Consider the following 144,179-nt stretch of genomic DNA (forward strand, 5'->3'; position numbering starts at 1 on the left):
AATTCATATAAATTAAATTAAATTAAATTCATATAATTTATATGTTTATTAAATTAAACTCATGTAATTAAAATTTATATGACTAAATAAATATATAATATAAGTAAATTCATATAATTTATATGTTTGGAGAGCACCCACTGTGCAGGACACCTTGGGCGCTGTGCTAGATACTGAAGAAGGCTCCGAGGGACATGACCTGAGAAGTAGGCAGTGAGAGTGATGGGAGGAGACAAGTGAGGGTCTTTGACATTTGGGAACCTAGCGGTCAGCCTGGAGTGAGAAGCGGGCAAGGATCTCAGACATTCCTGGGAGCAGCTGCTACCGGGAAACTTCTAGTCGTGTCCAGGGAAAGGTTGCCTTTTCTGTTTATTCTAAACCGTTTTTGCCAGTTAGAAGTGCCTATCATGTTATTGTGTGCTCTTAGTCTCTGTGTTATATGCTTTGCATATTTCATTTGGATAATGTTGAACTTTATCTGAGCCTTGTGTTTTTGGAAAGCAGCACCTGTTGAGAATTTTGCCCATTCTTTTGTATCCTGGGAAATGGTTAACTGCAGAAGAACACCTTGTCCTTACATCTTGCCAAGGTAGGAACTGTCTCCATCCCTTAAGCTGCAAAGGTAACTGCTCTCTCTTGTGTTCCAGGATTCGGTGAAACAGTCTCTATTGATAGCCAGATCAGACTATGAATGAATGACCTTTTAGAACAGCTAGGTGTTTATCTCCCAGTGCATCCTTCCCTCTTTTCAGGATCCCTCCCATGTCATTTTTCCTGAAAAATTCCGCTTGGCCTTTGAGAAGTGACTCGCAACCATCTAAGGAAAAAGATACTCCAAAACAGGGCTCCAACTGGGTGGGCCTAGGCCATCTTAATGTCTCTGGTCCAGATCAACAGGGAATAGAAATACTGAGGGGTGGAAGAAATGATGAAGAAGCAGGGAGGAGGTTGGTAAGCAGTAGGCAGGTGAGGGAATCCACATCCACTGGATTGATAAGAAAGTTCGATTCCATAGCAAAGACACCAGTCTAGAGTGTTCACGAAAACCCTTCAGACATTTTAGTTATTTATGGGCATTGTCAAAGTTTGTTACAATCTTGCTTCAAGGGCAAAGGCCTCTAGTAAGTCAATCAGAAATATTAAAACATTCTTCATAAGAATATTTGATACGAAATACAAGAAGAAAAGAATGTTAAAAGTCACTAGATTGTTGAATGTCAATCAGTGGGGTGGATAGGTGACTGGTTTCCTAGAACAAGACTTTGGTCCATTAATGTTTTCCAGAATGTTACTTAAGCATTTTGTCAGGAATGTTAATTTCTTCCCAGAATGAGGTTGCAAATTACATCGCGTAAAAAGATTCCTTCCCACACCAGGTTTGGGGCAACTTCTCTTTTATAGTAGTCAATTTCAAGGTAATGCCCAGAATTCATATGACAGTCAAGAATTGGAAACAGCATAGCAGAGTGTGAGTTTTGCAGTCAAAGGGATCTGAGTGGTGAACTTTAGTCTTAGCTGATTCATGTGTAAAATGAGGGTAAAATAATAACGACCTTGTTAGGAGGAGATATTAATTAATACTATCTTATTCTTGTTATTCATTTTCTCTGAATTTTTACAATTGATCACTTTTATATTAATCATTTTTATTCATCGTCTTAATAATGAACAATATTTGTTACTTTAAAGCATTATTATTTAAATATATTTATTATTTTTAAATGCTCATAACAGCCAGGACCTGTATCTCCACTTATCATTGCCTATTTCAAGGTCCTGAGGTAAGTTTTTAAAATTTAGAAAACATTTGAACACCAGAATCTTAGGCAATGTTATTGAAACACTGAGTTCCCCACACTAGGGAAGTCAGGCAAAGTCCTAGATCAAATATTATTCTGAGCAAAATTTTCACATACAAAATAATGTGTTAGTAGAACTAACTGTCTCTTCCCAATAGCCCATTGCCATGGTAATCCACCAGACAAAATAGGATCGAAGAAAATATTTCTAATGCTTTCTTGTTCCAAGGCCTTGGCTTGCCATTTTGTCTTCTCAATAGACCATTAGCAAGTTCTTAGTGCCCTGTGCCAAACATCAAAAATTCATATAAACTCAGGTTTATGTGTCAGTCATATTCTTCCCTTTTCCACCTTCAACCAGGGAATCCATGTGGCCATTTTCCAGCCATTCTGGGAGTCCTGTGAGCAGCCAGAACAGAAGCATGGCCCAGCCTCCCTACAGCTGAGTCAGGCCCTATATGATGAGTCTTATTGTTCCTCCATAAAAGCAATTTCTGTATTTCAAGATGTAAGTCAAAGAAGCATTTAATGGCAATGCAAACACTGCATTTTTCAATGCTGGGTTAAATTCTTTTTTGTTTTACAATCGGAAATTCATTTACTTCACCTATATACCTATCACAACACTCAATCCACTGTCTCATAATTCCTTGTTTGATAATCTCATGCTACTACTAGCCTGTGAGCTGGGGGGCCAGGAGAGGGTCTGCCTTGCTCAGTGCTTTACATCTGCAGCCCAGCACAGTGCCTGATGGCAAAAGCACAAAGCATAAGTGATCAAGTAAATATTCTATTAAAATTGATTACTTGAAATTGTGAAAAACAAAATTCACCAGACAATTAAGGAGATGATTTTATTTAGGCTGTTGCAATGAGGAGAATGTTCATGTTGTGAAAGAAAGGGAAGGTGTTCTGGGCTTTTATAGAGTTGGGTAAACAAAGAAGCTATCCCCACCCTTGTGACCTCATTTAACCTTAATCACCTCATAACTATCCCATCTCCAAACACAGTGATATTGTGGGTGAGGGATTTAACGTATGAATTTTTGGAGGACACAATTCAGCCCATAGTAGCTTGTTATGTTGATAGAATGAATGTAGAATATAAGTATGGAGCGAACAGCATTCATCTCTTCATAACATAGGGATAGCCTAAGAATAAAGCAACTTAGAAGGAAATAGATCTGAGAGAAAAGCAATGTCTTAATGACACTGTCAAAGCTGAGAATTCTGCCATGTCTTTAGCCAACTGTACCCCAAGACTTCCAGGCACATAAGCCTATTATACAATTTTTGAGCTGGATGTTTCCCACTTGAAACCAAAAATTCTTGACTAATTGTGGGTTATTGAGAAGATAAAATGAGGTTACATATATAAAATGCTTAACACAGCACTTGGAGGAGAATAAGTGCCTGATAAATAATAGTAGCCATTGTTATTATTATCAGTGATTGCATCAAGGATACAGTCAAATGGTTTTGGATTTTCTGAGACATCTAATGGAAACACAGAACATCTTATCATCTGAAAACCATTGTGAGAGTAATTTAAAGAACTTGGAGTTTGTGGAAATTCAGTTTTGAAGGGTACAGGGTTGTTAGAGAGATTACTCTCTGCAAAAAAGAAACAACCATGACCACACATAATTCATAACTTTTAGACGATGTGATTCATCTTGCCAATGAGTTGAAGGAAAAGCCAGTGGAGATATTTTAAAGGAGAGAGCTGAAGTTACAGAAGTTGATTGCTTTCATTCTTCAAATCAATTCAACAAAGTATGATGAGTAGAAAAGAGAGGAAGAAAAATACATAATGTTGCACCAAACAATTTGGTTATTTGAACAAAGAGAAAAAAACTAGTGGTCTGACATTTTGGTTTTGTACTTGGTAAATAGTATATTGGTAGAAAAACAACAACAACCCTGACATCACTTCTGTCAAATTTATGATTAACTTTAATCAACATTAGTAGGTTTACTGGTTTAATGTCAGTAAATGAAAATTCTTACTGTTTTGCTTAAGGAAACATTTTTCATCCAGGTGTTTTTAAAAAGAACCTATGTGTAGTCCATTTTAAATTTAAGCTGCTCGATCTCTTTCTCTCTCTCTCTCTCTCTCTCTCTCTCTCTCTCTCAGTACAGGCGAGGTGAAAATTTTAGAAAAGATTGTAGAATTTTCATCTAGAGTTTGGGTAACTCTAAAATGCTTCAGAGGTATTTACAATATTGCAATCTTCACCAAGTGAGAAAAACCTACAAAAAATGTGTGTTTAGGTGCAATGAGAAATTTTCAAGTCAATGTAAACGTGTTATGAGTATAAGAGTGGAGAACCTGGAATTTTTAGAAGTAACTCAGTCCTAACACTTTCTGTTAAAATATAGAAGGCCAACAGTTTTAGAAAATAAATACAAAACCTCAAACTTCTGTCACTTTGAAGGATAAGAAAATGTGAAACATAAAAATAAAATATCTGGAAAACACAGAGGCATTTTGTTTTGCATCTTCATTTTTTTTATTATTGACAAATTAAAATTTCCTGTTTTGTATTAAGCACCATGTTTGCTGTCATGAAACTTTTAAGCAGTGTGATCTGGGTTTATTTTTTGGAGTTGCCATCAGGGAAGACAGATTCTCTTTTTAAAAGTTACATTTCACTTTTTAAACCTTGAGCTAAAAAGCCTTTGGAGAATTGGGGGCACTGTCAGTGAGGTGCCTAACTCCTAGGGAATAGAAATAGAATGGCCTGGATGAAATATTTTTGTAACCTTCTCAAAATTCAAAAGTGTAACTATATGAATTTACTTTCTATTTAGTCTAGCAGAAAAAAAGTGAAAGTTTGCCTTAAGGTTCAGAGTTTTGTGCTAAATTTGTTCCAAATTTGATGTGAAATAGTTACCAAATGGATACTTCCCCCACACTTATCTACTTATGGTATCTGGTATTAAAAATAAAACCAAAGGAAGAAAAAGGCTGCTAATAATGGCAATGAAAGTAGCTCATTCATTGGCTTTATTCCTTAGGCAAGGATTTCCAGAGTACCTTGATAGGTCTTAAGGATGTTAGATAGTGGGCATAGAGTGATGAGGAAGACAGGCACCATCCTTACCCTCATGGAGCGTCTAGTTTAGTAGGGGAGGCAGGCCAAAGGTGCAAAGGCCTGCAGGAGACAGGAAAGGGACCTAAATTTGTGAAATGTGTGAATTGATGGGAAGTATGGCAAACCAAAAAGAGAATGCACTGTTTAAAGTTTTTCAAAAGAAATACTGTGTGGACCATGGAATGCATCTGTAAGCAGATTAGTCCTACATACCATTTGAAACCTCTACATTAAAGGAATAATTGCACAAATAGCCATGCAGGAAATAAGGACTACAAGGCATAGTCTAAGATGTCATGAGAGAGTACAGTCATGGTTCCTGACTATAATTCCTGAGGAAGTTACATTTTACCAGAGACCTGAAAGATTTGATTAGTAGACTTAGGCAGTAGAGACTGGGGACAGAAGATTTAAGGTGAATCTAACAGTAGAGGGCACAGGATATCTGAAACTTCCATGTGATTGGAGCCCAGTGAGTGAGGGGGGAAAGTAGCAAGGGATGAGCTGAAGTTTCAGGAGCCAGACAATGTAAGATTGAATAGGCTATGTTGAGAATTTAAACTTACTCTAAAACTAATAGGAATTTCATAAAGGATTGTAAAAAAAGGAAGGATTTGGTCATATATATATATGACACACATACTTATATATATTATAAGCATGTTCTTATTGAGGTGTGGAGAATTCAACAGAGGGAGAGGTCAAAGTGGGAGGTGGAGAGTACAGTTAGGAAGCTGTTGCAGCAGTTCAGGTGAAATGGGCTGGACTTGGGTCAGGTGTTGGCCATTGAAATACAAAAACATTTTATCATTTGGGATTTGGAGTAGCTGTAACTGAAACTCCAAATTATAGTGGCTTGGACAGGTATTTATTCCTCTCTCGTATAATTGAAATCTGTACATAGCCTAGAATTTGATTGGTGGCTCCACCATTCTTAGGGACCAGAGTCCTTCCATTTTGTCAATACGTGACTTCCACCTCCTCGTTGAACGTTGCTGTTTTAATTCCAGTCATATTGTTTTCATCTCAGACAACATGAATGAGGAAGGGAGGAAAAAAGATACATCCCTTTCCTGTAAGATAATTTCTAGAAATTATACGTGACGCTTGCAGTTACAACTCATTGGAAAGCACTCAGTCTCATGGCCCCATGCAATTGCAATGGAAGATAGACAATAAAATGGTTACTCTAGGTTACTACAGGTCTAGTTGAAAATCAGGAATTCTATAACTAAGGTGGAAAGGAACAAAAAAGGTTGAGAAATAGCCAACATCTGTAATAAAAGTAGACAAATTTGAGACATGTTTTGGAAATAAAGTTAGCAGGATTTGATAATTGATTTAATGGGCATTGGGTGAGGACAAGAGAAGGAACAAATCTCATTTCTACTTTTCTGAGACAATCAATGGTAGTACCTTTTTGGAAATGAAAAAAATGAAAGAAGGGGCAGGTTTAGGGCAAAGAACAAAAATTAATTAGCTGTTGGGAGCTTCCTCAAAATTATAGAGGAAGCAATTTATCAATTTTTTTTGTTGTACCATTCCAGAGATGTTCTATGCCCATATAGGAATGTGGGTGTGCATACCTGATATGTATGTATACACACATATTTTATTTTTACAAAAATGGTAGGGTTTAATTATACTATTACATACCTAAAATCCTTTACTTACTATATATTGGGGATCTTTCCATATGATTGCATGAAGAAGTGCCTTACTATTTTTAATCATCACAGAGTATTTCATTGTATGGCTTTGCTGCAATTTATTTAACCAGCTCTCATCTGTACGTTTGTTTCTGTTTCATTTCAGATTATAAAAAATGCTGCAATGAATGTCTATACTTTTAAGTAAAATTGTTGGGTTTAGGGGCACATCATTAAAAATTTTGGTTTGTGTACTTTTTTCATAGAGGTGTCAGCAATTTATACTCCCACTGGTAATATATCAGGTGCCTGTTTCCCTTCACTCTTGTCAATTCAACGTGTCAAGCTTTCTGATGGTTAAAATAATATTAGATTTTTGTTTTAATTTGCTTTCTCTTAGTATAAATGAAGTAAAACACTTCACATATTTAAAATGTTTTATTTCTTTTTTCAAACATGTCCTCATTTTAGCTATTAGATTCTTAATTATTTTTCTATTTATTTGAAGGAATTGGTTATACATTAGATTATCTGTTTTGCAAATATTTTCCTGTTTATCCTTTTGTTTTTTCCTTATAGTAAATTTCTTTCTATAAATTCAACTTATTTATTATTAATAGTTTCTTGTTTATTAAGTAGGTTTAATATAGTTACCATGTTGGTGTACATACTTTAAACTTTATTCTCCTCTGCAAAATTCATCATTTTATAGAAATGAGCTCATACTGAACGTATCTTTTAGGTTTCTGCTTTTATTCCCACTTAATAATAAAAATCTTTCTAAGTCATTCATTGTTTAAACAGATTATTTTTAATAGTTTCATGCATTCTTCTGTTATTTGGAGTTAACAATAATTTACTCAACCAACCCTCCCACTGTTGCATAATTAGGGTATTTTCATGAAAACAAAAAACAAAAAAAGATATAAGCTATACAGCCATGGTAATTTCACTATGGTAAAGTCCTCAAAGTAAAATTTGGAGGTCATTGTGCAAAAGTCTCTCCTTGTGCTTCAATGCTTCCCGCAGCTAGACCAAGCTCCGCGGCCCAGAGCCCAGGTCACAAGCTGGGGTCACAAGGACTTTCCGGGCCCATGAGACGAGAGGAAAAGAGGGCCCCTCGGCAGCTCCGCGCTTGCGCGCCAATCACGGCAGTTAGGGATTTCCGTACGTTACCAAACGGTCGCCTACCCAGGCAGAAACCCGTTTAAGTATTTCAGAAGGATTGATTTTTATTTTGGGTACCCGCCTTGCAAATATAATACTGATTCATTTTCTTTCTCTTCATCCATCCATCCTGCTATTGAATATAAAATGTGTCAATAGTATTGTAGTTCACCATGTATCTCAGGATATTAAAAGGGCAGTGTGACTCAGCTAGAAAAAGGATGAACTTTCCCCAAAGACCTATGCGGTAGGTCCTACAGGACTTCAGATCCTCATTGGAGAGAGGTTTAGGGTGTTTCTAGTTGTAGCAGGGTTAGTTGCACCTTAGGTTGAAGCAAGATTTTGCTGCTGGAAATTAAATATGGGTAAAAGAGGTGCTCTCCGCTGCCAATTTGACAAGGGATGGACCGTGCTGGTTTTGTGTCAACTGGCCTAAGCTAGAACTTCATTTCCATTATGGCTCCTTATTAGAGTTGGCCAAAAGATGTATCTATGCCAGGTTTGGCAAGCAGAAGTGAAAGAGTAACCCTTACTCTGTGTAGCTGGTGCAAAAGGAGAGAAGTGCAGATGTACTGATTGTGGACTCCAGCTTGTCCTTGCCTGCCTCTATCTTGACTCTAGCTGGTGTCCTTCTTTGCCTGCCCTGTGGACCAACAGCAGCCTCAAGCCCACAGTTAACGCAGAGGCAACAGCTTTCCATGCACTTCTTCACCAGCTCCTGTTGTGGTCTCACTCTTGCAACTGGATGTTCCCAGTTCTCTACATGTAAGCTGTGACTTTTCCTTCACTTGACTACTTCAGGAGAGGTGAGTAGAGACTTTCCTCTGATTCTCTACCTTCCAACCGGGGCCTTACTTCCCTGTCTCCTCCTGCTATTGTGCAAGGTCTAATTTTTTAATCCTTAGACTATAAACTCTGTGGAGGTAGCCATCTGTTTAGTTTACAGCTATAGTCTCAGTGCCCGGTACCCAGAAGACACTCATTAAATGTTTGAAGAATTATTAAAGCCCCCAATAATTGACAGTCCTTACTATTTATCCAGTACTTAGATTCTCAAGTATGAGGGTGTGGTTTGAGAAAGAGGGCACATGAACAACTTGGTTTCATTATCTGGCTTAAAAAGCTTATCAGGGAAAAAGTTTTTAAAAATATATTTTGGGCAGCATTTGAGTCATTTCCTGCACCCCCAAGCCTATGCCAATCCATAGGAAGTCTGAAATTGCCTTGAGTTCTGTAGGCAGGACACTTCAGTGGGCTGCAAAGTGTTGGGCTTATACCTCACTGCTCACTGCTCATCATAGCTCTTCCCCGCTTTGCTTGGATTTTTTTTCTTAAATATGCCATGGTCAGCAAAATTTTATTTCCTTTCTTCTGTAAAGTGACTTCTTTAAAAACCCTAATTATCTTATACTACCTAAGTTTTAAATTGTCTGAGAGAAATACTTTTTTTGTTTTACCTAAGAATATCTTTTCCATTTTCGTTTATTCTCTTTTCAAAACCATATCGCTCAACTATCTACAGCTTAGTGTACAGCATTGTGGTATGAATATGTGGCTGGAAAGTCATTAGGGTTTTAAAAGAACTATGAAATATATATTTTGTCTTTTTGGGATAATTTTCTGGGAACATATTTTTAAATATTTCATGGCTTTTTTATATACTAATATCCTACCAAATATATGCCATTTTAGCAGCTCATAATAGTTATTAATAAAATATTATGGTTTTTATTCTATTGTTTAACTCTTCCCTCATGTCTGCTCATGAAGAGCTCATGTATATAACATATATTATATTCTTCCATACTGACTATAACATATTGACTGTTCCTGACCCTTCTGTTTAACCAGTTTTAGCATTTTTCACTTTCCTCATTTTCAGTCATTCTTCTCTTTTTGAAGTATTCCCTGTTCACTTCCATCAGGTTAGAGTTTCACTCTGGCTTCACAGTCTACTCAATCTCTTTAATGTCCCATGAGCACATCTTTCATGGTATCTAAGTAGGCTACCATGCAAGTCAATCATTTTTCACACTTACTAAATGTTAAAAAATTTAATACATAAACACTTAGAAAAGTAGAAAATTCTTCATTTAATTATATTAACTCTAACAATCCTTAAAGTTCTTTAATTGTAAATTTCATTAAGGTAACTTAGGTTCTTGTTCATAAAGTCAAAAAGTTATATGTCACATAATGCAAATTACACCATTATCCACTCTTCTCCATCCCTGATTCTCACTCTCCAAAGGCAACAACTTTCATCTCTTTTAACTGTTTTTCTTTCTGTTATTTACCTTCACAAACCTATAATATACCTCTCATACTATTTCTTGATTTTTCAGTTTGGTTCTTATCTATTGCCTTTCTTCTACAAAAGATGAGGAGTTGGCTGTCTTACAACTGGGCATGTAGCTTCTTTTATTTTCTTAATCTTGCAATATCATATTTTTAAAAACCTTATCAGTGTTTAGGATTTATTTTGACAATGTAAATATTATTAACAGATGAACTTGTAGTGTATTAAGTTTACTTCTTTTTCATAGACTTTTGCTTTTGTTTTTCCTTGACTATGCATTGCCTTGATTTTTCTTCAGTTTTCTGAGTAGTTATTATCAATTCATCCTTTTGATACATTCAAGTGAAACTATCCAGTTTATTTTCCTTTTTTTCCTGGAGGCCATGGTCCTAAGTACATTGCCTTCATGAGCTCCTTCCTCCATAAAAAATATAAATTATTTTACAGCCGCATTGGTATAAAGGTTAATATAATCAGGGTGGATTTATTATCACGTAGTCACTGTTATTAATTTTATCTCCTAATTTTAAAGGAAATTAAAATGACAACATTTTTGTAAGTTCCTAAGAGTGTCATGGGCCCTCAGCACTATGCCTACTCAGCCTAATGGATGAGTCGGCCCTGCCGAAGGCATTCTTTGCTTCTGAACCCCTCTTTTCTCTTGTTCCAATCTGGACTACTTATTCTGTAGGCCCTGAGATGTTTTATTACTGTTATCTTGACAATTCAATTTTTTTCTCTTATATATTGGATCCCCTATTTCTGTGAATATGTGGTTGGTTGTCTTCTGGTTGTATTCCTTCATTTTGATAGAGTGCATCTTTCAGAAGGCTCTGATATAGGGTGTCTGGAGGTAAACATGAGGCCTTGCATGTGAAATAAACGTTTCAATCTCCTCTCGTAATTTGTTGTATAGAGAAAGAGTAATCATTATTTTCTTCAACAGTAAGTTCTTAGTTGAAACAAACTGCTGTAATACAAGACAGATTAACAAGAGAAAAACAGTTTATTAACGTGTGTATTTCATACATACAAGGGAGACACCCAGGGAATGAGTAGTTCTCAGAATTGGCTTTGAATTCTGGCTGACACAGCATCTTCAGTAATGAAAGCAAATTTCTGGAGAGGTAAAGGAAAAGAACTTTAGGAGTGGCAACTTGTAGGAAGGCAAATGCATAGCAAATAAAGGCTAGCTAGTAATGTTTGTTAATGGAGACTTCCCTGGTATCATCTCCAGATGATAAAGGTTTAAAGTTGTCTTCTGTGGTTACCTTTTGGTCTCCCTGGTAGAAGGGAGGCAGAATACTTTCAGTTTTTGTATGTCCTGCTTTTAGGCAAATAGAGGGACGGCAGAGAGCTTCTCCGCGTCTGCTTCTTCTTAATTACCTGCAGCTCAACAATCCTATATATTTTGGAGTAGCACAACAGATAGTTTGGCTGGATATAGAATTATGGATTGAAAATTATTCACCTCCTGGATTTTTTTTTAATTGCGTGCATAATATATGTTCATTGTAAAGAATGAAAAACGTATAGAAAGAAGAAAGTAAACTAAGCCTGAATGCTGCACCCTAAATTAACCATCAATATTCTGGGATCCGTCGATAAAGGGGCCAAAGAGTCTCTCTGTTTGGAATGTACCCTGTCACTTGTTCCCTGGTTTTCAGAACAGTCTTACTGCCTTTAGGTGACTCTGGTCCTAAAGTCCAGAGCTTTGCTGAATTGACATCTCTGGAGAGCAAACCAGTTTACTGCCAGTGGGGAGTGGCTATGGACTGCTAAGTATTGTGACTTCAGTTAGTTCCCCTATTTTTCATCCTATCTGCTCCACCATCGGGCACATGCCACCTCCAGTTCAGGGCTTTTGAGGGATTTGCAGCAAAAACTACTCTGTTTATACTTCTGCCATTGTTGGCTTAGGTTCTGGCTTTCTCATGTTTGCTAAAAACTACTACTAAAACATCTGCATTGTTGCTTCCAAAATTGTATTGCTGTTATCTCTTTGCCACTTCTATTCATTCTGTGGTTTGACCTTTTAAATGAATATCTTTAGGATACTTATAGTGAGCTATAGGAGGGAATAAAGGTATATATGTCCATGTTCGTTTTTTGATGATTAGTGGGAAGTGTCTCATAACATTCTTGTACACATTTATTTTTTATTTTTTTGAGATGGAGTCTGACTGTCACCCAGGCTGGAGTACAGAGAATCTCTGCTCACTGCAACATCTGCCTCCCAGGTGTAGGCAATTCTCATCCCTCAGTCTCCTGAGTAGCTAGAATTACACAGACACCACCCTGCCCAGCTAATTTTTGTATCTTTAGTAGAGATGTGTTTCTCTGGGTTGGCCAGGCTGGTCTCAAACTCCTGACCTCAAGTGATCCATATGCCTTGGCCTCCCAAAGTGCTGGGATTACAGGCATGAGTCACCATGCCTGCCGATTCATGACTGTAATCCCAGCACTTAGGGAGGCCTAGGCGGGCAGATCACTTGAGGCCAGGAGTTCAAGATCCACCTGACCAGTATGACGAAACCCCGTCACTACCAAAATACAAAAATTAGGTGGGCGTGGTGGCACATGCCTGTAATCCTAGCTACTTGGGAGGCTGAGGCATGAGAATCACTCGAATCTGGGAGGTGGAGGTTGCAGTGAGCCAAGATCATGCCATTGTACTCTAGCCTGGGTGACTGAGCAAGACTGTGTCTCAAAAAAAACAAAAACAAAAAACAAAAAACAAAACACAAAAAACTGTATATATAGAATATTTACAATATAAAACTTTATCATAGCTGTAGATATAAAAATAAATCTATAACCATTTCAGTTTTTAACTCATTTACTTCTGATACTAATTAAAAAACTCTCATATAAGTCCATTTATAAGTCCAAATAGAATAAACAAATGTTAAGTATCAATAATATTTAAACATGTGTATTTTTATTCCAGACTCTGTTGGGTACAAGTGACAAGGAACGTCATCTCAAACTAGCTGAAGCACAAAAGGTAATTTATTTGTTTCAATACCTGGAAATTCCAAGAGTTTTTTTTTTTTTAGCTCTAGTTATAGCTGGATCAAGATGAATGTCAAATGATATAATGATATTGTCAGTGTTTGAGTGACTTATCTGTCACGTATCTATCCATACATATCGATACCTATACAAATATCACACACGTTTTATAAAAATTTTATCATGTTGACAATAATATTTAAACCAATATCCAAATAAATATTAATCATTGAATTTTTTCCGAAGGCTAAATCACAAGCAAAATGGAACATTTTTATATTTTTGTAATTTCCTTTTGGTACTGTGGATCACAGCCCCAGAAAGAGATCAGTCTAATAATGGTATAGGACATTCACTGGTCCCAATCTGATTTACATTTTCTTATGAATATTTGTGAATTTTTAGGTCTGCTTAGCATCTGAAATCCAGTGTACGTTTGGAATCTTTTTCAACGTTATTAGCCATAGTGTGGAGGAGAGACTGCCTCACCCAATGGGAGATGAAAATGCCAAACTCTTGCTTGCCTAGACTCCCTTGGAGCTAGGACATGGCCAAGTGAGGTACATTCCACTAATCAGATTCAGCCATGGAAGCAGGAACCAGTGAGTCAAAGAAGCAGGGACTGGGAGCCGCCATTCAGACTGAATTCCTAGTGCAGCTGTGGCAGCAGAGCTAGGGGCAGTGTCAGAGTGCAGCAGTGGAGGGGTTGGTGGTGCAGGCTGTAGAGTCTTTTGCGTGTTAGTGTTGGTAGGGATGTCCACATTAGGTGAGTTGTGCCTTGTCTTGGTGAGTCTGTGTTTCATAGAACCTGGCTCTTCATACATGCTGGCCATGTAATCCACCCAATATCATTATCATAAACTCCTTTTCCATTGAAATTAACCTGAACTGGTTTCTGTTGCTTGCAGCTGAGATCCATGAATGGTTGGCCTTCTCTTCCACTGTGTCATCTCTTCTTTAGTTATGTATTAACTTAAATCTCGTATTACTCTCTTTGGCCTCTGCTACCTGAATCTTCTGGTATCAGCTGAAGAGGGGGTCTGGGAGGCAGAGAACAAGAAGTAAGGCCATACTGGCCTGGGAGGCAGAGACAGTCCTACTGGAGGGCCCTCAGAAAGTGAATTCAGCAGGCACCAGCCTCCAGCCACAGGGTCATATGCCCACACTTGCTTCCTCAAGCCTGGTCCAGGCCACCATCATGTCACCTGGACCATGGCCGTATTTCCTAGTGTCTGCCTACTCCTGTCCTTGTCCCTGTAAATACTTTATCAAACACAGGGATATTGTTAAAACATAATCAGATTATGTCAATTCTCTGTGAAAACCTCATTCTCTCAGAGTAAAAGTCCTTATAGAAGCCTGAAGGTCATACGTGGTACCCGCTTCCTCCAAAAAAACCCCATTCTCTTTATTATGCCTTTGATCCCCAGGAGAACCTAAGTTCAAGAGGGGATGCTGGGCAGGGAGGGGCCACTTGCTAGGGCCCCTGTCCGCTTCAAGAGCCAAGCCATTTTCTCCTGGATCCCTCCGAGCTGAAGACAGGAGGAGCCGGGGGAGGGGGATCCCTTGGTCTGCACCTCAGTTTCTCAAGAACAGCCACAGAGAAATAAATTGAGAGATGCAGGGGCTACCACCATCCAGTGACCACAACCATCCACTCCCATGCCGGCGTGGGGTTAGCAGACGGGCGCCACTTTGTTCTACTTTTCCTCCGCCCATGGAGGAGGACACCGCCAGGAAGGGAAGGCCAGGAAGACAGAGGGAAGAGACAGCGGGGTGGAGTGGGAGCAGTCGCTGCCGTGAACTCACTGGAGCCCAGACGCACGCAACTAAGGGGCTGCAGTGGGAAGAGAAACGGAGAGGTGGTGGGGAGCGGGCGCTCTGAACGCCTGTTCCTGCTCTTCAGACTAGTCTTTGTTTATTTCGCAACGCAGGAAGGCGGAAGCGAAGGCGGAGACCCGCAAGCGAGCGGAGAAGGCCCCGGGAAGACGCGTGGGGCAGGATGCGGGGCCCAGGTGCGAACGGCGGACCCTCTCGGTCCCCAGGCGGTGGTGACCTGGGTGGCGACGCTCGTGGAGACCAAGGAGCTTCTGGACCTGTGCTTCGGGGGACCAAGTGGAGAGGCTGCTGGAGTTGTCGCCGGAGTCCTCCCCTAGTTCTTCGCGCCGGCCTCGCCCGCGGCTCAGGGTCCCGGCCGCCATTGCAGTCCTCGCAGCACCGAGCGGGGCTCCACGGACTCGCGACCTCCAGCCTCCGCCTCAAGGGCAGGGAGCGCGGCTGGGTCTCTGGAAAGCCATTTTAAAATCACTGCCTCTACTGCCCCCATGTGAGGTCGGAGTGTCCTCCCCGGTCTTTGCTTTCAGGTTGTTTCAGGTTCCTTCGGGCAAACCCGCAGCTAAGAGTCCAGCCTGTGAACTTAAATCTAAACTTGCTGAAGCAGCTCCCGGCGGCCCCCTGCTGGCGGCGGCCTTTGTCTGAAGGAGAGGCTGGGGTCACTCGGTTGGGCCGCATTTCCGGGGCCGGCACCTGTCTAGCTGCCAGGCCGCGCGTACCTGGTCCCATCGGGGGCTCTGCTCTGCCCCCTGCGCTGATGACGCGGGTGGAAGGGAGGTAGCAGGGACACTTTGGGGAGCTGTGCCGGGCGGCCACCCCCCAACTGCTCACCGTGGGGTACGGCACCGAGACCTGGTTGGGCTGCAGGGAGACCGACTGAGATTTCCGGGATGGTGGCCGGGGAGGCGAAGGCGCGGGGGGGCGGGGTGAGAGGCAAGAGCCCAGGAAGCTGCAGGCCCAGCGCTGTGGGGTTGCCGTTGTCGTTCTGGGTGGAGATCTGGTCAAACTGGCTTTTGCCCCGAGTGAGGAATTCCTGCTCTTATTTGGTGTTGGTGAGAGGTCGCTGTTCACAGAGGGGGTGGGGTTCGTCACCTCCAGGCGAGTACAGGGCTGGCGGGCTCAGTGCTGCCTTTCTGCTCTGTCTCCTGATCCTGCTCAGAATCTTTGTGGCTCCTCTGAGTCTTCTCAGGGAGGCGGTGAAAGATGGGAAAGGCAGGTTGTTGAAACGCTGCTGCTTGGGGCCGACAGAGACCCTGAGCTGTACCTCCTGGTATGGGGAAGGTGCACCACTGTGGGTCAGATCAGCTGACAGTACGGGTTTCAGGTGATTGGGGTAACCTTGCAGTTCGGATCTCTTAGAACCCAGGAGTAGGTAGGCGATCGCTGCTTCATCATACTTCGCAGGGAGTCCTGGGTCTTCCTGTCTGTAACCCATGGACACCATGATTCAGAATGGCAGAGGTCCGGGGCTTAAGTTCCTGGGGTTCGTGCTTCCTAATCATTAATGGATCCATCACAATGTGCTCTGAAGGGCCTCTCTTGCTGGGTTTGAGAAGGATACATTTCTTGAGCAGGTTTTTATACTCAATGGACGTGTAGAAGGGAATATATTCTACTCAGTACCCCTCCTGCAGCTCCTTGAAATTCTGTCCATCAAAGACAGGGATCTGCTGACCAGAGGTGACTGCCACAGAAGGTATCTAGTTTGTAAAAGCTGAATTTGTTGCTGAAGCCAGAATTTGCAATCTTGATGTTTGTGTTAACATCCAAGAGCGTGTTTTCTGCCTTTAAATCTCTGTGGACAATACGTTTCTGGTGACAGCTTGCACAGCAGACACTTTTGGTAGAATTTGCTTTACTCCTTTTTTTCTTTCCTGCTGCCATGAGCAGGTGTTCACAAACTTCTCCTGGCTAGTGTGCTTCCTGGCAAGGCAGAGAGATTCCTCAATATCGATCACAGCAAATATTTCACTATGTTGGGGTCATCCGAGCCTTCATGGTTCCTACTTTGTGGATGGTGTCTGGAGGAGATCTGCTTGAGTCTCATTAATGAATTTCACAGCTTCTGCTTTTCCAGTCAGGAGGTCCCAGGCCAACCTTACCTTAGCCAGGTTGTCCTTGAGGATGGATTCAAGGATCCCAGCTGCCAGTAAGGGTCCCTTCTCAGCAGAGTTGGCTGAGAGGCCCTGTGGCATGTGGGACTTACTGCTGGGCTTGGAGTCAAGGTGTCCCAGGTCGGCTTAATTGTGGGAAAAGCTGGTGAGAAGCTTGGTTCAAATCACTTGAAAAAAAATCACTTGCATAGTTCATCTGAAGAACTGATCTCCATAATGGAATTAAAGAACAATGCTGGACAAAAAGTAAGAAAAAGCAACAAACTGAAAAGGAAAAATTGAGTAAAAAGAATAAAGAAGAACTAGGACTGACAACCTCAGCCAAGCCAGGGACTTACATACATCTTGGAATTCCAAAGCAATGGTTCCTTATGAGGTCATAGGAAGAAATCTAATAACAAGGCTGGGATTAATTCACGGGGTTTTCTCACATGTTGATCTCAAGAACTTCTTACTCTAAAAAAATTATTGAGGACTCCAAAGAGCTTTGTATGTGGGTTATAATGATCAGTATTTACCTTATTAGAAATTAAAACCTGTAGGATGTTTCAGTGACCTTTTCTAGTTTGAAGGGTTTAATAATTTTTGGCTTTTAAAGAGCCCATAATATCTTCAATTAAAATTTTTTTTTCCTTGAAATTGTAAATGATTGGTCTCATAACGATGCTACAACTTAACTGGCATTACAATACTGTACAAATGTGTTCTATTGTATAAGTCACAATAAGGTACATTATTAACTCTATAGCATTGAGGGGAAGATCACTTTTATCATATTATTTAAAGTTTTGCCTAGTTTCTTTGTAGTAGACTTATCTTTTCCACCAGCCAGAGAACCCGCTATGTCAGTTTCGGTATCTTTAAATGTACAGATTGCAGCTGTGAGTTGAGAAAGCACGTTTCACTTAGTACGGGACGGGGACTTCGAGGTACTGGATATGTCACTGGCACCTCAGGGGAGGAAACCAAGATGCCCCTATATGATTTTAAACACGCTTTATTGAAGTATAGATACAGAAAAGTACACAAATTGTCAGCCTACAGCTTGGTGACTGTTCACAAATTGAACTAATCTAACTAGCCTCCAGAATAAGAAACAGGCCTTTGCACACCTCACAAGCCTCCCAATCCCCTTTTCAGTCACCTTCTCTGCAGTGATAACCACTATTCTATATTCTGACAGCATAGTTTCACTTGTTTTTGAACTTCACATAAATGGAATCAGTATTGAATCCTTTGTGTCTGCTTCCTTCACTCAGTATTTTCCTGAGATTTTTCTATATTGTTTATTCTAAATGCCCATTGTATGACTGTAACACAATTTGTTTATCCATTTTACTGTTATTGGGCATTTGGGTAGTTCTCAGTGAGGATGCTAAGAAGAGTGTTGCTGTAAATATCCTTATTCAGGTCTTTTGGTAAGCATATATCTGGCTTTCTGTTGGCTATTTATACTTAGAAATAGAGTTGCTGGCTTATAAGCTATGCATATTTTTAGTTTCAGTAGATGTTGCAGTTTGTACCAATTTACCCACCCACCGATGTGAATATCTAATATTGCCTGCCTGTCTGTAGGTGTGTACTGGTATAGCACTGTGGTTTTAATTTGCATTTTCCAGTGCCTAATGAAATAAAGCACCTTTTAATATGCTTATTGGACGTATTTTTTTTTCTGTGTTGTGTCTGTTCAGTATTTTGCCCATTTTTATGTTGGGTTGCTGGTATTTTTCTTATTGGTTTATGGATATTCTTTAAATATTTTAAGTGTTCTTTATTTGATATGTCCCTGTATTTCCTCTCTCCTCACACATCCCTGTTAACTCTGATGTCACTTCCTGCTATTTTACCCATGGATCATCCCTTTCTAGCACAAGAGGTCTTATTCCTTGAACATGCCAGCCATATTCCTACTCTAGGGCTCTGCACTAGCTCCAACTTATGCCTGGAATGTTCTTTTCCAATGGTCCACATACACAAAATTAGAAATATAAATACATAGGATATTAGTATAAAGGCCCTTCTTCGGGTATCTATCGTCTGACACCAATAATTACCAACATTTTGCAATCATCCATAAATACTTCAGTATTCATCTTTAATAGATAAATATATTTTTTACACACAGACACCATGCCGTCATCAAATCTAACAATAGTACTATGTAAGACCAGTCCGTATTCAAATTTCCCAGTTATCTCAAAGACGTCTTGTTATAGTTAATATGTTTGAATAAAGGTATAAACAAGTTGTACATGTTACTTTTTTTGTATTGCCTCCTAGGTTCAAGCGATTCTCCTGCCTTAGCCTCCCGAGTAGCTGGGATTACAGGCACGTGCCACCACACCCGACTAATTTTGTATTTTTTAGTAGAGACGGGGTTTCTCCACGTTGGTCAGGCTGATCTCGAACTCCTGACCTCAGGTGATCCACCCGCCTCAGTCTCCCAAAGTGCTGGGATTACAGGTGTGAGCCCCCATGCCTGGCGACAGTTATCTTTTTATGTAATGATTTCTTTTGGTTGGATACTGAGTAGTGGAATTGCTGGGTCAAATGGTAGTTATATGTTTAGTTCTTTGAGAAATCTTCATACTGTTTTCATAGAGGTTATACTAATTTACATTCTCAACCAGAATGTGTAAGTGTTCTCTTTTCTCCACATCCACACCAACATCTACTATTTTTTGACTTTTCAATAATAGCCATTTTGACTCGTATAAGATGATGTCTCGTGGTTTTTGCATTTCTCTGATGATTAGTGATGTTGAACATTTTTTCACATATTTGTTGGTTGCTTGTATGTCTTGAGAAATGTCTGTCCTTGTCCTTTGGCCTCTTTTTAATAGGGTCATTTGTTTTTTTCTTGTTGAGGGGTCTGAGTTTCTTGTAGAGTCCATATACTAGTCTTTTGTTGGAGCCATAATTTGCAAATATTTTCTCCTGTTCTGTGGGTTATCTGTTTATTTTATTTTATTTTTTTTCTGTGCAGAAGCTTTTTAGTTTAATGAAGCCCCATTTATCTGTTTTTGTTTTTGTTGCATTTGCTTTTGAGGACTTAGTCATACATTCTTTGCCTGGGCCAATGTCTAAAAGAGTATTTAGGCTTTCTAGGATTTTTGTAGTTCCAAGTCTTACATTTAAGTCTTTAGTTCATTTTGAGTAATTTTTGTACATAATGAGAGACAGGAGTCCAATTTCATTCTTTTGCATATGGCTAGCCAGTTTTCCCAGCACCATTTATTGAATAGGGTGTCCTTTTCCCATTGCTTATTTTTGTTTACTTGGTCAAAGGTCAGTTGGTTGTGGGTATATGGCTTTATTTCTGGTTCTCTATTTTGTTCCATTGATCTATGTGTCTATTTTTATACTAGTACCATGCTGTTTTGGTTACTATAGCCTTGTAGTATGATTCAAAGTCAGGTAATGTGATACCTCCAGCTTTTTTCTTTTGCTTAGGATTGCTTTGCTAATCTGGCTCTTTCCTGGTTCTGTACAAGTGTTATAATTGTTTTTCTTTTTCTGTGAAAAATGACATTGGTAATCTGATAGGAGCTGTACTGAACCACAGGTTGCTTTGCGCAATAAATTATTGCCATATTAATGAAAATGATTCTTCCCAATCCATGAGCATGGAATATTTTACTTTACTTTTTCTTTTTTTTGAAAGAGGTCTCACTTTGTTAACCAGGCTGGAGTGCAGTGGCAGTCATAGCTCACTGCAGCCTCAACCTCCCAGACTCAAGCAATCCTCCTGCCTCAGCCTCCTAGGTAGCTGGGATTACAAGTGTAAGCCACCATGGCTGGCTAATTTTTAATTTTTTTTTGTTTTGTAGAAACAAGGTCCCTCTATGTTGCCCAGGCTGGTCTCAACCTCCTGGGCTCAATGGATCCTCCTGTCTTGGCCTCCCAAGGTGTTGGGATTACTGGCATGAGCCACTGTGCCCAGATGGAATGTTTTTCTGTTTGTGTCATCTATGATTTCTTTTATTGGTGTTTTGTATTTCTCCTTGTAGGGATCTTTAACCTCTCTGGTTAAATATATTTCTAGGTATCTAATTTTAATTTTATTATATGTAGCTGTTGTAAATGGAATTGAGTTCTTGATTTGGTTTTCAGCTTGAGTGTTACCGGGGTATAGAAGTGCTACTGATTTTTGTACGTTGGTTTTGTATTCTGAAACTTTATTGAACTTTACTGAAGTCATTTATTATGTCTGGGAGTGTTTTCAAGGAATCTTTAGGGTTTTCTGGGTATAGGATCATGTCATCAGTGAAAAGAGATAATCTGACTTTTTTTTTTTTTCAGTTTGGATGTCTTTTATTTCTTTCTCTTGCCTGGTTGTTCTGGCTAGGTCTTCCAGTACTATGTTGAAAAGGTGAGGTGAGAGTAGACAAACTTGTTCAGTTTCAGTTCATAGGGGAAATGCTTTTGGCTTTTCTCCTTTCAATGTGATGTTGGCCATGGGTTTGTAATGTGTGGCTTTCATTATTTGGTGGTATGTTCCTTCAATGTCTAGTTATAACATGAAGGGATGTTGGATTTTTATCAGATGCTTGTTCTGCATTTATTGAGACAATATATGTTTTTTGTTCTTAATTCTCTTTACATGGTGAATCACATTTACTGATTTACATATGTTGAACCATCTTTGCCTTCCTGGAATAAAACCCACTGATCGTGCCATATTATCTTTTTGATGAGCTGTTGGATTCAGTTTGCTGGTATTTTGTTAAGGATTTTTATATTTATATTAATCAGGGCTTTGACCTATAGTTTTCTTTTTTTATTGCAGCCTTGTCTAATTTTGATATCAGAGTGATACTGGCTTTGTAAAATGAGTTAGGGAGGATTCTTTCTTCCTTGATTTTTTTGGAATAGTTTCAGTAAGATTGGTACCAGCTCTTTGCATGTCTGGAAAATTTGACTGCAAATCCATCTGGTCCTGGGCTTTTTGTTTTTGTTGGAAGATTTTTTTTTTTTATTACTGATCCAATTTTATTACTTGCTATTGGTCTGTTCAGGATTTCCATTCTTCCCAGTTCAATCCTGGGAGGTTGTATATTTCCAGGAATTTATCCATTTTCTCTAGGTTTTCTTGTTTGTGTGCAGAGATTTTTATAGTAGTCTCTGATGATCTTTTGTATTTCTGTGGTATCAGATGTAATCCCACCTCTATTATTTCTGATTGTGCTTATTTGATTTTTTTCTCTTTTTTTCTTGGTTAAATGTAGCTGGTAGTCTATCACTATTTTTAGCCTTTCAAAGAACCAACTTTTTGTTTTGTTGATCCTTTGCATCATTTTTTTTGGTGGGGGGATCTCAATCTCTTTTAGTTCTGCTCTAATTTTTGTTATTTCTTTTCTTCTGTTAGCTTTGGGTTTTGGTTTGTTCTTGTTGTTTTAGTTCCTTAAAGTGCAATGTTAGGTTGTTCATTTGAGATCTTTCTATTCTTTTGATGTAGACATTTAGCACTATAAATTTTCCTTTTAGTACTGCTTCTGGTGTACCCAAGAGGTTTTGCTATATTGTGTCTCTATTTTCACTCATTTCAAAAATTATTTGATTTCTGTCTTAATTTCTTTGTTTATCCAAAATCATTTGGGAGTAAATTATTTAGTTTCCATGTACTTGGTGTGTTTTGAGAGATTCCCTTAGTGTTGATTTCTAATTTTATTCTGCTGTGGTCTGAGAAAATACTTGATGTATTTTGATGTGATTGCAATTTATTTGAATTTATGGAGACCTGCTTTATGGCCAAGCATATGGTCAGTTTTGGAGAACATTCCATATGCAGTTGAGAAAAATGAATATTTTGTAGTTGTTGGGTAGAACGTTCTGTAAATGTTTATCATGTCCATTTAGTCTAGAGTCCAATATAAGTCCAGAATTACTTTTTTGATTTTCTGCTATGATGATAATTTTATTTATTTGATTTAATTTATTTATTTGATTTTCTGCTATGATGAATATTTTCTGTCTAGTGCTGTCAGTAGGATGTTGAAGTCTCCCACTATTAATGTACTTTTCTTAGGTCTAATAGTATTTGTCTTATGAATCTGGGTGCATATACATTTGGGATAGTTAAGTCTTCTTGTTGAATTAAACCCTTTATAAATATAATGCCCTTTGTCTCTTTTAACTGTCATTGGTTTAAAGTCTGTTTCATTTGATATAAGAATAGCTATACCTGCTCATTTTTGTTTTCCATTTATGTGACATATTTTTCCACCCCTTTACTTTGGGTCTGTAGTTGTCTTTACCAGTTATGTGGGTCTCTTTTAGGCAGCAGATATTTTGTCTTATTTTTAAATCCAATTTACCAGCCTATATCTTTTTTTTTTGAAACAGAGTTTTGCTCTTGTCATCCAGGCTGGAGTGCAGTGGTGCAATCTCAGCTCACTCCAACCTCTGCCTCCCGGGTTCAAGTGATTCTCCTGCCTCAGCCTGCTGAGTAGCTGGGATTACAGGCACATGACACCATGCCCAGCTAATTTTTGTATTTTTAGTAGAGATGGGGTTTCACCATGTTGGCCAAGCTGGTCTCGAACTATTGACCGCAGTGATCTGCCCGCCTCAGCCTCCCAAAGTGCTGATTACAGGCATGAACCACTGTGCTCGGCCTACCCATATTTTTTAACTGGAGCATTTAGGCCATTTACACTCAAGGTTAATGTTGACCGCAAGATTTTGTTCCTGTTGTAGTATTGTTAGCTATAGCTGCTTTGTAGTCTCATTTATGTAATTGCTTTTTAAGATCTATGAGCATGGTACTTAGATGTGCTTTTATGATGGCGAGTATTGTCCTTTCATTCCCATGTTTAGAACTTTGAGCATTTCTTGTAGAACTGGCCTAGTGGTGACAAATTCCGTTGATGTTTGCTTATCTGGAAAAGATTTTATTTCTCCTTCATTTATGAAGCTTAGTTTGGCAGAATATAAAATTCTTGACTGGAAATATTTCTTCTTTATGAAGGCTAATAGGAAGACCCCCAATCTCTTCTGGTTTGTAAGGTTTCTGCTGAGAAGTTCCCTGTGAGTTTGATGGGATTTCCTTTATAGGTGATTTGGTGTTTCTATCTGCCTTTAAGATTTTTCTTTCACTTTTACCTTGGATAGTCTGATGACTATATGCCTTGGTGATGTTTTTCTTGTATAGTATCTTCTAGGTATTTTCTGAATTTCTTGTATCTGAATGTCTACATATCTAGTAAGATGATGGAAACTTTCCTAGTTTATTCCCTCAAATATATATTCCAAATTTCTTACTTTTTCTCTTTCTTTTTCAGAATGCCTGTAAGTCATAGGTTTGGTTGCTTTATGTATTCCCATATTTTTCAAAGGTCTTGTCCATAAATATTTAATAAATTTTTGTCTTACTGAGTTAATTTGAAAGACCAGTCTTCAAGTTCTGAAATTCTTTCTTCTACTTGTTCTCATCTATTGTTAAAATTTTCATCTCTATTTTGAAATTCCTTCAGCAAATTTTTTATTTCCAGAAGTTTTGTTTCTTTTTAAAAATGTATCATCTTAACATTCGTATTCCGAATTGTTTTTCTGGTTTCCTTGTGTTGATTTTCAAATTTCTCTTGGATTTCTTTGAGCTTCCTTATAATTCATATTTTGAATTATTTTTCTTTCATTGCATATTTTCATTTTGGTTAGGATCTATTGCTGGAGAGCTTGTATAATCCTTTGGGGGTGGTCAAAACACTCTTTCTTTTTGTACAGCTAGAGTCTTTGCATTGATTGGTGCTCCACTGAAGGAACTGTCACTTATTTTTTTTTAAATTTGATATCATTTGAATAAGACTTCTAAATTTTTTATTAGTTTCTTCCTTGAGGACGTGACTGTAGTGCATGTTGTGTATGATAGCTTGGCTTCATTTACGGGTGATTTCAAGGAGCCAAAGCTCTGTATAGGCTCCTTGGTTACAGATATCTTTTACGTGGTGGCTTTCTCTTTTTTTTTTTTTTTTTTTTTTTTGAGAGGGAGTCTCGCTCTGTCGCCCAGGCTGGGGTGCAGTGGCCAGATCTCAGCTCACTGCAAGCTCCGCCTCCTGGGTTTACGCCATTCTCCTGCCTCAGCCTCCCGAGTAGCTGGGACTACAGGCGCCCGCCACCTCGCCCGGCTAGTTTTTTTTTTTGTATTTTTTAGTAGAGATGGGGTTTCACCGTGTTAGCCAGGATGGTCTCGATCTCCTGACCTCGTGATCTGCCCGTCTCGGCCTCCCAAAGTGCTGGGATTACAGGATTGAGCCACCGCGCCTGGCCTGTGGTGGCTTTCTCAAATGCAGCTTGTTGTATCAATGTATTGACCATGTGAGCTGACTCACTATCTCCTGTGAGTCTGAGTGTGGAAGTCTCAGAAGCTTATCTTGTACCCTAGCACTGTGCCCTTTTGTTAGCATGTTTTTTATTTTTATTTTTAATTAATTAATTTTTTATTACACTTTAAGTTCTGGGATACATGTGCAGAATGTGCAGGTTTGTTACATAGGTATACATGTGCCATGGTGGTTTGTTTCACTCATCAACCCGTCTTCTACATTAGGTATTTCTCCTAATGCTATGCCTCCCCGGCCCCCCACTGCCTGACAGGTCCCCCAAAACCCGACAACCCTTCCCTGTGTCCATGTGTTCTCATTGTTTAACTCTCAACTATGAGCAAGAACACATGGTATTTGGTTTTCTGTTCTTGTGTTAGTTTGCTGAGAATGATGGTTTCCAGCTTCATCCATGTCCCTGCAAAGGACATAAACTCATCCTTTTCCGTGGCTACATAGTATTCTGTGGTGTATATGTGCCACATTTTCCTTATCCAGTCTATCATTGATGGACATTTGGGTTGGTTCTAAGTCTTTGCTATTGTGAACAGTACTGTAATAAACATATGTGTGCATTTGTCTTTATAGTAGAATGATTTATAATCCAATCCTTTGGGTATATACTCAGTAATGGGACTGCTGGGTCAAATGATATTTCCGTTTTTAGATCCTTGAGAAATTGCCAGACTGTCTTCCACAGTAGATGGACTAATTTACACTCCCATCAACAGTGTAAAAGCGTTCCTATTCCTCCACATCCTCTCCAGCATCTGTTGTTTCCTGACTTTTTCATGATTGCCATTCTAACTGGCGTGAGATGGTATCTCATTGTGGTTTTGATTTGCATTTCTCTAATGACCAGTGATGATGAGCATTTTTTCATATGTCTGTTGGCTGCATGAATGTCTTCTTTTGAGAAGTGTCTGTTCATATCCTTTGCCCACTTTTTGATGGGGTTGTTTGCTTTTTTCTTGTAAACTTGTTTAAGTTCTTTGTAGATTCTGGATATTAACCCTTTTGTCAGATGGATAGATTGCAAAATTTTTCTCCCATTCTGTAGGTTGCCTGTTCGCTCTGATGGTAGTTTCTTTTGTTGTGCAGAAGCTCTTTAGTTTGATTAGATCCCATTTGTCGATTTCGGGTTTTGTTGCCATTGCTTTTGGTGTTTTAGACACGAAGTCTTTGTCCATGCCTATGTCCTGAATGGTATTGCCCAGGTTTTCCTCTAGGATTTTATGGTCATAGGTCTAACACTTAAATCTTTGATCCATCTTGAGTTGATTTTTGTGTAAGGTGTAAGGAAGGGGTCCAGTTTCATTTTTCTGCATATAGCTAGCCAGCTTTTCCAACACCATTTATTAAATACAAATTCTTTTCCCCGTCGCTAGTTTTTCTGAGGTTTGTCAAAGACCAGGTGGTTGTAGATGTGTCATGTTATTTCTGAGGCCTCTGTTCTGTTCCATTGGACTTTATATCTGTTTTAATACGAGTACCATGCTGTTTTGGTTACTGTGTAACATATACTATACTCTATATAACTATACTGTGTAGTGTAGTTAAAGTCAGGTAGCATGATACCTCCAGCTTTGTTCTTCTTGCCCAGGATTTTCTTGGCTATGTGGGCTCTTTTTTGGTTCCATATGAGGATTAGTTTTTTACAGTTCTGTGAAGAAAGTCAGTGGTAGGTTGATGGGGATAGCATTGAATGTATAAATTACTTTGGGCAGTATGGCCATTTTCACAGTATTGATTCTTCCTATCCATGAGCATGGAATATTTTACCATTTGTTCGTGTCCTCTATTATTTCCTTGAGCAGTGGTTTATAGTTCTTCTTGAAGATGTCCTCCACTTCCCTTCTAAGTTGTATTCCTAGGTATTTTATTCTCTTTGTGGCGATTGTGAATGGGAGTTCACTCATGATATGGCTCTCTGTTTGTCTGTTATTGATGTATAGGAATGCTTGTGATATTTGCACATTGATTTTGTATCCTGAGACTTCCCTGAATTTGCTTATCAGCTTAAGGAGTTTCTGGACTGAGAGATGGGGTTTTCTAAATATACAATCATGTCATTTGCAGACAGAGACAATTTGACTTCCTATTTTCCTATTTGAATACCCTTTATTTCTTTCTCTTGCCTGATTGCCCTGGGCAGAACTTCCAATACTATGTTGAATAGGAGTGGTGAGAGACGGCATCCTTTTCTTGTGCTGGTTTTCAAAGGGAATGCTTCCAGTTTTTGCCCATTCAGTTTGATATTGGGTGTGGATTTGTCATAAATAGCTGTTATTATTTTGAGATAGGTTCCATCGATATCCAGTTTATTGAGAGTTTTCAGCAAGAAGGAGTGTTGATTTTTGTCAAAGGCCGTTTCTGCATCTATGGAGATAATCATGTGGTTTTTGTGATTGGTTCTGTTTATGTGATGGATTAAGTTTATTGATTTGCATATATTGAACCAGCCTTGCATCCCAGGAATGAAGCTGACTTGATCATGTTGGATAAGCTTTTTGATGTGCTGCTGGATTTGGTTTGCCAGTATTTTATTTTTTCCATTGATGTTCAGCAGGGATATTGGCCTGAAATTTTCTTTTTTTTGTTGTGTCTCTGCCAGGTTTTGGTATCAGGATGATGCTGGCTTCATAAAATGAGTTAGGGAGGAGTTCCTCTTTTTCTGTTGTTTCGAATATTTTACGAAGGAATGGTACCAGCTCTTTTTGTACCTCTGGTGGAATTTGACTGTGCATCTGTCTGGTCCTGGACTTTTTTTGATTGGTAGGCTATTTATTACTGCCTCAATTTCAGAACTTGTTATTGGTTTACTCAGGGATTCAACTTCTTCCTGGTTTAGACTTAGGAGGGTGTATGTATATATCCATTTCTTCTTGATTTTCTAGTTTATTTGCTTAGAGGTTTTATAGTATTCTCTGATAGTAGTTTGTGTTTTTGTGGGATCAGTGGTGATATCCCCTTTATCATTTTTTATTGTGTCTACTTGACTCTTCTATGTTTTCTTTATTAGTCTGGCTAGTGGTCTATTTTGTTAACCTTTTCAAAAATCAGCTCCTGGATTCATTGATTTTTTGAAGGATTTTTCACATCTCTATCTCCTTCAGTTCTGCTCTGATCTTAGTTATTTATTGTCTTCTGCTAGATTTTGAATTTGTTTGCTGTTGCCTCTCTAGTTCTTTTAATTTTGATGTTAGGGTGTCAATTTATATATTCCCTGCTTTCTCTTGTGGGCATTTAGTGCCATAAATTTTCCTCTCCACACTGCTAGCTCTGTCCCAAATAAGGCTGGTTCATTGTGTCTTTGTTCTCACTGGTTTTAAAGAACATCTTTATTTCTGCCTTCATTTTGTTATTTACCCAGTAGTAATTTAGGAGCAGGTTGTTCAGTTTCCGTGTAGTTGTGTGGTTCTGAGTGAATTTCTTTTTTTTTTTTAAATTTTTTTAAAATTATACTTTAAGTTCTAGGGTACATGTGCATAACGTGCAGGTTTGTTACATACGTATACTTGTGCCATGTTGGTGTGCTGCACCCATCAACTCGTCAGCACCCATCAACTAGTCATTTACATCAGGTATAACTCCCAGTGCAATCCCTCCCCCCTCCCCGCTCCCCATGATAGGCCCCGGTGTGCTGAGTTCTAGTTCGATTGCACTGTGGTCTGAGAGACTGTTTGTTATGATTTCCATTCTTTTGCATTTGCTGAGGAGTGTTTTACTTCCAATTATGTGGTCGATTTTAGAATAAGTGTGATGTGGTGTTGAGAAGAATATATAATCTATTGATTTGTGGTGGAGAGTTCTGTAGATGTCTGTTAGGTCCACTTGGCCCAGAGCTGATTTCAAGTCCTGAATATCCTTGCTAATTTTCTGTCTCATAGGTCTGGCTAATATTGACAGTTGGGTGTAAAAGTCTCCCACTATTATTGTGTGGGAGTCTAAGTCTCTTTGTAAGTCTCTAAGAACTTGCTTTATGAATATTGGTGCTCCTGTATTGGGTGCATATATATTTAGAATAGTTAGCTCTTCTTGTTGCATTGATCCCTTTACCATTATGTAATGGCCTTCTTTGTCTTTTTTGATCTTTGTTGGTTTAAAGTCTGTTTTATCAGAGATTAGGGTTGCAACTCCTGCTTTTTTTTGCTTTCCATTTGTTTGGTAAATATTCCTCCATCCCTTTATTTTGAGCCTATGTGTGTGTCTGCACATGAGATGGGTCTCCTGAATACAGCACACTGATGAGTCTTGGCTCTTTATCCAGTTCTCCAGTCTGTTTCTTTTAATTGGGGCATTTAGCCCATTTACATTTAAGGTTAATATTGTTATGTGTGAATTTGATCCTGTCTTGATGATGCTAGCTGTTTATTTTGCCCATTAGTTGATACAGTTTCTTCATAGTGTCATTGGTCTATATATTTTGGTATGTTTTTTGCAGTGGCTGGTACTGGTTTTTCCCTTTCATATTTAGTGCTTCCTTTAGGAGCTCCTGTAAGGCAGGCATGGTGGTGAGTACTTGCTGGCCTGTAAAGGATTTTATTTCTCCTTTGCTTATGAAACTTAGTTTGGCTTGATATGAAATTCTCTGTTGAAAATTCTTTTTTTTAAGGAAGTTGAATATTGGCCCCCATTCTGTTCTGGCTTTTAGGGTTTCTGCAGAGATATCCAGTAAAGACTGATGGGCTTCCCTTTGTGGGTAACCCAATCTTTCTCTCTGGCTGCCCTTAACATTTTTTCCTTCATTTCAACCTTGGTGAATCTGACGATTATGTGTCTTGGGGTTGCTCTTCTTGAGGAGTATTTTTGTGGTGTTCTCTGTATTTCCTGAATTTGAATGTTGGCCTGTCTTGCTAGGTTGAGGAAGTTCTCCTGGATAATATCCTGATGTGTGTTTTCCAATTTGGTTCCATTCTCCCTGTCACTTTCAGGTACACCAGTGAAACATAGGTTTGTTTTTTCCACGTAGCCCCATATTTCTCAGAAGCTTTGTTCATTTCTTTTCATTCTTCTCTAATCTTTTCTTTATGCTTCGTTTCATTAAGTTGATTTTCAATCTCTGATATCCTTTCTTCCAGTTGATCAATTCAGCTATTGATACTTGTGTCTTCTTCACAAAGTTCTCGTGCTGTACTTTTCAGCTCCATCAAGTCATTTATATTCTTCTCTAAACTGGTTATTCCAGTTAGCATTTTCTGTAACCTTTTTTCAAGGTTTTTAGCTTTCTTGCATTGGTTTAGAACATGCTCCTTTAGCTTGGAGGAGTTTGTTGTTACCCACCTCCTGAAGTCTACTTCTGTCAATTTGTCAAACTCATTCTCCGTCCAGTTTTGTTCCCTTGCTGGTGAGGAGTTTTGATGTTTTGGGAGGAGAGGAGACATTCTGGTTTTTGGAATTTTCAGCATTTTTACGCTCTTTTTTTCTCATCTTCTTGGGTTTATCTACCTTCGATCATTGATGCTGATGACCTTCGGATGGGGTTTTTGCATGGGCATCCCTTTTTGTTGATGTTGGTGTTATTGCTTTCTGTTTGTTACTTTTCCCTCTAACAGTCAGGCCTCTCTTCTGCAGGTCTGCGGGAGTTTGCTGGACATCCACTCCAGACCCTGTTTGCCTGGGTATCACTAGCAGAGGCTGCAGAACAGCAAAGATTGCTGACTGTTCTTTCCCCTGGAAACTTCATCTCAAATGGGCACACACCTGATGCCAGCTGGTGCTCTCCTGTATGAAGTATCTATCAACCCCTGCTGGGAAGTGTCCCCCAGTCAGGAGGCATGGGAGTCTGTCCTCAGCAGAGCTCGAGCGCTGTGCTGGGAGATTTCCTGCTCTCTTCAAAGATGGCAGGCAGAAACATTTAAGTCTTTTGAAGCTGCACCCACAGCTGCCCCTTCCCCCAGGTGCTTTGTCCCAGGGAGATGGAACCTATAAGCCCCTGACTGGGGCTGTTGCCTTTCTTTCAGAGATGCCCTGCCCAGTGAGGAGGAATCTAGAGAGGCAGTCTGGCCACAGTGGCTTTGCTGCACTGTGGTGGTTTCTGCACAGTCTGACCTTCTTGGCAGCTTTGTTTACACTGTGAGGGGGAAATAGCCTACTCAAGCCTCAGTAATGGCAGACACCCCTCTCCCAACCAAGCTCGAGCATCCCAGGTCAACTTCAGACTGCTGTGCTGGCAGCAGGAATTTCAAGCCAGTGGATCTTAGCTTGTGGATCTTAGCTTGCTGGGCTCTGTGGGAGTGGGACCCGCTGAGCAAGACCACTTGACTCCCTGGCTTCAGCCCCCTATCCAGGGGAGTGAATGGTTCTGTCTTGCTGGCATTCCAGGCACCACTGGGGTATGAAAAAACAAAAACAAAAACAAAAACAAAACTCCTGCAGCTAGCTAGCTCAGTGTCTGTCCAAACAGCTGTCCAGTTTTGTGCTTGAATCCCAGGGCCCTGCTGATGTAGGCACACCAGGGAATCTCCTCGTTTGTAGGTTGCAAAAACCATGGGCAAAGTGTCATATCTGGGCTAGATAGCACAGTCCCTTATGGCACCGTCTCTCATAGCTTCTCTTGGCTAGGGGAGGGAGGTCCCCGACCCCTTGTGCTTCCCAGGTGCTGCAACACTGCACCCTGCTTCTGCTCGACCTCTGTGGGCTGCGCCCACTGTAATGAGATGAACAGGGAAGCTCAGTTGGGAATGCAGAAATCACCCACCTTCTGCATTGGTCTCACTGGGAGGTGCAGACTGGGGCTGTTCCTATTTGGCCATCTTGCCAGATCTCTCCCCCAATTCTCTGATTCTGTCAACAAAGACACAGTGCTCCGATGGGAAGTGACTTGCTTAAGGTTGCACAAACATAACTTGAGTTTTAAGTAAGTTTGAGACTTAGGAGAGGAGAGAGGAGAGAGGAGAGAGGCCAGGAGTGGCAGGGGTGGTGGGGTGACTGTGGGAGAAGGCAAATTCAATTTATGAAACAGAGTATGTGTCATACATTCAGGGAAGGAAGCAGGCCCTTTATCGGAGGTGGATGGTTTGTGTAATGGAGTTAGCTGTGAGACGAGATGGGTAAGAGGTCGGGGCCAGATTATGGAAGGCCTATGTATGAAATGATGAGCCACTGAAAGTGTTTGAAGGGAATACCAAGAGATCACAAGAAATAATAACTGAGAATTACAGCTGATCCTGAGGTTGCTCAGAGGGCAATGGCTTTCATTCTACTTTAACCATAACTTAACAATAAGAAATACATTTTACACTGAATCAGCACGTGCACACACACACACACACACACACACTTTAGAAACTTAAGCTTGACAAGACAAGGCTTAACCTATGTGTGCTATACTCTATTTTCCATTTCATTCCACTAAACTCTGAGCCTCCCTTTTTTGGAGACTGAATTTATCCGGGGGAGGGGACTGGTGGACGGCATCCTAAGTGAAAGGCACAGTGTGACAAGATCAGGGAACTTTGAGGGCAAAGTGTGATCTGGGTAGGGTTTCCAGTTTTAGTAAATTAAAATAGAGAACACTTAGTTCAATTTGAATTTCAGATAAACAATATTCCGTAGCTTGGGAAGGGCAAGACATTCTGTGTGGCTGGAACACAGGTGGGTGTGAGAAAATGGCAGAGGTGAGTCTGGGGTGTATTGGGATCATGCTGTGAATGCTTATGAGAGAATAACGATGTTTTCTGTAGCCTCTTGCTCATATTGAAGGATAATATGAGAATAATTATTGAATGCTTGAAAAGAAATTTAAAAAATACACACAGAAATATGTAACCCTTGAGTCCTTAGCTCATTAACAATAAAGGTGAAATCCTCGTGTGTGGGTGGAATGATCATTAATTATTAACCATTGCATCTGAGTAATTCTTTCATTTATCCTGCTGATTTTAGTTGTTTCTAAGATGCCTTTGTCCAGGTGTTTAGTTGAGAAGGGAGAATGAGCACATTTTGCCACATATAGTTCTTATTATATTCCAGCATGAAGCAAGAATTTAAGTTATTAACCGTAATGGAATTAATAACATGTGTATGATCAACTAAGCAAGTCTTTGCTCTGTTTAAGTACTTTTCCAGATGTCATCAATGCAGGTTGTCTATATTTCATGCCCGCTTCCCTGTTTGTGGAACCTGATCTTCACTATATCATAGGCATGGCTCCTGGCAGGCCAGGGAAGCTACCTGACCCAAGCTGGACCAGGCAGAATCTCATTTGTGGTTTTATTGGCAACTCAGGAGCTCGTGGTAGCCATATATTTTTTTTTTTTTTTTCCGTATGCAAAATCAGAGAAAGCCAGTCAACATTATGGAATTCACCAAAAAAGCAATTCAGTGAAGGCAGGGGAGAGTATGTGCACTTGTGTTAGAGCAAAACCATGCTAGAATTGCAGAATGAATAATGAAGACAAGCAAAGAAGGGGGAGAGAAAGAGGGGGTGAAAAGGAGGCAGAAGGAAGGAGGGAGGAGGAAGGGGAAGAGGAGAAGGGAGAGGGAGGGAGAAAGGCTGAGAGCCAAGCCCTAACAGTTGTGCAATCCCTGGGTTCATTACCCTCCTAAAGTGACTTGGTTGCATTCTATCTGGATTTGTGAGATGACCTTTTACCTTCTGATGAATTGCCTTTATGCTTAGGATCACTACAGTGGGTTCTGTTACTTAAAACAAGAGTACTAATTAATAAATCAGATCACTGAAGTCATATTGACCCACTGTGATAATTATGGTTTGGTGGTGATTATAAGAAGGATATTTACTCAGTAGGTAGAACTTGACCATATAACTCCTTCATGGCAAATAGGAAGAAGCATGGCTTTTGTTAAACCAAGTGCATGCATTGCTGAGCATAACATTAACTACCCTGGTGCATAGTTTCCCTTTTCCATTTAGAGCTTGTTCTGAATTTGTTGTAGGAATAGTCTATGGGTTTAATTTGGAGCTGGTTTATTTCAGTTGGTTGGAGAGTTGTTTTGTGGTAGTTTTAACACTACTCAAACAAATGTTTCCCAGGGTGAATTCTCTGTTCAAAGAAACTAGCTGTTAGTGGAAAAAAGAAAGAAGGTGGTTCTGTGGTCAGGCCATGTTTGGATTAACTGCTTTGTAGTACCTCTCAGAGCCTTTACTATGCTAGTTTGCATTGTAAATTTCTAAGAGGCAAATAGTTGATGTAGCATTTCCTAAGTCCACTTGACCACAGAGCGGGGTATGTCACTGAACTAGTGTCTCCCAGGACACACTGGGAATAAGATAGATAGCTGAGCACATATGAGTGGACGGCCACCACTCCAGTGTGCAGGACCAACAGTGAGAAGAACCTGTCCAGTAGCTGCCTCTTACACATTGACCTTGATTTTAAGGTGACAAAAAAATGATCTGACTGCCAGTGATTCTTTAGTACTCTTGACATTTCTAAAGAACAAGTTATTAAAAAAACATCTAACACTAAAAGGGAAGCTTGGCTCAGTTTATATTCAGATCAAAGAGACTATGGACAAGGGATCCGTGGAGAATTCAGGCAGTCTGTGAACTTGAATGGGAATAAAAATTGCATCTTTATTTTCATTAACTTCAGACTGAAATTTAGCATTTCCTTTAGTTATTAATGTAGCAATAGACCCCATAGTTTGAGCAGCACCCATTACTTTGTCAGTAATAGAAATCTTAAATGTATTCACATTACATCACAGTTCTTACAAGTTTCTCTAAATATTTATGTATCTTGTTACTTTGAAATTATAGTTAGACCTACCACTAGGCCTTGTTACTTTTCTTATTTGTGTGTGTGTGTGTGGAAATGAGGTCTTGCTATGTTGTCCAGGCTCGTCTTGAACTCCTGGTCTCAAGCAATTCTCCTGCCTCAGCCTCCTTAGTAGCTGAGATTACAGGCTAAAGCCACTGTACCTGGCCAAACAAAATGTTTTTGGTGATGGTCACACATTAAGCACAGCACTTGGCCCATGATAGGGCTTAATGAATATTAACTGATGTTGTTAATCAGTTAATCACTACCATCATCATTGAACTAATCTTTCATAATTGTTGTGTGTCTTAATTTAGTCCCAACATCAGGGTATGAAGCAAAGTAGGCATTTTAAAAATACATACTAGTGAAACTAGACGGAATTACCTTCCTTGTCACTTCTTTTGGGTATTATTAGGTATCAGAAAATTTCAGGGCTGGGCGTGGTGGCTCATGCCTTTAATCCCAGCACTTTGGTGGCACACGCCTGTAGTCCCAGTTACTCAGGAGGTTGAAGTGGGAGGATCGCTTGAGCCTGGAAAGCCAAGGGTACAGCAAACCATGATCGTGCCACTGCACTCCAGCTTGGGGGACAGAGTGTGGCCTTGTCTTAAAAAAAAAAAAAAAAGAAAGAAAAGAAAATCTCAGGACTTTATAAAAACTATTAATTTGTCTATTAATTTATGCATTCACTTGTCAAATATTTACCTGCTAGGTACTCTACCTTGGTCTATCTGTTCAGGTGACTTATGCAGGGTTTAAGTGGAGGTGCAGGGGCCAGTAAATGGGAAGAAGTCTTTATAAGCTGTTTGTTCAAACTTCTTCTCTCCCAGTTCTCTCTGTTTACTCCAGAAAATTTAAGAGAAATGCTGCCATCTGTTTTTAGCACTGTGCTCTGTGCCTCAGGCTGCTAGAGAAGTTTAAAAACAGGGCAGGTAGCAAGGCATGGTGGCTCACGCCCGTAATCCCAGCACTTTGGGAGGCTGAGGCAGGTGGATCATGAGGTCAGGGGATCAAGACCATCCTGGCCAACATGGTGAAACCCCATCTCTACTAAAAGATAAAAAAAAATAGCTGGGTGTGGTGGTGCATGCCTGTAGTAGCAGCTACTCAGGAGGCTGAGGCAGGAGAATCACTTGAACACCGGAGGCGGAGGTTGCAGTGAGCTGAGATCATGCCACAGCCCTCCAGCCTGGTGACAGAGTGAGACTCTGTCTAAAAAAATAAAAAGAAAAAAACCAACCAAACAACAACAAATAAACAAAAGAAACAAAAACAAAAAACCAAAAACAAACAAACAAACAAACAAAAACCCCAGCACAGGCACTGTTTACAGTGTGCTTTCTACGGGTCATTCTCAAGAGACTGAGGTATCCCCTCTTCCAGGTTATTTTGGGGGATTTGAGTGCCTTTGGTATAATATTCCTTGTGTTGGCTCAAAGAGAAAGTGGAGGATCTGGTCAGGCAAGAATACATTCTGCAGGGTTTGGTAGAGAATACATTCTGTAGAGTGTAGGTCCTGAAAGATATGTTCCAGTCATAACCTCTATGCCACATGCCTGTGAATGTGACCTTATTTGGAAATAGTCTTTGCAGATGTAATTAAGGTAAGGATCTTGAGATGAGATCATCCTGGATTTAGGGTGAGCCCTAGATCGAATGACATTGTCATTATGACAGAAAAGGAGAAGACAGAGGGACCTAGGGAAGGAGGTCATCTGAAGGTGGAGGCAGAAAGTAGAGTAGTGCCACCACAAGCCTAGGAACACCAGGAACCACCAGAAGCTGGAAGAAGCAAGGTAGAACTCTTTCCTAGAACCTCTGGAGGGAGAGTAGTCCTGATGAAACTTTGATTTTGGACATCCAGCCTCTAGAATTTGAAAAGAATAAATTTCTACTATGTTTGTGGTAATAATTAGGAAACCAGTACATTTTCCTCAGTCAGATGCAATGAAGAGACAATACCAGTGCTCAGCCAATCGCACATGGTTTGCATGACAAATATACATTCAGAAGCAGCATCACCATGTTTTCTACTGATCCAGAGTCCAGCCCGAGTCCTTTTGAGCTTCATTTATCTATTTCTTCTAGCTTTCTTACCCATTTTTTTCTACTTTTATGGTAGAGTAAAAGGTGCCAAAATGCATTCAGAGGGTTGTGTCAATGAGTCAGTCTTATTGGAGTGACAATTTCTATCTGATTTGATGCTGTACAAACTAGTTTCCTTCCTACTGTGACAGCTTAGGAAGCTGGAACCTGGGAGGAGATCCATGTGATGTCAAGTCAAGAGTTGGAGGTGGAAATATTTCATATAGGAGAAAAGTGAGTGTATGTGTGCGCGCACCTGTGTGTGTGTGTGCACCTGTATGTGTGTGTGTCTAAGAAAGAGGCAGGGTGGTGGCTTAAGAACCTAAGCTGTGCTAAGCTTGGCTATGGGGGTATTCAAGGACTGTGTTGGAATCTGGCATTTAATCTGATTTTGTGAATCCTACAGAATTTTTTATGTTAGAAAAGCAAATCTTGTTCCCAGAAAAACGTTTAGTTGAGAATTCATACAAACTTTTCTGTTTTCTGGGAACATGTGCAGTGTTTAACCTACACTAAAGAAACCAGTGTGTTTCACGGGGTCCCTGAACTTTACAGGGATAGTGTTTGGAGTGATAGCCTTTTGACACAAACTTTTGTGCCTTTGTCTCTGCTCAGGGTGGTAGTGAGTAGTCACAGATGGTGGTTGACTTTCTTTGAAACTAGAGAGGGAGACCCCTTCTTTCTCTGGGCATTACTCTACTTCCATTCCTGAGGATCTCACCCCTCCTTCTTGAGATCATTTCCCCTTCCTGGCAGGAGAAAGGGGACTTTGATATGCAGCAGTTCAAGAAAGGAGGGCTTCCCATGGAGGGCATATTTCTGGGTTGCACTGCCGCATGGAGTGGTGCCTTCCTGGGCACCATTTATAGAAATGACTGGAAGCCTCTTAGGAAGGAATTTAAGATAAGAAAGGAGAAAGTGGGGGAACACAAATTTGGTCCAAGGAAAATGGCTCAGGGTGAAACGGGAGGGGTGGCTTTTGCACTCCCTCCCTGCTGTTTCTAGAAACTTGTGCCAGAATCTTGAGCAGTGGAGATGGAAAGAAAAATACGCTGAAGCTCTTTTGTCACTGCAGTTTCCATAGGTTGGAGCTCAGCTACATTCAGAGGGTCAATGCAAAGCCCACATCTCTGGGGAGCAGAACAGCATAGCCAAGGCCCAGAGCAGCAGACAGTATGGGGCAGGGCGGGAGCCTGCTCCACAGAAGCAGGTGGAGCAGGGAAGAGAAATCCTACTGCATTCCAGGGGCCTCTCAGGAATATTTGGGGGGCAGGGTGGGCCAGGGCAGAGCTAGATTCTGCTATTGTGGGTGGGAAGCAGATTCAGGGAATCAGAGTTTTGTTTCTCTTACCTGTTTCTCTTATGGTGACCTTGATTTTGTATCTAAGCTGGAGAGACCTGGGAAACACTGGTTACATAGGATTATGAAGCCGGTCACATATCAGGGAGGGGAACATCACATACCAGGGTCTGTTGGGGGGTGTGGGGCTTAGGGAGGGATAGCATTAGGATAAATATCTAATGTAGATGACAGGTTGATAGGTGCAGCAAACCACCATGGCACGTGTATAACTATGTAACAAACCTGTACGTTCTACACATGTATCCCAGAACTTAAAGCGTAATTACAAAAAAAACAAAAAAACCTGTCACATGTACTGAAAGCCTGTCATTGCTGGTACCCATCAAAAAACAAGCTCACTTTAAAAAGCCAATAAGTCAATGAAAAGAACTTATGAGACTTGTTGTGATTTAGTGAAATTGCTTAATAAAAACAATTTACATAGATGTGAATAATAAACTTGAATTATGAAATAAATATTCAGAGTTATATCCCATTAAGGGCATCATTTTCTTTCTTCTATTCCCATGCTGTCTTATGGCCAAAAGCCACACCTGTAGCAACAAGATGATTTGGTCCCGCCCACCCGTGCTGCCTGGAGCAGCTCAGTGATGAGGATGGGTAATGCTGCTGGGCCAGAGCTAGACTCAGTTCAGCCTCCCTCCTAATTCTTTGAGTCAAGGTAGTGCTCCGGAGAGCTTCCAGGAAATGTGAGTCTCTGCGGCCTTCTTCTTTACTCTCGATCTCTCTCACCCATCTCAGCTCTATTAGTCAGGAGGTTTCCATTATCTAGGGACATTTCAACATCTCCACTCAGGCCTCTACTGATCCTTCAGCTGCTCACTTCCTGGAGCAGCTGAGAATACTGAAGATCAAGGACTCTCTCCTGGTGGCCTTTAATTGTGAGGAAATATCCTGCCTTTTTAAATCAGTCCTGCAGATACTGAGTTCCTCTGTGCTAGGCAGAGGAACTGAGGACTCCAACACATACACTCTTAGGGGTATTGGGAAGAGAAAACTTACACTGAAATCAAAAAGGACAGAAGGGAAAAAAACCCAGGAAGGACAGTGTCATGTAATGGCTAAGAGCTTGGGCTCTGGAGTCAAATAAATTACATTCAAATCTTAGTTCCCAAAGAAACTTTGGTAAAGGTATCTTAACTTCGTTATGCCTCTAATTTCTTATCTATGAAATGGCAGTCATGACAACACTTGCCTGAGAGGTAGGATCAGACCGAGGCTGTGCAGGCCCCAGGCAAATATTACTATGGGCCCCCATCTACATAAACAATATGAGTCTCCCTAAGTGAGCATGCAAGCACCATTCTGGGGGCCCAATCCTACAACATCCTGCAAAAGAAGTATAGCTCTAGGCAGTGGCAAGGATTTGTTCAATAGGCTACTCTTCATGAAGCAGAGCCTGGCCAATGGCCCTGGAATAAGAAATGCAGCTCTGGTGTCATGGCACCTGGTTGACCCCATGCTTATGTAAAGGCACTGCCAGCCCAGCAGGTTCTAGGCACTTGTAGGGACCTCGTGAAGTCTGAGGAAGGTGCTTCAGAAAAGCACAGGTTCCCTGTGGTGAGGCACTGGGGCCTGGCCCTTCACCTGCCTGTGTCTGCTCCTAGGTTGATGTGAAGATGAAAGAGCTAAGTCATGAAAAGCATCCAGACAATAAGCACAGCTAGCACAGAAAAAACTCTCAGAAATGGTGCTGTTATTATTACCAAGAGCAATAAGGCCCAGACTCCTGAGGATGGACAGTAATTCCTGTGGGGATTTACTAGCAGCAGGAAATTGAGGGGAGCAAGAGACTACCGGAGTGGGGGTACCTTTGGGCAGATGAGCTGTGAGAAGACCTTGAAGATGTCATCAGGATATCACCAAGTGACTGGCCCTGGAACTGCGGGAGGCAACCTTCATTAAAGGAGTATGGGTTGAGTCCTGCAGCCAGACAAGAGTGGAAGCTTTTTCAGTGTGCTGGTTTAAGGGCAGGGTGAAGTCTGGAGAAAACCAGGTCCAAAGCCCAGAAAAGTCAGGGGGTGTTTGGGGAATGGTACGTAAATTCCTTCCAATCCCACGTTGGAGCAGAGAGACAAATGCGACAGAAGGGTTGAAGCGAACTGTGAAATTGAAGACAGCAGACTTAGGAGACTTTGGTGAGGGAAAAGAAAGTTAAGAGAAGAGAAGGGCACTCCCTGGAGGCCAACAGTGAGCACAGCAAGGAAGCCCCCTGGACAGTGGGGAGAGGAGAGGGGTCTTCCCAAAGCATAACTCACCAGGCGAACTGTTTGATATGGTTTGGCTCTGTGTCCCCACCCAAATCTCATCTCGAATTGTAATCCCCATGCATAGAGGGAGGGGCCTGGTGGGAGGTGATTGGATCATGGGGGTGGTTTCCCCCAGGCTTCCTGATAGGGAGTTCTCATAAGATATGGTTTAAAAAAGTCAGTTTCCCTTGAGCTCTCTCTCCTGCTGCCTTGTGAGGAAGGTGCCTGCTTTCCCTTCATCTTCTGCCATGATGGTAAGTGTCCTGAGTCCTCCCGGCCATGTGGAACTGTGAGTCAGTTAAATCTTCTTTCTTTATAAATTACCCAAGTCTCAGGTGTTCTTTAGAACAGCGTGACATCGGACTAAAACACTATTTCTCCCAGTCCGAATGCTAGAGTGAGTGTATACGCAACTGATATCCCCAGTCACTGGGGGCTCCCTTTGGCTGCTAAGTGAATGGCAGGGAGGCTTGAGGCTGCGCTGTTCACTTTAGGAAACAGCAAGGTGTCTGAGCTAGGGAATCCTAAAAAGGATTACTGTCACAAATTGAATTGAAATTTAAGAAACACACAAACTGAAACAAGACCTTTTAATTTGTAGCCCCAAACAGGCAAACTGCTCTGTTGAAACAATTAAGCAGCTGTGATGAGGAGGGGCAGCAGTACACAGTAGCTGCCCGGATTTCCAGGGAGGGTACAGAGAGTTCACGCTCTGCACCCGTCTGGTCGCTAAGACAAGGCCTGAGACATCTGGTTCCGCCCTGTTTACTGTCAGCAGAGCCAAGCTGAGAATGATGGGCCCGAGAAAAGGTCATTGGCTTTACAGGATGGGGATGCAGGTAACCTTCCTAAGGGCAGCTTTCGCACAGAGCAGGAGGCGCACTCACCAGGCCTTGCCACTAGAGGGCGCGCCGGGCAGACTCCCGGCCCCACCTGAGCCGGGCTGTGGTGGGCGGCCCGCCCTTCACCCTCACGAGGGAGGGCTCTCACCAACACCATTTCCATTGTGTTTTTAATTTGCAAAGGAATACATGGAAAATTGGGAAACTACAAAAAACCACAAAGAAAAAAAAAAAAAAAAAAAAAAAAAACTCCAGTCCCTAAGTACTGGAATTTTCGTGTGTAATGAGTGTTTTATCTTTTAATTTTTTAATTAAAAAAATTTTTTTAAGTAAAATCTGGCATCAGAATTCCTTTTGGGGTGAAATTCCCTTTCTTCCCCTTTTTTCTTTTTGATAAAGATAAGCTGATACATTTTCCGGCTTTAGGATGGGACAACATACTGTCCCTTGGTACAGGAAGAAGAGAAAGGAGGCACGGGGCTGGGTGTCCTCTGGAAAAAGGGAGTCCGAGGTAGCTGGTGACACAGGGGAGGCATTTGTGGCATTTCATGAGTGGATATTTTTGGGGTGCTGTGAAGAGGCGTTAATGTTGAGTCTAGGTCAATGTAAGCAGCATAAATGTGTCAAGGAAGCAGGAGCTCAGGAGGTGGTGAGCACTGAAACCCGTGGGAAAGTGCAGAAATCTTGGGGCAGGGTTTGGAATCTCCCAAACTGTGGTGGAATTATGGGAGTGAATCCACTATATCTGGAAATTTGGGGAAGGGAAGTCATCCCCCTGGGTTGTAAGAGTTCACGCTATAAATTTATTATTGGATTCATATTGGTATTTTATATATAAACTGCATATATATGCAATTTTTATCCTGTTATAATCTTAGCTATATATATGTGTGTGTGTATATATACACATATATATATGTATTTCTTTTTCTTTTCTTTTCTTCTTCTTCTTCTTCTTCTTTTTTTTTTTTTTTTTGAGACAGGGTCTTGCTTTATTGCCCAGGCTAGAGTACAGTGGTGTGATCACAGCTCATGGTAGCCTCAACGTCCTTGGCTCAAGTGATCCTCCCGCCTCTGTCCCCTAGAGTAGCTGGGACTGCAGGTGGACATCACTATGCCAGACTAATTTTAAATATTTTTTTTTGTAGAGATGTGGTCTCATTGTGTTATCCAGGTTAGTTCCTTATATTCTTGGATAACATATGTGTGTGTGTATATGTAAAAATATGTATGAAATTAAAAATACCTAAACAGTGTAATATTTTGTCATTTAGATGAAGTGATAATCCTTAAATTTGGATGTTGAGAGTGTTTCTATGTAAGTTACTATTAAAGAAAACTTCCCCTGCCTGTTTTGAATTCAGGGGGACTGAACATTCACTTCAAAAATAACTTCCAGGCACATCGTTGACTCTTCTTGCATTGTGCTGGGCCTTTTAGTTGTGTGATTTCCTCCATTATGATGGGAGCTCCATGAACTCAGGACACCTCTTATTTCATCTTCGCAGCATAGTGTCAAACGTCTTATATCAGTTCAGTGCATGTTTTTAAATAAACACGAGCTTTTGAGTCAATGGGCAGACATACGCACCTGATGAAGCAGTATTCTAAGCTGAGAGTTAACTCTACACCCCACACACCTCAGGGGAGTCCCGAAGGAGAACAGTGTTCATGGTTCCTGCATCCAGGTAGCTGGACTTACACAGATTATTTTCTTGTGTGACACCTAATGGGTTTTTCCGATAATATTTTGTATTGCCCATGGTTCTGTTTTCTGAAGCTGAAAGTGAGTATGTGGAGGAGTGGAGGAGATGGGAGAAGGAAGGCGAAGGAGCAAGCTAAAGTTTCCCATTGACCTGCCTTGATATCTTATTATTATTTCGACTTAGCAAGGTAGACACTTTAAGAATCACATTTCAATTCCAAAAAGAACACTAGAGAAAAATGTGAGAACAAATACTTATGTCTTCCTGTTTTGAATTTAAATGGATACACAGTTTCACCTAAACTTTGTGTTCATTGCCTGAGTTGTTTCTAACATTTCAGATACCTGTAGAATTGAGCTGTTAACTGAAAAAAAGCCTCCTTTTTATTGGCAGTTGAAAAGAGAACTATCTTCCAGAACTAACACATTCTTTGGGAAATAAGTGTTTCCTTTGCTTTTTAATGTCTTCTGTTAAGAAAGGGTGAGTCCTGGTGTATGTGTCAGGGCAGTGTCAATGGCAAGGAAAATAAATGGAATAGGCGAAGTAATTCCTTTCTGTCTTCCTGGCCTATTTGCTGAGGATAATGCAATACATACAGTAAGCTCAGAGGAAAGGGAAACTACAGGTGCTTTTCAGAAATTTTCTTTCAACCCAAGTTGGTCTTTTCCAATTTTTTTTTCTCTTTCACCTTTTAATGACTTTAACAAAATTTCAGTGAGTTAAGATACTCAAGACCAAATCAAAAGTGTGGGCTCTTATATTTTCAACGAAATAAAAATGCAAGCTTCAAGAACTCAGGAATAAATGATGTCTTCAACACAAATACATGTTCATCAGAGTACCTTATCAGATTAGCTCCGTGTGTCTTAGACATACTACCCATGCTATGAGGGAGTTTCTCGGATCATGCTTTGATACGTGACTCTGGGCTTCTTCTCATATTTGCTTCCAACTTATCTCTCTAGTTCCAAACAGTTACATGCATTATGAAGTTGAATCAAATGGAAGGATGTCTGGTCCCCCCAAAAAGCCACCATCCTTATTTTTGTATTGCTGTGTAAGTCTTTGGAAGTCTCCAGCAGTGCTCCAGTCTTTAATACTATTCCAGGCATTCCTCAATGAGTTCTTGAGATGGGCCTCTGCAGCAGTCTTCTACCCATTCATGTCTCCAAGAATTTCTTATGTGCACTTTTCATTTAAATCCTTATAACTCTGCACCATTTAATAAACCCTAGCAGGTGTTTTGCCACCAAAACTTTTTTTTTCAATTTTATTTTAAGCTGTTTTAAAATTTTATCTTGGCCAACATTTTTGGATTTCAGAACATCGGGATGAAATGTAATAAAGTGTCAGCTAATCTTTCCCACGTTGGCCCACCTAGTGCCAAAGTAGTCTGAAGTTTTTTCATTTTCCTAGATTTAATTAGAATTTTATATTTTTCTCTTTAGTGTGAATTCATTAATCTTGTTTTCATTGCTCCAGTCAAACCTGTGTCTTAGCAACTATTTGAGAAGCATTTTTCAGTAGAAGATGTTTTTGTGGGAAGGTAGAGATAACTATATCTTTCTCAGAGCATTAAAAATGTATAGCTAGAGGCTCACTCACATGGTGATCATAAATTTCATGGCAGAAACTCACTGACATCTCTATAATATTATTAATCATGATAAAGTATAAGTCAGGATAAGGCAAGTCTCTTCTAAGGATGCTCAGGTTATGGTTTACTTAAAAAAAATCCCACTTCATTATATGGCAGTCTCAGCCTTGGAAGCCTCATGTCTCAATATTGCCTCATATTACAAGGAATGTTCCACAAATGCAGGACTGTGGCATGAAAGACATTCTGAAAAATAACAACTCCCTTGACTTAAAAAAGAACCTCATCTACATTGTATGTGTCATGTAAACACAGACTTCCTTAGATAGTTACATGTCTGATTATTCTTATTAATGCTAAATCATAGCTCTCTCAATTTCTACCTTAGATTTAATGCTAATTTCTTCCTCTTCAAGCTGTCGGCTTTCTCCTTTTCTGTCTTCAGTGAAATTGGCTCATGGCTTACTACCATTGTTTATGTGGTATTCTTTTATGGCTTGAAAATTTATAGTCACTTTCCACTCCTCTAACGGAAACAATTCCTATTCTTTTCATCTCTCCTCAGAAAGCCTGTTTAATTTCCGTTTTTGTTGCTCTCCTGTGGATCTTCTCTGAGTTCTCTAGATTTTGATACCCTCTGTGTTGAACAGAGAAGCTTAGCAAAGACTGTTTCTCATTGTTCCAAGGTAGATCACTTGATGATACCCTGATGGGGAACTGATAGGTGACACTGCATGGGAAATTCCTTTGAGAACCCTAAAGTGCCCCCAAATGAAAGAGATGATTGTTGCTTGGTTGTACAACTTATACTTATTTCTGGAAGTAGAGTTTAAATATTTTTTTCTCTGTTCGGTCACTCATTCATTTTTTCAACAATAACCTTTTTAGCAAATTTGAAGTGCTGGACAAGGCATTGAAAGTTGAGCAGTATCTGTCTCAAGAGTCTCAAGAGTCTTTAGTTCTGAACCGCTCTGTGGCAGATTTACTTGCTATTTCAGTTTTTATTCTCTAGTAAGCAAAATATGAATATAAGGAAATGTCCTCAGTTTGATAAAAAGCATCCATGAAAAGTCTACCTCTGCCATTGTACTTAATAATGAATAACTGAACATGTTTCCGCTGAGATTGGGGACAAGGCAAGGATGTCTGCTCTCATCATCTTTTTTTCCTATACTGTCCTGGTACAAAATATTACAGAAAGACTTAAAGAAGGCCTAAATAAATGAAGAGATATAGCATGTTCATGAATCATAAAACACAATATTATTAAGATGTCCATTCTTCCCAAATTGATCAATAGATCCAGTGCAATCTCAATCAAAATATCAACACTTTTCTTTTTAGAAATTAGCAAACTGACTTAAAAAATTATGTAGATATACAAAAGACCTAGCATAAACAAATTTTGAAAGCAACAGAAAAAAGTTGTTTCAAAACTTACCATAAAGCTTGCAGTGTAATATTGATGTAGGGACAGGCAAACAAATCATGGAATGGATAGGAACCAGAAATAGACCTACATTAATATAGTCAACTGATTTCTGAATTACTAAAAGAATTAAATGGAAAATAGTGCTGGATGAAATGACTATTTCTCAAAAAAAACCCAACATGAACCTTGCCTCCTACCTCACTTATACCATCCACAAAAATTATTTCAAAATGGATCATAGGCCTAAATATAAAAACCAAATCTTTAAATTTCTAGAAGTAAACATAGAAGAAATCTTCATGACTTGGGTTGGCAAATATTTTCTAGAAAAGAAAAGTCACAGAAAGCAGAATTGAAAAAGGACAAAATTGATACAAATTGGACTTAAGAAAAATTTAAAACTTCTCTTTATCAAAAGACATCAATAATAAGAATAGATATGTCATTAACAGGGGAGAAAACAGTCAAAAAATACTTGTCAATATTAAAAAAATTAAAAAACCCTCTCAAACTGGCAAAAGTCTTGGCCAGAAAGTTCGTAGTAAAAAATGTATGATGATCCATAAACACTTGAAAAAGTTCTCAAATTATTAATCATCAAGGAAATAAAAATTAAAACCCTAATGGGATATCACTACACATCTAATAGAGTGGCAGAAAGGAGAAACTGATGACACCAATGTAATTAAGAGTGTGAAGCAACTGAAACTCTCAGTGTTGCTTGTGGAACCATGAAATTGCCTAACCTCCTTAGAAAGAATGTGTAAGTTTCTTTTTTTTTTTTTCTTGCCTAAAATGATGTCTATATTTTCTTTTTTTTTTAATTTATTTTTTATTATTATTAAGTTCTAGGGTACATGTGCATAACGTGCAGGTTTGTTACATATGTATACTTGTGCCATGTTGGTGTGCTGCACCCATCAACTCGTCAGCACCCTTCTTACAAAGTTAAGCATATACCTATCCTTTGACTCTCCAAGGCATTTACCAAAATAAGTGGGAGCACAAGGCAACAGAAATGCTTACAGAAGAATGTTTATAGTTGCTTTATTCATACTACAAAAGTATCAGCAACACAAATATTCTTCAAACAATGAGAAGAAATTGCAATGATCATACAATGGAGTATTTTTCAGCAATAAAAATGAAGGAGCTATTGATACATGTGACAACATAGACAGAGCTAGTGATAAATGTTTAACTAGCTTTAAATTTATTGTTGATAAATTTAAAAAGTCCTTATTTGTAGTGTTTGCTGACTTCCATAGTGTAATTACTCACATCATGGCCCATTTCAAGCTACGTATGAAACGTGGAATTGGGAAGAGGTGCTCATAGCATACCATTATACAGATATAACGGTTGTAAGTAACTTCAAGAGAATATGTAATAAAATATAGGAAATACTTAGGAAATAATGTCTTTTGATTATTAGTTTTGTTTTTAAAATGTCATTTAATTGTAAGTTTATATAATTTAATTTTTGATGATAGTTGTTTTTAACAACCAGCTCTCAAAGTTTCCGAAAATTTAGCATTCAGCTCTTGTGAACTGGTGTGAGCCACTGGATGAGTCTCACATAGTATGCTGAGGAAAAAAAATGGTCCCCAAAGAGTAAATACTGTATGATTCCATTTACATGAAGCTCTATAGCAGGCAAAATGAATCTGTGGAGACAGAAATGCAGACTATTAGTTGTCTCTTGGCTTAGGGTAGGGGATGAGACCAATGGGGAAGGGATATGAGGAAACTTTCTGGAGTGTTGGAAAAGTTTTATATCTTGATAGAGATGTATGTTTTTCAGCAGATGTTTTTGAACTGCACACTTAAGTTTAGTGCATTTCTCTGCATGTAAACTCTATCCGAATAACAAAGCAAAGGAAAATGAAATCAGCCATACCAATAATAAGTTAAAGAAACGGGGCCAATGTGTACACACACATGCGCACACACACACACACACACACACACTATCAGGAAAGTCAAAAGGAAAAACTGATCATAGGCAAATGGGCAAAGAATATTAAGGTGTGAAAAAGTCTAAAATATTTGGTAAATCCTATTGGTTCTATATGTCTGGAGCATAAGGTTTACTGAGGAGATGGCTAGAGAGGTAAGTTAGGGCCTGATAAGCGATAAATTTACACAGTGATCCATGATTGGGCTCCTGCTGTCCTGGTAAAGGACTAGATAGGAAATATGTTAGGCTTTGCAGGTTACATACAGACACTGTTACATATTGTTTTTCTTTTTTCTCCTCCTCCTCTTCCTCTTCTTCCTTTCCTTCTCTCTTTCATTTTCCCTCCTCCTCCTCCTCTTCCCCTCCTCTTCCTCCTGCCTCTCCTCCTCCTCCTCCTCCTCCTCCTTCTGCTGCTGCTGCTTCTTCTTCTCCTTCTTCTTCTTCTTCTTCTTCTTCTTCTTCTTCTTCTTCTTCTTCTTCTTCTTCTTCTTCTTCTTCTTCTTCTTCTTCTTCTTCTTCTTCTTCTTCTTCTTCTTCTTCTTCTTCTTCTTCTTCTTCTTCCCTTCCTTCTTCTCTTTTCTTTTTTATTCCTCTTCCTCTTCTTCTTCATAATTCTTTAAAAATGTAAAGACTATACTTAGTTCAAGGGCTATAGAGGAGCAGTGGGCCAGATTTGGTCTGCACACTGCAGTTTGCCAACCCCTGTGCTATACTAAGCACTCTTGATTTATAAAAGAGGTCTCTCTAACTAGAACCAATACACAAGGGCTACAAGAGATATTTGATATGTTACAAACTGTTTTGAGAGCACACAGAAGATGAGAGTGACTCATTCCTCCTGGGGGGATGTCTTCTCAGAAGAGGTGGCATTTGTGTTGGGTTTTGGAGGATGAGAAACAGTTCTCAGGGAGAAAAGCAAGTTATAGGAAGAGCTGTGCCTAGCAAGAGTAAGGCTCTGGCATTTGGTAGTCATGTTATGTGGGGTAATGCTTGGCTGATTCTGAGTTTATCTTTAGGACACATGTTATTATACCTATCCTTCTAACTTGGGAAGAAGTGCAGTGAAAGTTAAAGAAACGAAACAGAGCCCTACTTGAAAGAGTTTAAAGTGCCTTAAAAATGTGATTGTTACTTCAGGCTCTTCATCTTGCGTAAGCTGGGATGACTCATGCCACTTATGTGTGCACAATAATTGCTGAGATTACTGGGCTTATGGCAGGGTGTTTGGAGCCTAATTCTCAGCTCTCAAGAGGGGATGAAAGTGAGTCAGGAATAGACTTTGGCTCCTTGTTAATTGTTATGTGAGTCATTTGCATATTAATCTAATGCTTAATTTGTTCAGTTCCCTGCTTCTTAAAAGTACACGCCAAATGACCATTTGATGCTTTTTAGGGACAGTGTCGGGTCTGTTCCCAGGAGTTGGGAGCTGAGAGACAGAAAAATTGAGATAGGATGAAATATAAACAACTAAGTTATAGCTTTTTTCAATAGGCTGGAGGACCTTGTAGTAGCATCTCTGGGCTTGCTGTCCCCTTATCATTTCACAATGCCTGACATTCCAACACAATGGATTCAAGTCCTTCTTTTTAATTTGTATTTATTTGTTTAATTTCAATAGTTTTGGGGGTACAGGTGGTTTCTGGTTATGTGGATAAGTTCTTTAGTGATGATTTCTGAGGTTTTTCATGCACCCATCACCTGAGCAGTGAACACTATACCCAATATGTAGTCTTTTATCCCTCACCCTCCTCCATCCTTCTCTGCCAAGTCCCCAAAGTCCATTATATCCTTCTTATGCCATTGCCTCCTCATAGCTTAGCTCCCACTTTTAAATGAGAACATATGGTATTTGGTTTTCCATTCCTGAGTTGCATTACTTAGAATAATGGCCTTCAACTCCATCCAAGTTGCTGCAAAGGCCATAGTTCCATTCAATTTTAAGGCTGAGTAGTATTCCATGGTGCACATATACCACATTTGCTTCATCCACTCGTTGGTCGATGGGCATTTAGATTGGGCCCATATTTTGCAATTGCGAGTTGTGCTGCTCTAAATGTGCGTGTGCATGGATCTTTTTCATATAATGACTTCTTTTCCTTTGGATAGATAACCAATAGTGGGACTGCTGGGTCAAATGTTATCTTTACTTTCATTTCCTTAAGGAATCTCCATACTATTTTCCATAGCAATTATACTAATTACATTCCCACCAGCAGTGTAAAAGTGTTCCCTTTTCACCACATCCATGTCAATATCTATTATTTTTTTATTTTGAAATTATGACCATTCTTGCAGGAGTTAGGTGGTATCTCATTGTGGTTTTAATTTGTCTTTCCCTGATAATTAGCGATGTTGAGCATTTTTTCACATGTTTCTTGGCCATTTGTATATCTTCTTTCGAGAATTGTCTATTCATGTCCTTTGCTCACTATTTGATGGGATTATTATTTTTTCTCGCGGATTTGTTTGAGTTCCTTGTAGATTCTTGATATTTGTTCTTAGTTAGGTATATAGTTTGCAAATATTTTCTCCTACTCTGTGGATTGTCTTTTTACTCTGCTGATTATTTCTTTTGCTGTGCAGAAGCTTTTTAAATCAAGTCATTCTTTAAAATGAAAATAGCTTTTGAGGGGAAAGGGGTGGGAAGTGGGACACCATAAACTAGCTTTTGGTCAGAGAAATGATTTAATGTATCGGTTCCAGTAAATAATGATGGTGTAGACATTGGATACTGAGCAGATTACCTGAGTCCAAATTCTTTGTGCAAATTCTTTAGCCTTTATGTTTCTCCATTTCTTATACTGACATGAGGATAATGATGATGCTATCTAGTAGTTGCCATTAGGATGTTATGCACAATGATATGTCGAGAACATATTGCAGTGCCTGCCTGGTAGTAATAAATGTTAGCTATCATTATTATTTCTCATTAATGTCAAGTGGCAATGGAAGGATAATTTTATAGCTGCAGCTGAGAGTGGCGAGAGGGAAAAGTTGAGATAGGACTAAATATAAATATCTAAGTTACAGTTTTTGTTTTTTTTCACAGGCTAGACCTAGCATCACTGGACATGCTATTTCATACTATGTGCCAGTATTTCAGACTAGAATGATAGATGCCTCATTTACCCCTCTCTGGACTGATGGGTGATAAAGATTTCATAGTGAGACATGGAGAGATTGTTCTGTTTCCTACCTACTGCATCTGGTGTTTGCTTATTTGACTATCTTTTGTTCTCTAGATAGTAAGTTACTTGAGGATGCAGACTTTGTTTGTATTAATCTTTTAAATATTACCACTAACACAGAGCCACTGAGAACATATTTATTTCTAAATAAAACATTCCTTGAATGAACAAATAAATAAATCTTCATATTTAATTCTTGAGGAAATTAGTTGCCTATATGTGTAGGCAGATATATTTACATATTTATGTTCACAGTTAAATTTTTAAATAATCAAGATGATGCTAAGTTCTATGTGCAAACTTGAGCAGATTCCAGAAATACTTACTCTGTTACTGGTCAGTGAAATTCACTTCTTCAATTCTAGAGAAAACAAAAATCCCAAGCAAAATGATACAAGCCATTTAAACGCTCAAAAATCTCAAAAAATAGAAATGTTACCCACTGGAGCATAAGATGAACCAACTGAGGATGAGGATTTGAGAAATAAAATGTTTCATTTTTATTGACAGTGAGCCAGTATGATATTAAGACAAAAGACAGCCCTTGGTGAAAGAGGCAGTCAATTCTATCTTTGAGAATTCAGTTTAAAAAAACCAGATTAACTGGTGATTTTCCTGAAGTGACCTGTCAATTTGTTCAGAAAGGTTAATTTGGTAGAATCAGCCTCAAATTGGTTTTTCAGGGTGTACCTTAATTGTATTACTTTTCAGCAAAATATTTCTGTCAATCAGAAAATGTTTCTAGAATTAACCTGCTTGCAATGCCAATGTCAAGGAGATGGGATCCCAAGGACAACAGGGATCTATATATATCATGCATCAGGGAGACAGCATCCTATGTGGAAATGTGGGGCTTGAAATTTCAGGGAGCATGTTAGGCAGGAAGTTCATATTCATATGTTTTCTTGGGAGAAGTCCTGGTGTGCATTTGGAAGTGTAAGAAGTCATGAATTCTGGTATTGGCTCCTTCAGTTTCTTTATTTTGAAGATTTATGACCTGAGGCAAGATGCATCTTCCTGTATCACTTTCCTTGACTAGAAAGTGTAAGAGCTGGATTGGTTGACATGGGAGACCTTATTTAGCACCAATCTTATGTGAGTATACAAATTATATTCCCACATCCATTCCTGAGACATTGGGGGCTTTTAATGGTTTGACGGATGTTTACAAAGTCAGAGCTATTTAGTGTTTCTAGAAGAGGAGCTGTTTCCAATCCAGGGGCTGTCTCAGATGCTGTATAAAACATCTAGCCTTGGGGATGGGGGAGCAGCTAGGAGACTCGGTAAAGATGCATGAGGATAGATTAGAAGTCTTTCCTCTAGCTGTGGTTGGCCCATTTTGAGGTGACTATGTTAATGTTTATACTGAGGAAAACCCATACCCAGAAGACAGTGAGAAGCAGGAAATGCTTTTTTGTTTTGTTTTGTTTTTGTTTTTGTTTTTTGGGGGGAGGGGGCTGAGTGGTAGAAGACTCTGGAAAGATTGCTGCTTGAGGGAAAGAGAGATACACAGATAGATCTCAGCCTGGGCCATAAGCACCTATTCAGTACCTAGTTTGTCATCAACACTCTGGATATATTTGATACCTGTCTAGAACAGACAAGGTTCCTGCTTTCATGGAGCTTGTACCCTGGGATGTTCAAGGGACCATGGGAGCACATAGGAGGGACATCTAACACAGGTTTAGGGAGCTTGGGAGGTTTTCTAGAGAAATATGTTTAAGCAGAAACTAAAAATCATATGGGTAAGGAAAGTGAAGAAAATGTTTAAGGCCGTGCAACCAACATGCACAAAGGCCTGGAGGTGAGAGACAGCAGGACATGTTGGAGGATCTGAAAGTAGTTCGGTATGGCTGAGGGTGGGAAAGGGAGCAGAGAGGGAATGGGGGAGAGATCACTGAAGTGAGAGTCTAGAGGGCTTCTTTAAGCCATGTGAAGGAATTCGGTCTTTAATTTAAATGCAGTGGGAGCTTCTGAGTGACTTCAAGCAGAACAATGACCTGATCAGATGTGTGTTTAGAAAGATCCTCCTGGCGGCCGGGCGCGGTGGCTCAAGCCTGTAATCCCAGCACTTTGGGAGGCCGAGACGGGTGGATCACGAGGTCAGGAGATCGAGACCATCCTGGTGAACACAGTGAAACCCCGTCTCTACTAAAACTACAAAAAACTAGCCGGGCGAGGTGGCGGGCGCCTGTAGTCCCAGCTACTCGGGAGGCTGAGGCAGGAGAATGGCGTGAACCCGGGAGGCGGAGCTTGCAGTGAGCTGAGATCCGGCCACTGCACTCTAGCCTGGGCAACAGAGCAAGACTCCGTGTCAAAAAAAAAAAAAAAAAAAAAAAAAAAAAAAAAAAAAAAAAAAAAAAAAAGATCCTCCTGGCTATAGAGTGGAGAAAGGTTTTTGGGGTGGGAGGCAGGGGAAGTCTAGAGATGGGGAAAGGTGGGAGAGAGGAGTAGAAACTTTTGGAATCTAGGTGAAAGAGAATGGTGGTTTGGATTATGATGGCGGCATGAGATTGGAGAGAAGTGATAGATTCAAGAGATGTTTAGGAGGCAGACTAGGCAGAATTAAATGAATCATGTGATGTGAAAAGTAAGGGAAGGAAAATAATTCAAGATGGTGTCCAAAGTCTCTGTTTTGGACATCTGAGTGATGATGTTGCATTCTTTCTGATTTGTGCATGGCATTGCCATGGATGTGGCTGCCCGCTCTATGCTGGCTGTCAGAAACTCCAGCCCTAGACCTCTCACCTGGCTTCCTGTCCTCCCTTTTTCATCTTCATTGGGAAAGTGCTTTTGTGGGAAGGGTAGTGAAGCCACCTGGCTTTCAAAGGCTGTAAGGCTGTTAGAGAAAGGCCATCCATTTTGACCTACTTCCCTCTCTGGGATATGATAAAGGCTATTGCTACAAGAAGTGTTTATTTTATTTTATTATCTTTTTAATAAAAATCTTTCTAGAGATGATGAATCCCCATGGGAACTGGACCACCGAAGCAGTCTCTTATTTGGTTTTCTCACTTTTTTCCAAGCAATCAGCTACATTGTTGCCAGAGGGCTCTCCTCAAGTCATTCTGTTTTATGGTCTCCGTCAGTTCACATTTCTGTTTTTAGCAAAATATCCTATAAATACCTTGGGTGTAGGAGTCAAAGAGGTAAAGATGGATTTTTCACCAGCAATAATTCTTTTTTTTTTAACTTTTTAAGTTTAAATTATTATGGGTACATAGTAGGTGTATATGCATATAGGTTACATGAGATATTTTGATCCAGGTATACAATGCATAATAATCACATCAGGGTAGATAGAGTATCACCTCAAGCACTTATCTTTTGTGTTTCAGACAGTCCAATTATACTCTTACTTAAAAATGTACAATTAAGATTTTTCTTTTTCTTTTTCTTTTTTTCTTTTTTTTTTAAACTATATTCACCCTGTTGTGCTAGCAACTACCGGGTCTTATTATTTCTAACTTTTTTTTTTAATACCCATTAACTATTTCCCTATCCCCTTGCCCACCCTGACTACACTTTTCAGCCTGTGGTATCCATCCTTCTACTCTTTTTAGCTACCACAGAGAAGTGAGAACATCCAGCAGTGCTTTTATGAATTATTAGAAGGTACCTCCATGGGTACCTGTTCTCCAATCCACTGTTGATTCCAGGCAAAAATGCTCTTGGATAAAGATCTTGCATCAAGTGTGAACTTGAACATGTGCCTTTTGAAAGAGGGTGCTTTTCTTCTGTATTTTACTTGATAATGGAAGTATTTGCTCCTAGCTTAAGGGATCTCTCTCTTTCAGCAGGTTAGAAAACAATTTTTTTTTTTTTTTTTTTTTACTTTTTGTTTATTCAGGGTCTTTCTTTTTTATTATAATTATGCAAGAATTACCCATTTAATGTTGGAAAAGTGGAGAAGAGTTAAGTAAAAAGAAGAAAAAAGGCAAAAATCACCTGTAATCCTACCTCTTAGACGTAATAACTATTAACAATGAGCTTGTGCTCTTGAGGCTTGTTTCTAAGTACATATTTTTTTCAGAGGCTTTTCTGAACCCCAGTGTGCAGCTGCCTCCTGGACTGGAACTAAGCTTAGTGTGGACTGCAACCATGTTCATCTTATTCACTATCTGAAACCTGGCACCTAGCATAGATCCTGGCACATCAGAATTGTCAGGACAGTATTTGTAGAATCAATGAATTTGTGTATTTATGTTTGCATGTTGGTTTTTAGTTCATGGTTTTTGACAGTTTCCAGCTTGGTTCATCTGATGTTCCTCACCTCTGAGTCAGCAGGGAGGAGAAAAGGTGTTCGCTTTGCAGTCAGAGGTGGTATGATAATTTTCACAGGGTAGCTCTACCAACTTGAGAGCCTGGTAAGTTCTCAATTAACACATGTTGAGGTGCCTAGTGCACAGATTCTCTTGGAATTGCTTGTGCAGCTGAGAAGCTAATAAACATCTCTTTCTGAGGAAATTAGCCTTCTCTCTATTTCCTCCATGACTCATAAGGATATGTTTCCATGCTGCAATTTTTTGTCCATGTGACCCTAGGTCTCTTGTTCTGGGTTGACTGAATGAAGTATAGAAACTTAACCTGATACAGATGGTCCCCAACTTATGATGCTTCTACTTAAGCTTTTTTGACTTTATTATGGTATGAGACTGCAGCAATTTTGACGAAATGTGCAGTATTCAATAAGTTACATGAGCTCTTCAACACTTTGTTATAAAATAGACTTTGTCTTAGATTATTTTTCCCACTATAGGCTAATGTAAGTGCTATGAACATGTTTAAGGTAAGTTAGGCTAATGTTTGGTAGATTAGATGTATTAAATGCATTTTTGACTTACAGATATTTTCAACTTATGATAGGTTTATCAGGATGTAACCCCTTCATAGGTCAAGGAACATTTGTATGGAAAAATCTCTTAGGAATTTAGAAATGAGACTGTTTACTTGGCTGGAGCATTACTTGTTAACTTGGGAGCTGCAGGGTAGATATATTTCTTACCGTGGGGACTGGGAAGCAAAGAAACCCAGTGAGCAGAGAGAATCATGAGGGTTGTACAAAGATTAGCATAGAGGAGAGATGGAAAGAGAACTCTAATGCCCTCCTTGTCTTTCATCCAGTTCTTTCTTCAGACCCAGCTACACTATGGATTCCATGATGTTCTCTTTTATCTCTTAGCAATGTCCCCTCATCTCTTTTTTTCTAGCTAGCTTGAGTTGGTTTCTGCTACTTGCAATCAAAGAGTCTAAGTAAAACACATAACACACTAGCTTCCTGGCAAAACAAAGATCCCAACATAGTTTTCTTTTCTGTACAGCCTCAGAATATAATTCTCTTTTTCATGCTCACTTGGGTATACCATTTTATACAGACGTTTTCTAGAGGTAATGTCCAATTAGCCCGGTGGTGGCTCTGGACAGCTATACTTTGGACATTACTCACAGGGCAGCTTTCTTTCTTGGTAGGTATCAGAAAAAAGCTTAGAGATAATTGCATCCAGCTCCTTCTGAACTAAAGCTGTTATGACTTGGTATTGTGCCAAGCATAGCAGCTCAGCTCTGATGGATTCAATCCTTCTGAGAAACATATGACTAGAATCAGGAACACTGATAACATTTTATAACCTGCTGAGGGCAATGTTTTCCTACAAATAATGCTCATAAATATCTTACAGTTTCTGTAAATCCAGCTCTGAACCCAAGATGTTTTGACAAGAATTACAGAGCATTTTGGGACTTTTGTCACATGCTGTTCTCTGAATTTAGTAACTGAGTGAATGCATTATGTACCAAATTCTTACTTGTTTAAAGACATAAAGAACTATGTTTTCAAATTAAAGTCATTTTAAGGTTTTGCATCTGTTAAATTGAAAAAAAAAAGAAACCCAACCTAGCCATATTTGGGCTGAGTCTGTATAGCAAAGGAAAGTCAGGAGTTGAGACAATGGACTGATCAAACTATTGAAAGGACTTAGAAGAGAACAAACTACTTCATGTTTAAGGGACGTGACTTTTGAGTTAAAGGCATGTGGGTTGGAGCCTGGCCCTGTCCTTGTCCACCAGATGGCGCTGAGCACATTGTTACTTTTTTACACTCCAGACTTGTTTTCCATCAAATGGGATTGAAATAGTACCTACCTCAGAAGGATTTGTGAAGATTAAATGAGATGGTGCACATAAAGCACCTGGTATAGTGACGGGACACGGCAAAAACTTGTCAAATGTCAAATGATTATTTATTTGTAGTGCTTAGGTAAGGTAGATTGAGGGTGAGTGTGTGCATGATAGGATGGGCTGCTGTTAATTTAACAATTCTTTGGAAAAAGGTGGAGTAATGTATACTCCTGAGAGCCAAATCTGGCTAGCAGCCAGTTTTTCCCCGGCCCACAATCTAAGAGTGATTTTTAAGTTTTTAAAGGTGACAATGTGGAATGAACTTCACTTGAAACCCTCTTCTGGAGAAAAGGAAATATTAAACAATCTCTCCACCCTTTTGTTTTCTGAGGCTAATTGCTGATTACCAGCCTACTCTGAGATATTCCAAGATAACACCTGTTTCCACCGTTCCTCAAAACTACTGTAAAACTCGAGGATGATTTCTTTGTTTACCTTGTTTACCGCAGGTCCCTTTCTCTCTCTCTCTCTCTCTCTCTCTCTTTTTTTGTTTGAGATGTTCTTCATGAAGTAACATTGACCTTATTCCAACAGCTTGAATGAAATCATTGCCTTAATTGTCTGGTGCATTTTGTCTTTGACACAAGGCCATTCAAAAACAAAAGCAAAAACAAAAATATATGCAACATAGACTGTATGTTGCCCTCAATGCCTAAAATATTTAGTATTTGGCTTTACAGAAAAATTTTGCTGGCCCCCGTATCTGGAATGAAAGAGTCCCAGCCCAAAACTCTCTGCCAGCCACACACCCTCCTTTGTACACCTGTTGAACATGCTAGGTGAGCCCTCTTCTAATTCAGATGTACCATAAGGTAAGAGTGGTTCAATCAGAGCATTGGAATAATTTCCTGTATAATTGGAAATTATAGCAGATGAACAATGGTCAAAGGTATTTGTGCTGTACATTTTCATTATATTATCTCATTTAATTCTTCACAATCTTGCATTTATTTACCATCATTATTTAAATGATGACGATAAATGATTATTTGTCATTTGGTATTTATTATTACAATTTTACAGAGTATATAATTGAGTTTATTGAACTTAAGTCGTGTTCCCAAAGTCACAGAGCTAATAATTGAAATGTGAATCTTAAGTGAATCTGACTCCACAGCCAGGTTTTTCCTCCTAAAATTGCATTATGTTTAAGAATTTGAAGCCCTTTTGTGTAGAATAATGAGTACACTTAGGTGCTATACTAGGAAGATGAAACTAGGCAGACTTTCCAGCTCATTAGACAGGAGAATTTTTAATAACTAGGGCTTCCCACCCAGGGGCCAGGTCTGTGTGATGTTTCCCATTTAGTACATTGCATATTTAAAGATATGATTCCAAGATTTAAAAACATCTGTAATTCTTGCTATAGTATGTTTTGGTATATACAGTTTGTTTTGCAGGACTTTGATCAGTGATTCTCAAGGGTGATTAGTAAGTGAGAATAGGCCACCTAGGAGAAGGCCATATCAGAATCACTTGAGGAACTTTGTCATTCTAAATACCTTTGAGATCCACTCTTACATTTGGAAGTGTGTCCTTAGGTTTTAAACATGAAAAAATATTTGAGCACCACTGTTTAGATAGTTGTGTCACAAGTGATAACTTAAAAACAGCAAAACTCTAGGAGCATTTCACATCCTAATTTAGAGTATTAACGTTATTGTTTTATTCCATTTAAACACATTTAATTTTTTTTAACTTTAAAACCCTGAAACCATTTTTGAAGTGGAGATAATTTTTTTGCTCTACCTGCTCAGCAGTTGCAAGGCAAATAACTGATTTGAATTTAATTATACCATTTCCCACTCCTGAAAGCACCCCAGTGTAGGTTTTCTTCAAGCATTTCAAATTCATGAAAAGGTTGACTTTTTTTCCTGTTTCTCTATGTAAATTATCTATATTTCTTGTTGTGACTTGCTGACCACCTATACTGGGATTTAGGAGTAAAAAGTCTACTTTCACTAGTCTTTGAAATTGGTGATTAGAAGTATGTCTTTGCAGAAATAGTGTGCTGTTGGAATATTGGCTCTGAAGAACAGAATAATATCTTTTGTTTTTAAACATGAAAGTTTATTTTTGAGCTACAAGGTGAATGATTTATAATATTCTGAAAGCTTTTAATATGTGTGAAGGAATTATTTGGGTTTAAAATTATTCTACTTTAACATGTTAGAGGAGGGTCTGTTAATTTTATGTAGCTGGTGCCTTATGCAGAGAAATTTCTTTGACATTCAAAGCTGTTTAAAAACATTAGTTTCTCTTCTATGGATGTAACTTGACTGGAGTTACATTAGTTTAAAGAAGTTTCAATTTAAATAAAACTGATTGGAGATTAACACTCAACGATGCCTGAAGGTTACAATTGGGAGTCACATTTGTCATTCTTTTGAGTGTTTTTCTTAAACAAGATTCTGGTTTTATTGTAGTAAAACCCATGAAAAATATGAGTTAAAACACACAAAAACTTTACAAGGAACACACACACATACACACACACACGCCCTGAAATAAACAGATTTTCTCTTTAAGTCTTTTGCAAAAATCAATATAAGTAGCTTCCATTTGTTTAACTAGTTGGATTTTTTTTTAGTATCTGCTATGTGCCAGACATTAAAAACTAAGTATATTTATATATATTGTCTCATTTCATTCTCTTAGTAATTCTTTAACATATGTCCTGTTACCTCCATTTTAGAGATAAAAAATGAAACACAACGAGGTTAAATAAATTGCCTAAAGTCATTGCTTTTTCCCTACTGGAAAAAGATGGCATTTGACAACAGTTCTGACCTGGGAGTTCCAGTTCTTTTGGCCACTAGTTAGCTGTCATCAAGGCCAGCTAACATTATTTTTATCAATATACATGGTAGACTAGCATGATGTTCTGTAGAAAGTAAAGATAATCAGCCAGGCACGGTGGCTCATGCCTGTAATCTCAGCACTTTGGGAGGCCAAGGTGGGCAGATCATGAGGTCAGGAGGTTGAGACCATCCTGGCTAACATGGTGAAACACCGTCTCTACTAAATATACAAAAAATCAGCTGGGTTTGGTGGTGAGCACCTGTAGTCCCAGCTACCGGGAGGCTGAGGCAGGAGAATCACTTGAACCCAGAGGTGGAGGTTGCAGTGAGCCGAGATCGCACCACTGCGCTCCAGCCTGGGTGACAGAGCAAGACTCCGTCTCAAAAAAAAAAAAAAAAAAAAAAAAAAGAAAGAAAGTAAGGACAATCAAGGTCCTTTTTGACTCTACTGAGGTAGGAGAGGTAGTCAAGGAAGTAACCGTGTCCTTAGGACAACCATGGTGACCTTACAGTCAACACAATAAGCCTCAGCATTTGCATTATAGTCAAGTTCATTCAAGCAAAGCTATCTCCAGTAGGGAGCTTCCCCTACAGAAAACACGCACAGTTTGATTTTACCTGTCCTCAAACTGACACTTTGCTCATTATAATAGTAAAAAACACCCCTGGGTGGAGATTTAAGATGCTAATGAGACATGGAATATATGAACATGCATGTACAGCTACTATGCATGTACACTCAGAGGACCACCCATAACATGCTTACTAGCAACACGTTTTCCCACCCCCTTATGAATAATTATGTAAGGCTCCCATAAAGGAGCCTTCCTAGTGCCAGTCTTTGCTGTCTCATCCTTATGAGCAGCCTGTCCTGAATCCTTTCTCAGGGTGTACTGTCGATTCTGTCCTTAACTTTCAAAATATTCTTTCTCCTTTGCAATAAATTGCTCTATGCTTCATCTCCTTTGCTGTGTGTCTCTTGTTTAAATTATTTTAAATTGATAAGATGTATTAGTCCATTTTCTTTTCTTTTCTTTTTTTTTTTTGAGACAGAGTCTCACTGTGTCACCCAGGTTGGAGTACAGTGGCATGATCTCGGCTCACTACAATCTCTGCCTCCCAGGTTCAAGCAATTCTCCTGTCTCAGCCTCCCGAGTAGCTGGGACTACAAGTGCATGTCACCACACCTGGCTAATTTTTGTATTTTTAGTAGAGATGGGATTTCACCATATTGGTCAGGTTAGTCTTGAACTCTTGAGCTTAGGTGATCCACCTGCCTCCGCCTCTCAAAGTGCTGGGATTATAGCTGTGAGCCACCACGGCCAGCAGTCCATTTTCATACTGCTATAAAGAACTGCCTGAGACTGTAATTTATAAAGGAAAGAAGTTTAATTGACTCATATTTTTGCACGGCTGGGGTGGCCTCAGGAAACTTACAATCATGGTGAAAGGCAAAGGAAAAACAAGGCACCTTCTTCACAAGGAGGCAGGAAGGAGAAGTGCTGAGCAAAGGGGGAAGAGCCCCTTATAAAACCATCAGATCTTGTGAGAACTCACTCACCATCATGAGAACAGCATGGGGGAAACAGCTCCCATGATTCAATTACCTCCACCTGATCTCTTTCTTGACACTTGGGGGTTATGGGGTTTATACGGATTAAAATTCAAGATGAGATTTGGGTAGGGACAGAAAGCCTAACCATATCAGAAGACAAGAACCAAGGTTTCACAATAGCCATCAACACTATTATGACAGAGTTGGAGTTGACTTGCTTAGGAACAAGACTGAATGTACAGTGCTGTGCTTTGAACCAAAAAGCAAAGCAATTTTGAACTCATCAATGGGGATTGACAGAAACACATATGCCACATCAAGAACTTCATAATAAGTTCCAGAATCTGTGTTGTTTTGTGCCAATTAGGATAATTCATCTCTCATGGCAGCTGTAATTGCAGGTACCACAATGTTCCACTGTCATTTGCCATGATTCATTATTTAAATGTGCTTTACAGTGAAGTTAAATGGAGCTATCATGTGACTACCACTTTTGTGTCCTTTAAATTTTGATGATGGCTTCAATCTTTGAAGGTACTCTTGGAATACAGTGTTGATTTTGATTTGCTATTTAGGCTGGGAAGAGCAATTACATGAGCTTCTGTTTGGCTCTTCCTAGCATGGTGGCTCTTATTTTACAAAACAGGAAACTGATGTGAAGTTTCTGTTAGGCCCTGGGTATATCTAGTTCCAACCATACACTGAGGTATTGGAGAAATAGCCACAGGATGGGTCTAGACTCTCTGTGAGGAGGACTGGGTCAGAAAGTCATATATCACATGGCTTCCATATGAGCCTACTCTAATAAACAGGTCATTGTATTTCAGGTCCCCTTGTGTGACCCAGATCTTGCATCCCAAATCCTGAAAAGGTCTCGTTTCCCTTCCTGCCCCTGCCAGCATTCATTTACTCTCATCACAGGACCCATTGAGAAAGGATTGGAGGGATTTTCAGTGTGTACACTTGTGTTGGCATTCCAGGGTTCTTCAAGGAGGTTCAGCTTCTTTTTCAATCAATATGCTCTGGATCTATCAATAGGAAAATGGGTGATGTAACTCGATTTTTTAGTGACAGCTGATACCAACTTTCTGCTGGCCAATTTCTGATTTTTTTTTCAGTTGACAAACACCACCATAAAAAGCTGTTTATCTATCTTGCCCCTAGGAACACCATGACCTACTGGCCATTACCACAGACCCTGAAGATCAGGGTACTGGCTGCCACTCTGACTTTGCTGTTCATAGTGGTAATAATGTTCACTTTTCCTCTTACATTTAGGTGTTGCCACTGGGACTCTACAGTTTTAGAGTCCTATCATTCCTATTGACACTAAGAAATATGATTCTATGACACCATTTCCTGCAGTGAACTTTATAAAGGAGAGTTGTCACTGACCTCACTGGAAGTGAGCCCTTCTCACCACTGCATTCTTTTCAATACTTTAAAGGTATTACTCTAGAGTCTTCTGGCTTCCATAGTTTTTTACACGAAGTCTGTTGTCCTTCTTGGTGTTTCTGTACACCTTCTGTCTTTGTGCTCTGGCTGCTTTTAAGATTTTCTCTTTGTCACTGGTTTTTGGAAATTGTATTATAAAATATTTTTATTTCCCTTCATACTTCCCATTATGGTACTCCTAATATATATGTTACACTGCTTTATAATGTCCCAGTCACTGATGATCTATTTCAATGTTTTAAATCTGTGCTTTATTTTAAACTGTTTCCATTGCTCTGTTTAATTTTTTTAATAGCAGAATATATTCATATATGATTTCTTTATAGGGAAAGGCTTCATAAACAAGTAATAAAAAATCTCACAAAAGACAGGAGAAATATATTGAAATATTGTATCACCTTTAACTACATAACTGCTATACAGGATAACACACCATAAACATAGTTAAAAGATGAGCCACAGACTCAGAGAAGATATTTACAACAAAACACAAAACTGGTATCCAGAATCTCTTTACTATATTTGTGAGACAGTATATACTTGTAATAATTTGCTAATGTTGTTTTATATGATTGTATAAAGTCTGTATAAAACAGAACTTCAAAGAAAAGTGAGTGATTTGAATAAGCACACAAAAGAGGAAATCAGAATGGCCAATAAACATTAAAAGAGGCTCAGTCTCACTAGTAATCAGGGGAATGCAAATTAAAATCAGATACCTAATTTTTAGCCAATAAGATCAGAAATATCAAAAAGTTTAATCAGGCATTGGAGTAATTTCTGTTTTATAAAATATAAACTTGTGGCCTGGCACATGGCTCATTCCTGTAATCCCAGAGCTCTGGGGGGCCAAGATGAGAGGATCTCTTGAGGCCAGGCCAGTTTGGGCAAAATAGCGAGACCCCATCCCTGCCAAAAAAAATTGAGAAAAGATAAACTTTTGACTGTATTAATTACATACGCATTTACTAACTAGACTATAAGTCATTTTCAATAAGCAAGCAATATCTTATCTATTCCACAAACCTAGTGCAATTCTGGGTGCACAGCAGGCCACCAGTAATTATTTGTTGATTTAGGGGTTAATCGACAACAGCTGAAAAGGCATCTCAAATATTAGAAAAGCTCAAAAAACTTTTAAAGTTAAAAGAGGTTACCATCTTCCAGATTATCATTGTGCCAATGCTTCAACCATGAAATGAAACCACCATCCTCAAAGAGGGAATTGGCATCTCAATTATTAAGCACCGTAGCTTTACAGCACCGAAAGATGTCTGCCCCTTTCCTGCTGCCTGAGTCCACTCACAGGCTGCATATTTGTGTTATCTACAGGTGTTAAAGCCTCAAAAGGGCTCTGTGGGCCAAAACAATTACTAATCATTCAAACAAACTTAGCCTATTATTTTTTAATAAAGGGCTTCTCAGATATTTTAATATGTTAAGGTACATTCTCTGAGATGATGATATAATATGCAATGATTTTCAAAATTATTTGAACCAAAAAACCTATTTTAATTTTCAGAGTCTCTGGCAGGACTCATAATCCGCACTTTGGGAAATCCTATTCTAGGAGAGCTTTGTATTTGTTGAATTAAGAGACTAGTTTCTGTGCATTATTAAACAAATAAAAATTGTGACAGTAGTTTCAAGTAAATACAAATTAGTCCAATTATTTTGGAAAACTTTTTAATGTTATTCATTAAGGCTGGACAGCAATCCTTCTCTAGGTAGAACAGTCAACATTAAAGTGTATCTACATAAGGACATCAAGAAATGTACAAAGGAGGCCCAAATCCTTCTGATTGAGGCCCCACTTCAAAAAATGTACAAGAAAGTTCATTACAATATACTATTCATGATAGCTCCAACATGGAAACAACCCAAATATCTACCCATGGTAGAAAGAAAAATGTATGTAACAGTGCATTATCCAATGTGAACAAACTACCACCTCATATGACATCATAGAGAATCTCTCAACTCTCTCAACTATAGTGTTGAGTGAAAGAATCGGCACATAAAGAATAGACACAACAATTCCATTTACACAAAGTTGAAAAGTGGGAAAACTAATCTATGGTGTTGGAATTTAGGACATTAACTTCCAGGGAGAGGGAGGAAATATAATTGGGAGGGGTTAAGGGGACTTTCCAGGTGCTGGCCATGTTCTGTTTCTTGACTTAGATGGTGGCTGTAGGTGTGTATAGGTGTGTTCACTCTAATAATTTACCTTAGCATTTATGCACTTTCCTTTTCATATGTCAGACTTCATTCAAAACATAAAAAATCTCAGCAGTCCAGTCAGTCATTCCGTGTATTTGTTATTGTGTGCACTCAGTGTTGATTGGTGTCATGCTTATCCCAGGGTCCAGCTGTGGCAAGAGCAACAGTAACTACTCCCGTCACCAGCTCATGTAATCTTCATGAGGGCTCCACAAATTAAGGTGCTTTTAAAACGCCTACTATCCCCTTTCAATAGGTGAGAAAACTAAGGCTTAGGGAAAGTCAATTTTCCCAGAGTCACAGACTCATAAATGGTGGTGACAAACTCAAACTGAACTCCAAATTTCATGCTCTTGGCTGCTAGATCCTAGGGAGTGTGCTGCCTGCCTGCTATGCTTCCTATGCTAAGGAGGAAGCCCTTCTGACCAGAGCTGCTTTGAGTGGTTTTTAATTTCTTTGTTTTTGATTTTTAGTTTTGGCGAGTACAAAGTAGTATATATACCTATGGGGTATATGGGACATTCTGATACAGGCATGTAATGTGAAACAATCACATCAGGATAAATGGATCATCTATCATCCCAAACATTCATCTCTTGCATTACGAACAATCCAATCATACACTTTTAGTTATTCTAAAATACAAGATTAAGTTATGATTGACTATAGTCACCCTGCTGTGCTATTAAATACTAGGTCTTAGTCATTCTTTCTATTTTTGCATACCTATTAAATATCCCCACTTACCACTCCCCACCCTGACTACTCTTCCCAGCCTCTGGTAATCACCCTTCTACTCTCTATCTCTACGAGTTCAATTGTTTTAAACTTTAGCTACCACAAATAAGTGAGAACATGTGAAGTTTGTCTTTCCGTGCCTGGCTTATTTAATTCAACATAATGACCTCCAGTTTCATCCATGTTGTTGCAAATGACAGGATCTCATCTTTTTTCGTGGCTGAATAGTTCTCCATTGTGGATGTGTACCACATTTACTTTATCTGTTTATATGTTGATGAATATTTAGGTTGCTTCCAAATCTTTGTTTTTGTGAATAGTGCTGCAATAAACGTGGGCATGCAGATATCTCTTCCATACACTGATTTCCCTTCTTCTGAGTAAATACCTAGCAGTAGGGTTACTGGATCACATGGTATCTCTATTTTAGTTTTCTGAGGAATCTCCAAAGTGTTCTTGTGGTTGTACTAGTTTACATTCCCACCAACTCTTGTATACAAGAGTTCCCTTTTCTCCACATTTCTTACAAGAATTTGTTATTGTCTGTCTTTTGGATAAAAGCCAGTTTAACTGGAGTGAGATAATATCTCATTGTAGTTTTGATTTACAGTACTCTGATGATCAGTGATGTTGAGCATCTTTTTATGTACCTGTTTGCCATTTGTATGTCACCTTCTGAAAAATGTCTATTCAGATATTTTGCCCATTTTTAATTGGATTGTTAAATTTTTTTTCCTATAGAGTTGTTTGAGCTTCTTATATATTCTGGTCCTTAATCCCTTGTCAGGTGGATAGTTTGGAAATATTTTCTCCCATTTGGTGGGTTGTCTTTTTACTTCATTGACTGTTTCCTTTGCTGTGCAGAAGCTTTTTAACTCTATGTGATCCCATTTGTCCATTTTTGCTTGGGTTAACTGTTTTCATGTGGTATGGCTCAAGAAATGTTTGCTCAAACCAATGTTCTGGAGATTTTCCTCAATGTTTTCTTGTAGTAGTTTCATAGTTTGAGGTCTTAGACTCAAGCCTTTATCTGTTTGATTTGTTTCTTTAAATTAATATATGGTGAGAAATAGGGATCTTTTCATCTACTAACTTTGGGTCTGGTTTGCTCTTCTACTTCTTTCAGATGCATCATTAGGTTGTTTATTTAAAATTTTTCTTCTTTTTTGATGTAGGCACTCATAGCTCATTACTGCCTTCACTGTATTCCATAGGTTTTGGTATGTTGTGTTTCCTTTATCACTTGTTTCAAGAAATTTTAAAATTTCCTTCTTAATCTCTTCACTAGATTACTGATCATTCAAGAGCATATTGTTTAATTTCTGTGTGTTTGTATAGTTTCCAAAATTCCTCTTATTATTGCTTTCTAGTTTTATTGCACTGTGGTCAAAGAGGATTCTTGATATTATTTCAATTTTTGAATGTTTTAAGACTAGTTTTGTGGCCTAAAATATGGTCTCTCCTTGATAATGATCCATGTCCTGAGGAGAATGTGTGTTCTGGAGCCATTGGATGAAATGTTCTGTAAATATCTATTATATCCATTTGGTCTATAGTGCATAATGAGTCCAATGTTTCTTTGTTGATTTTTTGTCTGGATGATCTGTCCAAAGCCAAAAGTGGGGTGTTGAAGTCTATAGCTATTATTGTATTGAGGTCTCTCTCTCTCCCTTTAGCACTAATAATATTTCCTTCATATATCTGGGTGCTCATTTGTTGGGTGCATATATATTTAAAATTGTTATGTCCTCTTGCTGAATTGACTGCTTTTTCACTACATGACCTTCTTTGTCTGTTTTTATAGTTTTTCTATTGAAAGCTGTGTAGTCTAATATAAGTATAATTACTCTTGTTTATTTTGTTGTTTGTTTGTTTGCCATTTGCATGGACTATCTTTTCCCAACCCCTTTAGTTTCAGTCGATGTGTGTCTTTACAGGTGAAGTATGTTTTTTGCAGGCGAAAAGTCATTGAGTTCATCAGGTCTTTTTTTTCGTTTTGGTTCATTCAGCCAGTCTATTGTTTTTTGTTTTGAGAGCTTAGACCATTTACATTCAACGTTATTGTTGATAAGTAAGGACTTACTCCTGCATTTTGTTGTTTTCTGGTTGTTTTGTTGTCTTCTCTTCCTTTTTTCTTCCTTCCTATCTTCCTTTTAGCGAAGGTCTTTTTTTTCCCGGTGGTATGTTTTAATGTCTTGCTCTTTACTTTTTTGTGTATCCGTTGTATGTTTTTAGATTTGAGGTTACTGTGAGGCTTGGAAGAGTAAAGAGGACTTTATCTTGCAACTTGAATACGATTCTTTATATCTCTTTGACCATGTTCATGTTTTCCTTTATATTTCTGATTATATGGAACATGTTTATAACAGTTGTTTTACTAGCCTATTACGAAATTCTGCCATTTCTGAGTATTTTCTATTGGTTGATTTTTCTCATTGTTATGGGTCACGTTTCCTGCTTCTTTATATGCCTTGGGCAATTGGTCACTGAACACTGTAAATTTCATATTGGTAGGTATTAAATGTTATTGTATTTCTTCAAAGAGTATCAGGCTTTGTTCAGTCACTTAGTTAATTTACTTAGGATCAGTTTAACTCTTTAGCGGTTTGTTTGTAAGCTCTGTTAGGGTGGGTCCAGACATGCTTCAGCCAGGGCTAACTTAGAGTCACTACTAAGGTAATACTTTTCTAACAAGGCTTCCCAGTGCTCCATGTATTACAAAGTCTCTTCAATCTGGCTGATGGGGTGGTGATATCTCTCCACTCTTGCTGTAGATTCCAGGAATTATTCATCCTACTTCTGTCTGGTGTTTCTTTCTCGAGCCTTGTGAGGTGTCACCACAAAAAGGTACTGATCACTACTCAGCCAAAGACACAAAGGGATCACTCTGCGAAAGTCCAGAGCTCACCCTCTGTGAAGCTCTCACCTCTTCAGTATTTTGCCCTACACATTTTAGTTGTCTTAGTTTCCCTAAAGTTTAGTTTCTGTTTCCTCAACTCAAGGTGACTTCTGGGCTCTGTTTGGGTACTCTTCCCTGTGCTGTAACCTGGAAATTGCTTATAGCAATAAGCTGGATCAATTGTAGGGCACAATTCACTTGTATCCTTCCTCTCAGGGAGTATAGTTTTGTGCTGTCTATTCCCATATCTGAAAATAAATAATTCATTCTTCAATGTCCTCTGGATCCTCCTGGAGGACAGAATCATGTGGGGGGTTCTTAGGCTCTCATAAATATATTGTAACATTTCCACTTCCATGAGCCTTTTGACCATTTCTTCAAAATACAGTAATGCAGTTTCAGCATCCCCATATATTTTATTCTAGGAGATTGCCATGTCAAGCCTATCCCAGCAGCATATTACGACCAGTTACAAAGGCTTTGTATGATATTAAGCCATGAATCATAGAAAAGTACTCCTATGTTAATACACTTTCTTCTATCCAAACTTACATTCTATCTTCCTTGTCCAACATCCTTCAGATATATCTCCCACATTTTCCTCTAAATCCTGCCAGTATGTAGTAGCATTAGGGGTTTATGCTGAGGGAAAAAGAGGATGAATATTGAGAAGGACAAATATCTGATGACTTTTTTTTTTTTTTTTTGGAGACGGTTCAGCCAGGCTAGAGTGCAGGGGTGCGATCTCAGCTCACTGCCAGCTCTGCCTCCCGGGTTCACGCCATTCTCCGGCCTCAGCCTCCAGAGTAGCTGGGACAACAGGCACCCACCACCACGCCTGGCTAATTTTTTGTATTTTTAGTAGGGACGGGGTTTCACCGTGTTAGCCAGGATGGCCTCGATCTCCTGACCTCATGATCCACCCACCTTGGCCTCCCAAAGTCCTGGTATTACAGGTGTAAGCCACGGGGCGTGGCCATCTGATGACATTTTTATAAGATCTCCCTCCAAGGAGGAGGAAGCTTTTCTTCTCTTACAAGGGGAAGGGAGTTGATTCTGCAACCTCAGCGGTCTCAGGGCATTCTAGTCCTTTACAATTCTCATCTGTGTCTACCCAGATGTTTCTAAGGTATCAAGATGCCTCTTTTTTTTTTTTTTCTATTAGGACTTGAATTGCCACAGGAGACATTTTGAGACTGTGCATTCAGTTTTCTTTGCAGTTCTTATGCTCTTACAATTAAATCCTATCTCCATGAGTCATCTGACCATTTTTTTTTAAACACTGTGCCTTGTGGTTTAAGATGATGAGAGTCTCTTCATAAGCTGTCATGGAAGCTTCCTGGACTACACAAAATGCTTTGAGTTGATGGTTGACTTGAGTCTATGCTTTTCTTTTGTCAAGGCCTCTAAATCAGTTAAAAAAAAACCTCAGGCAACTTAACGATACTTATAATTACCTTTGGTCCCACATTTTCCAAATGCCAGGCTGCATAAACTGGTACTTCATCTTTTACCCACACCTCATCTATTTATAACTTAGTCAAGGACCTTAGCAGCTGTGATGCTCCTGAATTCTGGGGCTTCTTACCACTACTTCTAGCAATGCGGTTCTGGTTGTCTGACTGGCAAATGATTAACCCCCAATTTCCATATTCAGACTATTTTCTGTAGAGCTACTCCTGGTAACAACATCTTCAACTGGGTTCCCCCAAAAGCAAAACCTGAGACTAGGGTAGTTTATTTGAGGGAGTGATCTTAGAGAGCGGTACTGAAAAGTCAGGGAAGCAAGAGTTTGAGGGATTCAGAGGCAGTGCAATAATGTGTTATCAAGTTCATCGACACTATGGGCAACTGGTGCTCAGTACTGCCTGGACGTTCTGAGGAGCCTGTAGGATGTATCTTCGAATTGCCTGGCTGAGGGATGAAAGTGAATGCTTCCTATCCCCCATTGATTGATGGTTGCTCAAAAGGTTATTAACTTCTCTGCGCTTCTGACTTGTGCCTTCATAAGTGCTAAGTTGGCTCCCATTAGTGTCCCAAGCCCTGGTGTCAGAGAATAAATGAGATGTGTAGCTCATGCTTGAAGTGAGGGAGCATCAGCACAGGGTGGGAACAATGTGAGGAACTGTTCGTCACAGCTGGGCTGGGATCAGATGTGAGACTACAAGGATATGAGGTATACTGCAGGTATTTCATATAGGCATTAAGTGATTCAGAACTAATTTTAGCATTATAAAATTAGGGTTTCACCAGCTTGTAGTTTGACAGTATACTTACTTATAAAATGATTTTCACAACAATCTTTAAAGGTAGGTATGATCTCCATTCAACCTTGGAGGAAACTGAAGCTCAGTAAAATTAAATGACTTGCCCAAGATGCACAGTGATCAATTGCAAAGAATGAACTCTGTTCTGTCTCTGAAGTATGTGCACTGCCCATTATGTTACATAACCTTTCTTTATGGCTCCTATCAAGTCATTCTACATAAGAAACATCTTATGTGGGAAACACTTCAGTCTAGCAACTGGTTACTATAATGAAAAGAGATAGTGAAACTGGATACTTTGCATTGACCAGTTTATATATTAATAACTTTGTGATGGTTCAATTAAAGATTTTATGAAAACCTTGGAAGAGTATGAAATAATTATACAGTGTTTATTATTTTAGCTCTCATTTATCTATTTTGGATACCTGAACTTACATGTTAAAGAACATAGAGTACATATAGTTAGGTTGGAACTCAGCTGGGATTCAACTTGTTTGCTGAAACTTCAGATACTATAAACTAGTATCCTGTGTAGTCAGAATTATATTATCTTGACCCATTAACTTTACTTAGCGTCTATGTCATACTACATACTGATTTTATTAACTTCTAATCACTCTTGTTTCACTTATTTGAGAAGGGTAAAGCAGAATTTATCTGGAGTTTAAGATTAAGGCTGACATATTAAATCTGCTTGTTATTGTTTGTTTCTGATATTAAAAGAGACTTATTATTATGACCCCAGTCCATCCAAATTGTATACTATAATGGATTCTATATGAATAAATTAAGGGATCTAGATTTTAATAGTAAAACCATTTTATAGCAGCAGTAGTTTTATAAATGGATATTTTACCTATTAAACAAAATGTAATTGGAAGATAAAATACACTGTCATCCAAATAACAGCTCATGTTACAAATAATCATTTGGATGCAACCACAAGATTTTTCTGGCACAGAAGTAAATTAAACACTTCAGTAAACTATCAAACTGATGAAAATCCTAACCCTGGTAATTTTGTTTTAATGGTGTAAGAATATGGACAACAAGATGTTTTTGTTCTTTTATTTTTATCAGAGTAAATGGAAGAATAGCGTCACAGACAAAGTTTCTCAAATTTTCCTGGGAAAAGGAGGTTATAGCAGTTAGAAATGCCAGCAGTAGCTTACACCAATAATTTATTAAGATTTTTGTTTTTACGTTATTGGCATTCCAGGGGTAGGTGGTTACTGTTATAGGCTCATTTTCTCAACTCTCCCATCAGGGACCCAGTTACTTTCTATCATTCTGAACTGTTATTCTTAGCACGTACACCTTCATTCTCCTGTTGGTTACCTCATGGTACAAGATAGCTGTTATCAGAAGGTCCAGCCATCAGGAAAAATGGGGAAGGAGCAGGACATGTATGATCCTTTATCAGGCCACTTTCACATATGTTTTCTAGATAAGGATTATATCACATGGCCATGTTTAGTTGCAAGGAGACTGGGAAAGTGAGGAATGGAATTGATTTGGCTAATCACAACTAATCTCCAGAGAACAGGCAATTTCTGCTTCCAAGTAAAGTTAGATACTGTTCAGAAAAACAGGCTGAATATAAACCATTTGTGTTTTGGTCAGCAATACGTTCTGGTTTTGGTTTGTTGGGGAACAGGAAGCTTACTGAGGAAGGGAGACACCTGGAAGTGGTCTTAACCTGGCCATAAGGCCCATGACACTCTAATATTTTTTGGTGGTGTGTGGGTTTCTTTTTTTTCCAGAGACATCTATAAACATGACTTTGTTACTAAGCCAAAGCCAATTATCTTTCAAAGTGATCTTCAGTTTGCTATTAGCTTCTCAGAAAGAACAGTACGATTGTTAATAAGATTGAGACTCATAAACTACTGATGAGAACCAATGAGCTATTTTGTAACCTCATTTTTATAAATGACACAAGATTTTCACCCTAAGAGAAAGAGATGTATTGGGAAGACAAACAAAAAATCCAAAACTAGTCCTTTTCCTCCAAACAGAATCTCTTCCTTCTTTTCTTCTATCATGAAATATTGTTGCTAACCAAATATTTTTCTTTTAAAATTCTAGGAATCACTTTTTGGAAATCTGGAATTAGTGAACCCAAATGGTTGTTAATATTTTATTGCTGAAATAGTGAAGCAAAGTAAAATGATTAAAGATGATAGGGATTACCATATTTGTTAGCATATGTTTCCTACATAAGAAATAGTTTGCAGTTGATATGAGAAGAGAGGAAGCTGTGAGATTACCTGACTGGATAGACATTCGCAGCACTGACACCAGCTGCTGAATTTCCAGAAATTTCTCCTGGCAAATCTCTGTGCTGAGAAAGGAGTAAACCAATTTACAGAAGATGCTTACAAATCCAAACAGGAGCAGATGATGAAGAATCATGATAAACATTAACTCCTCAACTTACTTAAGCAACTAAGATTCAGTTAAACCCAGTTCACACCTCTTTGGTAAGTCTGAAGTTTCAGAACTCTTGCTGCTAAAATTCAAATTACTGAGCCGTAGAAATTATTTTTCCTCCAATTGTGTGATGAAATATGGGAAAGATAGAAAAAGACACAAATGCATATGGTAATCAGGAAAAAATTCCCCTTACCCATTTTCTCTTGAGTTAGATAAAAGCCAGAGCACTTGATAGAATAAGATACTGAGGGAACCAGTGTAGTCATCCAAAACAACAAAACGACTATTTTAATTCATAAAAAAATCTTCATTGTACTAGCCTTCATCATTAGGTATTCCTTCTAAAGTCACTTTAAAGGAAAAAGAACATGTTCAGACATAGTAAAAATAAACCAAAACAAAAAACAAACAAACAAAACAACAAACAAAAAAAACCAGGAAGGCAAAATTCCTTTAGATTAGGTTTTGGAGATTTTTATATTAAACCCATTTTGTAAATAAGTTTTTCACCTGATTTAAACTAATCGTTCTGTTATTCAAAAGTCTAGGTTGTTTTGCATTTTAAAATACAGCCGTTCCCCAGGGAACTGTCTCTGCGATTAGAGGTAGAATTTTAAATTCCCCTTTCCACAGATAGATGTGTAGAGGAAAGAACACCAAACTGAAAGAGCAGCTTGGCTCTGCCACCTATCAAATTATCAAATCTGTCTCCCTCTGGGCTTCACTGTCTCCTCTGTAATATGATAACTATCTAGATTGGAGTAGATGGTCTTTCAGTTTCCCTCTCTGAGTCTGTTTGGGGGCTGCTATAACAAATACCATAGACTGGGTGACTTAAACAACAAACATTTATTTTGCACAGTTCTGGAGGCTGGGAAGCTCAAGATCAACATGTTGTTGATTTGGCTCCTGGTGGGGGCTTGCTAGTTTTGGATATGGCTTGTTTATCCCTGTCAAATCTTATGTTTAAACTTACGGTGGTTTTGGGAGGGAGAACCTGGTAGGAGGTGCTTAGGTCATCATCAACGGCTTGGTGCTGCTCTTGCAGTAGTAAATTCTTGCTCTGGTGGGACACGACTAGTACTCATGAAACTGAATTAGTTCCTGAGACAGTGGGTTGTTATAAAACTGAGACACCCCTCATGAAACTGCCTTTGCAAAGATTATGACAGTGAGAGAAGTCTGGCACGGCTGACTCCATCTTGCCTCTAGCCTCACAGGCTGGCTGTCCCCGCTCATTCCTGGGCATAGACCAAGCTAACCATGGAAATAATTTAGTTTACAATCTAGTTGTGAAGCAAGGATAATAATAGTCCCTCCCCAAAACTGACCCCCTCCTTGTTTGGAGACTGAAACAGTCTTTGTAAGACTAACGAAACATTACAAGATCAGGATTATGGGAGGGGCCTGAATTCTGCTAAAATGTAGGTATAGTTAAATGATAAACAGCGGTTGTTTCCTAGCTTGTTTTCCTATAATCCCCTACTGCTCAGGAGTCATGAAGCAGAGGCCACAGACTTGTGATTTCACCAATTACTCCTAGAGGTAACATCACTATCATACAATGTAAGATTGGTCTTTTGAGATTTTTTAGACTTTTATATTCTGGTGACCAATTGATTTCACCCAGACCTATGCCTGATGACTCAATTGGTCCTGTGGCCCCCCTTCCAGAGGCTGACTCAGTGCACAAGAACCATTTTCCATACCCCTATAATTTCATCTCTAACCAATCAGCAGCACCCATGCCTGGCCCCCCAAGTTATCCATAAAAACCTTAGCCTGAGTTCTTGGGGAGGCTGATTTGAGTAATAAACTTCCTCTTGGTTAGCCATGTGTTAATTAAACTCCTTTGCCACAAAAACCTACTGTTACTGCATTAGCTTTTCGGGGCAGTGGGCAAGATGAACCCACTGGATGATTATGCTTGGGTTTGTTTCCTCTTCGCATATGTTCACTTCTCCTTTAACCTTCTATGTTATATTTAGACTAGCATAAGACCCTCACCAGAAACTGAGCAGATGCTGACACCAGAATAGCTGAAAAACTGACTTTTGAGGGGGAGATTTGCATCTGTGGAGGAAATGAAGTGAAGTAAACAACAGAGAGAAACAGGCTTTCTGTAAAGCCCCCCTTATTGGGACCTGGGAAAGATGAATTGAGAGTCTGACAATTTAAAGCTCTGACAGAAATATTTACTGCTGGCTACCATTTATTTTTTTCTGAAGGCTGCTACCTGTGAGGTTTCATCTGCATGGTGAGACCCCTTTGCTAGCAAGGTGTTTCCTCTTCTCTTCCTTCCATAACCTGTTTTGCTGCCATAACCTATTTTGCCATACCCCCTTTCTTTCTGTAACCTCGAGATGGTATAAAAGCGTTAACCTTCTTATATTTCTTTGAGTTTTACTATTTTATATGACTCTTGTGCACATATATGTATGTCATAAAATTTATATGCCCTTTTCCTACTAATCTTTCTAGTATCAGATTATTTTATAGACTCAAATTATTGAACCTTAAGGGGAAAAATACAAATTTCCCTATAAGTTTATAGCTAGAAGGAACTTGCCTTGACTCTCAAATGAGATTTTGGACTTTGGACTTTTGACTTGATACTGGGACTAGTGAACACTTTTGTAACTATTAGAAGAGAAAATTGTGTAACTGTGTTTTGAATGTGAGGATATGAGTTTTGGGGGGGCCAGGGGAAGAATGCTATGGCTTAGTTATGGCTTGCTTGTTCCCACCAAATCTCATGTTGAAATTTGATCCTCAACGTGGCAGTGTTGGGAGGTGGGGCCTGGTGGGAAGTGTTTGGACCATGGAGGAGGATCTGTCGTGAATGGCTTATTGTTCTCCTGATAGTGAGTTCTCACTCTAGTAAGATGGAATTAGTTCTTGCAGGAACAGATTAGTTCCTGAGAGAGTGGGTTGTTGTAAGGCCAGAATGCTTCTTGATTTTAGTCCTGCTTTGCATGTGTCTACTTTTCCTTTGACCTTCTCTGCCATTTTTTGACGTAACATGTGGCCCTCACCGGAAGTTGAGCAGGTGCCAATGCCATGTTTCTTGTACAGCCTGCAGGATTATGAAATAAATAAACCTCTTTTCCCTACAAACTACCAAGTCTCAAGTATTCTCTTATATCAACACAAAAAGGACTAAGACAGGGCTCTTTTCTGGGTTTGAAGATAGTCATCTTCTTGCTTATCCTCACATGAGAAAGGGAGAGAGAGTTCATCTCTTGTGTCTCTTTTTATGAGGACTAATCTCATTCATGAGGGCTCTACTTTTATGACCTAATTACCTTTCAAAGGCCCCACCTCCAAATACCATCACATTGGGAATTAGGGTTTCAACATGTGAATTTGAGAGGACACACAGACATTCAGTCCATAGCACTTTTTCAGCCTCAGTATTCTGTGTTTCCCAGTCTCTGTGACACGGGCCTGTATGGTCTAGGCAGGTAACTTAATGGAAGAAAATGGGCAGGTTCAACTTAAGGCAAACTGAGGACTGTGTGCCCAGGCTAAGGGACACAGCTACTACTCAGCTCAAGCCCACAGATGTGAGCAAGATTGCAAGGCTCACGTTGTAATATCTCAGAAGTCAATCTTTTTGCCCTTAGGTCTATTCTTCCACTCCCACCGCTTGGCTTTGAATGGTGCAGGCTGACTCTATAGGCTGCCGTTTTCAGATTCCCATTTCAGCTGGCTTCTGTCTGGGTCCCACCAATGGGAGGCACTGGTGGGAGACGGGGGTGAAGAAAAAGGGAGAAACTTGGCTGTGTCTAACCCTGCCTCTCAGCCTTGAACAATGCCTCCAGCAACATAAATACCTCCAAAAGGACTCCAGCTTTTGAGAGACAGGCCTATTACAACTCTGGCTTCCACTGAGTGACCTTAGTTCCTTCCTCATCCCTTCCTGCACACCCTATATCTGCCTCCTCCTCTCTCTCCAGTTTTGATGTGACAGTGGCTTCCTTTTGTTGCTAATGTCTATGCTCCCTCACAATTCCCTTTTTGTTTATCAGTTCTCCCTTCACCTAATTTTCTCCATTATGTACTTTGTGTGTCAAAGATTCAGAATTATTTCTTTTCTCTGAGGTTGGACTCTGACTGATGTAGGCTAGAAATACGAATTCTTGCCTGAAATCTTCCCATTTTTAAATGCTGGTGGATTAGTCAGAATTCTCCAGAGAAGCAGAACCAAAAGGACATTAATTAACTAATTAATTAAATTCTAAGGTATTTGCTCACATGACTATGGAGGCTGACAAGTCTATAATCTGCAGGGTGAGCTGGCAGGCTGGAGATCCAGGAAAGCCGATGTTCCACATTCAGTCTAAAGGCAGTCTTCTCCAGAACCCAAAAGAGCCAATGTTGCAGACGAAGTCTGAAAGCAGTCTGTTGGAGAATTCTCTCTTGCTGGGGAATACTGGTCTTTCTGAAGGAGCCTACTCACATGGGGGAAACTTGCTTTACTCAAACCTGCTCAATGTTTCTCTTGTTCAAAAATACCCTCACAGAAACACCCAGAATAACGTTTGACCAGATATCTGGGCACAACACAGCTCAGCCAAGTTGACACATAAAATAAACCATGACAGCTGGCAAACAATTAAAAACACCCACTGCGTCAAAGAAAATATGACTTCAGCTTCCAGGTAGGTTTGAAACTTCTGCTCTCTAAATGTAAATAGTCAAAGAAATAGACAAAGAAAGATTTTGGCAAGCTTATAGAGTGTCATGTCATGTGAAGTGTTCAACTTTGTATTCTTCCTAGGATAATTGATGCCAAGGAGTATTTGAGGAATATAAACTGTGTGAGAAGAAGAGCCTCTGTCATTGCAATCCTAGCACAGGGCCAGGCACTTAGTAAATGCACAATATATATCTGTTGAATGAATAAATAAAAGGAGTTAAATTTAATTGGATAATTATTTAACGATCATCTGCTAGAGGCAAGGAACTGCATTAGGTGCTATTGGAAATTCAAAGATGTGTAAGACACACCTTTGTCCAAAGGCCCTTACAGTTTGGTAATGCATGTAAGGCTAAGTGATAAGAAATTTTTGTTTCTCTTGAGAAAAAATGACCAATGAATATATTATGGGAAATAGGTGTTATATACTGAGCCATATTTCCTTTTGATTAGGCTGTCTGGAAATGCAGAGCTAAATTTCCTATCCAAACCTGGTGGGAATACAGCAGCGTCCTAGAGCCAGCTTACATGTGCTTTTGTCCTTCTCCATGGTCCTTCTCCCTTCTCCTTACCCACCTATTCTAATGCATATTCCTGCAGGACTTGACTTGAAAAATGAACCTGTTATAGTTTTGTTGATTGGAGCCTCTGTAAGCTGACCCAGATCCTTTGTGGAATCAGGTAACCTGAAGTTTCTCCTGATTCAAAGGAGAATTGACTCTGGCTCTTTGGATTAGGGAAGTGTTTATCTCAGATGAAACTTGATAGTTGAATTTAATTTAGACAAGAAGTGACATCAGAATACGTTTTAGGAAGAGTGCAGCAAGACCAACAGCGTGGAAAAGGAGAAACAAGCAGAGTTTGTGCACCAAGATCCACTGGAGCACATAATTCTGAAGAAGGGAAGAGAGGAGTGAGCTTACAAGGACTACACTGACTAAGCTTAAGGAACAGAGTGAGGAGTTGGAATTTAATTCCGTGACTGAAACTACTGAAGGACTGGTGAAATGGAGAATGACCTGAGCTGAGGTGGTGCCTGGGGAAAAAACGAATTGAACTATTTCAGACGATGCCTAGGAATGCAGTAACTTGATCTTAGAGATTACTATAATGGTTTAAGCAGATGATGCGAATGTCTGTCAGGTCACAAAGGTGGGAAGTTGGGGGTATATCTGAGAGTCACGGTGGAGATAGGATGAGTAAGTTATTAAAGTTGATTAACTAGGGAATAGTAGGAGAGGTTGGTAGCCACTCTGAAAGTCTGAGTGGGTGCTTTGGGGGTTGAACAGCGCCATTTTTTTTCTTTATTTAAAAAAGGGTTAGGAAAAGGTGGAGGAAAAATAAGGTGTTCACACTGGAAATTATCTTGCTGCAGGTATGTCCTTAGCTTTCTAGTACAACATGGGGTTTCAAGCTGATATTTCAGGTATACCTTCTTAAGCCCCTTAAACTGAGTGAAATGAATAGACCCAGTAGTTCTGTGGAATACACATTCAGACCAAAGGAGAAGTTGATACCGTGTGGGAGATAAAGGGGATGCTGACTTTCCTCTTTACTGATTGCTGAGGGCAAACCTCTCAAAAAGGTTTGAAACATAGGATTTGAACGGTGTCACTAGAACTCACAGTAAGTAATGATGTGAGATATAAAGCTAAGAGTATTGACTCTGGACCTGGTTTTTATATCTTTTTTTCTCTGTTGACTTTGGTAAGTCTGATTCTCAGTTTTCTTTTCTAGTAACTGAAGATTATGAGACCTTCCTCAAAGGGCTGTGATGAGGATTTTACGAGAAAAAGTATTTCACATAGACGGGAGTCCCAAACCTTCCTTCTTTGATCTTATTCCCAAAACCCAGAGCCTGATGTGAGAAATCCTATTCACGTGATTCCTTGAGGGAGTGCTCTCAAAAGGGAGGGAGATAAACAGGATAGGGCAAAGAGAAAAAATCAGCAAGAATATCCTGTCAAGTGGAGACTATCTTCAGTCTCATTCCTCAGGAAAGTTCTGGAACACAAATTGTGCCTTTTGATTATATGGATAAATTGCATAGTGGTGAAATCTGAGATTTTAGTGCATCTGTCATCTGAGTAGTGTACATTGTACCCAATATGTAGTTTTTTATCCCTCATGTTGCACTCAGCCTTCCCTCTTCTGAGTCTCCAATGTCCATTATACCACCTCTATGTGCCTTTGCATACCCAAAGCTTAGCTCTCACTTGTAAGTGAGAACATATGGCATTTGGTTTTACATTTTTTAGTTACTTCACTTAGAATAATGGCCTCCAGCTCCATCCAAGTTGCTCAAAAACACATTATTTTATTCTATTATATGGCTGAGTAGTATTGCATGGTGTGTATACCACATTTTCTTTGTCTGCTAATCAGCTGGTGGGCACTTAGGGTGGTTTCAGATCTTTGCAATTGCAAATTGTGCTGTGATAAACACATGCTCCACATACACTCCAATATGTATTGTTTTTTGACTTTTTAATAATGGCCATTCTGGTTGGGGTAAGGTGGCATCTCATATTAATTTCTATTTCCCTGATGATTAGTGATGTGGAGCATTTTTCATACATTTCTTTGCCATTTGTATATCATCTTTTGCAAAATGTCTATTCATGTCATTTGCCCACTTTTTGATAGGAGTATTTAGTTTTTCTTGCTAATTTGTTTGAGTTCTTTGTAGATTCTGGATATTAGTCCTTTGTTGGATGCAAACCCATTCTGTGGGTTGTCTGTTTACTCTGCTGTTATTGTTTTTGTTAGTTTTTTCTGTTCAGAAGCTTTTTAGTTGAACTAAATCCCTTTTTGTGTTGTTGTTGTTGTTATTGCATTTGCTTTTGGGGTTTTAGGCATAAATTATTTGCTTCAGTCAGTGTCCAGAAGAGTTTTCTCTAGTTTTTCTTCTAGAATTTTTATGGTTTCTGGTCTTATATTGAAGTCTTTAATCTATTTTGAGTTGATTTTTCTATGTGGTGAGAGATAGGGATCCAGTTTTATTTTCTTACATATGACCATTCAGTTTTCCCAGTACAATTTATTGAATAGGGTGCCTTTTGTGTACTTTGTCAAAGATCGGTTGATTGTAAGTATTTGGATTCATTTCTGGGCTCTTTATTTTTTGTTCCATTGCTCTATGTGTCTATGTTTATACCAGTACCATGCTGTTTGGGTTACTATAGCCATGTAGCATAATTTGAAGTTAGGTAATGTGATGCCTCTGGATTTCTTCTTTTTGCTTAGGATTACTCTGCCTATTCAGGCTCTTTTTTTGGTTCCATGTGAATTTTAGGATTGTTTTCTCTAATTCTATGGGAAATGATGTTGATATTTTGATAGAGATTGCATTGAATATGCAGATTGCTTTGGCACTGTGGTCATTTTCATGATATTGATTCTTCCAATCCATGAGCATGAGATGTATTTCCATTTGTTTGTGTCATCCATGATTTCTTTCAGCAGTATTTTGGAGTTGTTGTAGAGATATTTCACCTCCTTGGTTTAGGTATTTTATTTTATATCTTTTGCAGCTGTTGTAAAAGGGATGGATTGACTTCTTTATTTGATTTTAGCTTGGTTGCTGTTGGTGGATAGCAGTGCTACTCATTTGTGTACATTGATTTCGTAACCTGAAACTTTGCTGAATTTGTTTATCAGGTCTAGGATCTTTTGGAAGAGTCTTTAGTGTTTCCTATGTATACAGTCATATCACTGGTGAACAGTGATAGTTTGACTTTCTCTTTTCCAATTTTGATGCCTTTTATATATTTCTCTTGCCTGGTTCCTCTGGCTAGGACTTCTAGTACTATGTTGAATACAAGTGGTGAAAGTAGGCATCCTTGTATTTTTCCAGTTCTCAGAGGGAATGCTTTCAACTTTTCCTCATTCAGCATGATGTTGGCTGTGGGTCTGTCACATATAGCTTTTATTATTTTGAGGCATGTTCCTTCTATGACTAGTATATTGAGGAATTTTATCAGAAAGAGATGCTGGGTTTTATTGAATGGTTTTTCTGCATCTATTGAGATGATTATATGGTTTTCATTTTTAATTTTGTTTATGTGATAAATCACATTTATTGACTTGCATATGTTGAACTATCCCTGCATCCCTGGGACGAAACCCACTTGATCGTGGTAAATCATCTTTTTGATGCACTATTTGCTAGTATTTTCTTGAGGATTTTGCATCTATGTTCATCAAGGATATTGGTCCATAATTTTCTGTTTTTGGATGTCCCTTCCTGGCTTTGGTATCAGGGTGATATTGGCTTCATAGAATGAGTTAGGGAGGATTTTCTCTTTCTCAGTCATTTGGAATAGTTTCAGTATGATTGTACCAATTTTTCTTCGAATGTCTGGTAGAATTTGGCTCCGAATCCATTTGACCCTGGGCTTTTTTGTTGTTGTTGGCTAATTTTTTGTTCCTGATTCTATCTCACTACTTGGTATTGGTCTGTTCAGGATTTCTATTTTCCCTTATTCAAGCTAAGAGGATTTTATGTTTCCAAGAATTTGTCTATTTCCTCTAGGTTTTCTAATTTGTGTGCATAGAAGTGTTCATAGTAGTCTCAAATAATCTTTTGTATTTTGTGGTGTTGGTTGTAAAATCCCCATTTTCATTTCTGGTTGAGCTTAAACTAGTTAATGGTTCTATCGATTTTGTTTATCCTGTAGAAGAACCGAGTTTTCATTTAATCAATCATATATATATATATGATTGATTAAATATATATCATATATATATCTAGTTTGTTGAGGAATTTTATTAGAAAGGGATGCTGGATTTTATTGACTGCTTTTTCTGCATCTATTGAGATGATTGTATGTTCGTTTCGATTTTATTTTGTTCTTCTCTGATCCTTGTTATTTATTCTGATAACTTTGGTTTGGTTTATACTTGTTTCTTTAGTTCCTTGAGATGCGATATTAGGTTGTCAATTTTTGATTTTTCAGACTTTTTGATGTAGGCATTTAATGTCATAAGCTTTTTCCTTAGAACTGCTTTTGCTGTACCCCAGAGGTTTTGACAAATTGTGTCACTGTTATTATTCATTTTGAAGAACTTTTTAATTTCTATCTTGATTTTATTGTTAACTCCAAAATCACTCAAGAGCAGACTGTATGATTTCCATGTATTTGCACAGTTTTGAAGGTTCCTTTGAAATTGATTTCTGGTTTTATTCCACTGTGGCCTCAGAATATATTTGATATGATTTTCATTTTTAAAAATTTATTAACACTTGTTTTGTGCCTATCATATGGTCTATCTTAGAGATTATTTCATGTGTTCATGAGAAGAATGTATATTCTGCAATTCTTGGGTAGAATGTTCTGTAAATATCTGTTAGGTACATTTGTTCTAGGGCACAATTCAAATCCAGTATTTCTTTGTTGACTTTCTGTCTTTTTTTTTTTTTTTTTTTTTTTTTTGAGACGGAGTCTCGCTCTGTCGCCCAGGCTGGAGTGCAGTGGCCGGATCTCTGTCTTGATGATCTGTCTAATGCTGTCAGTGGAGTACTGAAGTCCCCCACTATTATTGTGTTGTTGTCTATCTGTTTTCTGAGGTCTAGTAGTAATTGTCTTATGAATTTGGGAGTTCCAGACTTAGGTCATACATATTTAGAATTGTAATATCTTCTTCTTGTATTGTTTTATCATTATATAATGACCTTCTTTGTCTCTTTTTTAAACGGTTGTTGCTTTAGTTGTTGCTTTAAAGTCTGTTTTATCTGATAGCTACTCTTGTTCACTTTTGATTTGCATTTACATAGAATATCTTTTACCTTGTGTCTGTAAGAATCCCTTAATTGTTAGGTGTGTCTCTTGAAGACAGCAGATATTTGTTCGACTATTTTTTTTTATCCATTCTGCTATAATCTGCATCTTTTAAGTGGAGCATTTAGTTCATTTATATTCAACATTAATATTGAGACATGTGGTATTGTTGCAGTCATCATGTTGACTGTTACCTAGTTACTTTGTTTTCTTCATTGTGGTATTGTTTTAGAGGTCCTGTGAGTTTTGTGCTTTCAAGAAGTTCTATTCTGGTGGATACTGACATTTTGTTTCAAGATTTAGAACTCCTTTTAGCATTTCTTGTAGGACTAGTCTGGTAGTGCCAAATTCCCTCAGCATTTGCTTGTCTGAAACAGACTTTATTTGTCCTTCATTTATAAAACTTAGTTTTGCTGGATGCAAAATTCCTGGCTGAGAAGTTTGTCTGTTTCAGAAGGCCAAAGATAGAAACCCGATTCCTTGTGGCTTGTAAGGTTTCTGCTGGGAAGTTTGCTGTTAGTCTGATAAGTTTTCTTTTGTAAGTTACCTGTTTTTGTCTCTCTATTCTTGGAATTCTTTCCTTCATGTTGAGTTTAGATAGCCTGATAACTAGACACCTTGGTGATGTCTTTTTTGCAATGAATCTCCTAGGATTTTTTTCAGCTTGTTGTTTTTGGATGTCTAAACTTCTAGCAAGGGTAGAGCAGTTTTCCTCAATTATTCCCCTAAATAAGTTTTTCAAACATTTTGCTTTTTCTTTTCTTTCAGGAACACCAAGCATTGTTAGGTTTGTCCATTTTACATAATCCTATATTTCTTAGAGACTTTGTTCATTTTTTAAAATTCTTTTTTATTTTTGTCTTATTGCATTATTTCCAAACCCTTGTCTTCCAGCTCTGAAATTCTTTCTTTCTACTTGGTCTAGTCTATTGTTAAAACTTTCCACTGCATTTTGCAATTCCCTAAATGTGTCTTTCATTTCTAAAAGTTCCAACTGTTTTTTCTTTAAAATCTCTATCGCTTTAGAATTTTTTTCATTCATATTCTGAATTGTTTTCTTAATTTCTTTATGTTGGTTTTCACCTTTCTCTTTTATCTCCCTGAGTAACTTCATAATCAACCCTTTGAATTCTTTCTCTGGTATTTCAAAGATTTCATCTTGGTTTAGATCCATTGCTGGAGAGCTGGTGTGATATTTTGGGGATGTTATAAAACCCTGTTTTTCTGGTTTATTCTCATTTGGATATACTATTTCTTCTAATTATTTTTAAACTTATTTTTTATTCCGTAGTGAGGGTTTTTATTTCTTTTTTTCCTCTTGAGGATGTGATTTTAATGTTTATAGTGGATTGTAACCTAATTCAGCTCTGAGTGCTTCTAAAAGCCTCTAAAGGTGAAGACTTTGTATGAGTTCCTTGGCTACAGAGTTTTTGTATGATGGCTTTCTCAGATGCTGGCCCTAGTAGTGATGTGCTTGGTGTGTAAGCAGGTTCATTGTCTCCCGTGGGGTTGGAATGGCAGAGGTCTCATGGAGCTTATCTCATTCCCCAGTGGTGTGTATTACTTATTTATTCCAAGTATTTTATTCACTGGGTTGAGCAGTTTAGGCTTCAGGCCAGTAGGATGTGTCCATGGGTATAAACCAGCTGTGGCAAACACAAGTAGGTAAATGTAATGCTCTGTGGTGGGCAGAGGTCCCAGCCTTGACAGAGGAGGCTAGGGGAGCTCTTAGTGAAATGCACTGAGATCTTTTCAGTGGGAAGGGAAGCAGCCACTTCAGCTGCCCTGCCAGGCCAGCAGGAAAGCAAGCTATCTCTCAATCACACTCTTGACCCACAGTGTTCCAGCTATTCAGATCAGACAGGCACTTCCTTTCATCTGCAGGAATGCTGATTTTCCATGTCGAGAGGGATTGTGACACTACCTCTTGTGCAAACATGAACCTGGAGGACACTCCTGTGGGGATGCAGTCACCCTGAAGCATTTCAGAAAGCCTATCTACAGGTGTACTCCCACCCAGCTCCCATGAGAGAAGCCCAACTGTGTCTACAGTGGTGGGCAAGAGTAGAAAAAGTCTTGTTCTGCAAGACCCTTCATGAGCACCAGTGCTGTCTTCCTGTTAGGATAGAGCTGCAAACTTTTCCCACTGAGCTCAGCACTGCACTTGTGCCTCTGCTGATATAAACTTCTTACAAGCCTAAAGTTCTGGGACTCAAGATCTGTCATCTGGATTCTTTTGTCCCACAGGGCGCTTCCTTGATGCAGTGAACTCTCCTTGCTCCTAACAGTAGGAGTCCCTAAGGGCCAGACTATAGTGAATCCTGCTGCTCCTTTGGGTCTAGCCACCCAGTGGGGTGCCACACTCCAGGCTGGTGCTGGGGAATGGCTGCAAGGAATCCAGTGATGTAACCTATCCTCTAGTCTTTCAGCAATGGGTTCCAGCACCACTTCTGATGGGATTGGCAGGAGAATGATAGACTCTGAGATTTCTTTGCTTATAAATATCCTTTCTGTGTTGACTTTCTCAAATGCCAGTTGTAGTGGTAATGAACTGGTCGTGAAGACAGACTCAGGACCTCCTGGTTAGCCAGGGTGACACAGGAAATGGTGATAGCTGAGATCATACAGAAGTTTTCTCCTTCCTGGGTGCTGTTATTATGCGTGCAGGTGTTGTTACTCGGCTTCTAGCCAGGAGGTGGTGTTTTTACAAAAGAACACCAGCTGTGATGGTAGTGGTAGGATTTGTGCTTGTCTTGTTACTTAGGGGAGGTACTCTGGGGTCTCAAACAGTGGGTGGGGCCACAGATCTCCCCCAGATTCCTGTCTTTTGCATTAAGCTACCAGGGTGGGTAGAGGGGCAAAGTTAGGTGGGGGCTGGGTTAGGCAAGTCCACATCAAGCTTGGCCTCTGGGCAGAAGCAGTCACTTCAGTGGGGTTTGGATGGCAGTTTTCTGACCGCTGAAGTAATGTTCCAGAGAGGATTGCAGCTGTCTCTGTTGCAGAGAAGAGTCCACATGGGAGTGGGGAGCAGCAGGCAGCAGTAAGCCCCACCCAGCTCCCACACTCTTGGCAAAGCAGGTCTCACACATGCAGTGTTCCGCTAGCAGCAGCTAGCTCGGTTCCAGGGAGTCTGCACTCAGAACTCAAAACTGCGCCAGGCCTTAAGCCTTCCTCAGCAAGACAGAAACCCTGCCTTTCAGGCCACACACAGTATTGGTCCACGTATGAAGTTGGGGCATCCAGCTCCTATGCTCATGCATATAGCATACTTCCCATTTACCCCTCAGCCCTAGCCAAAGGGCTTCATCTTCACTTGAGATTATGTTGCCAATCTCAGCTGGGAGCTTCTCTCAACCTGTGACCACCACTTGAGTTAGCTGGAAGACTTCTATGAAGTCCCTTGCGATGTAGGATCAGAAATGGCTTCCCTCTATTCCCACTGGTGTCTGGGTGTGCATGCAAAGCACCTCCTGATATTGTTCCTTCTTATATACTCCCCTCACTCACTAATTCAGCTCCAGTGCTGGGTAGGGTTAAGGCCTTCCCCCGTGGCTTGGATTGCCAGGTTCCCCAGTGGTAGTGTACAGGCAGTTTCTCCCCGCTCACACTCTAGGGACTTACGGTTTTCTTCCTGACTCAAAGTGTAGGCTGCAGCCAGGGTCTGTGGTTGTTTTCAGTTTTCCTGTTAAGTTCCTGTGTTGCTTTCTGGAAAAAAAAAGTTTATAGCATGAATCGCTACACATAATTTTGTCTTTCCAAGTGAAAGTTGTGTGCTAACCATGCCTCCAATACACCATCTTGGAAAAAAACTAAAACAACAACAATAACAATAACAACAGCAACAACAAAACCTTATGCTTATTTTATGGATGAAGACAAACTTCGCTGTTTGAAAACATTTGCTGGCTTACCACTGCTTATAGAACAATATCCACATTCCTTGGCTTGATGCACAAGCCTCTTCTATTATTTTCTATTTATTCTCTTGTACCCTTACCCTTTAGGCTTCCTCCAATTTGGACTCATTTATTCAGCAAATATTTGTTGAGCACCCACCATGGACCAGGCACCATGTTGTGCATCAGCATAGAGTGGGGAATCAGAGAACTTTCCGTGTCCTTATGGTGTCCACTCCACTGCTAACACTCTCTTTTCCATAAATTCCCTGGGATTGTGTCTTTGTTCTTTTTGTCCACTGCCTGCAGTGTCTTCCCTTCATCCTCTCATGAGAAAATGATCACTCATTCCTTATGGCTATCTCCTCTGAAGTTATTCTTGATTCTTCCTTCCCCATGTATTTCTATTGTAATTATCAAACTGTATCTTGTATTCTAGCTAGTTTTGAAAACTCGAATTAGTCAAAATACTCAACTATAAACACCCCATCAACAGGGATCATATCGTATTCACCTTTTAATTCTTGCTGCCTGGCACAGTGCCTGGCATGGTGTAGGAATGAAGAAAGATCATTGGACTGATAGGGGCAATGACACAGTCTTCGGCCTCCTGGTCCAGTGATCGACCTCCTCCACATTTTTTTTTCTCATTTGTAGTGAGTAATGTGTCCACCAAGTCCAAGAAAACATCCATTGCCAATGATGTGAAAGTCTTAGAATAGCTTGAATAGAAGTCAGTCTGTGAGAGTTTCCTCACGTTCAATGAATTATTTACTGAGAAACATGGGATTAATTTTACTCTCAATTTTTGAGTGTGTTCATTTGTTAATGTTTATTAATATTTTATTAACTTATTTTGATAGGAAACCTCGGTTATTTTAATTTCTGTTTATTTTTATTTTAAGCTTTCAGGGACTGCTTTGAGGAGAATGAAAGTAACGGATTTTCTTTCTAGAGGGTAAGTGAATATTACGTAGAGAATAATTGCTGAAGTGTATTGCTCATGTGTCTGTAAAATGACCTAGCTATGAATGCAGAATGGATCCTTTTCATTTCAAAAACTGTTGATTGAACTTATTTGCTTTTTGATTGTAGTGATAGCAAAATATATGAATACTAATTACCATGAATTCTATCATTTAAAAAGGTGAGATATTTATTTCTGTTTCAGTCTTGCATTGAGCAAAGGTATGTATTTGTATTAATCAGTTTTCTACTGCTATAACAGGATACCACAGACTGATTAATTTATGAAGAATAGACGTTTATTCTGCTCATGAGTCTAGAGGCTGGAATGTCCAAGAGCATGGTGCTGGCATCTGCTGAAGGCTTCCTTGCTCCATTATAATATGGCAGAAAGGCAAGTGACTACATGAGACAGAAAGAAAGAGAGGGAAAGGCCAAACTCATCATTTTTGTCCTTTTTAGTGTGTTTAATATCTTAGGAATATTTTTAGCAGGTTCCTACTCCTAAGATAACAAACACACTACCTTAGAAACCTACTCCTAAGATAACAAACATACTGCCATATAATGGAATTAATCTCTTGACCTCTTAAAGGCCCCACTTCTCAACAGTGTTACAATGGCAATTAAATTTCAAGCTGAGGTTTGGAGGAAAGATTCAAGCCATAGCAGTCTTCTTGTTGGGTTTTTCCTTGAAAAAGCCATGGTTGAAAATTTACTTTCAACCCTTTGTCAGATGAGTAGATTGCAAAATTTTTCTCCCATTCTGTAGGTTGCCTGTTCACTCTGATGGTAGTTTCTTTTGCTGTGCAGAAGCTCTTTAGTTTAACTAGATCCCATTTGTCAATTTTGGTTTTTGTTGCCATTGCTTTGGTGTTTTAGACATGAAGTCCTTGCCTATGCCTATGTCCTGAATGGCATTGCCTAGGTTTTCTTCTAGGGTTTTTTATGGTTTTAAGTCTAACATATAAGTCTTTAATCCATCTTGAATTAATTTTTGTATAAGGTGTAAGGAAGGGATCCAGTTTCAGCTTTCTACATATGGCTAGCCAGGTTTCCCAGCACCATTTATTAAATAGGGAATCCTTGCCCCATTTCTTGTTTTTGTCAGGTTTGTCAAAGATCAGATGGTTGTAGATGTGTGGTATTATTTCTGAGGGCCCTGTTCTGTTCCATTGGTCTATATCTCTGTTTTAGTACCAGTGCCATGCTGTTTTGGTTACTGTAGCCTTGTAGTATAATTTGAAGTTAGGTAGTGTGATGCCTCCAGCTTTGTTCTTTTGGCTTAGGAAAGAACTCAAAGAAATTTACAAGAAAAAGCAAACAACTCCATCAAAAAGTGGGTGAAGGATATGAACAGACACATCTCAAAAGAAGACATTTATGCAACCAACAGACACATGAAAAAATGCTCATCATCACTGACCTTCAGAGAAATGCAAATCAAAACCACAATGAGATACCATCTCACACCAGTTAGAATGGCGATCATTAAAAAGTCAGGAAATAGCAGGTGCTGGAGAGGATGTGGAGAAATAGGGACACTTTTACATGTTGGTGGGACTGTAAACTAGTTCAACCATTGTGGAAGACAGTGTGGCAATTCCTCAAGGATCTAGAACTAGAAATACCATTTGACCCAGCCATCCCATTACTGGGTATATACCCAAAGGATTATAAATCATGCTTCTATAAAGACACATGCACATGTATGTTTATTGCAGCACTATTCACAATAGCAAAGACTTGGAATCAACCCAAATGTCCATCAATGATAGACTGGATTAAGAAACTGTGGCACATATACACCATGGAATACTATGCAGCCATAAAAAAGGATGAGTTCATGTCCTTTGTAAAGACATGGATGAAGCTGGAAACCATCATTCTCAGCAAACTATCGCAAGGACAGAAAACCAAACACCACATATTCTCACTCATAGGTGGGAATTGATCAATGAGAACACTTGGACACAGGAAGGGGAACATCATGCACCGGGGCCTGTCGTGGGGTTGGGGGAGGGGGAAGGGATAGCATTAGGAGATATATTTAATGTAAATGAGTTAACGGGTGCAGCACACCAACATGGCCCAGGTATATATATGTAACAAACCTGCACACTGTGCACATGTACCCTAGAACTTACAGTATAGTAATAAAAAAAAATAGAAAAGCAACAAAAAAAGAAAATTTACTTTCAGATGTTATTTCACTGTGAATTACATGGAAGCTTCTTTACTTCCACATATTTAGAATTTTGGGGATTGAAGCTTAAAACTAAAATCATATCTGTATCTGTATATCTCTGTATCTATCTATTAATATCTATCTATCACCTATTCTAAAAGAATGAGAAGCAGTAGAATGTGTCGTGTTTATTTTTGGCTGTAGTGTATGGTTGAATTTGTTCACCAAGTTTTGTTTTATAATCTAGAATTTTGATATAACTCAGTGTTTCTAATTTTTGAGAAATGACAGAAAATGGAATAGATTTCAAAATAGTGAAGCAAATTTCTGGGCAAACTTGATTCTTTCACAAATGAAAAAGGAGAATGAAGTCTGCACACCAGAGACTGGTGTCCTTGAGACTAACATTGGGACTCTAGAATAAATTACTGAAATATAATTACCAATCATTTAGCTAAAGAAAGTGTAATCACTAAAAGATAATAAATATGTGAAACTCATGATTGTCCAATTATTTCACTGACCTGTATCATAGAGTATCTTTACTCTTAAGGTTATGTCTATTGCTCCTATAAGATTGAAATACTGTATAATGGTATGCTACTGCTGTGCTTTCCTTCTCAATGTTGTGTTCATTAAGTCAACTTGGCAGCTTGAAATTGGTCTTTGTGGGAATATTTACACCAGGAAAATCAGCAAATGCTATAAGTCAGATCTTGATTTTTTTGTTGTTGACTGTCTAGACTTAAGAAAGTCATGAAGCCAATGTAAATAATGCAGATAGACACAATAGTATGTTGTGTCTATCGCCATTACACTGTGAATGGCATATACCATTAAGAAAATATTTTTGCAGTATTTGAAAACTATTTGCCAATTCAGCAAATAAATCACTCACATCATTGACAGATAAACAAAGTTCCAACCTAGGTCCCTTCTGTTTTGCTTTTGTCCTTACTTGTTAATATGAATGTAAGTATCAACCAAAATTCATGTCATAAGTAAGCTCATTCATTGTTTGCAACCATAGGTTGAATACAGATACAAGATTCAGCAAAAATCAGCAAAAGCATTCTGTGAGAATCAATTGTCTATATGAAATTTACAATAAAAAGTGTGGCATATTTTATTATTATTTGTAAATTTTGAGTTATTATTCCTTATATCAGTAAAATTTGTAATAAGCTTTTATCAATACAATTTTATGTATATGTGTGTGTGTGTATATATACACACACACATATACACACACACACATACACACACACACATATATATATATATTTGCCCCTCCCTAAATAGCTGGTTGTTAAACATTTACCAATGCACCATGGCCTAAACTTATCCCTAAATCCCATCCAGCTTATTTTCTCCTGTTGAGATACTGAGTACTATTACCTCAATTATTCTTTCTTTGATTTCCTGTGTAGTGTGTAGAATGCCCTATTATACTTGGGCATATATTTCTCTTCTATAATACTTTACTTTGAGTTTCAGTCACTGGACATCCTATTGGCAACTCTCTGGGAAAACATGTCTTCTCCCTCTCTTTGTGACATGTATTATGGCCTTAGCTTATAGCCCATTATTCTATCATCAGGTCCTGAAAATGGAAATTGATTTTACAGCGCATCTTGTAGCCATTTCACTTCTCACTTTGTCCTTTCTCATCCAGATTACGACTCTCAACTGTAATGATGTTGAAATATATGAAGTCCCGCTTAAGCTTGCAAGTCCTCCAGCTTCCCTCCATGGCCTTCATAGTGCTGTGAGATGTTTTCTAGGCCTCTATGGTGGAATTCACAGTCTCCACATAAGTCAGTAGAAGCAGGGAGAAGGTAACTGTCATGGCCTCCATATTCTCCATAGACGGGTCTGCTACTAGGAGGACATGTCAGGCTTATGAGAACCAAATATCTGTTATGTCAAGGAAGTTGACATTGAAGACTGAGTGCTTTTTACTATAGGCCGAGAAACAGGCTTCTTGGAACTTTCAAGAACTACTCTTCTTGTTATAGAATGTAAAAATAACCACTTCTCCAATAAGTGACAATTCTCCCTGTGTCCCTGTGAAGAAACTGCCTCAGACTATTATAAGGCCTTATTGCTCCAGTCTCCTCTCATCATCATCTTCTTGGTCATTTTCTCCCACTCACCAACGTCTCCTCAGGCTCCCTGTTGTCAACACTTTCTTGGTTATTTGAAGTTTCAGCTTAGATGTCTCCTCCAAGAAGCCTTCCCTGAGTGCTAGGGCTCCTAGGTACCCCTGCAGCACTCCGCACTCTGAGTGCAGAAGTGGTGGCATTGTGGCATAACTGCCTTACTTCTAAACTGTTTCCCACACTGCTCTGTGACGACTGATAACATGCTTCTTTTCTCTATGACTTTATCTTCAGCCCCAGTGTAGTGCCTGGTAAAAGGCAGGCGCTCAACATATGTGCACTGAATGAAGCAATGAATGAATCATTGAATGTTTTCTTTCGCATATTATTTCCTTCATTTTCTCTTTAGCTCCTCATTGTGAAAATAAATAGAGAGTCCTTCACTTCTTATGCAGGCAGAGGAACCATTGTGCCGGGAGACCATTCATATTTGACACATATAGTTGTAATTGCTTATGGTAAAAATTTAAGTGCAACACAGTTCCACCATTTTGTCATCTTATTTTAATGTAAGAACAGAGCCTATTGGAAAGAAGAAATTCACATAAAAATCTGGCATCTATTTTCCAAGTGCCAGAGATGAAGCCTTCATATAGCCTTAGCTTAGCTTTTTATATACCAATAAAGTTATTTTTATCATCTGGTTTGGATTATTACTGGGTTGGAAACAGCTTACTATACTTAGCCGTCTATCAATAAATGCAATCACCAGCTGTGATAAATTAGGATTATAGAAGACTTAGGTGGGAATTTCAAACAATGGTTCCCATTTCTGTATCTTCACTGTACTTTAATGAGCTGGCTTTGTGGCTGACAATTGGACATTACAAACCATTTGCCCTAATCTAAAAGCAACCATTTCTCAAATATGGGAAAACTTACATCAGAATCTCTTGGGATTCTTGATAGTGGGGATTTCTGTCTCTGTCTCAGAAATCCTAACTCAGAATCTTGGAAATACAGCTTAGGAATCTGCATTTTAAGTAAGCATATGTAACAGAAACTGTCAGTGCTCCATCCAGATCCTCATGAATCCTTTAAACTGCTTCTGTGTCCAGCCCCCGACTTTTTGATGTGCTTTTACAATGGACTCTACCTGCCACTTGTCTTCAGCATGAGGGTCGGGGTTGGGAGGAATGTCTGGGAGTTTATCAGCTTCCCATCTCCCTTTTGGCCAACACTAACTGGTGCTGAAGTTTGAAAGCCCTCACCTTAAATAGGAGAAAATATCAGAGGCATAACTTATACTCCAGATATTCCTAAAGGATCAGGCTGAAGATACTCCTATGCCACTTTGCCCAAATCATATCCTTGCTTGTCAGATTTCTTAGAGACAAAGGCGAATGCTGAGATTTTTGTTTATGTGATTTGTTGAGGGAGTTCTCTCAGAATGTGGTTTTGGCTGGAGACTTGCGTCAGCCTGGCTCTATGACAGAGCTCGGGAGGATTAATAACCCCATAGGGTTGGTCTCGGCTCAGTGAGTCATTGCTCGTTAGTTGGGGGACAGGGCTGGGCTGGGGAGTGAGGCATATCTTTTTAGGTGAGATTGCTTTCATTAGGTTGAGGGCAGCTGTGAGTCACTGGCAGCTAACACTCAAACACACTCACAGCAGCTGGCTTGTGAAGCAGAATTGAGTGGGCCACTGTGGGTTAATTTTATGTGTCATGTTGGCTAGGCTATGATGCCCAGATATTTGATCAAACACTACTCTTTGCAGTGATGTTACCGTGAAGGTAGCTTTTATGTATGATTAATCAGTGAACTTTGAATAAAGCAGATTATCCTTCACAATGTGAATGAGCCTTTTCCAGCCAGTTGAAGGCCTTAAGCGAAAATACCAAGGTCTTCTGAGGAAGAAGGAATTCTGCCTCTGGTCTGTCTTCAGAGTTGAGGTGGAAACATCAACTCTTCCCTGGGTCTCCAGCCTGCTAGCAAGCCCAGAGAATTTTGGATTTGCTAGGCCAACAATCTCGTGAGCTAATTCCTTAAAACAAATCCCTCTCTCACTCTTTGTGTACACACACACACCCTGTTCGTTCTGTTCCTGTTGAAGAACCCTGAATGATACAGCCACCAACAGCATCTACTACACTTAATTTTTTTCCTCTCCCATATCCTATTTTTCCACTCCTTTACTAGTTCATCCTAGAAGTATTCCTTTAATAAATTACTTGCATGTAAATCCTTGTTTCAGGGTACGTCCTAGAAAACCTGATCTAGGAAAGCGTGCTTAGTAATTCCTTTTTTTTTAAAGTTTTATTTTATGTTCAGAGGTACATGTGCAGGTTTGTTATATAGGTAAACTTGTGTTACAAGGGTTTGTTGTACAGATTTCATCACCCAGGGATTAAACCTAGTATCTATTAGATATTTTTCCTAATTCTCTCCTTCCTCCTACCCTCCACCCTCTGATAGGTCCCAGTATCTGTTGTTCCCCTCTGTGTGTCCATGTGTTCTCATAATTTAGCTCCCACTTATAAGTGAGAACATGCGGTATTTGGTTTTCTGTTCCTGTGTTAGTTTGCTAAGGATAATGGTCTCCAGTTCCATACATGTCCCTGCAAAGAACATGATCTCATTCTTTTTTACAGTTGTGCTGTATTATATGGTGTATATATACCATATTTTCTTTATCCAGTTTACCATTGATGGGTATTTAGGTTGATTACATGTCTTTGCTATTGTGAATAGTGCTGCAATGAACATATGTGTGCATGTGTCTTTATGACAGAATGATTTATATTCCTTTGGGTATATACCCAGTAATGGGATTGCTGGGTAAAATGGTAGCTCTGTTTTTAGCTCTTTGAGGAATTGCCACACTGTTTTCCACAATGGTTGAATAAATTTACACTCCCACCAACAGTGTTATAAGCATTCCTTTTTCTCTGCAACCTTGCCAGCACCTGTTATTTTCTGACCTTTTAATAATAGCTATTTGCTATTTGGACTGATGTGAGATGGTATCTCATTGTGGTTTTGATTTGCATTTCTCTAATGATTAGTGATGTTGAGCTTTTGTTCATATGCTTGTTAGCTGCATGTATGTCTTCTTTTAAAAAATGTCAGTTCATATCCTTTGCCTATTTTTTAATGGGATTTTTTTTCTTATAAATTTGTTTAAGTTCCCTTTAGATGCTGGATATTATACCTTTGTCAGATGAATAGTTTGCAAAGTTTTTCTCCCATCCTGTAGGTTGCCTGTTTACTCTGTTGATAGTTTCTTTTGATATCAGAAGCTCCTTAGTTTAATTAGATCCCATTTGTCAATTTTTGCTTTTGTTGCGATTGCTTTAAGCATCTTCATCATGAAATCTTCGCCCGTTCCTATGTCCAGAATGGTATTGCCTAGGTTGTCTTCCAGGTTTTTTAGTTTTGTGTTTTACATTTAAGTTTTCAATTCATCCTGAGTTAATTTTTGTATATGGCATAAGGAAGGGGTCCAGTTTCAATCTTCTGCATATGGCTAGCCCGTTATCCCAGCACGATTTTATCAAATAGGGAGTCCTTTCCTCATTGCTTGTTTTTGTCAGTTTTGTCAAAGATCAGATGGTTGTAGGTGTGTGGCCTTATTTATGGGCCCTATACTCTGTGACACTGCTCAATAGTCTGTTTTTGTACTAGTACCATGCTGCTTTGGTTACTGTGATCCTGTAGTATAGTTTAAAGTCACATAGCATGATGCTTCCAGCTTTGTTCTTTTTGTTTAGGATTGCTTTGGCTATTTGGGCACTTTTTTGGTTCCATATGAATTTTAAAATAGTTTTTTTCCTAGTTCTGTGAAGAATATCATTGGTAGTTTGATAGGAATGACATTGAATCTGTAGGTTGCATTGGGAAATATGACCATTATAACAAGATTGATTCTTCCTATCCATGAGCATGGAATATTTTTCCATTTGTTTGTGTCATTTCCAATTTCTTTGAACAGTGTTTTGCAGTTCTCCTTGTAGAGATCTTTCACCTTCTTGGTTAGCTGTATTCCTAGGTATTTCATTCTTTTTGTGGTAATTGTGAATGAGATTGCATTCCTGATTTGGCTCTCAGTTTGACTGTTGTTGGTATACAAGAATGCTAATAGTTTTTGCATATTGATTTGATATTCTGAAACTTTGCTGAAGGTTATTAGCGTAGAAGCTTTTAGGCTGAGATGATGGGCTTTTCTGGATGTAGGATCATGTCATCTGCAAACAGGGATAGTCTGACTTCCTTGACTTTATTTCTCTTGCCTGATTTCTCTGGCCAGGACTTCCAGTACTATGTTGAATAGGAGTGGTGAGAAAGGGCATACTCATATTATGCCAGTTTTCAAGGGGAATGCTTCCAGCTTTTTCCCATTCAGTATGATGTTGGCTGGGGTTTGTCAGAGATGGCTCTTATTATTTTGAGGTATGTTCCTTCAATATCTAGTTTATTGAGAGTTTTTAATGTGAAGTCATGCTGAATTTTATCAAAAGTCTCTACATGTTTTGAGATAATCATGTGATTTTTGTCTTCAGTTTTATTTAAATGATGATTCACCTTTATTGACCTGCATAGGTTGAACCAACCTTATATCCCAGGGATAAAGCATATTTGACTACAATAAGCTTTTAGATGTGCTGCTGGATTTGATTTGCTGTATTTTGTTGAGGATTTTTGCATCTATGTTCATCAAGAATATTGGTGTGAAGTTTTCTTTTTGTGTGTGTCTCTGCCAGGTTTTGGTATCAGGATGATGCTGGCCTCATAGAATGAATTAGGGAGGAGTTCCCTGCTCCTCAATATTTTGGAGTAGTTTCAGTAGGAATGGTCCCATCTCTTTGTACATCTGGTAGAATCTGGCTGTGAATCTGTCTGGTCCTAGGCCTTTTTTTTTTTTTTTTTTTTTTGGTTGGTAAACTATTTATTACTGATTCAATTTTGGAGCCCATTATTGGTCTGTTTAGGGATTCAGTTTCTTTCTGGCTCAGTCTTGGGAGAGTGTATGTGTTTAGGAATTTATCAATTTCATCTAGATCTTCTAGTTTGTGTGCCTAGAGGTATTGATAATAGTCTCTGATGGTTATTTGTATTTCTGTGGAGTCAGTGGCAGTATCCCCTTTGTCATTTCTAATTGTGTCTGTGTAGATCTTCTCTCTTTTCTTCTTTATTAGTCTAGTTAGTGGTCTATCTATTTTATTATTATTTTTAAAGAAACCAACTCCTGAGTTTGTGGATCTTTTGATTTGTGTGTGTGTGTGTGTGTGTGTGTGTGTCTCAATCTCTTTCAGTTCAGCTCTGATTTTGATTATTTCTTGTCTTCTGTTAGCTTTGGGGTTGGTTTGCTCTTGGTTCTCTAGTTACAGTATGTGCCGTATGGTAATGAGGAAAACATATAATCTGTTGTTTTTGGGTGGAGAGTTCTGTAGCTGTCTATGAGGTCCATTTGATCCAGTGCTGAGTTCAGGTCCTGAATATCATTGTTAATTTTCTGCCTCAATGCTCTAATACTGTCAGTGGTGCATTGAAGTCCTCCACTATTTTTTTTTTTTTCATCTATGTTTCTTTGAAGGTCTCTAAGAACTTGCTTTATAAATCTTTGTGCTCCTGCATTGGGTGAATATATATTTAGCATAGTTAGGTCTTCTTATTGAATTCAACCTTTTACCATTATGTAATGCCCTTCTTTGTCTTTTTTGATCTTTGTCAGTTTAAAGTCTGTTTTGTCTGAAATTATTATTGCAACCTCTGCTTTTTCTGTTTTCCATTTGCTTGGTAGATTTTTCTCCATTCCTTTATTTTAAGTCTATAGGTGTCATTGCATGTGGGATGAGTCTCTTGAAGACAGTATATCAATGGGTTTTGGTTCTTTATCCAGCTTGCCATTCTGTGTCTTTTAACTGGGGGCACTTAGCCCATTTACATTCAAGGTTAGTAGTGATATGTGTGAATTTGATCCTATCATCATGATGTCAGCTGGATATTATGCAGACTTGTTTAGGTGGTTGCTTTATAGTGTCACTGGTCTGTGTACTTAAGTGTGTTTTTGCAGTGGCTGATAATAGTCTTTTCTGTCCATATTTAGAGCTTCCTTCAGGAACTCTTGTAAGGCAAGTCTGGTGGTAATGAAATCCCTTAGCATTTGTTTGTCTGAAAAGGATCTTATTTCTCATTTTCTTATGAAGTTTAGTTTGGCCAGATATAAAATTCTTGGTTGGAATTCCTTTTCTTTAAGAATATTGAATATTGGCTGTGAATCTCTTCTGGCTGGTAGTGTTTCTGCTGAGAAGTCTGCTGTTTGCCTGATGGGCTTCCCTTTGTAAATGACCTGCCCTTTCTCTCTGGCTGTCTTTAATATTTTTTAATTCATTCCAACCTTGGAGAATCTGATGATTATGTGTCTTGAGGATGATTTTCTTGTGCAGTATCTTACTGAGGTTCTCTGCATTTCCTCAATTGGAATGTTGGCTTCTCTAGCTAGATTGGGGAAGTTCTCATGGACAATATTCTGAAATATGTTTTTCAAGTTGCTTACAGTCTCATCTCTTTCAGGGACAACAATGAGTCATAGATTTCATCTTTTTACATAATCCCATATTCCTCGGAGGTTTTGTTTTTTCCTTTTCATTCTCTTTTCTCTATTCTTGCCTGCATGTCTTATTTCAGAAAACCGGTCTGAGCTTTGAGATTCTTTTCTCAGCTTGGTTAGTCTGCTATTAATACTTGTGATTACATTATGAAATTCTGTCAGTGGATTTTTCAGCTCAATCAAGTCAGTTATATTCTTTTCTACACTGGCTATTTTGTTTGTCAGCTCTTGTATCGTTTTATTGTGATTCTCAACTTTCTTAGATTAGGTTCAGTCTACCCCTGCATCTCAAAGGCCTTAATTCCTATCAATATTCTGAATTATATTTCTGTCATTTTAGCTATCTCAGCCTGGTTCAGAACACTTGCTGGAGAGATAGTGTGGTGGTTTGGAGGAAAGAAGGCACTTTGGCTTTTTGAGTTGTTAGAGTTCTTGCACTGGTTCTTCCTCATCTTTGTGGGCTGATGTTTCTTCAGTCTTTGAAGTTAGTGACATTTGAATGGATTTTTTTCTTTTATACTATTTGATGACCTTGAGTGTTTAATTGTGGTATATGCAGGGGGAGTGTTAAGCCAGCTGGCTTCACTTCTGGAAAATTTTATGGGGCCAACACTCAGCTCCCAACTCCTGGATGGCATGCTCTAATTCTGTTTTTTTTTTTTTTTTTTTTTTTCTTCTTATTGGGCCCTGACTTTGTTCTCTGGCTACTTGAGGCTAGAAATCCACTGTACTGTGAGGGGGCAGAGGTGCTCCCAGACCACTAGTCACTATACTCTTATGGGTAGTGGCAGCCAAGCATTTCGTAGTGTGGTGGCAGTGGGTCTGTCCTTGTTCCCACGTGTCAGCAGCAGCAGCAGCAGCAGCAGCAGTGGCAGCATGGTGGGATGCATGTTTGTCAGTTGTGGCATGTTGCTAGTGGGTGCCTGGGTACCTCCCTCCCTTTGAGTGTTCACCGCAGTGGTGGAGGCAGTGAGGCTGGGGGTGGGGTGCTGGGCCCCTGCTGACAACTGTCATGCTGGTGGTGGTATTAGCCAGGAACAGGGTGCTGCTAGGCCAGGTCTGTGTGTGCTCTCTGTGTATGGCAGACAGTCGTGGTTGCTTGGGGAAGGGCAGGGTCTGCTGTTCTCTGTGCCAACTTTCACTCCTGCAGCAGTGTTGGTGCTACAGCAGGTGCTGGTGGAGGTAGGGCCAGCTCCCTCTGTGCCTAGCTAGGCTCTGACTGCAATGGTAATCTGGCAGGTGGACAGGGGTGGCGTGCATTCCCACTGCAGCAGTGGAAGGACACTAGCGGGACAAGGAAGACAAAACCTGCCTGTGCACACATGTGCCAGCAAAGTGATGTGGGGGTTACTGTGAGCCCAGCAGAAAGCTGCAGTGTGGGGAGGCAGCAGGCAAACTGGTGCATGGCCATGGGGGCCACCTCGCTGGAGCTCTCTGCCAGTGAGGCACAGTCTGCCTGTGCAGGAAATACGATGTGGGTCTGCAGGACACCCAAGGCTGCCCTGCAAGCAGGCATGGCCACAGCATGCCTGGTCATTCTTATCCACGCTAAAATCTGAGGAACACTGCTTTAAAGGTTGTATCAAGTAGTTACTGCTCAGGAACACAACTGCCCCCAAACTTCAGTGACCTAAAGAAATAATCTGTATTGGTTTTCATGAGGTTTTAGGTCAACTGGTTATATGATCTAGACTGGGCTCAAAGGAAGGGGACGGTGGCTTTGCCTAAGATCTCTCATTTTCTCTGTGGATCTGCAGACTAGCCCAGGAATGTTCTTCTTATGGTAATAATGGTAGAGAGAGAAGAAAGCAGGTAGAAATATGCAAGTGTTTAGCTTTTTCCTGTTCGGAGAAAAGTGGGGACTCACAAACCTTTTCACAACCTGAGCACAGTCTACCTCTTTGAGTTCAGGCTGGCGGTGCTTCTACCAACACATTTCTCTATATGTTTGTGGGTTTTCTATGTATTTCATTTGCATTCACACTATGTGACAGAGGCCATACCAACAATTTTTTTAGTTAGTTTTACCTCTCTAGACTTAATTACTCCTATTTTGGGCATGACTGGTTGCTGTGGGATCATCCTCCCTTAGCTTTATGGAAGCCCTTCTGTGCAGCTGAGAAAATGCCTTATTTCTTACAGATGTCTTAAGGGATGTACAATCAAACTCTTACTTTAATCTTTACTTTGAGGGCATGTCTTACTGAAGCTCCCTTAATCTTTGTCCCCAGGAATTTTCTTAATTTGAGAATCTTTTACTGGTTGAAAAGTCTAAATATGAGAATGCATTTTACTTTGCAGAGTAACAGCTTCCTGCATTTCTGAGCCATGTTCCCTCTCAGTTCTGTTTGCAAATTTGCTAGTTCATGCTTGAGTTCATCTCTCTCTTATAGTAATTTTTGATCATAGACAGCTAAAAACAAGCTGATGCTTCTGATATTCTGTCTGAAGATTTACTTGGACAAATTCAGAAGTTTATTAAATACATTTTCTATCTTCGAAGTTACCATAAATGACAGTTCAGCCAAATAATTCACATCTATTTAATGCAAGCCTCCTGTAAGTTTTCTTACTATGTCTCTAGCCTCTATAAGTTTTCTCACCATTTTCCCAGCTTTCTTTAACACTTTTCTTGCCATTTTCTCAGTCTCATGCACCATCTAGTTCTAAAGCCAGTGTCTCATAATTTAAGTTTTTGTTACAGCAGCATCCACTTTCCAGCACCAATTTCTGTATCACTTCACTATTGCTGTAACAAACTATCCCTAAACTCAATGCCTAAAATAACAATCAGGCCAGGCATGGTGGCTCACGTCTGTAATCCCAGCACGTTGGGAGGCTGACCGAGGCAGGTGGATCGCTTGAGCCTGGGAGTTCAAGACCAGCTTGAGCAACATGGGGAAACCATGTCTCTACAACAAATACAAAAATCAGCTGGGCTGGTGGTGCATGCCTGTAGTCCAAGCTACTAAAGATGGTGAGGTGGTAGGATCACCTGAACCCGAGAAGTCAAGGTTGCAGTTAGCTGTCAAAATGCCACTGCACTCCAGCCTGGATGACAGAGCAAGACCTCCTTCTCAAGAAATAAAATAAAATAAAATAAATGTAGTCATTTATTATGTTTTAATAGCAGATGGCTCTGATCTACAGGATAAGAGAATGGATACAGAGGGGTGTGTAGTATTGCTATTAACACAATCGACCACAAAGATTAAGACTTTTTACCTTAGAGTGGTAGAGAATATGTTTTTATTTGTCTGTTGGATAATGATATTATTTTCTCTTCACACTTAAAAAATGCTTTGATAAAACTGTACTGTTTTCTTCCAAAAAAAATCAATAACAGGTTTTTAAGTCTGCAAAAAAATCAGTAAATGAAGGAAGCTGCCACTTTAAAGTTGCAAATCCAAGTTTGAAGCAACCAAGATTTCTACAAGCTCTCACTTCAAAGGGTAGAGAACCGAGCAGAGCAGCTTGATAGAAGAAAATCTTCTCTTTACTGGCAGAGTCACTCTAGGAGCCAATATATTTTCTGTCTTCCAAGGCCCATGGAAGGAACATATAGAGCTTTGAAGTCAGTTGAACTCAAGTCTTTGGGGAAAATTACTCAATAAGGCAGAGGGTGAGAATGCAAAAACTGGACATGTGGGAAGAGCTGCAGACCAGTATGACCTTAGGACCTGGGGCACTGGAGCACTTCTGTATGCCTGCAGGGAGCCTGCAGTTTGCCACATTCTGCTGTGACTTTATTTTGACAGTACTTATCAAAGATACATTCTCTTGTTTAGGTATATCTCCTCTACATACAGGGCTCTTCCTTGCTTCCCCTTACAAAGGCTGTTTCTCTCATTGAAATTAGCATTTAATTACTCTTTCATTCAACAAACATGTGAGCAAGTGAAAGAATGTCTGTTGAGGACTCCATCCTTTGGTGCTTTGTGAAAAAGAAAGGAAAGGTTGGGTTCATAATAGCAAGAAGCGTAATAAGTATAATCTACATGACTGAATTAAAAAATCTTGCCCTGCATATTAATTTTGTAAATACGGTAATCAGCTAATATTTGCATACTATGAAATGTTTTTACCAACATATGACTGGAAAACAAATATGCTCCATTCTTTGTAATGTAGTGAATTAGGGAAGACTAATTGCTGCAGCAAAACTTCCCCAAACTCAGGGGTTTAACATGATCAGAATTTATTTCTTACTCATAACAGAGTCTCATGTGGATGGGAGACACTACTCCAGGAGGTCATTCAAGAATCTGGGCTCCTTCCATCTCGATGCTTCCCCATATTATATTATATAGCTCCTTGTAGTTCACCCTATTCACCTGTCTGATGGTGACAAAGAACATGATGGTTTTCAAATGAGCACATACTATTTGTGGCGTTTCTATGTGTGCATACCTCATACGCACTTGAGGAAATTGAACCTTATTTCCTTGCCTTTTAGTGTCGATTACTTAGTGACTTGCCTCTACTGAATAGAAAAAAAATGGAAGAACAATCTTTGGAGACTAGATCCTAAAAAGCTTCCTGCTTTCTCTCTCTCTCTCTCTCTCCACCCTCTTTGTTTCAGGTTGCTAACTTTGGAGGAAGCCAGCTGCCATGTCACGAGAAGATTCAGGAAGCCATGTGGGGAGGCCCCCATCATGAGGAACTGAGGTCTTTGCCAATTACCAGCAAGGAAATGAGGCCTCCTTCCAACAGCCATGTGAGTATCCTACCTTGGAAGTGGACCCTCTAACTTCAATCAGCCTTCAAACAACTGCAGCCCCAGTTGATGACTTGACTGCAACCTTAGGAGACACCCTGAGTCAAAAACATTTAGGAAAAACCCTCCCAGATTCCTATTGGAAATTGTGTAAGATAATAAATATTTATTGTTTTAAGCTGCTAAATGTTAGGGTGATTTGTTATATAAAAGTAGATAACTAATACAGAGAATGAAGTATTACATTTGGGAGGATTTTATGATTCAGGGCCTGCAAGAAGCCTAACCTGCTTCCTACTCCATTGTACTGATGAGAGCTGAGGCACATAGTCACACCGAAGAAGCTAACTGTAAGAGCAGCTGGGAAATACAGTCTCGTCAAGTGCCCAGGAGGAAGGAAACAGTTTGATAAATAGCTGGCCAGTCTTGACCACATTCAGTGAATTTATATTTGGGAATGTTTGGACCACAAGAAGCTGGTGACTGTTTATTCCAATTCAGACAAGATTCTTAGAGGAAATAGGTAAAGTCTTTGATATAGTCTGTCTTTGAGAATGATGCCAAAAATGGCTGGAGTTTGTCTATGGCTTTGGTTTGTCTAATTTAGTAATGCTGTCATAACAACAACAGCAGCAGCAGCAGCACTACCAACAACTAACATTCACTGAACACCCAGGCATTGTAAGAAGCATTCAATTAATCATCACAACAACAGAGTGAGGTAGGTACAATTGTTCAGTTTTACAAATGGGGACAATGAGACACAGAGAGGTTAAACAACATGTTCAATGTCTCAGGAACATCTGTGTAAGCCAAAGATCCTGCTCTTTAGTCTAAGTCTGTATTTCTTTAGGGCACTGGATTTACTCACCTGTAAGAAAATCAGCAGGGTTAGCAGAGGGTTGAAAGCAGAGATTTAGCTGCTCCAGGCCTCTTTTCAGTGGATGGTGCAGGAGGAGCCCTGACCTGCCCTCCAGTGTGGAGAAATGTGGGTTGGGGATGCCCTTCACTGTGAGAAGTACCTTGAAGATGCTTTAGGCACAGGTGTCATCCTACAGGAGGTAGGAATACATAAGGTAGAGCAGTAAAACTCCAATTTGGCTACATAAATTTATGTTTGTTTTTCTTTAGCACAACTCTAGATAGGTGTGCTTCAGTTTCTTCTTCTGTATACTAGAAATAAAAATGCCTACATATGGGCTTGTTATATGACAAGCTTGAATGACATGATATATGCAAAAACATCTGGAATATTTCTGGGTCTAAAACCAAAATTTTTGGGGGGGTATACCAATGCCATTATATTCTAGAGAATAGAGGCCATATCTTATTTGTCATTATATCCTAAGTGCCTAGCACAGTATCTTGCACAAAGTGATTGCACAATACTTTTTTGTTGAAGGTATACATGAATAAATGATACAATCATTTCTTTTTCATTCTTTTTGGGAAGGAGGAGCACAGTCTGAGATGTGCAGTCTAATCATCATCTGTTCCATTTGGGGGCTGCTTAAGAGTTCAAAAAGTGCTTCCACAAACAATATCCTATGCCAGTGTCCCAGCAGGACATCACCTTTGCCTGCTCCTGGAGCAGTGGGAGGCAACCTTATTAAAGTATTTTGTCCAATTCAAGATGGAATAAAGTCTAACAAACTTAGTGAGTGCTCAGAGGAGAGCAATAAAAATGGATTAAATAGACCTTCTAAAGAAAGGTTAAGAGAATTGAGATTACTTCAGCTACAGTGGCTGATGGAGGGAATAATAAATTTTCAAGAAACAAAAGAATATCTTGCAAAACTTGGTGGTTAGCAGTGGGCTGTTTCCCTGGAGGGCAGAAGAGAAAGAAGTTTGATGACTTTCCTGTTTGACGTTAACAAGCAGCCTCTCTTGCCCTCTCTACCCATGGAATTGTAGCAGTCACTTGCTCTCTGAAAAATCTTTATTGCATTAGGACATCCTCTCCAAAGTGTTGTGCCTCTCAGTACTGTGAGGTCACTGGGGCAAAGCAGAAAAAAGACTTATTAACTAAAAGGTTAGAATGTATTCATCTCTTGACTTGGCACTTTGAAAGGAGAGGACCATGAACCCAATTAACCAGAGGCTCCAAAGACGTTTATAGACCTCCCTTCTTTGACTTCCTAAGACTTCTAAGGTAGAATTCTTATAAATCTGCTACATTCCATAATATGTGAGTGAACGGCATACTCACTTTACTCTTGCTCAATTACCCCATAAACTTTATGGATATGGGAAGGTTTCCTGGGAGAATGAGAGCTTGGAAATGGGTATTAGCAGTGCCACTAAATCTATGGTGTTACTTGCTGAGCCCTGAAGTTAACTTACATTATCTTTATATAGCTTATAACCTAACAGATGTTTATTGAGTGCTTTCTATGTGCCAGGCATTGTGTTAAGCACAAGGTATACAATGGTGAAGTGTATGTATGTGGCCCTTGCCAATATAAGGCCCTAACACAGGACCTACAGGCCAGTGAGGGATACAGACAGATCAAGAGGCAACCAAAATATAGTGAGATATGTGCTATATAAGATCATAAAAGAAACCAACCCAACCCAGAGTTAAGGGGTCAGGGAAAGCTTTTTGGATAATATGATGTCTAAGTGATCCATGAAAGATGAATAAACATTATCAATTATCATTAATTCCTTCTTTGGCCACACTATTAGTTTAGATATCTCTTATTTTGGAAATAGATGTCATGACCTAACTCACTCAGTCACATTCCCTCTCCTCCCCAATTATTATTTTTCATCTTATTTTAAAGTTATTGACAGCATCATCTAGCCATCATTTGCATGATTTAGGGGGAAGAAAGTGTCCAGGTGTAGTTAACTCAGGTGAGGGTAATACATACAAGTAGCACAAGTGTTATTGCAGTTCTGTTCATGAGGATCATCTAGAAAAGGATCTCTATTCACTTGAACTAGAGAGAGCAGAAGCCCCACTAACATCTGTTTGTACAGGAAGCCCCAGGAACATCCGTTTGTACAGGAAGCCCCACGAACATCTGTTTGTACAGGAAGCCCCACGAACATCCGTTTGTACAGGAAGCCCCAGGAACATCCGTTTGTACAGGAAGCCCCACGAACATCCGTTTGTACAGGAAGCCAGGGCACTTTCCTGGTATTGGTGCACCATTACGGTTTTTATTAATTATTTTTTATTTATTAATAATCTGAATGAGGCCACCATGTAATGATAAAACTTATTAGAATTAAATTTGAGCTGCTCAGTGTTAAATAATTAATTACAATCAGCCTCGTAGCAAAATACAAAGGAGCAACTGCCCAACTCAAGTGTTTCTCTCCTTTCTTGGGACAGTGCCCACACCGAGGGATGGCCTTCGGTGGCTGTGTATCTACACTGGCTACAGCTGGCTGATCCAGGGCTAGATTCCTGGCCCAATTTGGGCCAATTGGATGACATCGTAGGAATTTTTGAATTGGTACAAGAAAAAATGTGAATTATTCTCTCTTGGTGGTGGCCATTGCAAGATATATTCTTGGGCACTGATAATGGCTATGTGCCTTCCTCTGGTTTGCAGTAGGAGGATGTGAAGAGAGAGACCCAGCCAAAACTAGAGAGAGGGAGAGAGGAGAGGAAAGGGGGGAGAGAGAAAGAGAGAGAGAGAGAAAGAAAGAGAGTGGGAGCATGCATTGTAATGGCATCTATTTCTCTGGCTTTCACAATTCCCAAGGCCCAGTTATTTCTGCACCTGTGCTGCAGTTTGGTGATGTGAGAAAGATCAGTGCTCTTTTAATAAATTCCTTTTGTTCTGCCTAAGCTACATCAAGATGGGATTTTGTCTCCTGCAACCAAGAGTCCTAATGAAGATAGGCCTGCAGTATAGAGATAGAAACCTGCTTATTCACCACTTGGTGGCAGATGGTTATGGGACAAAGCATAAAACTCACTGGTCTCCTCCTTTGTGAGCTTGCATATCAGGACATCTCTTGAGGCACAGAGAATTTTAGGAGGATGACAATTTGGCTCAGATCCCAAGGTTCTATTCTACACCTGCATTTGCAACCTCCATACCATGTTGCAGGCTTCTAGCCCATCAGCTCCCATTGCTGTTTCCAGAGGGTCCACTAGGTGGGAGGTCTTGTGCAGCAGCTGCCCCCACCAGCTTCTGGAGTAGGACAGAACCAGGTTGGGATTTTAGATTTACTTCTGTGGGTAGCTGTGTAGCTTTAGGCAAATTACTCCTTTGAGCCTTGGTTTTCTCTTCTATAAAATGGAAGCCTATGCCAGAAGCAGTGGCTCACGCCGGTAATCACAGCACTTTCGGAGGCTGAGGCAGGTAGATCACTTGAGCCCAGCAGTTCGAGACCAGCCTGGGTAACATGGCGAACCCCTGTCATTACAAAAATAATAATAATAAATTAGCTGGGCACAATGGTGTGCACCTGTAGTCCCAGCTACTCAGGAGGCTGAGGTGTGAGAATCACCTGAGCCTGGGGAGTTAGAGGCTGCAGTGAGCCGTGATAATCACGTCACTGCTCTCTAGCCTGGGCAACAGAGCAAGACTCTGTCTGGAAAAAAGTAATCATTGGGTGTTATTAGGATTAAAGGAGGCATTATGTGTAAATTATTAGGCAGAACGGTTGGCACATAATAAGTGCTCAATAAATATTAGCAATCATTTTAATACAAACCAAGTCTACAAATAGGAAAGGATTGTATTTTCCCCCTCAATTGTTATAAGGCAATGGATGAGGTCAATTTTTAAGATGCATAGAATTACTCTAATCCTGCTACAAAATAATGCAGGGACAGTGCTTTAATGCCTCAGAAGAGACCTAAACAATATAAGAGCAAATTATGATTGAATTTCTGCTTGTGACATAATCTGACAGTTTTCGTTCTTCCCACTCCCCAGTTGGAAAAAACTGCAACAAAAAACTGAAACTATGCAGTGGACTTACTATATTATGCCTCACTTCTTCCTGAAATCCCATAGACCCTCTCCAGGGGGTTTAATTACTTGAACTATCCAAAGAAACTAATTATAACAACCCAATGTTGCCCTGAAGTTGCATTTATGCTCAACAAAAAAGGTCATAAAATCTTCTCTGCTAGGCTGAGGCAGGAAATGGCGTGAACCTGGGAGGCGGAGCTTGCAGTGAGCTGACATCGCGCCACTGCACTACAGCCTGGGGACAGAGTGAGACTCTGTCTCAAAAAACAAACAAAAAATAAACACAAATCTTCTCTACTCATAGCTCCTGTTTATTTTTTCACAGTTTGAAGTAAATAAAGTTGGTTTTAAGAAGAGTTTAAGGTCAGCCAAATTTGTTTCTGGCAGTTTTTATTTTATTTCTTTTCTCTGAGGTCCCTCTCTGCCCTTATACCTGCAAATTTCTCTCCTTTTGCCACTCCCCCACAAAATTAATAAAATATTTGAGGCAATATAATTGTTTATAGTGCTTTAGAGTCAGACATGTCTAAATTTCAATTTCAGCTCCAAATTGGTGGCAATAACATGCACCTCTTTTATGAGCACATATGTGTTCAATAAATGAGCATTATTGACAATTATTATTGAAACTAATTTATATTAAAACATCAAAGTAATGGTTCTTGAAATATGGTCTGGAATAACTTTCATCAGAACAACCTGGAGCTGTTACAAAAATGTCAATTCCTAGGTCTCATTCCGAAGCTACCTACCTCTGGGAGTGAGACCCAGGAATCTGCATTTCTTAACAAGCTCCTAGTTAGTTCTTACGCACATTAAATTTTGTGAGTCACTGAGATTATACTTGAAGATGACAGAAGTAAAGTCAACGTGTTACATTTCTCAGTTGTATTTATATTTTGGCCTGACTTATACCAGTGGGGTAAAAGAACTTGGTACTATGTCACAGCCATCAATAAGCAGTAGTAGAAAGGCTTTTCTGAACTCCAGGGGTGCTTAGTCTCTGAAAATCACATTGAATCCACATCTAAGGCTGACTCCAAGGGTCATTATGCTTTTGCTGTTTGAACACTTAGCTTCTTAGGTGTACTAAACTGTGGATGGTACTGACCCACCTTGGGCATTTTGGGCATTTGGAGTGTGAAGGGCTTTTCCGGTTACAACGAGTGAGTGGGTCCAGAGGTGCAAATGTCCTGCCTTGCATAAGGTAGTTCTGCACAGTGAAAAAGTGTCCTGCCTCGGAAACCCTAATATTTCTGCTGAGGGCCAAGGCAAAAGGAGCTGCTTTCTATCACTGCTCATCTGTGAAGGTGGAGGCACATTTCCCAGAGCACCTAGTAATAGAAGACCCGTGACAGATCCCCAGGCTTTGGTCTGCTGTGCTATGTGAGACCTGTCCTGCTCCTGCACAGAAATGTCTCCAGCCCTTCCTTGCCTGGATACCTTCCACCTGCAGATAACGCCTTTCTTCTGCATTATAATACATGATGCTGCAGCTGGAATTGTCTTCAAAGCAGAGGCAGATGACCATAAAGCTAATGAAGCTTGAGCTTCCGAGCTCTTCTCTTGCATAGACCCTTGTGATTGCTGGGAGCTGTAGAGTGGGAGAGAGAAAGTCAGGCTCCCCCAGGAACCTTCAATGTAAGTGTTTCTGACTAATTGTCCAGAGGGTCTCATGGGAAAGGCACTTGGATCTCCAGAGTGCCAGTAACTTGTTGTGACTTATTTTGTCATATTAAACAAACATTTGTTTAGTTTTGCATTTGTTTTTAAAAAGCCCCTACTCTCCAAATTATATAAACTGCAGACTCTATAAAACCCGGATTTTCCCATACTTCTGATTGGGGCTTTTTTGCTTTCTGAACGTATTTGTGTGCGGCTTAATAGGTTTTCATATGAATATAAAATGATGAGCCTATAGTGGTGGCTTGGGGCCAGAGGTGAACTGAATTTGTGTTCCATATTTCTTTGGCCAAAGGTAGTTCATGGTAGCAAATTCCCTACATTTCCAGACTGCTGACTCAAGGTGTTCTCCGGTTATACCTGTGCAGAGCTGACTGAAGCATGTAGGACTAGTCAGTGTAGCAGTGGCTGGAAGAACAGGTAGGGTTGAGCCAACTGATGTGATACACGAGGGCTATCTGATAAATGCATTCCTATATAACCATCGCAGCAAAGTTAATCAGATAATTCCCCACAGCTATGTATCATTCTACTGAAGGGTTAGTCCTATTGAAGAAGATTCCAGTTTGTAAGAGTCATTAAAGGAATCGATAACACCTGGTGGATGGCCCGTTCATCTGTAATCTAGACTTGGCTGCTACTGAGTAGCTTGTAAGTCTTTGGCAGATAATTCTATCTATGGACAAAAAGGGGTAAGTGAATTAATTTGCTCCTCTCAAGGGAAAACTATGCGTTGAATATACTGACCCAGTTACCTTTGAATTTTATCATCAAATTTGAGAAGCTATTTGGCATTGAATTTAATATCTACTCAGCTTTTTCAGAAGATCTCCACTGAAATAACTAACTTCCAGAGAGGCTCTGTTCAACTCTTTATTGAGGTTATCTTCACTTCTTTTCAAAAGACTTCCATTCTCCTTCTACCTATGTGTACCACAAACTTACCTTGATCAACCCTGTCTGTGCATCAGCATTTTTTAATGCTAAATCTAGGCCAGATAGTGGTTCTTAGACTTTAATGCGTGTCAGAGTCACCTGAAGGGCTTGTTAACACAGATTTCTGGTCCCACTCTCCAGGGTTTTGGATTTAGCAGGTCTAGGACGGGGCTGAGAATTTGCAAGTCTAACAAGCTCTTAGGTGATGCTACTGCTGCTGGTCTACGACTGCACTTGAAAACCACTGGGCTGGACAAATAGACCCAAACTCTGGCTGATTATTAAAATCATCTGGGGTAATTTTGATCAGCAAGGATGCCCGAGGCCCATACCTGAATGCATGAGAATCTCTGGGAGTCTGGGACAGGATTGAAGTGAGGTCGTTAGGGCACCCTGAGAGCTAATGTTTTCTTAAATTTTGCACCCTGAGCACCTCACTCTAGTCCTGGCCCTGCTACCAATTTGCATTTAATGTATCAGACCAGCTGCAGCATAGAAATCTCTCTAAAGCTTGCTGGAGTAAATAACAAGAGTGTGAAGTAGTCTCTTAACCATTTATAGATTGGGCTATTTCTTTCAACAAGAGATGCTGTTGCAGTGATATTTTTAGAGCTAAAAATTCACAGGTCATGAGCTTACTAACTGGTTTCAGCTAAATTCCTTCCTTGGTATGGAACCTTTAAGTTACTCAGCCTGTGAGAGTTAACTGCTAATAAACCACTGACCTATGTACTAGGAAAACATAAAATGCAATGGAATGCATGTTGGAATTAGGGCTGGGAGACGTTCACAGTGGTTGTTCCTCTTTCCTTGTCATCATATGTATACTTGCAAATAATACTTAGTGATTAGCATGTCACAGAAGCAAAAGTACTTTTCTCTCTAAGAATAATTTATTTTGAAATAATTTCAAACTCACAGAAAACTTGTTAGAAGTTTTACAAAGAACTCCTATATCCCCAATATCAGACTTGCCAACTGATAACATTTGATTGCATTTTCTCTGTTGCACTGGGTTCTTTTCTCACCCATGTCCCTCACCCAGCTCGCTCGCTCTCTTGCTCTCTGTTTCTCCTCCTCTCCTCTCCTCTCCTCTCCTCTCTCCCCCATCTTCTTTTCTTCTCTGGTCTAGGCTCCCATCTGGGCACATAAGGGACATTTAATTTTCAGGCCTCTTCCAGTCTGAAAAAGTTCCTTGGGGTTTCTGTTTTCCATGTTCTTGATGGTTTTAAAGTATGAAGCCCTTTCATTTCATAGGGTGACTCTCAACTGCCTGATGTTTTCTTGCCACCATGCTTACGTCATGCTTTCTTGTAGGAACATGACAGAAATATTGCCCTTCTCAGGTATCACCTCAGGGGGCACTCTCTTTATGCATCCCGCCACTAATGACGTGAATCTTGGTCACCTGGTTATATTGGCATCTGTCAAGTTTCTCCACCAGTCTTTCTTTTGTGCTTAGTTATAATTTTGTGGGAGGTATTCCAAGATTATGCCAATATCCTTTTGCTTCTATGATGGCTGCCAAATTGTGACTCTCCATTTTCAGCGCTTTTTCTACATTTTTTAGTTGACATTTTATTGTAAAGCAAGGTTCATTAATATCATGTAATCATAGATTTCTATTTTATTTAATGAGTTGTCATTTGACACTTTCATTCTTCATTTGATGCTCATTTTTTCTACAGTTTAAATGGTGGTAGCCCCTTCATGACATGTTCCCATCATTCATTGACTATTTTCTTACTTTCTGGCACAAGGAAAAGATGCCCCATACTTATCTTGTTCTTTCTGTGACTCAGCCCTGGAATGAGCCATTTCCTTAGGGAGACACTTATAATCCCCAAACTCCCACCAAATAGCATCTATAAATGAGAGTTACATGTTAAGAAATTCAGTTAGCTTTCTAAATTTAAGCATATGCATATCAACAAATGTTAAAAACTCAAAATACAATGTATACCTTGAAGGAATAGATAAAAATGGGAAAATAGACCAGAGAAAAATTTTTATGGTCTTTGTTTATTTCTTCTTGAGTTATACCAGCTTGAGTTATATCAGCTGCCAAATGTACATACCTCCCAACATTTTATTTGCAGTCTAAGTCCCTTCAGCGTTAACTTGCATCTAGTTAGTGGGTTTCCTTTCTCTGTGGCTGGTTTGGTCGCTTAGATGGACCAAAACTGTTTTGGCTGTTGACCTTGCAATATACCCCCATGAAGATTTACTGGATGGGACAGGGTGTAGACTTCAATCCAGTTTGTGGTTTGAGCATAAGAAAGATTCTGGAAAATACCTGCTTATTGTATGTAGTGTGTACAAACCAAAGATGGTGTCCTGGGAAAGAAATCTGCTGATAACATAATTCTAGTGGTGTTCTTAGAAGGTTGAATTATTTCCTGCTGAGTTTCCTTGCCAAAATAATTGACCTGCAACCTGGAAACAGCAGCAAGACGGGTGAAGGGAGAATGAAGACATTATTGCTTCCTGTGAAATTTTGCTTTCCTGAAAAGATTCAGGTTTTCCAAACTTCTCTGCTATTTTAAAATTCTAATAAGAAGCAGACCTGGCATCTTGTAATGGTTGAGTTGGTATGGTAATTGCATTACAATAAATAGCTGAAGTGCTAGGCCCATAAAAGTGACCTAAGACCCACTGTTCTCTTGCAATAGGGGACTCTTTAATAGCCACAGATTTTAAAGGGCCAGTGTCCTTTTGGACCATTTCTTCCAAGTACAAATAAGCAAAAGTCTACCTTAAGGGCACTGTGTTGGGTGTGAGTAATTTTGTCTTTGCTAAGTTAAGTGGTATTATTAGCCAGAGAAAATTACGCTGACACAATTTAAGCAAAAATGATATAGGAGATTGTTGGAAAAATCAAACCTTTTATTTTTCCAAACAAGAAAATAAGCTATTCTGGTGTTATTGGGAGGAAAATAAACAGAAAATCGTAGTCTTAAAGAACACATTTGTCTTTAGGATGTGGAATAAGAATACCAGAATCTCCAGGTTTATAAACTAGATATATGAATATATATTTCATATTCCTTTTCTCCTAATTTCCATTATTCATGGAATTATAAGCATAGAGGAGAAAAACATAAACTATTTCTAGGACCGACTTCACTGCATTCAAATCTTCATGTTCAGGGTATGGTGCTCAATGGAATGAGGGATGGGAAAGATGTATGAAACCTAGATGTGCCTGTGAGTAGCTCATGATTTTGGAGGGGAGCAGGGGAATTGTATAAGTGCTCATGATTTTGGAGGGGAGCAGGGGAATTGTATAAGTGTCGCTATGAGTGCTACACAAAGCTCAGTGTGAAATAAACTCTAGGAATGACAAAAGTAAGTGTGATCTGGGTTGAGGAAGAAAGATGTATTCAGATGAAACTATTTGCGGAGTGTGTGTGTGTGAGAGAGAGAGAGAGAGAGAGAGAGAGAGAGAGAGAGGGGTACAGAGAGAGAAAGACTAATGTAGATGTTTCTAAATGGAAAGGGCACAGTTACACCTGGCAGGTCAAAATAAGAGGACTAGCAGGTTGCCCATATGGGTATTCACACTATAACATTTACCTTGATAAATTCACTAGTGTCCTAGAGACTGGCTCGCAGTATTTCAGTTTCAAAAACTGAGGTCTCAGTGTACCAGACTTGGCTCAGTGATGTTGACACAGTATAGGAAAACTTACATGGGTTTAACGTACAATTTATTAATCCACAATGGGAATTACAATCCTCACTGAGGAGAATATTTATGTTAGCATGCCCACAGTATTCTTTCCTTGTAGGCCTACATAAGCACTTCACTTGCAGTTGTGAAATCAGAATCTGGAAGATTAGTTGTTTGATTTCAAAATGAAGTGGCTTCAAGCTTAACGGACTGTTGCGTCCATTTCCTAAGTGAGGGTACCCTTGGTCATAGGACCCATCAGATACATCTTTGAGCCATGATAAAACGTTTTCCCTGGACATTGCTCAGACTAGCACTGCTCACGGTGTCCTCTGATGCTCTTCAGGTGACTGAAGATCCTCTACTCCTGACCCATTCTATCCCCTCTACTCTGCAGAGATTAAAAGCGGAAGATGGTGGATTAAACAACAGAACTGGCTAAACTAAAAATGGTGTAAAGTGATGCATACATACTTACATTTTTAAAAATTAATAGGTTTCAATATAAATTCATCCACTAATCTTTTGATATAGAACCACCATATCACATTTTCATTGACTCTTAGTTTGGATTTCATAAATTATATCCGTTATGTAACCTTTATGACTTCCAGGGATGTGTGCATTACAATCATTTAAGGTGACTTATAAAGTAATCTGAGGGCAGAGTTTTCCCAGATTTTTGTGATTTCCCTCTCACTTCAGGCTTTTCTTATTTGCACTTAAATTGATAGCAGTTTACTTTTATCCCAATCAATATTTTTCATTTTTCCCAAACTTTAAATTCAATAGAAACAACTGTTTTTAACATTCATATGTCATCAGTTTACTGAGTAATTAAATCATTTAATTTAAATATTTTGAAAAAAACATAATTGACCTCTAGAAACATTAAACTCAACACATGTATGTTAGAGGGTAGTCATCCAGAAATGAACATGCTAGGGTATCAGACACATCATAGTAGCATTAGGCAGGTTTGATGAGTTCAGGAGGATTCTGGTGTGTATTGACCACTTCAGTTACAAGTTAAGTTTTGCTGGTCCAGGGGTCCTTTCTCCTCTGGCTTTGCATTTCTCTTTCTTGGTCCTTATATGCTATTGAAGAATCAGAGGGCAGCATATGCCTCAAGAGATTAGTTTATCACCTTTTCTTTTTAGTGGGAGGGGAGCCAGGAAAATCATTTTGGAATCACTAATGGCAGCCACACTCCACCCCACATGCAAGAAGATAAGAGGTGACTAATCCCGACTGATAGGAAGCTTCCCAGGAGTTAATGTAGCAAATATAGCTCTATTATCCAGGGAAATGGAGTAGCCTGATCTTTTGAGTTGAAAAGAAAAGTGACTCCCTTCCTTGGATTAATTTTTGGGAGGATCAAAAGGCAAAGGTTCCAGGTTTATGAGATGTGATGCTAGAACTAATCCTGACACAGTGTTCCTTGGGTGCGCTGGTTCTCTGAATGGGGATGGGAATGTAAAGAGGAAAAGAAGAGCTGTAAGAATTTGGGATCCTGAGTATGGAATTCTCTGGACTGAGCTCAGCCCTAAGGGGCTGGATTTTCATCCCTGTGTATCTGTGTGGTTTGTGTAGGGCTCTGGGTCAGCCACACACCTATTGACAATTGTCTGAAACTTGGATGTATGACAGAGAGGGAAGCATGGTCTTTCAATGTTATGTTGGAGCATTGCTTAGGAGGGCCACCCAAGATTACTTAATTATATAGGGGAGTAGACCTTTGTTTTAATTTGCAAATCTTCTATCAATTAAGGCCCAAATTCTGTGAAATTTTACTTTAATTGGTCTATATTTTGTTTGGTACAGATTCAAATGGGTTTGTTTTGTAGAAAAGGTAACCCTAGAGGTTATGTGTTAATACCCTGTAGGACAGCCATCCCAGACCTTTTTGGCACCAGAGACTAGTTTCATGGAAGACAATTTTTCATGGATAAGGGAAGGAGGAATGTTTTTGGGGTGAAACTGTGCCACCTCAGTCCATCAGGCATTTGTTAGATTCTCATGAGGAGCATGAGATCTAGATCCCTTGTATGTGCAGTTCACAATAGGGTTCATGCTCCTATGAGAATCTAATGCTGCCGCTGATCTCACAGGAGGTGGAGCTCAGGTGGTAATGCTGGCTCATTCACTGTTCACCTCCTGTTGTGCAGCCTGGTGGCTAATAGGCCATGGATCAGTATACATCTGCGGTCCAGGTCGGGGGGCCAGTGTTGGGGACCCCTGCTGTAGGACATTACCAGTTTTGTATCCAACCTAGTGCCTTATTCTAACATTAAAAATGTCAAATCCCAAGCATCCCTCATTTCTCAGATGACCTTCTAACCAGCTTGCTCATTAATGAATTGAATGAGGCTTTGACATTGTTCATCCTTTATTTGCATGATAGCCTCTGTCAGGATGATTTCAGATCTGTTTCTATCAGTGATCCCATGGGAGAGAGAAGCAAAAGCATCATGGACTCCTTGGAGTCCCCATTTCACCTTGGTGGAGTAGGCAGGTTAGCTAGACTTGTTTCAATTCAAGGGGAGGAGGGTATCCCTGAGTTTTTCTTCTCTGAGTAAAGAAGGTAGGGTCAGGTGGTTAGTGGTGATGGTAGTGAGGGTGGAGCTCCAGAGACTAATTGGATAAGTAAAAGTGATATGATTATAATTCCATTGTAAGTTTGTGGAGCAGTTTTTATCAGGCATTTACAGCAGCGCATTCATTTTTGAATGACTGAAGTAAAACCAATTCTCATCTCTTTGTATTTCTGACAGTGGCATTTGAAACCCTATCCTGAAACTGCAAAGATAAGGCAGTGGGATATAGCATTTTGAGTCTTTTCGTGCTCGAATAGAAATCTACTTACTGGGAGTTACTGTTCATAAGTGTTGTTCACTTTGGATCATTTTGATGGAGCTCATGCTATGATTTTCTTTCAGAATTAGAGGAGAAAATAAATGTGGCCACCTCTACTTTTGTATTGTTAATCTTGCTCAGATGCATCTAGTTGGCAGTCAGATGCCAAATGTAGCACTGGAAATGATGTACACATTATTATATATTGTTCTTGACATTTCCTGAACATTTCCTTTCATGAGATACTCTTTTAAACACCTATCATAATTCATTTTCATAATGAAGAGGGACCAAATTATGTCCTATTTTTGTTCTAACATGATGGCAGTTGTTGTAGGTCAGGTTCCCCAGGAAGTAGACTCTAAAAGAGAGATGTGTGTGCAGAAGGTTAAATGGGGATTGCTCTTGGAGTTAACATCTCTTAGGAGTGAAGGAAGTAGGACGGGTCTGTGGAGAAGATGAGTTGAAATACAGTCACAGCAAAGACTTCAGCTGATCCCACAGGATGCTCTGGGCTTTGGAATCCCCACATTGACTAGTTTTTTGATGCAAGCTGATCCCCCACCACGGGTTCTGAACTTGGTCAGAGGGGCATTCCTCTGCAAAGAGCAATCACTGAGGTTCTACCACCTAGATTTTGCTTCACACAAATTCATCTCTTTCTTTCTATTTTCACTTCTGCAGCATAGGTTTAGGCTATCATTGTTTCTGTAGTGGATTTTTTAATGGTCTTCTAACAACTCATTTCCCAGTTCCTACTACTGTCTTCTCCAATTAGGATGACATATAATTTGTTAACTAAACCAGGACACTTTTGAGAGTGAAACAGGACATTATTAAACATTACATTTAGAAAGCAGGCATCAACAAGGACCCAGGCAAACTGGGACATATGGACACCCCTCTAATTTATCCTGCATAGCTGTCAGAATTTGCTTTCTGAAACTCTTGTCTGACCCTGTCACTTGCCATGTTATATAATGTGTCTAAGGGGAAGCATGTACTGTTCTAATAACTGCAGCATTCTGCTCTGCTTGGCTGGATTTCTTGTTATAAATCAGTCAATTAGCTGTCTGCATCTCTTGTAGTTTGGGATAAATTATAGTAAACAGAAGTTTTCCCAGGGTTGTATTACTTTTGGGTATCATAACAAAGCAAACTTTGAGATTTTTCACACTGAGAAGCATTCCCTGAAATGTGCCAACTCGGTACAAGCTTGTCCAACACAGTTCTGCCCCACTGATCAGTGGTGCCCTGGAAGACAACACAGCCACACAGCCTTCGGCCTCAACATGACCTCTCCACTGCTGTCGGATCAGTGGTTGAATGGATCAAGTGGGCTATTTAATAAATGGCTGATCAAGACAGAAAGTGGTCAGCAATCCTCATCAGACATATCAATGTTTTCCAAAGCTTTCTGCTTTTCAGGGGAAGTAGTAAAAGAAAAAGTTTTTCCTGATAAGTATTCATTTACTTTTCATTCACTGATGAAAGGAATTCATTCTTACAACTTTTCTGAGGAAACTAGCTATTCTTTTGTTATTTCTAATGTGTCTTAAATATTACAATTTTCATTACATGAGAAATTTTTATGCATTGATGAAAAATTAGAAAATACAGAATAGCAAAAGGAAAAGTAATCCCTATGCCAGGGGGCAGGGCTGCTTCCACCTCAATTTCAAAGGGTAGAACCAACACCCAGCTGAACTGTGGGGGCAGAGTTGTAGAGTCCTTGAAGTGTGACCCCTGCCCTGACAGATAGTAATGGCATGGATGGGGTTGCTGCAAAGAGCCAGGATGTGGGCAATGTGTCGCCTAATGTTGTCACCCCAATCTGTCTGATAGGCAGAACTTCTTCCCCAGAGGGGTTGGACAGCAGAGTATGGCACCAAAGAGGATTAGTTTAAGCTTTAAAATCTTGTGCAATTTGCCTTGCTAGGTCTGGACTTGCTTGGAACCCATCACCCCTTCCTTCTTTCCTATTTCTCTCTTTTGGAATGGAAATGTCTAGCCTATGCCTGTCCCACTACTGCATTTTGGAAGCACAAAACTTGTTTGATTTCACAAGCTCACAGCTGGAGAGGAATTTTGCCTCAAGATAAATCATACATCGAGTCTCACCCGTATCTGATTTAGATGAGATTTGGGTGGGAAATTGGACTTTAGACTTTAGAGTTGATGCTATAACACTTTTGGGGTTGCTGGGATGGGATAAATATATTTTGCATGCAAGAAGGACCTGAATTTTGGTGGGTGAGGGGCAGAATGTTATGGACTAAATATTTGTGTGCTCGCTCCCCTCCCTATCCCCCGGTAAATTTATATGTTGAAATCCTAACCCCTAATGTGATGGTATTAAGAACGTGGAGACTTTGGGAGGTAATTAGGTCATGAGGGTGGGGCCCTCATGAATAGAATTAGTGTTCGTATAAAACAGAATCCAGGGTGCTTTCTCTCTCTTCTTCCACCATGTGAGGACACAGCAAGAAGATGGCAGGATGCAACTTAGAAGAGGACCCTCACCAAGAATCTGACCCTTCTGGAACCCTGATCTTGGGCTTCCAAAATAAATTCCTGTGTTTATTAGACACCCAGTCTCTAGTACTTTGGTAGAGCAGCCTGAATGGACAAAACCACTATCTTTCTACCTTGTACATAAGGTTATATTAATTTTGTATACATTTTTCTGTTGTGTTCTGTGTGAATGTGTCTATAAACACACACACATAACAAAAGTATGACCATCCTAAGCAAGTGAAACTTACTTTGTTCACTTAGTAATAAAAAATTCTTTTTACATTAATAGGTTTATCTCTGCATCATTATTTGTAATGGCTGCACTGTATCCAATTTTTTAATTGCTCCATACTTTATATAACAATCCCTTATTTTCTGGCATGAAGTAAGTTTCTAACTTTGTTGTTATTTAAGAAAATATTTACTGCATATCCTTGTATATATGTATTTTCCCATTTTGATTACTTTTTAAGATTAATTTTTATGTGCAGATTTGCTGAATCACTTTTAGGCTCTTGAGCAGTCTGGTCAACTTGATGGGTTGGCATTTGTATGTGTGTTGCTAAGCCTCACAGCTGCCTGATTGGGCAGCCTTACTGGTGGAGTGTCAGATTCTTTGATTGCCTATTAGAAAATGATGAATCTTAAGCATAAAGAAATGTATTTTTTAAAAAACACCATATAATCCTTTGGATATTTGTACAGGCAAGCTGAAATGGGACATGATCTATAAAAAAATTGAAACTCAATATATATTTTTTTCCTCAAAAGTACTTTTGTTGCAGTTTCCTCCTGTGTTATTGGGAAATAATAGATTCACTTTCTTTCTAGTTTATTTGGCTAATGTAAGCTCAGTCTAATGATTCTCCATTTCTAAGGAAAATATGAAAAGACGTATTTAACATATTTCTAATTTTGAGTAGGTCTTTGCCCAATACAAGCATTTTGAATTAGCCAGAAAAAAAAATCCAGAATATGACATAAAATTGAACTCTGATATTTCATTCTTCTTCCAAAAGTTATTTTACTATTTGATAGTTTTCAGGACTTAACTAAAAGCAAAGTTTGTGTCAGAGTCTTTTGTGATTGATGACAGGTAAAAGTTGACAGCATGACTTGGAATTTTGATGGATCATGGAGGATTGACTCCTTGAGAGAAAAATTGCCAAATGATGCTCAGTGATGACAGTATTCAGAAGACTATATGTATTCTTAATTTTAAAAGATAATGTCAAATTGAAAGTCAGCTTTCTCTAGGTATTTTCTTGGTGATTGTCACCTTGATCTTTCACATTCTACATTACTTTTCTTTCCCTGACTCAAAAAAAAAGTATTTTTTGCTACAGAAATGTGCATCCAAGTTCACATTAACACTCTTTTCACTCACAGGAGTCTTCCTTTACTTTTAATCTTTCAACATAGTAGGGGTGTGGGGGCATGGGCAATGGGAGTTGAAGTATTGTTTGTAACTGGGATGACTTCTTTCTCTCTGAATTCTGAAACTCTAAAAGCATTAGCTTCCTGCAGGCCAGGAAGTATGGAGATGAATCAGCCTCTTCTCCCTCCAGCATCAATTTTTTGAATCTATAAACAGTGTCTTTATTGTAGTATACAATTATGGTAAAGGCCTTCACCAATGGAGCACGTTATTGATGGCAGATGTAATAGCTAGCTAATCCTATGATCATGTCAATAGAATTAGGAGACCACTACAGTTTCCCAGTTAAGCACTGGGTATTTGGAGATGTTGCTGTTCCAGTATTCAGCAGTGTTTTTGATCACTGCCCTTCTGCAATAGAAAATCTATAGGTCACAAGCTTCCATTTATCTATTGTATCTATAGAAACTCTCCTGTCTCTAGAATCTATGAAGTATGGACATTTTCTCCCATATAAATGATGATGAGAATATGAGAGGACCCTGAGTCCAAAGATATCCCAAAAGCCTCTATTCTTAAGTAGATGCTGAAGATACCGAGAGCTAGGAAGTCAATGAGTTGTCTTCTCTTAGGATAAGCAGTGAAATTTGCAGTAGTCAATCTACTTCTTTCTCTGGATAATAGTTGATATGGTTTGGATGTTTGTCTTCTCCAAATCTCATGTGGAAATGTGACTTCCAATGTTGGATGTGGGGTCTAGTGGGAGGTATTGGTTCATGTGGGCAGATCCCTCATGAATGTTTTAACACCATCCCCTTGGTGATGAGTGAGTTCTTGCTCTAGGTTCATGTGAGATCTGGCTGTTTAAGAGTATGGTACCTCTCTCCTCTCTGTCTCTTGCTCCTTCTCTCACCATGTGACAGGCTAGCTCCCCTTCGCCTTCCCCCATGATTGTAAGCTTCCTTAGGCCTCATCAGAAGCAGATGCTGGCACCATACTTCTTGTACAGCCTACAGAAACATGAGCCGAAATAAACCAATTTTCTTTATTAATTATCCAGTCTCAAGTATTCTTTTATAGCAATGTAAGACAAGACTAACACAATAATCTTTTCATCCTTTGAGCAGAAGTTATAGATGGGTGGTAAGAGGGGATAGAAATGAGAGAAGACAGCAAGAATGTATGTTGGGGGAAGGGGTCTTTGAGATATACATAAATCCAGGTTAATGTGTACATTTTATACAGACTTAAGGTACATTCCCTACTCTTGTCTTTTAAGAAGACAAAATGGCTTGAATCATAAAAAGGGAGGTCTTGGCAATCAAAACAAATAATATACAAGTGATTGATGCTGGCATCTTCTTAACCAGGCATAAAATGCTCTCGAACCCTTTGCAAAATTACTGCCCTTTCCCCCCTTTCTTTTGCCAATTTTCTATGCAAGTGCCAAGAATTTCATCAGCCTGGACTTCATGTTGGCATACTCATTAATATTTTTGTTTCCTCTCATTTCTGTGAGTCTGCATGTTTGTGAAGTCTTACTCAGCTTCCCTGTACCACCCTTGGTATATTTTAAAGGTTTCCAAACTTGAGCTTTACCTATGTGACACTTCCTGCCTACATCTTGACTGGATCCAGTCTTAATGTTGTGGTTCTGTGTTCAAACATGCTTATGACTATTGGCAGGTCCACAGGCCTCATGGCAACACGGGCTGCATGCCAGCCTTGCCTCACTCCCTTGGTGACCATAGTTGCTTTCAACCACAGTCTCATGAGTGTAGGAACAATCGCTGGCCTGATCGCATTGGAGTATACCAGCTTTCATGTTTTAGGACTTATCTGCCCTGATACATGCTTGCATGACCTGAAAGAAGATTTTTAAAATCATTCTCTACTTCTGGATCCAAACAGAAGAAATGCTTTTCTCTTTCCTGTCTTTTGGTTCTCTCATGCTTTCCAGTTCCTCAGCTCTTTCCTCATCCCTTTAGTCACTTGGAATTTATCCCTTTAGGTGCTGTTGGTAGAATACTCTGTTATTTTTTGTTTGTTTTCACAACTAAGATTTCTACAAAAATCTTGTCATCAGTGTTTAGGAATGGAGGTGACCCCCACTTTCAAATATCTGATGCTTTAAATCTATTTGTTTTTTGAGTTGGACATTTCATTTTTCACTCATTTATGATGCAAAGCAATAGCCACGGGCTTTAATCACAGAAGTTCTTTCCTAAGTTTTACCCAGCTTTCCTAATTAAAAAAGATATTCCTAAGACTTTATTCCATAAAAGGATTATGATTTTTGTTGTGTGAAAAATTTCACTGGACATTGGTTTCAGTTTCTGAGAGGGAGACTTTAAACCCTGGGATTTCTGAAGAGATAGGAGTATTTTTGTTATTTGTGGTGGGCCCCTTGAACCACACCTGGGTTTATGTTAGTGAGGTAACTCATAGCGGGTCCCTATCCTATATGATTTCAGAATGGAGTCTGGCCATGACAGAAAGACCAACCATGATTTAGAGGCTTGGGGCTTTGAAACATGTGATATCAACCTGACCTCCCAATCTGTGAGGTTGGGTGGGGAAGTGTTGAAGATTGAATTAAATCATGCTGGTGTAATGAAACATTAATAAAAATTCTGGATACTTGGAGTTTGGTGAGCTTTCTGGCTGGTGGTGCACACTGATGTGCTGGGAGGGTAATACACCCTGACCCCATGAGGAGAGGACACGGAAATCCTGCATCTGAGACCCTCCTAGATCGTGCCCTATGTGTCTCTTATTTTCACTGGCTAGTTTTGATTTGCATCCTTTTTTGCTATAATAAAACAGCAGTTGTAAATACAGCACTTTCTTGAATTCGCTGATATATATGACCAATAAGTTATAATGACTTATTGGATGTGAGGGGGTAGTTGAAACCCCTAGATTTATAACTAGTTGCTCAGAAGTGCAGGTGGCCTGGAAACCCCTGAGCCTATGGGTGGTGTCTGAAGTGAGGGCAGACAGGAGGGACTGTGCCCTTAACTGATGAAGTTTATTTAACCTAACTCCAGGTGGTTAGCATCAGAAGTCAACTATAGTACTGAAAGTCATTAGGAAACCATGGAAATAATAGGCTTTGCATGGAATTATTGCACAAAAGTGTTAGCAAACAGGACAAAGTCATACTCTTTTAAAATGCAATGAAATGGATAATTTCTACAATTTTGCAGCATCTAAATATTATGGCCACATATTCAAAACAATCACAGAGACAACATATTCAACAAGTTTTTTTCTTGAACAAATATTTGTTAAAGAACAGGTGCTATGAATGAAGCTGAAAAGACAAACCTGTGAAAATATCTGGGATAAAATATTTAATTCATTATCAAGAAAATTAGGATTGAGAGTATCACCACCGAACAGAATTTACTCTTAACTTACCGAATATTCCCCAGTACCTCCGAATACATTCTCAATTGGAACTATTATAGTTCTAAGAAAAAGAGTCAATGGAAGATGTCAGGAACTTTTAATTTACAAACCATTAAGTGAAACTTTCAAGAAGACTCTGGGCAATTTTAGAAATACTTAAAAATAATAAAACTATATTGAAAATAATCTTCAGTAAATTATTGGTGACATGATATGAAAGGCAGATGTGGCTGAGAAACCAGATAACTTGGGTGACTATGTGCTATTTCACCCAGAATAAATCCCGGTAGACCCTAGGGTGGTCTGTGAGACTCTCCTAAAGCTATTGGTTTTCCCTTCCTCTGTGGCCTCCTCTTCTAATCTTTCTCCTGGACCACTTTCCTCCCACCACACCCTGTCTGCATTCTAGTTGCTATTCAGACTCTCTAGGCACACTCTGTTGGCCATAGTAAAAGTGGGTGGTTAGACTACAAAACCAGAAAACATGTCTCAAGTACCCAGTGTTCTGAATGAGCCTGTACTACTGTGCTGCTGGTTATTGGCAATAAAGTAATTTATTACTTTTAATTGGTTTGAACCATATGAAATTGCCAAATAATAGTGACATAGAAAACAGGAAGTAATCAAATTAATCCCCAAATTGTATAGTCCCAATATCTCCAAATTAAATGGACAATGTCAAGTTAAGTCAAAGAGAATGCAATAAAGTAAGAAAATATGAACGGACACTGAATAGAAATATTTATATATCACTACAGGAGGCTTCATCTGTTCGCTCGTTTGTTGACAGGTGTTGTTAAATCCACAGGCTTGTTGTAATTAACCTGGTTACCAAGGGGCTAATCATATAATCTAGTTTTCTTAAGAGGTTTGCTTACATTTTCTCCTCCTCTCTTTCCATCTCCATCTCTTTTCATCCCTTCTTTGATGCCTTACTCCGGCCTCCAATCATGTTTACTTTCAAAATTTACTAGTGACTTCTAAACTTCCAGACTAAACAGCCTTTTCCAAGTCTTCACTCAGTTGTGTCTGAAGGGCTTTTAATAGTCAACCACCCATCAATTCTAGTACTCCCCACTTGGGTTTCTGTGACATATGCTTCCTCCCCTGCAGCTCTACTACCCTTCTGATCTCTACCTCTTCTGTATTTATTGGTTCCTGTCTACTAACAGAATCTATCTTTGGACTTCCATCCTTTGCACCTACTCCTCATATGAGCTCATTCACCCTTATGATTTTTTACCTTTGTAGCACTGACTGCCTAATTTCTAAGCTCAACCCAACCCCTCACTGGCTCCTCTATTTCACATTTATAATCACTCACTGAAGGTACTTGCATTTAAATTATTACCATTCCCTCACAATCACTTCCAGACCACTTCCCTTCACCAGTCATCTCATTTCTATCTTGGACATGATTTAAGTCTCCCAGAAAACAAGTCTTCAATACAAAAGAGAAATTTTATGAATAGGAAACTAAAGTCATTATCTTTCTTCCAAAGAAATTTCTGCTTTCAGCTCCTTGTGGTCTTCAATAGACGTGTCCATGTCCTTGCATTATGCCATGGTCCAATAACACCCTTCCACTTCTTATTCTCCAAATGCACTCTACCTTCCCCAAGCCTTTTCCCACACTATTCCCTTTACTTAGTTCCACTCATCTCCACCAAGAAATCCTACCCGGTCTTCAAGGCCCAGTTATTAACCTCAGCCTCAGACCAGAATGACTTTCACTGGATACTCATCTGTACTCATTTAGCATCTAAGAATCTTCAGTGGATAGAGATAGTTCTATACATCTCTCTCTCTAACTGCTAGGAAGTCAGTCCCTAGGCAACTGAATCCTTATCTGATTCTCATATTTTTAAATCCCTCACAGTACCCAGATTATGCTCATTAATAGTTGTTTTGATTGAATGGCATGGACTCTTCTAGGCATGGGGGTACAAAATAATCAGACTGATTCTTATTTAAGCATTTGGGAGCCTTTTTCTGCTTATTACCTGCAATTAAATGTTAATGAAGAATCACTGAAAAAATTAAAATGTATAAAGCACAGCTAATATTGTAAGAGAGATGACAGCCTGGCTAGAGACACAGGCACACATGCACATCATATTAACTAGTTATGTAACTAACCCTTTGTTTATCCTCTGGATTACTGGTCACATAGAAAGACTGAACACCGAAATTATTGGACACACTGAAGAAAGTTACACAGCAAGAACTTACCATCACAAAAAAGAGAGTACCTGACCAAACTGACAGCTTTAGTTAGAATCAACATCTACTGCAAGGTATTTGTTCATTCTTCCAGATCACTTGCAGGAGGGCTTCTGATGACAGATTATAACTCATGTCTTAGCTGTCATTATGAAAGGCATGACTGATGAGTGTGCCAAACCCAGGATTCTGAAAAGGAATTCTCTGACACTGTTATCTGGAGGGCTGGCCTGAAGTTAAACTGTGGAGTTAGTTGCCTTCTGCTCCCATCCTCAGGGCCGCCCAAGTTCCTTGTTATCCTGTTCCTCTCCTCCCTTCTCCTCAAGCCTACACAAGATGCCTTTCTCACTAATTGTTAAAAAAAAGTTTAGAGATGCAAGGTGGAGAAATTGGAAAGTGCTAATTTTTGAATCAAAATAATACATATACATTTTTTAAGTCAAAGAGTATTTCAAGGTCAAAAACAGAAAAGAGCATTCATCTTCTCCTTTTCTTTCTTCTACACCTGCCTATGCCATACAGACACTACCACTTTCAACCATTTTAGCAGTTGTTTCAGGCATTTATCTCTTTATTTATAAATAATCCATTTATTCATCTATTTATTTCACTTCTTGATTTTAAATACGATCATTTGTTTTTCTGTTTAATTAAATAAGCTTAGAACCTCCCCTCCCCCTGCACATCCAAGTACAAAATGATTCTATCACAGTCATAACTGGAAGGCAAAAATAGTCAATGTTTTCACTATATATGTGTGTGTGTGTGTATGTGTATATATAGTGAATCTAATAAACAATATTTCTGGTAGCTTAATCTTATAGTGTGTTATATTTCCTTATAGTGTGTTATGACATTTTCTTTCATGTTCAACTTTTTTTTTTTTACAAATTCCTAAATGCCTGCTTTTTAAATGCTTACTTTTAAACCACCTAACTAAATCAGCCTCACACTTCTCAAAATAATATTTTACAATGTAAGTAACACATCATTTATTAGTAGCTTTTTTCTTTGTTGGAAACATCTCTGAAGGTTCCTGCATCATTCAGTCTGGACTAATTGCTCTTGACACTAACTATTCTGAGTCTGTCCTCACTCTCCTTCTAAGAAATTTCTTTGTTCTTTTCTATATTGGATTCCCTATATCCTAGATTCCTTGTTTTACTCTTTCTTGGGTTTTGCTCTCATTTTTGGAAAGGAATACCTTCCAGTAGCTTCCTGAGAAAGACGCATAGGAGGTAAATTTCTTAAAAGCTTGTTTGTCTTAAAGTGTATTTTTTTTTTTTCCTGAGATAGAGTCTTATTCTGTCACCCACACTGGAATGCAGTGGCACAATCATGGCTTGCTGCAGCCTCAACCTCCTCAGGCTCAGGTGATTGTCCCACCTCAGCCTCCTGCGTAGATGGAACTACAGGCATGCACTACCACACCTTGCTAATTTTTTGTAGAGGCAGGGTTTTGCCATGCTGCCCAGGTTGGTCTCGAACTCCTGACCTCAAGCGATCTGCCTGCCTCAGCCTCCCAGAGAATTATGTTGCTTTTGAGGAGTTCATTGCTATTTGGTTAGCTGTCTTTGGTATGTGAGCTGCTTTTTTTCTCTCCTCCCCAGGGTTGCATCAGTTTTCTTCCCCTAAGATACTTCAAAGAGCAATTATAGAATTTCAAAAATAAATCTATATCACTTGACCCCTTGCTTAAATTGTACCCCTTGCTTAAATTGTCTCATTTTTTAAACAAGAATGAACACAAGAATTCATTCCTTGTGTTAGTAGAACACAAGTATAAACTAACGAGGATGGCTATTAAGGATAAACTTATCTTTATGCTTACAAGATTTGCTTTCAATAATTGTAATTTAATCAAAGCTTCAAAACCAGAAGTTTTTGGCACTTAATACATGGCATATTACCTCCTAAAATTAGTAGAACTAAGCATGCTTCATTTTAGCACCCCATGTGCTGTCCTTGAAAGGGTCTGGAGAGGGTCAGGAAAAGAGAGAGAGTGATTGCCAGTTATCTTCCAGATTTAACTATAAGTAAAAGTGAGAAGTCTATTTATTTTAAATGCATCTCACATACTACTAAATGAGACCATAACAGAGGCTGGAAACTGAAGGTGAAAGTCAACCAATCCTATCCATGGTTATTTTCAGGCAACTACTACTACTACTACTAATAACACTTTATTACAAATGAAAATAAAATCAGAAAAAAACGCTAAGCTGGATAACATTTCAGGACAGTTGTCATAAAATTCCAAGGCAAATAAATGTCAAGCCTCATGAAATGTAACTATTCCAGACAAACTAAGATGCATGACCACCCCAGATACAGGGCATCTTTAATATTAAAAAAAGATTCATTTCAGAATTTGTGGAAGGAAAAGTCCAGGACCTGATGGCTTCACTGCTGAATTCTACCAAACATTTAAAGAAGAATTAATACCAATTTCACTCAATATATTCTGAAAGATAGAAAAGGAGGAACTATGTCCAAACTCATTGTATGAAGCCAATATTATCCTGATGCCATGAAAGACATTAAAGAGGAAAACGACAGGCCAATATCTCTGATGAATATTGATGCAAAAATCTTCAACAAAATACTAGCAAACCAAATTCAACAATACTTCAGAAAGATCATTCACCATGATCAAGTAGCATTTATCACTGCCATGCAAGGATGGTTCAACATATGCAAATCAATCAATGTGATACATCATATCAACAGAATGAAGGACAAAACCATATGATTATTTCAATTGATGCTGAAAATGCACTTGATAAAATTCAACATCACTTCATGATAATAACTCTTAAAAAACTGGGTATAGAAGGGCCACATCTAATATGTGTTATATATATATAACAGACCCATAACTAGTATCAAACTGAATGGGGAAAATCTGAAAGCTTTTCCTCTAAGATCTGGAACATGACAGGGAGGCCCACTTTCACCACAGTTATTCAACATAGTACTGAAAGTTCTAGCTAGAGAAATCATACAAGAGAAATAAAGGGCATGCAATTTGGAGTAGAAGTAGTCAAATTATCCTTGTTTGCAGATGATATGATCTTGTATTTGGAAAAACCTAAAGACTCCACAAAAAGCCTATTAGAACTGATAAACAAATTCCGTAAAGTTGTAAGATAAAAAATCAATATGCAAAAATCATATGCCAACAGTGAACAATCTAAAAAATAAATTTAAAAAGTAACCTCACTTACAAGAGCCATTAATAAAATTAAATACCTAGAAATCAACTTAGCCAAAGAAATGAAAGATCTCTATAATAAAATTCTAAAACATTAATGAAAAAAGTTGAAGAGGACACCAGAAAAATGGAAAAATATTCCATGTTCATGGATTGGAAGAATCAATATTGTTAAAATGTCCACACGACCCAAAGCAATCTACAGTTTCAATGCAATCTCTACCAAAATACCGAGGACATTCTTCACAGAAATAGAAAAAACAATCCTACAATTTATATGGAACCACAAAAGACCCAAAATAGCCAAAGCTATCCTAAGCAAAAAGAACAAAACTGGAAGAATCACATTACCTAACTTCAAATCATACTACTGAGCTGTAGTAACCAAAATGGCATGGTACTGGCATAAACACAGACACATAGACCAATGGGATAGAATAGAGAACTTAGAAACAAACGCATACATCTACAGTGAGCTCAGTTTTGACAAAGGCATCAAGAAACTACATTGTGGAAAGGACAGTCTTTTCAATAAATAGTGCTGGTAAAATGGGATATCCATATGCAGAAGAATGAAGCTAGATCCCTGTCTCTTGCCATATAAAAAAGTCAAATCAAAACAGACTAAAGACATAAATCTAAGACCTCAAACTATAAAACTACTACAAGAATGGGGGGAAAAGAAAGAGAGATCAGCCTGTTACTGTGTCTATATAGAAAGAAGTAGACATAAGAGACTCCATTTTGTTCTGTATTTGAGATGCTGTTAATCTGTGACCCTACCCCCAACCTTGTCCTTGTAAGAGACATGTGCTGCAGTGACTCAAGGTTTAATGGATTTTGGACTGTGCAGGATGTGTCTTTGATAAACAAGTGCCTGAAGGCAGCTTGCTGGTTAAAAGTCATCACCATTCTCTTAATTTCAACTACCCAGGGACACGTACACGGCCAAAGGTCACAGGGACCTCTGCCTAGGAAAGCTAGGTATTGTCCAAGGTTTCTCCCCATGTGATAGGCTGAAGTAATGCTAAAAGGTTTATGGAGATGTTTGCATATGCATCTCAAGGCACAGCATTTTCCTTTAAACTTATTCATGTCACAGAGGTTTTTGTTCATATGTCTTACTGACGATTTCCTCCCTACAATGATCCTATTGTCCTGCCACTCCCTTATCTTTAAGATGGTAAAGATAATTATCTAAGGGATAGATAAATACTAAGGGAACTCAGAGACCGGTGCCGGCATGGGTCCTCTGTAAGCTGAGCGCCGGTCCCCTGGGCCCCCGCTTTTCTTTCTCTATACTTTGTCTCTGTGTCTCATTTCTTTTCTCAAGTCTCTCGTTCCACCTAACGAGAAGCACCCACAGGTGTGGAGGGGCAGGCCACCCCTTCACAAGAAAACATTGAGGGAATTCTCCAGGACATTGGTCTGGGCAAAAATTTCTTGAGCAATACTTCACAAACACAGGCAACCTAAGCAAAAATGGATGAATGGAATCACATTAAGTTAAAAATCTTCTGTGCAGCAAAGGAAACAATCAATAAAGTGAAGAAACAACCCACAGAATGGGAGAAAATACTTGCAACTACTTAGGTGACAAGCGTTCAGTAACCAGAATATATAAGCATCTCAAACAACTCAATAAGAAAACATCTAACAATCTGATCAAAAATGAGCAAAAGATTTGAATAGACATTTCTCAAAAGAAGATATACAAATGACAAATAGGTATACGAAAAGTTGCTCATATCATTCATCACCAGAGAAATGCCAATTAAAATTACGATGAAATATCATCTCACTACAGTTAAAATAGCTTATATTCAAAAGTCAGGCAATAACAAATGCTGGTGAGGATGTGGAGAAAAGGGGAACTTTTCACATTGTTGATGGGAGTATAAATTAGTACAATCACTAAGGAGAACAGTATTGTGGTTCCTCAAAAAACTAAACATTGAGCTGTCTTATTATCCAGCAATCTCCCTGCTGGGCATATACTCAAAAGAAAGGAAATCAATATACCAAAGAGATATCTGCACTCCCATGTTTGTTGTAGCACTGTTCACGATAGCTAAGATTTGTAAGCAACCTAAGTGTTCATCAACAGAAGAATGGATAAAGAAAATGTGGTACATGTGTTCAATGAGTACTATTCAGCCATTAAAAAGAATGAGATCCTGTCATTTGCAATAACATGAATGTAACTGGAGATTGTTATGTTAAGTGAAATAAGCCAGGCACAGCAAGAAAAGCACCTCATGTTCTCACTTATGCGTGGAGTCCAAAATCAAAACAATTAAACTTATAGACATTTAGAGTAGAAGGATGGTTACAAGAGGCTAGGAAGGGTAGTGGGGGCCTGGGTGGGAGGTGGGGATGGTTAATGGGTACAAAAAGTAGAAAGAATGAGTAAGACCTATTATTTGATAGCACAAGAGGGTAACTATAGTCAATAATAATTTAATTGCACATTTAAAAATATCTAAAAGAGTGTAATTGAATTGGTGGTAATGCAAAGGATAAATGCTTGAGGAGATGGATACCCCATTCTCCATAATGTGCTTATTTCACATTGCATGTCTGTATCAAAACATCTCATGTACCCTATAAATATATACACCTACTATGTACCCAGAAAAATTAAAAATAAAGAAAAACCTAAAAAAGAGTTTGTGGAAGGAGGTTATATTCTAGAGTATGAATTTGATATTGCACTAAATTGCTTTGGCCTGAACATACTTATAAAGCACAAAGCAAGGATGAAGAATTTGTAAGGGAAGAGGAGAGTCTCTTGGTTAGCAGAGAAGAGAATACAGACAGTAATATAGATTGAGTTTGCCTAAAAGTAATATGACATGAATTCATCTTTTTTAATGACTTGAATATAATCCAATCATAATTTTGGGATTACATACCCCTTTGGTGTTACAAACAGATGTCCCAGTTGGATGAAGTCTCAGAAAACAGCAGATTTAATGAAATTTCAACTTTCAAATGCCGTTTTTAGTTTGCATGGAGTCAAAGTTGCTTATTAGGTTGGCAACTTCCAAAATAATACTTGTTTTGAAGAGTTAGAAATGTTGTGAACCTTATGCTAGGCCCACTGGGTTCTCTGACATTGACACACAGTGCTTTTCTGAGACAGCCAAGACTGACTTTGTGTTCGTCAAGGATAGCTGCCTTTCTGAGGTAAAGGGAAAGCGTAACAAAAAGGTTCCATTCTGGTGACTTCTGTTAAAAAAAAAAAAAAAGAAAATGTGTTCACTTGAACTGAGCTCAGAAATGGGCATTTGTAAAATTGGGGAATTGTTTTAAGACTATTTATCTACCCACTTAAACACATACTATGCTTGTTCCTCTTGTGTGCCAGGCACCATGCTTGCAGCTGGTCAACAAAGCAGACATGGTTCCTTTCTCCATAGAGCTTTTCAATGAATAAAGGGAAATTTTTATTTAAGTCAAAGTAATTCTAACATATTCATTAGCTGTCCTTCTGCCCTTCCAACAAGTTGTACAGTTCAAATCATAGATTGTTACCAAGCAGAACAGATTTTTCACAGTGTATTATATAAAAATAAGAAATAAAGGATGTTTATAAGAGTACATTCCACATCAGATAGATCTAATGGAAGTAAAAATTTAACTCATTGATGCGAATGACTAACAGTTATAATAATAATAATAAATTGGGTGTTTTCCATGTGCCAGACACTGTACTAGGAGCTCTCCATAAATTATTTCATTTACTTATCCCAACAATCCTATATAGTAGGCATCATTTTTATCTCCATTTTTTTTTAAAAGGTAAGTGATTTATTAAAAGGTTAGGTGATGTACTTGCCTGAGGTTGTTTATAGTGAATAGATGAGCCAAGGATCAAACCTAGTGAGTTTGACTCTGAAATGTCAGACTTAACCCTGAAGATCCCCTGCTTTCACCAGATTCAGTATAAGCGGCTTGTATTTATATTGTCACTATGGACCAGTCTACATAGTCACCCTTTTCAGCTGTAGGCTGTGGGGTGAAAGGATTGTTAAAGCCTCTGAGAAGTCCAGTACTGTGATTCAAAACATCACCTTTCATCTGCCACTGTTATTGGATCTTTGGGGTGTTGCTTTTCTGGCTGGAAACTTCTGTGGCTGCTGACATCTTTGCCCAAGTTTTGCTCGAGCCCACTGGGCTCATTTTGCCTACTTGACCTGGCAGGCTGCATTTGGCTCACGCTACTGGCCTGGTTCGCATGCCTGCTAAATAAGGCTGCATGGAGTGGCGAGGGGTGTGTGAGTGAGTGTGGGGTCTGGCCACTGTGCAATCTGGCATGCCAGCTTCTGTAATAGGGTGGGCAGCTCCAGGTGCCAGCATGGGCACTAGCTCTCTGCGAGGCTGCAGCTGGACCAGGTGCACTGCAAGCAGCTTCCACAGCTGGCACCAGCGAACATAATGGTTTGCAGAAGCTTGGAGATGCCAGGAACCGCAGGGCCTCAAAGAGGGAGTCAAAGGCTTAACTCAAGGAGCTCCCAGTCTGGGGTCCCTGAAGGGCTGCAGCTCTTCTTTCCTTCTCTTCACCTGCAACATGGCGAGCAATGGGGCATATCTCATCTCTGTTTGTGTTACAGCTCTTTTAACCTTATTCAGCAGATCCCGAGTTCTTGTCCTGTGCCCAGGAAGAATGAGGTAGGCAGATAAGTGGAGAGCAAGCATGATGAAGAGGAAATTTATTGAGTGATAGAACAACCGAGAGGAAATCTGCAGGGGGAAGCTCCTTGCTGCAGCCAGGGAGTCCTGATGAGTGTTCAGCTCCTAGCAGAGAAGGTAGCTCCTCTCTGCTAGGCAAGTCATCTCGACAAGTGTTCAGCTATCAGCAGGGAGGGTAGCTCCTCTTTGCAGCTGGTTGTCCCATCATCTGAGCAGCTCTCAGCAGAGAGGAGGCCCTAGAGTGGGTGGCTCCTCTCTGCTGGCAGGCCAGCCTGTTATCTCCCCATTCTCTCTCTGTTGTCTCTGCAGCTGTCAGCAGAGAGGAGGCCCTAGAGCGAGTTGCTCCTCTCTGCAGCTGATTGTCCCAATGTCTGCTCAGCTCTGGCCGAGTACAGGGCTTTTATGGGCCTCAAAGGGGAGGAAGTATGTGTTGATTGGTCCATGGGCACCCATGGAAGGCCTGGAAAAGGCGTCACAAGATTCTACTCTGGTCTGTGGGACTGGCAGCCCAGCCCCCAGCCTTTAGGCCCTCCCTTGCTTGAAGGTGGGGCCTTACTGGGGACCGACTTCCTCCTTTCCAGGAACCTGTCTGCTTCCTACTGTAATTCATGGCACCCAGGCTGTAGGTGCCAAGAGCTGCCTTCAGCATTCCCCCACTCAGCTTCCCTCCTATGCTCATTGGCACCCAAAGTCCAGAGGGGGCCAAGGCGGCAGGGTGCTGACATGTCAGCACTGCCCCAAGCATGTGCACACCTGACTGGGCCACAACAGTGCCTGCGTTCAGCCCTGACTTTGCTCCGAGATTGGAATAGGCACCAAGAGCAGGCAGAAGCCATCAAGAGCAGCAGGAGCAAGCACTTCCCACTTCCGAGCCTGCGAGGGCAGGGAGGGCCTTCCTGGTTCCCCCAAAGTGCAGGGACACCTGGGTCTACAGCTGTGGTTTGGGCAGTTGCAGCTGCACCCAGAAGAGTGGGGCTCCTGCCTGCTCCTGGGTCCTGAGAGCACAGGGATGTCCAGGTTTGCAGCGATGGCTTGGTTGGCTGCAGTGATACCCGGGGGCTTCTGCCCCAATTTGAAAGGGGCAGGGCTCCCACTTGTCGCTGGCTATTGCTGGCTCCCTGGAGTGTGCAGCCCTAGCTTCGTCTCCCTGCTACAGCCAATGTGATGACAGCAGCTGCTTTAGATGTCCTGCCACTGTCATCACCATTGTCCTTATTCATGGCACAAGGGTGTGATTTCTATATCTTGTCAATGCCTCTCAGTGAAAACTCTGTTTAAGAGTCCTGGCACCTGGACTGGGTATATACCTACTAAAGAGAACCTAATTAGAATAAGAAAACTTGCAACTCCAATTTGCATTCACATCAAGCAAATATCCAAAGAGATAGAAGTTGTCTTGTAAATGGCAAAACACCAAATATAGCTTAAAAAACACCAGGGCATGCTCAAAGTAAAGAACAGCTGAGATGTAACAGTTTACAACTCCTCTTTGTGTGTGTGTGTAATTGTGTGAGTCAAGCTAGTGTCACAAATATTAAATTATTCAATTAGGCAGCACAAGATTAAGCCCATAAAATGTGTTAATGTGACACATCATTTCACAAATGGGATTTTAGAATGGCTTCCTGGGATTCTCCAACATGACAAAAATACCCATTAACTTCTACTGCAGCCTGTCTTAAGATCAAGGCAGAAATCAACTCACAGTACAAGGAAGAATGGGAAGAGGTGGTTGATAGTCAACGTTCTTGAGCAGTGGTTTTACTTTTGTAAATTGCTTTGTTATTTTCTAAATTCTCTTCAGACATACAAATAAGCTGTGTCAGTTACTTAACCACTTGACAATAATGTCTACTATTTACTGAGTTCTATTCTGTGTGGATAAACTGTTAGTTTTATGCAATGTGTTATTTATTATATATTATTTGTCATATGCCATTCATTATTCATATGTCATTCATTGTTTAGTAAACATTGAATGATACCTACTGAACAGCTTGGAAATGGGTTAAGTAAACTAGGATGTATTCGGCTAATAAAATAGCATCTGACTATTACAGTGATATTAACAAAGAGTTTATAAGAACAAATGAAATAAGTGTTTCATTGAATGAATACATTAAATTATAAAATCTTATTTTTGTAAAATATTAATAGAAAAAAAGACTGGAAGGAAGCATTCCAAAAAGTTTACATTATTTGCCTCTGGGTGAGATATGAGTATTAGTTGTTTTTCTTCTTTTTTCTTGGTTCCTTCTGTGTTATTCACATTCTCTGTCATAAGTGTTATTTTCAAAATCTCCAACCAAACTAAAAATCTTATTTAGGATGCATTTGAATTATTCATAAGTACCAATGGAAACTTCGTTTAGCATAGATAGGTACCATTATGTTTGGGTATTCAAATCAAGTGCAAGATCATGCAATTTTAGTATTTTCAGTAAAAGTCATTTGTTCAAAGTATAAAAAAGTATGACTTAATTATGGTCTTTATCCAAGTTCCATTTATAGCACAAGAATTGAGAGTGCCTGAATTGCATATTGACTTACTGTTGTGCTTCCACTGTGTGAGTGTAATGTCTTGGAGCAGAGCCTTAGAAAACACTCTTCTGCTTGCTGTTCAGGTGCTTTTCCTGGAATCCCTATGCTGTCCTCCTGCATCCAGCTCAGTCCCACTCCCACTCCCACTCTTTCATGACTCCTAAAGGTCCTTCCTTTAGGGATGCCTTCCCTCAGTCCCCTTCTCACTCAACGCTTAGGTGCCAAAGGAAGGTCATCCAACTAAACACCCTGCCAGCACCCTGCATTTTTCCCAGCTGCTCTTTCCGCAATGAGTTTGTATCATGATCCATGTAATTTATGTGTGTCTGTCCTTCTGCTGTATTTTAAGCTCCATGAAAGGAAGAACTGTGTATGTTTGGTTCCCTGCTGCATTCCCATTACCTAGCACAGAGTCTAACGCATAAGATTTCAGTAACTATTTGTTGCATGAATGAGTGAATCCATCACATTTTAGAGATAACAGATGTGAATTTCAAATATGTAAACATCCCCATGCAATTAACATCTTGCTTGAAGGAGAAGCCTGGGAATTTGAACATGATAAGAGTTGATTGTGGAGTGGAAATGTGAGGTTATACCTCCCTTCAAACACGTTAGCATTTGTGTGTGAATGTGTGTGTGTGTGTGTGTGTGTGTGTGCATGTTTGTTAGTCTATTAACCATATTCTATAGTCACAACTAAGGTTTAGTAGCGGCATAGAATTCTGGATGAGTGTGAAGGCAACAGACTAGACTAACTGGGTTTGAAAACCAGTTAGATATTTACTAGATCTCTGAATATGACAGGTCATTTAATACCACTAAGTTTTGGTTTCTTCATTTGCATAACTGGGCTACAGTACCTATTAAGGTTGTTGTATAGATAAAATGAGATAATGAACATAAAATGCTGAACATAGAACTCTGAAGAATTGTAGGTGTTCAATAAGTCTCTTCAACAACAGCAGTTATTGTTATTCCTAATACTTTCTTATTAACAATTTCTAAAGTTCACAATTTTCTGAAACGAAAATTTCTCAGTGACCACTAGATGGCATTAAGGTTAATTTAAAATATAGACAGTATAGCCATTATTCATATCAGTAAAAATATGTGGTGAAAAGTAATTTCATACATTTTGCTTTAAGTTGTGGACTTAATAAGTTGTGATTTTGCGTTCTTTTATGTAGATAAATCCTATAAGAGATTATATTTGTTTCAGCTTTGTTTCCATCAAGGATTCCTCACGCTGCTTCTCTTTATCTTTTTTGAAGTAGGAAAGTTATTGCTGAAAACTCTGAATAACGCTGCAAAGTAAATGGCCCTCTGGGTGCACTAAGAACAAAATTACTGTTTTGTAGTGGCTGTATGATGTACTGAGGGTCAACAGCATGCCAAACTCAACGGTGACCTGGAGGGAAAGACTCTGTGGGTTTCCCAGGCTGGGAGCTGAAGACAACAGGATAGTGATTATGTCTGAAACAGATGAGTGAATAAAAAAGTGCCTGGGTAAACCCAGGAAAAAGCCCAGTCACTCTCCACCCTTCTCAAGAATGCTACAGTGTGAGGCAGGTATCTGTTGTTTCTTAAACTTTGCAGAATGCAATAAATGAGCAACAAAATGCTAATATAAATACTCTCTTCAAAGACACTGGTGGACTGAAAAATTTAGTATTGCTGAGTTTCTTATTGTATTGTATCCATTAATTGTGGATATATCATCAAACGTGTAGAAAAACTATATATTTAGGGTATTGTTAGAAAAAAAACTAACTTAGATAACAGTAGATTTTAATGAGTTGCATGGCTTACTATGGGCAAAGAGGTACCATGAAACTTTACCGAAATGGAGAAATTAGTTTGTCATGATGGACATGAACCTGAGTTGGAGAATTGTCGATTTGGCAATTTTGTTCAATCTTTGAGGTCGCTTGCCAAATGGTTCAGCTTACCTCCAACTGTGAACTCTATGAGAGTGTCAGAGGCATGTGCGTGTCACCTCTGAATCTCCGAAGCTGAACCTACAGATAGTATATCTCCAAAGATACCTACACCATCATATTGTGCTCGATAAACCTTGATTGAAAAATAAATGATAAAATATCTAATCAGTTAGACCAGATAAAAGAATCCCACTGGGTATCAGCAAAGGGATTCTTAGTCAAGATGGTATAACATGTTCATAACAGAACACTCCCCTTCTCTTTCAAATACATAAAAGAATATACAACATACATAAAAACATAAAGAGGGATAAAAAGGCAATGTCAAGTTAAAAAATAAGGTAAATACCTGTGTCAACCAGAAATGGAACCCAAACACAAAGTAGAGAGTGAAGCTGAAGACATTGAGAGCTTGGCTCTCCATTTGAAAACAAAGCAGTAGAGTTGGGAGTTTTGCTCTTCCTGATACACAAAGTAAATGCACTCTTTGTGGGATGTGGAATTGGGTCCAGGCTCACCGCTTGCATTTAACTCCCAAAGATCTTCACCAGAAGAGTGATTCAGAATGCCCTCTAATAAGAAGAAAAGTGAACTCACCACAACCTAAATGTCTAGCTGTTAGTCTTATAGGCTTAGAAAAGTGATTTTTTTCTAATATAGAAGCAAGTTTTATTATTTCTAAGAAGTCAGAGCTGTGAAATACATGAATCAGATTTATATATAGCACAGTAATGTTGTTTAGTATATGCTCATTTATGAACCAGTTAAAATTATTCTTCCCAGAATAGTTAATTACTATTTTTGTGAGAAACTGAGAGTAAACCTGAATTTCATAATGAAAACAAACTGAGCAATAGATGACAAAACTGTTCAAAACAAACTGTAAAAATTCTATTGGATTCTAATAATAGGCAGAAATTGTAACAATAGCTTGTTAGAACTGTGGCAAACAATATCAGCTTCCTAAAGATAAATGGCGTCAGCATTTAAATGGTCTTTAGAAAATGCAACATTTTAAAACAGTTAATACTTTGTCTATAACTTCATTTTTAAGTATGCTGTTCCTTTTGTCTTGAATATCTGACACTGCTATTCATACTGCATAACCTAGTTCATTAGTTCCTTTTATATGTATCACTAGAAAAGTGATTTTTTTTTTAAAAAAAGCAAATTTAGAAAGAAATCATCATTCATGAGGATGATTCAGATAAGGCAAGCTCCCAGACATTACATTTAAAACCTCCAAAAATCTATAATGCAAATACAGCTAGAAATAACCAACAAATTTTCAAGGGGCTTTCTCCTTTGTTGGTAGGTCGAGTGTCCCTTATCTGAAATGCTTGAGACCAGAGATGTTTTAGATTTTTTCAGATTTTGGAATATTTACAGTAATATTACTAGTTGAGCATCACTAATCTGAAAATTTGAAATTCAAAATGCTTCAATGAGCATTTCTTTTAAAAGTCATGTTGATGCCCAAAAAGTTTTGTGCTTTAGAGCATTTTGGATTTCAGAGTTCAGAGTTGGAATGTTCAACCGTACTACCCAGGAAACCAATTATAATCAGAAGTTTGCTTGGCTAGCATGGAATCAGAGCAAGGGGAATTAGTTGTATAATTGAAAAGCTTTATGGCAAGCATTGGCAAACTTCTTCTGTAAAGGGCTGGGCAGTAAATATTTCAGGCTTTGTGAGCCATATAACCTTTGTCAAGACTACGCAGCTCAGATAGTGTAGTTCATAAACAGCTGTAGATAATGTTAAACAAAAAGATGCACCTTAAACATGGATTCTTTTAAACTTTATTTAAAAGAATGGAATTCAGCCAGATTTGGCCCATGAACAGTAGTTTGCCAGCCCGTTTTGTGGCGTTAGATCCTAAATGTCTGATATTTCCATTGTGGTGAAATCAGATGCTGTCTATGTTATCTGAATCTCCTCACATTCTTGAATCAGGAGTCTCTCTTGGTTGTACAGTGTCAAAATTAGTTTCTGGGATTAGTCTTTTTGAGGTCTCTGTTTTCTTTCGGTGGGATAATTTTTCTGATTAGATTAGAGTCAAATGTTATTGGTTTAGGAGGCTTTCTGTCTTAAGGTAACTTTGCACATCTCTGTTTCAGTTCCCTTAGAGTTTAACTCTCACAGGAAATCTTATGTCCCAATTCCATTCTGGTTCTTTTTCCCCTTATTTCACAGTTCTCCAGAGGTTTCTCGTTATTGCCCAACATTAATCCTGCTGTAATAACTTATGGTATGGATCTAGTGAAAGAGAATACTGAGGCATGGGTGTCAGTTGATGTTCAATCTGATTATTTCTCCCAGGCATGTAGTTCCAGGAAAACTGCCTTAAACTTTTTAGCCCCTAGAGTCCTCCCAGTCACTCTGGAACACAGAAACACCTTCAGCTGACCATATATTTTAAATAAATCACATGTAAATATTTTTTTTCACAGTAAGTGTTTAAATGTTTGTTCTGATTGGTAGCCTCTGGTTGCTGTCAATGTGTTACCTTAGTTAATTATGTAAGAGGGGCCATTTCTCATCTCAGACAGTATCATGATTTATTTTAGCAACTTGCAATCGAAGTCTGACTGGGTGTACAGCAGCCTCACCCTCACCTGGGAGCAGGTCAGAAATGCAGACTCTCAGGGCCCCAGACCTACTGAATCAGATCTGGATCTGTCTTAACAAGATTTACAGGTGATTCACAATTATTAAAGTTTGGAGGTCCTGCTCTGACTATAGTGCATCTTAATGTTAATTCTTAACATTAGTTTTAAAAAAGGCATCATCTCTGAGTGGCAGAATCAGGAAATTGGTATAAGGTTTAAGGATAGTAGGCTTAATTTCTCCCATATTCTTGTGCTCTTGTGTAGGGCTTGAGAATATATAGTGCCCCTGATTGGCATCGTCATCCACACACCCATTTGGACCCCAAATTAATCTGATGAGACAGAGGTTTGAGAAAACTAAAATAAAGTGAAATTTCAGTTCATCAGCAACCTTGTTTTTCAAAGATTTCTTAAAACTTTTTTCACTGGCAGCTTGTGAAATTCTTTCTCCATCATCTCTTTTACATAAAATATTGATACACTGATATAAGTCTTATTCCTTTCAGTTCCTTGAAAATCTAGGCTTTTACTTTCTAATTCTGAGTGTGGTAAAACTCACATGTGCAGACTTTTAAATACTCACACAGC

General features: G+C 39.2%; 1 long non-coding RNA gene across 1 annotated transcript; it reads left to right on the forward strand.

Annotated features, from left to right (window-relative positions):
- Positions 1-7,728: 7,728 nt before the first annotated feature.
- On the forward strand, positions 7,729-89,340 carry LOC126963421 (uncharacterized). The gene is made up of 4 exons (XR_007729062.1): positions 7,729-8,519; positions 12,963-13,019; positions 14,962-15,697; positions 89,286-89,340. It is a non-coding gene; the product is annotated as an uncharacterized LOC126963421 (long non-coding RNA).
- The last annotated feature ends 54,839 nt before the right edge of the window (positions 89,341-144,179 follow it).

This window comes from Macaca thibetana, chromosome 9 (genome assembly GCF_024542745.1).
Source record: "Macaca thibetana thibetana isolate TM-01 chromosome 9, ASM2454274v1, whole genome shotgun sequence".
Classification (NCBI taxonomy): domain Eukaryota; kingdom Metazoa; phylum Chordata; class Mammalia; order Primates; family Cercopithecidae; genus Macaca; species Macaca thibetana.